The sequence below is a fragment of the Rissa tridactyla genome, chromosome 12 (genome assembly GCF_028500815.1).
Source record: "Rissa tridactyla isolate bRisTri1 chromosome 12, bRisTri1.patW.cur.20221130, whole genome shotgun sequence".
Classification (NCBI taxonomy): domain Eukaryota; kingdom Metazoa; phylum Chordata; class Aves; order Charadriiformes; family Laridae; genus Rissa; species Rissa tridactyla.
Genome location: NC_071477.1, coordinates 542757 through 685378, shown reverse-complemented (window position 1 = coordinate 685378; position 142622 = coordinate 542757). Strand labels below are relative to the sequence as shown.

Here is a 142622-nt window from a genome sequence, read left to right as displayed (position 1 = left end):
TTTCCTGGGAGAGGAGATCATTCACCCTGCTTTCCTACGCTCCAGCCCCGTCCTATTTACACAAGCTGACAGACTACCTGATGGAGCCATTATTCTCTTTTCACATATAGTCTAAACTATTTCCTCTTGCTGGGCACTGAGCAGTTTTAAATCAAGATGTCTTAGTTCACGGAGGTTAGGAACAGTCTTATAAAACGCCTTATTTCTTCCATGCTCCTATGTAAATCTATTTTATTGGACAACTGGAAAACATAACACTTGGCTTGTGTGGCTAACCCCCCATGTGCTTCCAAATACAATATAGACTAGGTTTCTTTTTCAGAATAAGCTTTTCATGAAAGCCTGTTGTTCCCTGCATCCACCCGGAGCTTTCACAGAGCAACCTGCCCTGCCGCCTAAAATCACACGCAAAAAGGCACCCTCGGTTGGAACTCCGCACCAGGAGACATTTCAGGGCTGAAATTCAGGTCACATCAAGGCGGGTTTTGTGTGATTTTAAGCCTGAGAATACAGGCTAGACCAGTGCTGTAGTCAACGGAAAAACCTCCCAGGGGTTTTAATGGTTCCCTGTCGCCTGCTCTGCCCTGTGGCAGGAGGTGCCCGAGCAGGAGTTAACCCCGAGGCCCTGCCTGCGTCCTCCGCCACGCCGGCTCTGCGCCGCCCTGCCGTCCCTCCCCAGCGCGTTCTGGGGCGCAGAGTTTGCTCTGGCCGGGAATTCGGTTTACGAGGACTGAAGAGACGCTGTGCGGTGGGCAGCGAGCCTCAGCAAGCGCGGAGATAAAGGCAGCATTGGCGGCACGGCGTGGAGCGGGGCGCGGGGGAACGGGCCAGCTGGGGACATGGGAGGAGGTTACACTCCCTGAATACACATGAATTAATGACGAAGGCACCAGCCTCCAGCTTTGAGCAAGATGTGCTGGCCCGCTCGAAGCCCCCGTCCCGTGTATTGCGGCGTCTGGCTCTCTCTGGGCTCTGGTGTGACACAGTGCGACCGTTATGCTCTGCAGAACTACTCATCAGCTGCCCAGCGGCTATACAAACATGGCAGGAAAACACCGCTTGAATATTTAAAATCATCAACAGGCTCCTTTAAACCACTGGCTAATGCCTCTGGTTGACATTTAATACTCTGCATTAAGAAACAAACAGTTAACAGAAATACCACCTTGTTTTCACAGTCAGGCAATATCTTGCACTTATTGTCATTGTCAGAAATTATTTTCACTTAAAGTATGCAACTGCAGCATAGGACACAAAGAAAGGAAAGGATTTACTGCCGAATGCTAAGTCATTCTTTATTTTGCTATTTAGGGAGCTAATACAGTAATATAATATAGAGAGCACAGACCCAAATAAAAGTTCGTACGTTACTGCCAACTCCAAGCAATTTAGTTTAGTGACTCATAATTGTGAAATTGGCTTAGAGCTCATTACGTTGTTTTATTTTTATCTGTTTGCATGTTTGAATGCATGCGTGAGGTTCATTGCGTTTGCCTGGGGAACAAAAGGTTCACCCCAGTTGCATGTTGAAGATTTCCAGTGTAATCGTATGGGCTACGAGGCTATTTTTTATGGCTGGGAGCAGAGATCCTCTCACAATTGTCTGTAAGCTTTGGGCAGTAAGTAAAATACAAAAATGCACCAAAACAGAATAAAATGAAGAGGAGGTGGGAGCCCGTAACACAGACGCACCGGGCTCTGCCGCGTCCGGGCGCCCGCCTGCCCCCTCCAGCGCAGCTGGCAGGGGAAGGGGCTGAAGGGACGCGCAAAACACCTGCAACCCGGCTCCTGAAGGGACACGGAGTGCGGACTGAGCCCAGTTTGCCTCCAGAGCCAGAGGCAGAAGGTGTGAAATTCTAAAGCATTAATTACAGTGAGCGGGTGACGGTTCAGTGGCGCGATAGGGTGCTTTTCACAAGGGAGCGGTGGAGCCTGCGTGCGGGTGCCGAGTGTTCCCAAATGTAGATCTGACGGCAGGCTGCAGCCCATGTGGCAGACAAACAAGCCGCCTTTTTAAAGGCAGTGTGAAATGTGGGGGCTGACGTGACCATTATCAGAGCCTCACGCGTGAGTTATGAGGCATCATGAAATATTTTCATATTGCAACAACGAAAACTGGGGCGGCTCTGTGGTAGGTTTGTTTGATCTGATAGCTGGGTCTGGCAGGAGGGAGAAAGGTTTCCCAAGAGCTGCACTTCTGAATGCTCTTTCCTAACAAAATTCTTACAAAGAAAAAACTTAATTGGTCTATTTTATTCCAAAAATGAGCATTCCGAGCAGTTCTTCAGGCTAATGGTACGTGGCTGGATGGAGATAACAAATACAGTCACTTAGTGTCCTTCCAAATAACCTGTCTCCACCTGACTTTGAGACTGATCCTGTAAATTCTTAATGCCACAAAGTTCCTTTTCCTTTGATAGTCTCTTTCATCTTAATTTATTCTATTGCATTCATTATGTGATTATTCTTATTCTTATTTGCCTAGCCAGATTATATTTTGCAGAACACCTGCCAGCGGAGTTTCTGTATGTCAGTGCTGGAGTCTGGGTGTATAGATCTCAAGTCTCAGGTTTTGTTCCTCCTGGTGATTGATTTCCTAAGGGATCTTGAACTAATCATCTGATTTCGCTGTGTTTCCCTGCTGCTGCGGCAGATACTCCGCAAATACAGGAGACTTAGATGCCTCTAAACATCTTCAGACTCCTGTGAAAGTCCTAGTCCGGGCCATTCCTCCTGGCAGAGGTAAATGCTTCTTTTCAGAAAGCCAGCAGTGGGGTGAGTGGGGCAGGGACGCCCCAAGGAGCCGTGGCGGCGCGGGCAGTGGGGCTGATGCCCTGCGTGACGAGGCGGCGCAGGGCGCTGTGCCTGTACCCGTGTCCCGGGGGCATCTCACACTCTCGCGGGTCAGCAGCGACCAGGCGTTGGATCGCCTTCTTGGCTGGGATCCGACCCACTCGGAGCCGTGGCAGCGTGCGGCCGGGTCCAGACTGGCGCAGACACGTCCTTCCACACGGCGAGTCCCGCTCCACTGGCACCCACGGGAAGAGCTGGAGCTCAGGGGGCATCGCCCAGAGTCTCATTTGTCTCCCTGCCACGGGCACGAGGCTCCGTTACTTTTTGCACCCTCGCTCTATTTATTGAAGGATATGATAAAAATGCACGCAAGCGGTTAAATACTCCGAACTGTTTCAGCGCAGCGGGACACCCATCTCTTCTTGTCTTCACGGCATTTTACTTTGGGGACAGGCAGGCACACTGAATTCGTGTCTGTGGTGATTCCAGTCAGCCTAATCACAACGCCGGGCAAAGGAAAAACTGAATTTTCAAACTGATGACACATTTATACCAGAATTGTAACTTTATAATATTAATGCACTATTTAACTTACATGTATACTTTGGAATGTTTATAACTACTGTAAATCATAGGCGAGAGCGGCCAAGAGAGTGCCACACAACATTCCTAGCACAACTCATAAAACAAATACAACAATCGCAGAAGAACAGCATTTGCTGTCACAGGAGGGAGAGCGCAGCGGCTCCGCGGCAGATGGGAATGCTGCTCAGCGGAACCTTCCCGAAGCCCGGGCGCAGGCAGCGGCACGGCGTTCCCTCGGCGCTGCTCCTGCTGGGGTCTTCCGTGGGGATGTCACAGGACCAAACGCCACCGGGCCGGTGCCAACCGGGCGATGTGTCGCTGGGAGGTGACACCAGACACTGGCAGGTGACGCCGCTCGGCATCACTGTTCTCTCCAGAGGGACAGCCCAGGTTTCGCGCCGCGTTCCCTCCCTCCCGCTGGGGATGCTGCACAGCCCTCCCCGGGCAGCCGCTGCTCCCTCGCCTCCGGCCGCCTCCTCTCGCAGGTGCCTCGGCAGGAATAAACCCCTCCTGTTCCCTGACCCGTAAAATCCTGTGGCTGATTTCTGACCTATTAACCTTCAGGTTTTCTTTTAAGGTTTACAGTACTTTTATGACTTGACCAGCGGACTGTAAAATACACATTTAAATGCATTCAACTCCGATAACAATCTCGTCATTAAAACAGCCTACCTCCTTTGTCTGAAGTTAATCACTCTCAAGTTCTTCGGGATTCATCAGCACACTTACCAGTACCTGTTTTTTCTCCCCAAAGGTGGCCACGTAACATGACACAAAGACCTTCAGTTCTGAAAGGACAGTAAAAAAAGATTGCAAATCTTATTGAAAATTCCCCTTAACTTCAGAGCAAAATCTACAGAAAAATCAAATCCCAGTTTGAATTCAGGACATCTTCAAAATTAAAAATGAATCAACGTCTGAGATTCAGGTGAAAGGATGACTTTTTGTAGTTTTATTATGCTAAAAATACAGCTGAGCAGCAAGCACAATGTGGTAACATTGCACAGGCAGCAAAATACCAAAATAACACCAAGGACAGGAGACTGTTTTAATGTGCTTTCTGGTAAGTTATTTAACATGCTTTTGTTGGCAGGGCAGATGGTTTGGGGCTTTGGACCAGGCCTGGATTACTCAGAGCAGCAGTAGGCAGTGCCTCTCGCGTAATGGCTGTTCCCAAACACAGCTGAAAGCCGGTGTAACGGGACACTCGGTTCTGTTTCTCTTCTCTAACACTGACACCACGAGTATCCCGGCATGTCCTTCAGTTTGGGAGAAAAAAACCCCACCATTTCACTGCGGCTGCAGGTGCTGCGCTGGGGTCCCCATCTTGCCATGGGGTCCCGCTGCCCCGAGCGCCGGCGGGAAGGAGGGGACCCGGAGCTGCGTCCTGGGCTGCAGAAGCCGAGTGAGGGATGTGGAAAGCAGAGCTGATGTCAGGAACGGGCTGGCAGAGCCCGGGGCAGGCAGGGGGTTGGCACTGCCGCCTGCCAAGGGCAGGTGGAGAAGAGGAGCCGTGTCCAGCAGAAACAGCCCCTCCGTCTGCTTGATGTTGCTGCTCGGTAACTTCACCCTGGAAACCTTCTGCCAGGTTAACGACCCAAAAAATGTGTTTCCTTTTCTCCCCAGCTGGATCATTTCTTGTCAAGGGCAACAACTGAAAGTTTTATTTTAATACATTGCCTGATTTATAATGGGCTCTGTCCATCATACACAGAAATGCTCGTTTTTGAGTCATATATAACCGTGCCCGTGTTCATACACTTTCTCTGTGCAATCCTTGGCCTCCGTGGTTCAGAAACGTGACCCTAGGAGGTGTTTATAGAAGTCTAAATATAGGTTTATCTGTTCTAGTCTTTCCATGAAAGATCTTTTTCCTTCAACACATGGAGATTAAATACGCGGAGCAATATTAGTTAACACTTAAGTTATGGTGCACTGTGAAAAACGCCAGGAAATTCCGTTTTGGAGTCGGTGTTCCAGTCCTAACTCCTGTTGACTTTATATTTCTTTTCTCTCAAAAGCATGAACGGAGGATTGGGTGTCGCCTGAGGCTGAGTGACGCTGCTTTGGACAGGCGTGTGGAGAGACACCTCGCGTTAATCTCTTCAGGTGCGCCCTGCGGGTTCGCTCAGGCCGTGGTGGAAAGCGAGAGCAAAATTCCCACTGTTCTCAGCAGCCCGGAACCCTTCAAAAGCAGTACCTGCGAGTCCATTGTATTAACTCTGAGTTAAATAAAAGAAAATGAACCAAACTTGAGGGAATTTACGTCAGAGCAGCTGTTTGCATGCATCTTCTGCTGGTCTTAACTCTCACACTTTGGGCTTTCCTGTTAGCGTTTACAATAACATCATTGCATCATGGTCCTAGTGTTTAATATTCCCTCTTTCAAAATATGAAGTTGCAGCTGACTCCCTGTATCCTTCTGGGATAAACACAGAAAAAGCTTTACTTAACAGCTGCTATATATTATTATTATTACCTATTACATCATATCTTATTACAGCTCTATTACAAGTTTCCCCTAAAATCTAATCACATTCTGAAATTGTTTACAGCGAAACTAGAAATGGGCTCGAGACATAAAGTTCACATCCCAGCATGGGTCTGAACTTTCTTGCAGTTCAGATTTATTCAGACGCAGCGTTTAACTCTCTTGCTCCTGAAAGACGGGAGCCAGCCTGGCTGTGCGGCGCGGCACCCAGCCGCGAGCCTGCGCCGGGGCCACCTGAGACCTGCTGGTCAGAGGGGACCTGACATGGTGGCAGCTGAGACAGGGCTTTGCTTTCTGGTGTACGCTCCGGGACCGAAAGGCAGAGAGAGAAGCAGGGAAACTCCGCTCCCGTATACGTGAATAGCAAAATTCCATTGATTTCAGCAGGAATCAGCCAGGATTTCACTCAAGCTAGAGAGACAGATGACAGATAAACAGACGCGTACTCATTAATTAACTCATTTGAGCTAAGCTAGGCTTATTTCTTTAAAATGCAAGTGAATGCTGACAGAAGTGCCTTGTCGTACCCAGTTTGAGCTGCTTACGGCATGTGTCCGGGAGCCCAGCGTGGGGAAGGACAGAGGATCTGGAGTAGTTTGAGGCTCCCAAGGCATTGAGTAAAGCTCTTCTGTGCCCAGGTCTGCCCACTGAAAAGGGTCTGGAGCTTGCCTGAAGCCCCAGGGACCCAGCCCAGCCCCCCGGGAGCTTCGGCACGGTGCCCAAACTTCTCTCGCCTTCACCCTCCAGCCGGTCAGGCCGTGAACGCGCCCCGTGGCACGACAGCGACGGTGCTGCTGCAGGGAAGCGCCCCAACGGCTTCTCTTACAGCAGCGACTGCTGCTGCTGTGGGTAAATCTTCGCAGGATGGGCCCCGCAGCAGAAGCGCATGCTCGTAAAGGCGGAATAAAACCAATCCAGGTCACTGGCCTCGTCCACACACTGACATTTCTATAGGTCGTTGCTTTACAGCTATGATATTAAGTAGTTTGGCTAACTTTTTAGAAATGTTACTATTTTCTTGACAAAATGTCGAGTAAGTTTTCAGGGGGGAATACTTCATAACTGAAGTATGTTTTCCTAAGGGCAATAAACCACTAAGAAATGTACTTTTTTCCCACCCAGCCTTTGAGCCAAAACTTTCACATGTTTTTCAAAGAAATAAAATTATAGGTGTTTTTCTGTAGTAGGGTGAAGTACCACCTGGGTGGCAGTGGTAGAAAGCTGGGCAAACTTTATAAATCTAGAAGGGGGAGATTGTTTTGGCACGACTTAGGGTTACAGCCTGGGTTTCCTATGCATAATTTTAAAAGGAATTGCTCAAAGCACCAGGAAACTGTTGCCGGTACACTGTGCCCAGTGCACAGCTCTTACCTCTTTAGACTCGTGGAAGATTGCCACGGCTGAAGAGAGGACTTTTTCAGTGCAACGAACAGCGGAGGCAAGAGGCAGACTTTTAATTACTTCTGTATCTGACAAACCCACGCCCAAGCACACGCTGGCGTAAGAGAGCAGAAGAACGTGAAGTGAATTGAAAAAGATGAGTTGGCCGACATGGTTTCATTTGGTTCCTGTTCTGAGGTCGGGGCGGGTTCCCATCGCCTGCTGGCCATGAGGACGGCAGCTCTGGACGGGTGCCTGGGACATCGCCAGTCTAATCTCAGCTCGGCAAAACCAATGGGAGAGTGGGGGGCATTTTTAATAATTACCGGTAAATAGCTGAGGGGTTGGAAACGCACTTTTGTCTTGGCCATTTTAATCTCTGGCATTGCAGTGCTCAGAATGTGAGCAAATACTTTTTCTGATTGAAATAATAGAGAAAATATCAGTTCATCCACAATCACTTTACATTGGATGGGCAAGGTCAGCAAAGGTGAAGGAGACAGAAACTTTTGCTAAATTGTCTAACATAGCGCAAGACGACTAAGAGTTAAGAAGTGCCTTGCGGGGCTGCCTGGCACCCTGACCGAGCAAGCCCGGCCCTGAGTATTTGTTTAAATATTAAAAAACAGGCAACATAAAATCTCTCTCCTGGAAATCAAAGAGAAGGAAAACTCAAGTAAAGCTACAAAGGAAATCTCGTTCTCTGGCCTGCTCTGCGTGCTGGCTTGCTACGTGCCGGGCTGGGGAAACTCTGAATCCTGTGGAAGAAATCCATGGAGAGGAAGCAACAGCCATCGCACAGTGTAAAAGATGGGGCTGGTTTTAATCAGGGCTGATTCTTCACAAATGACAAATGGGAAGGAGAGGTTAACATGGGGCATAAGGCTAAGCCAATAAAGCCTTTTTTGAGACAAAATGAGAAGGGCGTATTTCAATATGCCACAGTGGAGAGAGAGTCGAAGGAACGAACACGTCTGGGATGTACAACCACCGCCTGACTCCGGCTTGTGCTGCCCGTCCGGCTCGTGGCCAGCAGCAGGCTCCGAATTCGGGAGCTCAGTAACCCTCGTCGGAAGGCAAGTCTCTTTGACTACCTCACCGGGCCAGACCTTAATTGAATTAGACACCTAAAATTAGACAGCGTGAAGGTCCACACTCCCCCAGCCCCTCCCCACCCCCTCAACGTGCACATGCGTCACTTACCTGGGAGCATCCTAGCCTTTTTCCAACTTTATTAGGGGAAAAATACATTTTTTTGGAATGCCAAATCGGTGAGAAAGGCGTGAACAAGAGCAGCGTTTGGCTTTGCCTGCGTGCAGGACACGGAGAGCATTCCTCCGGGGGTGGACGCTGGGGTCTCCTGCCTGGGTGGGGTGGGGGGTGTTACTCGTGCTGCTGGTGACGGTTTGCAGTGGATTTAAGTGCGGTACGGATCCAGTGCACGGTTTTTAACAGTTGTCCTGCAGCCAGCATTTAACACTAGCCCTTAAATTGCCATGCTCCTTCTCCTGAAATTCTGGTGTGTTCAGAGACTGGAGAACTCAGCTGGAAACAAGGGACTGCTGGTGACAGAAGGCAAAATTTCAGGAGATCTTGATCCGATGGCCACGTGGGAGGTTGACACTAAATCATTTAGCTCTGCAGCACCAAGGCTAAAAAAATGATTCCAGTAAGCTGTGTAAATGCCCTGGGTACAAGTGTGTGTCAGGGCCAAGGGAAAAAACAACTTTCTGGATTTCTATAACAGATATTGGCAACACCTAGAGCAGAGTCTTCCAAGACCACAATAATATTTTCAGTGCTTACTGGATATTTTTCAGCATAAAGCTGTGGTTTGTGTGGGTTGCTCCTTAGTGTCTTTCAAGTCACTAGCCTGCTGCTGTGCAAACATTTGGGGTATGCCGTGGCCTGTGTGGATGCTGTCTTGATTTATAGTAAACCCTGGGAAGAACTCCTATAGCACCTGAAAGCAATCTTTCAGCAACTCAAGGAAGCAGAGTTGACTTTTAATTCCCTGGTGTTCAGTAAGAAAGCAGGAAACCGTTTCGTTTTTATATATATATGAGATACAGTAGGGCAGGGGAGTTATGAAACCAGGGATATGTAAAATGCAAGCTATTAAAATGCACCTATTACTGACGACTAAACGGCAGGTGAGATCTTTTCTGGGCATTGCGGCATATTATCGGAAATTTATTCCACATTTTGCAACACTGGCTGCTCCATTAACTGATCTCACTAGGAAAAAATCATCTCATAAAATAAATATGACCCCATGGTGTGTGCTAGCCTTTCAAGGACCGAAATCAGTTCCTAGAGATCAAACGGTTTTCATGAGCCTGGAATTTTAAAGTCCGTAGAGGGTGAATCTCAATGTCAATAATCTTAGATCAGGGTCAAAATTAGCACAAAATATAAAAGGATGATAAAAAAAAAATCCACATTTCCTTGATAAATTATCTGAAAGAAGTTGAATTCTCTGGGTAGGCGGAGATTTTAATAAAGCGGATCACAGCATTTCCCTGGAAGGAATTATATGCCACACTAAAGCACAGGTGGTTAAACAAAGGAAACTGATAAAGCCAAGCAGAAAGTTAGCGACTGTGCAACGTTATATGGTCAGGTTAGTGACTTATGTTTGTGTCGGACCAAACATACCAAGGAACGTATTTTTCCCAGAGTGACTGAGAATAAAGGGATCGGTTTCTCATAATGCACTTGCTCTTTGCTGAACTCGATTTGGAACAGATCTTCCAAAGTGAAAGTCTTTTATTAAAAAAGAAATCATTAAAGAAGAACTCATTAAAAAATGATCAAATACCAGCTAGAACTCTCGCAGCGAGGCGGCGTTGCCTGTGATTTCCAGGACACCAGAGATCACCCTGGGCTCCTCCTCCTCGGCACCTCTCCAGTTCGCCAGAGTCCAAAGGCTTGACTCCGAGTGCCACAAACGAGGCATGCAAACAGCGATTCACGCGGCAAACTCACTGCTGCAAGACTGTTTCCTTCAAAGAAAATAACTTTTTCAAATCGGCATTTCATGATTCTTCACTCCTGCAGCAAACAATTTTCAGCAATAAAGGGAGGGAAAACTCATAGGAGTGAAGGACGGACTTGGCCAAAAGAGACGAGACTAAATGTGTCCTGAAGGTGGGAGGGAAGTGTGGAAGCGACACAAGCCAGTGCCTCCCCGGCTCTCTGGCAGTGGCGTGCACGTGCTGCGGAGAGAGAAATCACCCTGCGGAAGGTGGGCTCCCAGAGCCCACAAGGACACATCTGAGCCTGCAGCTCACTGCAGCTGAACCAAGCCATGTCCTCAGTCTGAGAAACTGCACTCTGTTCATTCCTACCATTAATCTTTCTCTGCATCTCATGTCTTAAGTGGTTTCTGAGGAGGTTTGCGTTGGGGTTTTTTTTCCAAAGAATATAACTTTGCACAGCACTAAGGAAAACATTAATCCAGCAACACCAGTAATTGCGATAGTGGCTCATACATCTCCAGCCCTTCCAGCCTCTACCTGCTGCTACACAGAGGGAAGCGATACTTCCTCGGAGGCCATGGCCCTCCACAGCGTTACAGGTGCTTCTCCTCACCCCGGCTGGGAAATCTGCAGTATATTCGCTGAGACCCGGGTATTAACTTAAGTCTTTGCTTTTTTGTGAACTCAGGTGTCCAGCTCACATTTGAGCCCGGGTCCTCAACATGGAGACGACCCAACTGGGGTTTGCAAGAGGGAGCGCGAGGAAACTGGTGCTGGGCAGCAGACCGACGGTCCAGCACCCCTTTGCTCACCCAGGACCGAGCGATGCTCCCTGCAGAGCTGAGGACACCCTGCAGCACTAGCAGTGGTTCAGGTAAGGGGTTGTTGAAGGAGGGAGACTATTTGCTTTTATCCTTTGGGTATTCGCACTTGAAGGAAGGATTTACCCAAAAAAACCCGCGGAAAACCAGCTAATCTCTGCACCCTGAACAAAAAAATCCCCTGCTCTGCTTCTTTCCTTTGTGAAACATGACATGTGGCCCGGTCATTTGGTTTTCCATCCAAAAACCCTGACCTCAAGTTCTATTTTCTTAGGCACGCTTACATTTAATTAAAAAGAAACTATCAGACGTAAAAGTAACCCTCTTAGATATGCTGTATCCAGTCCCAGGTTAGGCCTATTCATGACTTCTCCATGTACAATTTCCTCCAGGATTCCACCCTAAACCAAGAGCCGGTGTGATGCAACACCACTTTCAGCACAGAAGATAGGGTAATGCTGGCTTGACAAGTGAAATTAATTATTGCATTCCATTAATTTTGAGTCATGCACCCAGCCCATGGAAGCTAGGAGAACCTTGTGAAAAACAAACTCAGTACATTGTACTGTAATATTATTCTTGGCTGGAGTTTCAGGCAGCCTGCTGGGGTCCTCCGCAGCGTTTCCCCACGAGCATCAGCAGAGCAGCTGCTGTCTTCAGAGAGCAAGGGAGGCTCAGTCTTCATCCGGGACTATAATAAGGACAGCAAGGGCCACCTCGGGATCTTTAAATGCAAGCATGACTTGGGAGGGTGGTGATATTGGCTGCTGACGCTTGACGCTTGTTGAGCTCCAATTACATATTTACTTGCAATTGCCTAGTGACCGCTTTCAGCATTTTCTGTGCAAAACCTAACTCCTGGAGCGTGCCACGGGAATGGCTGCAGCAGTGGAAGGGACTTTGTTCCTCCTGAGAACAAAGTGACCTCTAGAAAGGCCCTGTGACAACTTTGTGAAGTCTTCTGCGCCGCAGCATGCAGCTGAAACCCCGCGGCAGCATCTTTCCAGTCATACAGAGGAATGGCTTAGTGTGACTCAGAGCAGAAACACTGCCCATCCCAAATGCCGTATTAAAATTTTGAGCGTGAGTCAGCCCAGTTCCCTCTGGGGGATACAATTACTGTCAGTGAGCGTCTGCTCAGGGATCTTGTCCGTGGGTTTCTCCCATGGGAATCCGTGCGGGAGACACCCAGGTTCAGCGCTGGCCTGGCACTGCCTGGGTAAGTCCATGACTCATGGCAGGGGCTGTCGTGCAATACCGACTTCATCAAACCACGGGGAGCTGATGTGGATCTACCAGACTTCAGGAAAACGGGATAAAGCAGGGCTTCCCAGGCTCCATAGGCTGACTCCTGTTATGATGGAAAGATGGTTCAACCCCTTCTCCTTCAGAAAGGGCAGTGGCTAAGCACTGAGAAGACAAAACAAACGGATAAGCCTTTTGCACCATTACAGCAAGGAGCAGACACCATGTCCACAGCCTGCAGGTCAGGGCGACCGTCCCCGTCCCAGTCCCCGCTCCTTTCTCTTCAGGCTTTTTCCTGGCCAACTGAACGGGGCTGGGCCTCTACATTAACCGACTTCACTTACTTTGGAAAACAAAGTAAATCTTTTCCCCCGGCTCATGCTTAGCGGCCCTCTGGGTCCTTTCCATACGTGCGGCTGGGTTGAGGGGACACAAGCCTGGCCCCTCTGGGAGAGCCAGGACCCGGGGCCAGCGGCTGCCCAAGGCCACCCGGAGCCTCCTCGCTCACCTCCTCGCCACCGATGGCCACAGCGCGCTTCACACCCCACCTCCTTCCCTCTCTCTCTCTTGTAGATAATGAAGTATATAACTGCTGTCTCGTCTCAGGTATCTGTCTGGGGCATTGAAAAGTCCCCCCTGGAGGTGCTTTGACGCAGCTGGTGCTGCCGTCACGCGTCGCTGCTGGCTCTGCTCCTGGCCATCTTTGTGCTGCCGGCTGCTCCTTTGTGTGGGGAGAGAAAGGAGGAGAGCGGCAACGCAGGTGAAATAAACGGCGCAGGCAGGCTGAAAAGCCTTTCGCTGAGCACCAGGCCAAAGCGAGGAGGATTTATCAGCAGGAAGGCAGCAGCCGTGACAGACGCAGAGTGACAAAGCCCCTGCATCTGCCCCTCGCAGCCTCCCCAGCGTGGCCGGCCCTGCGCCCGTGCCCGGCCCGCGGCACCTTCCCTCTGGGGGCTCCTCCAGGCGGAGAAAAGGTGAGCGGACCCCTGATGTGGGAGGCTCGGGAGGGATCCTGTTGATGCTGTTTTTCAGTGGAGAAATTTTCAGTTAGTGGTATTGTTTTAAGGAGAAAAGTTCTCTTCTCAACAGGGTCCCACCTTTCTGAGAACTGAAAAATCTTGAGGCCAATTTCTTCATTTTTTGAGTACGCAAAGTCTCTGCAAGAATCTTCCATGGAAATCACTGGTGGTTTCCGTGACTCTGGCTGCTTTTATCGGCTTGTCCCGGAGGAAGAAGAAACAGAAGGACAACTTCCAGAAAGAGCTTCCCTTCTGGAGAGCACGGGAGCTTCTTTTTGCCTTCAATGTCCCAAAACAGGCTCTGCCCTTCTGGCTGTGGAGACCCTGCACCTGCATGCTGGGTCAGCCCCTGCTCCTCGGGAGAAGCTCAAGTACCACGGAAAAGGCGATGCAGGGCACACGGGTGTCACCACACGCCAGCAGGACACATGGCCACACGGAGACTCTGTCTTTGTCGCACCAGGGCAAATGACACAAAAGTCATCCTAACTTCTTGACTTTTCAGCTGAGCATCTCAAAGAAAATTTAACATCTGGATGAATAAATTTGCACGCATTGTCTCCCACTTTGCAGCCAAGAATCTGAAGCTGAAGATGACAAACACAAATCACTCGGAAGACTAAAGTCTGGCTCATCCCATCCCTGTGCTAACCATGAAGCTGGCAACAGCCAGCCCCACAGCACAGCCCTCATAGGAAATTCAAAGTGATAGTAGCTCACTAACAGTAGGGAGCAACCTGGTCTCCTGGGTGTGAAAATACAGGTAATAAATATTAATAGATCACGGCTCTGGGAACAGCCAGGGAAAACAAGTCAGAAACATTTTGCAGAATCTCATTGATTAAAGTGAAATTTCATTTAAAATAGTCAATAGCAGTAGTTCTGCCTTTACCATTTCATTTTAGGCTCATCAAAATGTTTCAGTTTGGTAAGAAAAAGCACCTTCATTTTAACAGTCTCAGTTGGATTAGTTCTGATTTATGTTACACATCAATCTTAGAATAAGTACCTTTTATTATTTTTTTTTTTTTTTCAGGAAGAACTGCGATTTTCAATATGCTGAGAGAAATGTCTTTTTCTGACCCAGGACTTTGCAAGCTGATGCTTTGCCCAGGGAAGAGCAAGGACCACATTTACGCTGGTAATTACAGACCCACGACCGTCCCGCCCGGGGCTGAGCAGGGTTTGGCAGAACGTGGCAATGGATTTGGTAAATATTTCCCCACGTGCTGCGCAAACCGCTGTGGAGAACAAACCTGGGGAACAACCATGATGGAGCGACTGCCAGTTCTCTGAGGACTCCACACAAACCTCTGCAGCCTCTGTAACCACTGACCCAAACGGTCCCCAGCTCCAGTTAAGTCCCTGGAAGACTTTTGGGGGCATACTGTGGCATGGCCCTTAATGGTTCCTGCAGCGAGACCCCAGCCTCTGTCCTGCCAACCTCCCACACTCCACCGCCCACTGAAGCCAGGAGGAATTCAGCGTGCAGGGGTCTTGTGAGGCCAAAGCTCGTATGGTTGTTGATCCATCCTGGTCTCAGTTTTCAGGATGGAGGAGGCACCAGCCCACTGTCCGGACTGTTGAACACACACGTTTGAGGCAGCACTTCACCTCGAGAGCTTCACAGAGGTGCCCACAGTGGTATGCTGCTGACTCCTTTATGGGATATAAGCATATTACACTGTTGTGCAGTTGGAATTGATGGCAATAAAACTTGATGTATTGACGCACAAACAATTTTGCAACAGCCTGTGAGAAAAAAAAACCAGAACGACACTAATTTTACCAAAAGACTTGTTCTTGGTAAGTCCTGCAGAGATAAAGGCTCTGAAATGGATGGTATGTACTGTTTAATTTTAAAAAGGGAGACAATCGTAAATTACATTTTAAAACTTATCAATTCAACAGCATCCTTGGTGCAAAACGCCATGTTATATTCATTAGCAGGTAGTTGCCTGGGATCACTCATCCAGGGACTGGGCATTTGATGCAAATCTTTGACGGTAACAGACTGTCTCTTAGACTTCTTCCTCATGTATATCAAGCTTGAAAACAGAGCTAATAAAGGCCAGATGGCTGCAGGCTCCTTCTCACACCCTTAATGTTGATGGGAACATTCTGGAGGGAGTGGATTCTGCCTGAATCTTTGCCTTGTGCATGACATGATGATAACCACATTTCAGCCTTTGCACTGTTCTGTCCTAACTCAATTCAAATGTTTCCTGAACTTCTAGCAAACAAATGAGGTGCAGCTCAAAAGAAAATGTATCCAGCCCTTATTAGAAAAGGTTGTACTCATCACAAACTGTCTAAATACCTCATTTCTGACGGCAGGGAAATCCTTTTATTACTGAGTTTGCTTGGAAAGATTTTGAATAGTTCATTATAAAATTGCATTCATCTCTGCCAGAACATATAGAAGCCAGCCGAAGTCCAAAACCTGGCCCCACTCAAGACCATGGGCTTTGGCATAAAGTGGCAGAACTACTGGGCAGAATACTTTGGCCTGGAAGAAAGTGGTGCTACTTATCTGTTACCTGCTGATGTAACCCACCGAAGTGTGCTCTCCAACACTGCAAAGGCCTTGCAGTTAGGTTCTGTCTCACTACGCTAATTAAGACGACTAATTAATGCCAAAATATAATTCTCTGGAACGCTGCAGATATTACAGATACTGCAGGATTGCACAGGATATTGCTCAGGATTAGATACTGTCTCTGTTGGTAAATTCCTCGTGGTTAGTAATCTCATCTTTTATATTTAGTTTTTAATAAGGAGCTGCCTTCGTTCTGAAGCCAGCTCTGCTTAAAGCTGCAAGAAAAAAAGTAATTAAATCTGACAGGACTCACTTTCATGACATATATTGCAGGCTATCTCATGACACGGAGACCTGGTCATATTTTCATTATAAGGAGCTGATTTATTTTCACCAAGTATCTCTACTAGAATCAGAGTTTTCCTGAATCCTGTATTTCTTCGCCGCCTGTCTCTGGCTTTGTGCTCTGCAGCGCTGCTGGCTGCACACCCGGTGTATGTTGACATGTAACGGTTTGAACATTTGACATTTATATGTAGCTGGCATTTGTTTGGTTGCCTTGCAACCATCTGGTTCCAGAAGAAACTCATAAACTGATCTTGAATCATGCAACCACCAGACAGCAAACAGATAGAGCTGTAGGACTCCGACAGCACATTTATCCCACTTCTGTGACAGCCGACACAAACACTGCGCTGCACCGTCCTCCCCTATCTCCGTCCTGCGGACCAGCGGGGGCTGCATTTTAAAAAGGGGAGTTGATTCTGCACAGCGCCGGCAGCTTGCGGCTTGCACTGACGTCGGCACAGCCCGCGTCTGGGCTCTGCACGGACCCTGGGCACCGGGGTCCCTGCGCCTGGCCCGCGCTGCCAAGTCACCCTGCCACCGCGAGCTAGCGGGGACTGCTCCGAAGCACAGATTTTGCCCTGCGTTTATCCAAACTTTGGAAATAGCAGGGGCCAGATTTCAAGGCAGAGCGTGCCATGCTGGCGCATGAAAAGAAACTGAAAAATGCACAGCCCGTGCCGATGCTGGTGGTGTTGGCACACCTAAGGAAGGGGACTGGCGGTGACCTGCCATTGTCCCCTGGCTCCATACCCAGGCCAGAAGCAGAGGGGAAGCAAGCCAGCCTGCTCAGAGAAATACTGGACAGACAAAATTTTGTCCAGAATATTCTTGCCAAAGAAAACAAAGTGCATTCTTGAAAATAGAGCAAGGAAAGCGCGGTGGCTTTTTTCTTGGCCATGGTTTACTTAGGAGGACAGTGGCTCCCCTGCCATTGCACTTGCTTGTCCTCTTCTTTTTATTTCCAGTTCCGAAATCCCTGACACTGGTCTTGTGTCCATGAATCAGAGAGATCACTTTTTCTCAATAAATAGGAAAAAAGCAGGAAGGCCAGGTTATTAAGTCCTAATAACTTTTACTCACACATTATGTAATACCAATTTAACAAGAATCTTGGTCTGTAATTAAATCCCCATAACTCATCTCAAAACTGGTACCTCCTCTCTCCAAATTAAACATTGCTTTTTCTGTAATTGGGTAATATTAGAGTACTACAGCAATTTGGGTTAAGATTTCATCGTTGGAATCCATTTTTATTTTCAGCTTCCATAGATGTCTACAGAAACCCACATTACACAATAAGGCAAAAGAATTACTTTTACTCTACAAAATTCAGCAAATAATAGCAGCAGTCACTGGAGGGCACCTGCCTCAAATTCTCACCTGGCTAAATATGCCAGAAAGGAAAAGTGAGTACTTAGGATGATTGGAAACGCTTCCTCTTCAATTCCAATTGCCTGCAAAAATGTTTTACTGGGTTCATACTGGTGCTCTGACTCTTTCAGGTATACGTGTGTGGGTGAGCGTGCACGTGTGTGCACCGGCGACGGAAGAGGAGCCAGCCCGGAGATCTGGGTGTGCAGCCGAGCGCTCAGGCTGGGTAACCGGCTACAGAGCTGGCCAGGGTCAGCCAGGTCAGCACCTACTTTAGTGTTTACTCTGTTCATCATTCTTATGTAAAAAAAAATAAAATATGGGCTCTGTATGCTAAGGATTTCACAAACATATAACATGAAGCCATTCCTGTGCCAGGGATCCTTATATGTATATGGACGACACAGCAAAGGAGAGGGGGGATGCCGAGGCAGCTACGGGTGCACAGCAGGAACAGCGCTTTGTTATCAAGACTGGTCTGAGCTCGGCAGAGGCAGTGATTTTTCCGTGCCCTTTAATGGTATTGGCTCTTCAGGGAGGGCTTAAAATCGTGTTCTTGAGACGTGCATCTCTGCAAGGGGTAGACGGAAACAGGGGCATTGCAAAGAGCCAGGGAGCCGCATCCAAGCCCGTTGCCCTGTTCACAACAGCCCACAAGAAGGTCTCTGCCTTCCGCACTCCCGCGGGGCCCCCGGGCTCCTGCTCAGCTCGGCGGGTTGGGCAGAATTCCTGGTTTTACTCTTTTACATCCGATACCAAAACAGTGCAGTCACAGCACCCCATACTGATGCCCCAGGTTCCGAAGGTGGGAGATGCTGGTCTAACTGTTCAGAGAGTCTTCGACACGCGAACTCTCCCAAATCTAAGCCACAAGAGTGACGTGTTCTGCTGCCTGGTCCACCCTGCCTCTCACAAACCCGAGTTTGTCACATCAGGCATCACTACACTTAGATACACAGACAAAAGGTGTCAAAAGGATTTTGCAGGAAGAAAACTATATGCTAGAAAAGAAAGACTGCTTCAACTGAAGGACACTCACAAGTTGAGTTCTTTGGATGTTACTTTCATTTTAAACTAGTGATTACTTAAATTCTCCTAGTGCAGCAAAAAATGCACATCTCCATTCTGTACACATACGTTGGAACAGAATACTTATTAAAAAGCCGGGGGATGATCTCCATAAGTGAGGTTATTTGGTAGACTAAGCTATCTTTAGGGAAAAGCATGTTTACTGCATTAAGATTAAAAGTTCTACATTAGTGTCTGGGACATTGTCCAGCCCCCCTCGAGACGCGCAGTCGGCATCGCCTGCGCTGCACCCAGCGCTGAGCGCTCTACACAGGGGAGCCCAGCCGGAGCCGAGACGGGGCTTCACACAGCTTTGGGAAAGAAAAGCACTGAGAAACAGACACGGCAAGTCAATTAGGACAATTACTGAGTACCTGCTTCCACGGGAGCGCAGCCCTAGCGTCTATGTCGCAGCTACACTTCAGCAACAGGAGCTCGAATCCAGCTTTTCCAAACACCACACCAAAGCCTTGATTCCTCTTGCACTGCAGTCAGGCACTGGAGCACCTGCACTTCCCTTTTTACTTTTTTTCTTCTTCAGGTGATGCTGAACAACTTCGTTTAGTCATTCCACATAAAAGAGCGCTCTGCAGAACTGCCCTCACCTGTGCCTGCGGCCCCAGCTGTTTTCCCACTCAGTCTGCATTGAGAATATCCTCAACACCAGGTGTATCGTGTTGTTCCTGGCCTCTCAATTTACGGAAACTCTCTTCACAAAGAAATGCAATGAAATTACTCTCCACAGGGAAATTCTTCTTCTTTAAAAAACAAACTGAAAGGAAGAAACTGAGCTTTGCATGGCTACAGCTGTCCTGGGGCTAGTGAGTCAAAACCACCAGAGTGACAGGGCAGGTAAGAGCAACGTGGACAGAGGCGGCTCACCCTGCCCCATTCTCCTCTGACTGCTGAAAATCAGTTGCTCACTGGGAGGAAACCACAGAAATGGGCACGTTTTATAGCGTTATGTATGAGAAACCTACGTTTTATAAGTCTTGCACTGAGAACCATTATTGTCGCTGCCGATACGTCTTAGAAGCTGCGACTAAGCACCGGAATGGTGGCAGGATGATGATTCAGGGCACGAGCGAGGGGCTCGAGAGGGATCCTGCTTGGAGCAGCTAATGGCAGCAGCAACGTTGGAAGCATGCCGCAGGCTGCAGTAACAACAACCTCCCGACGGCGGTAAATTCCTGCCCAGAGCAACGCCACGGCATGGGCGCTCACGCCTGCTGCGGCCGCGCTGATGCTGCTCGGTAACTCTGTCGCTGATGGATCCCAGGGATCCCCTGCAAAGTGCCGGGGCATTCCCCAGCCAGGGCCGGCACCCGGCTCTCTCGGCAGGCAGTGCGGCGGCTGGCGATTTGAGCCCCAAATGGTGCGGGAGGATTTCTTGCTGTTTGTCACCATGGCACGCCAGACACACCGAGGCCCTTTCCCAAACAAGATGGAGCATTTCCAAGGAATTTAAATCTAATGGAAAACCTCTCTACCCCGACTCTCCTCCCACGAGCAGCAAACCACAAGCAGAGAGGAATACGGGTGCTGGGGAGAGGAACAAGACCTGTTTGCCAGGCTGCAGAGCTGGGGGCTCCGGCGGAGCTGGGGTCCCTGCCCCTCACCCCGGAGAGGGCAGCTCCCGCGGGATGAGGCCACAGGGACGAGCCCAGTGACGGGGGCTGGGAGAGGAGGGCTGCAGCTGGAGAGCCCTCCGGAGCTCAGGCTGCATGGTCCCGGCGCGCGGCCAGGCGGGTTGTTGTGGCTGTGCTGAAGCGCAATGAGCCCATCAATCCGTGGCTGTGGTACAGCCCAGATCCGCGAGTCCCACGGCGCAGCCCAGATGGATCCTGCGACCCCCGAGCAGCAGAGCGGGGACAGCCCGCCCCGGTTAAACCCAGTTCAAAAGAAAAGTGGGATACCAGTTACCGGCTGCCACATAACTCTTGCGTTTGTCTTTGTATGTGCTTCACCCCTTATCCTATAGGCAAGAAAGCTTTAAAAATATCTGTTGACAATTTGTGGCGATCCTTCCAACACAGTTATGTTACTGCAGATCCTTGTTACGGCCGTGTAACTTTGGTACCAGAAACATTTTGTTTTATTATTATCTCACTGCCCAACTAATTTTTTTTACAAGTTTCCCCTCCTGTATTTTTATTTATTTTCCTAATTTTTCTCAGGTTTTATACTGAAGATAAAATAGATCAAAGTTCGCTCAGTCTCCAGTAACCTAATAAAATATCTATTGATGCAAACAAAGGAGAACTAAGTTCCAGATTTTTTCTCATGATCTTTGCGAAAGGAAAGACTGCAGTAATTTTTAGAAGTTGTTTTGTAGGGTTTTTTTCCCTTCATTTAAACCAGCCGACACAAAAGTCATTCTTAGTATTTAGGGAGATCTTTCACTCAAGTTCTGAACACTCTTGGAATGTTTTCAAAGGAGAAAATGAAGGAAAGTCCACCATTAACAGGCAGTTAGAGAAATTTTCAGATTACTTTCAGTTTCTTACTTATCTTGGCACCCCATTAAAATAATTACATTTGCTGTAGCAACAGAGAGATTGATTAGACTGAAAACTTCATTGTTAGCATGCGTAACACGTATTTACCCCACTTGGCAGCTTTTGAGTCAGTGAGGCAGTGTGTTGAGTGCATAAGCTTAACAATGAAAAATGGAAAGTAATTTCTACGAGGAGGCTTCAATTTTAGTAGCGTCAGTCTAATCACTATGAAGGGGAACTATGGTTTAATCTAATTTTTCTTGGGATTAGAAGACTTTTAATTATTGCTTGTAATCACACTTTCTAGCCTTGCATGAAGCAACACATTAAAGCTGGGATTTTAAAAGAGCCTAAGGAATACATCTATCATTAAAATTCAATGACACTGGCAGCTTAGCTCCCTGCCTCCTTTGAACATCTCAGGGTTTGCCATTAATAAAACAATATCTGTGAAACTTAGAAAAAAATATTAATTTTGACCCCCTCTGGATTTTAAATGGGCATATTGACCCGATGCAAACCCATGCTCCACTCCCGCCAGCTCATTTCACTTTCCTGTGCGCGGTGTTCTTCAGTCCTAGTGTTTTTTGATTGCAATCCAGTGTTTCTTCAAAGTAGGACACTTTCAGGGCTGTGGTGGGTGGATGCTCTGATCATTTCCAGAGACAGACAGAAATGAGCATCAACTTCGGTCGAGGACCACGTGGCGGGTGGCTGCAGAGCATCACTGAAATGTTCGGTCCAGAACGTGGCCAAGACGGCAGCACAGAGCGTGTGCGTGCGTGTGAGTGAGCGAGCGACTTTGCAGGACCTGAACTTAGGTTTGTGCTAAAGTCTTAACTGATAATGACAATTTTACACCCCAGGTAAGTCACCCTCGTGCTCTGGCAGAGACTCCCACAAGCAAACCCGCACACAAGGCAATACTGCTGCTGACCTGAGAGGGGTCCCCAAGGCTGTGCTCTGCTAAACCCTGTGAAATTTGCTTAGACAAAGCTTCTGCACTAAAAGTGGCATTTATCTATAATTCTGCCCCAGAGTTTCCACTGGATTCCCATTACAGACAGAAAATTGGCAACAGTTCAGATTAAACACCAGAGTGAATTTCCTTGGCTCCAAGGAAGACATTTCTGTGTCGAAAGCTAAATTACGTTGCTGTTTTTCCACCTGTTAATGTGTAGATTATATAATAGAGACTTTTTTTTTCAATTTGTTTTTTTTTCTTCTTGTGATGTGGAAGGTGTGATCGTCACATCTTCTTTGCTTCATAGAATAATGCCAATGCTTTTGTCAAAAAGATCAAAAAGTAATATCTGAAACCACAAGGATTTTGCTTGCTGCTTACAGAGCTGTTTTTAGTGGTAAATCTTACAGAAATTCTAGTCCAAAGCTATTTTTAAGGTTGAAATATTTGGCAATACAAGAGCTCAGTCCTAAAATGTGGATGGTTGTGGGTAGCGCTGTTGGGAAGCCAGACGTGTGGGTCCCAACCCGTGTGTGTTTTGGGATGCCTTGATGCCGGGGTAGCCGGCCCGCAACATCTTTTGAAACTCCGACTTCCTGGGATGGGGTAGTCAGGACATTTGACGACCAGTCCCAGCGCATAATGAAAGGGCGAGGGCACGTGGTGGGATCCCCAAATCAAGGGTCTTGACTCGCAAATTGATAACAGGCCGTGCTATAACCCGTTATTTCCTGCAACGGGCTCAGGCCGCGCACATGGCAGCGGCGTGGATGTCACACGCCGAGCCCACGACTGCAGCTGGGCTCTGTGTTTTCAGGCTGCTATGGAATATGTAACGGCAATTTCTTGTTACTTTTTAATCTCTCCTTAAACAAAGTCATAGTTCTTACGCAGTCACCTCTGAGACAGGGAGAGAAATATTTTCCTAACAATTACTGCAGTCGGCTGAGCTGGGCATTTGAAAGTAACAGACATTTAAAAATATACAATAACAGTAATCTTTAAAAATACTTTATTTTAAAAATATTATTTGGGAAAAAAAGTCCTTGCTCCCTTTATTCAGCAGGAAATGCCACACAATTATCTTTATTTTCTTACTGTTTGTGGGGTGAATTGAAAATCGCTGTTTTAGATGAATTTACCTAGCAGCAATTAACATTTAATTTCCTTTAAAAACATAGAAACAAGATTAAAATGCCCATTGGGGGGTCATTTCTCCTTGATTAAACTTCAGAACTAACCAGAAAATTTGATGTTCAATGCATTAATCAAGAAATAAGAGAATGAAAACTTATGTTTGGTATTCCAGAAGCCAACTCAGAAGTGGCTCAGAAACTGATTTAGCTTATTTTTATTATCAGAGAAATAAGTGCCTTGCAGGCGTACGGGGCGCCCAGAGCCCACCGCAGTGAACGCCAGACTCTCCAGCGAACTCAGTGGGCATTGGACGGAGCATGGCCAGAGAAGTGGACTCATATGTGTACAATCAGCATTTCACGCTGCCTTAGATGTTAAAGGAAAGAAGGAATTCAAATGTGATAATCTGTGAGATTCAATTCTAATATCACTTATGATGATCTGTATTAATATATTATTTATTTCTACGATTGTCTGACTCTAACCTCCTTGTGACCCTGCAAGTCCTTGTCCTGGAGTTGCCTAGAAAAGGTAAATATCTCTGTGCATATGAGAAACCTTTTATCTCACAGGCTCAGCGGGGAGATCTATGAAGGCCATTACATTCTGTTGTCCTTTACTTAGAAGCCTTACAAAGTGAAATAATAAGAAATGATCCTGTAAAATTCCAGAAAGAAATATGTCACTACTGAGCATAAGGCCGCATTAAGTAAGGTGGCAATGCCAGGGTAAAAGAATGGCATTGTTCAAGGGAGCATATGGCTACACACCCAGCAATGTTTATTTATTTATTTAATGAGAAATACGAATTTTACACCTTCCTAGTGACCTAGCTAAAACGCATTAAGCAGCGTTTACATTCTCCAAGCTTAAAAAGTTCTTAAAGGGTGGCTGTGTCCCTCCAGTTGCATTGTGCATGGCAGAAAATGCCATGCTCCACCTATACTGGTTTGTGCACAAGCACTTACTGGGACGTCCAGGGAGCAAGGACCAGACACGAGCATGGCTGGAAGCCCCTTGCTTTTTCTGCTGGAGGCACTTGTGGCAGAGGATTGCTGGTGGTTTCCTTTTCAAGAACATTTACCTCTCTGATTAATACATTGCTGAGACGGTACCTGGATGAAAGGTTCTTGCCACCAGTCACTGTTTGGCTGACGGGGATGTCCCGAGTCAGTGGGCAAGTCCGGAGGGGAAGGCTCCCTGATGGCAGCAGGCCGTTTGCGGGGGCCGGTCCTCCCCGCGCACAGGTGGAGGGACAAAAGCAGAGCTGGGGCTGAGTGGCAGCGCGGGGAAGTTCCCTCTCACCTAAGACAGCTGGATGGGCTCACACAGACAGCCAAAGGCTCTGCAGTGATGTCCCCGTCTGGATGCATTTTCTACTGAATGTCACCCCAGTTTAGATCAAGGAGGACCAACTTCCAATTTCAGGTCATGCCGTTAGATCACACGCCTTAAGTCTCCGAGATTTTACCTAGCTAAAGCACAAAAAGAGCTTCTTCCATCGCCTGTGTTCTTGCATTGTCTTTCACAAACAAAGATGCTTTTGCGGACTGTACCTCGTACCTACGGCCAGAAAGCGCTGTGCTCGAGCAGCAGTCTCCTCCACACCGGCAGCACACTGGTATGCCCTAAACACATTCAGGCCATTCTGATTTCTTTACTGAGCAGCAAACGATGTATGTTTCAGACCTGCCCGTCTCTACAAAGCCTAGAGAGAGGCAGCTGGTCTCTGTTTCTCCTCTGTAGGGATCCTGCACTTCTCTCTGCAGGTAGCACTGGGACCTCTGTGCACGCAGCTGTTATGGAGTGGACACATAAACACACAGGAGAAAAAGATGGAGACAGAATCGCGACATTTTTATTGCATTTTGACTCTTTGCAGATTGTCTGAATATGGAATCTGGTCCATAAAAAATAACATTCCAGATTGTTCAAAATGCACATGCAGTTGAATAATTGGTTCATATGTCCAATTATTTGACTTGTGAGTAGATTGGGTAAAACTTGGCATACTTTTCCAGCATATGGCTGTACTTGTTTGAAACTTTCAACTTGTTTGAAAGAGAAAATGACCCCAAATCCACATAAACAACTGTCCCACAGTTTTTCCTGTCTGCCTAATTTTGTCTGTTTTCCCCACTAGCAACCAGATATCCAATAAACTATTGAAGGCTAAAAGCTGATGTAACTCCTTTTTTAGGGCAGTGATTTCAACAACAGCGACTGTGTATGAAGAGCTTCTTTTAAACTAGGGAAGAGGAGCAAACAGCTAGAAAAACAAAAATGTAAAGTGCTTATGCAAAAATCTGTCATGGACATCTGGACCACCCTTGTCCAGCTCAGGAAATGTAACACCAGTCGTGCCTCTAAGTGAAAAGAATCAATTGCACTTTCTGTTTTCGGAGGATCAAAGGTCCCCTGTCGGCTCCGCATTTCAGGCTGGGCAGTTTCTGGCAGAGCTGGGGTCCCGGCGCAGGTCCTGCAGCGCGTCTGCAGCCGCCGCGTTGTGACTCTCAGCATCCCCGCGGCCAGGCAGCTGTGGGCCACGAGGCTGCGGTCGATGCAGAAAGAGGGAAAGGCTGGCACCGAAAGTCACACAACTCACCTCCTTCTGCGAAAGCTTGACTCGAGCCCAACGCCACCATTGTTCACAGCACACACACAGCTCACTGAGATACTGAGGTTTAAATCTTGCTTCCGTAAACGTGGAGTGTCTCTGCTTTATCCCTAAGGTTTTGGGACACACAGGTACAGAGCTCAGATTTATAATCATCTTATTTTTGGAATACCTAAACTGTCACTGATGTGATAGACAGTATCGGCTCCAAAGGACTGGTATAACTAGACACAAAGTTTGATTTAAGATTAGACACTTTTGTAAAAACAAAGCTTTACAAAATATAAGATGAGGGGAAATTTGCCATATTTATAGTTCAAAGACCAAAGAAATCTCTCTGCCCAACACCACTGGGTCTAGACATCTGTTTTTCATGCTTAAAATACAAATGCTGTAACAGCAAACCGGTTCACAACTGCAGGAATTGAAGCTGTCTAGAAACAAGAATAAAAATTACTTCTTCTCCACGGCAAGAAAAAGCAGGATGAAAACATCTCTTGCAATTAGTGGTGGAAAATAAAATTAGGTTTTCAAAATTATTACAGCCATATGTAAGATGGACCCCCTCACTGCTGAAGCCACAGGGAAAACACAGTCCGGAGCACTCTTCATAAGCTGATGCCTAAATAACTGGGAAGGATTGGGACTTTTTGAGTCATAGGGCTCACAGCTATCCCGTACAACCACACCAGAGAGCACCATGAGAGGCTTTGCTCCCCCAGCCCTCGCTCCCCCAGCAGAAGGCCGTACGTCCAGTCAAGAAGCGGTTCCCATCCATTATCACCTGTCCGAGCTTACATCCCTCTTCTCTCAGGTCTATTCTTTCCATAATGAACTATGCTCTCTGCTGACGTAATCCTCATGGGAGCCATTGATTCACGGTTTCAAATGTAACATGGATAACATGAAAAGAATCATCTATTAAAAAATACATATGGCCAAATTCACTGTCTGACCTGGACAATGTTCCTTTAAGTTTAAAGCCTCTATTGTGCTAAATAACCAGATGTTAACAATCTCTGCTGGAGACCATTGAATGCAGGAAGGACATGTTTTTAGCAATTAGAAAAATAGTAGTACACCAACACATGGCAATATTTAGCAGAGTTTGTTTGGTTAATAGGTCAGCAGTTTGGGCCCATCGGTGGTTGCTCTGGGGCAGCAAGGAGGGTTTGTGCAGGGGACGCACTGGCCAGCAGAAGGGGCAGCCGGGTGCCCACGGGGCACCCGCAGACCAAAGTGTGCAATGTAATCCAAGGGACTCAGAAGATACCTCTTATCCCAACGCTTCCTTCTACCTTTAAAAAAAAGCTTTGAAAACCCTTTGCGATAGGTTTGAAGAGTGGCAGGGAAAGTGCACATATATGAACCAGGAAAAATGCACACAGCTGAATAATGTTCATATCCATAAACACGTTTTGGGTAGAGCAAGAATTAAGTAAGTGATTAAGTGTTTTCCTGATTAGGGCACCAGTCTCGGCTGCCCTTTGCAGACCCTAAAGATTGCCCTCGTGCTGTGGAGGAGCGCACCGTGCGGGGCAGCGGGCTCGAGCCCTGCGCAGGTGAGCACCAGCGTCGCTGCTGGAGCAGACACGGGGCTGCTGCAACCAGCAATGATGCGTTCCTCACAGTAGCATGAATTTGGCTGGTGGCCTTTGTAATTTATCTTTGCTGGTATCACTGTGTGCCTTGAGAACATTTATCTTCCTAAACGTAAAGAGTAAATGATTGTTTTAACGAGGAGAAAACAAGCCTTATTGTAACAGCCCTGGACTAGGGACCACAGAAAGGCTTGGATTTTTAACACACTCCCATCTGTTTTAACAGCTGCTTATGGTTACTATAGTCACTGAACAAAGATACGGTTATTATACCTTCCTTTATTGATGGCCCGAGCTCCCTCTTATTTTCTCTGTCTTTGCAGAACGGCAGAGGCCATGCCTGGAGCCACAGACCTTCGCAGTCAGCCAGATCTGTGCCGTTTTCTGCGTGCAGTGGTGCAATTGGCACTTCTTACACTGAAATCTTACACTGAAAATTGGATTACATATAAGGATACAAAAAAAGGAGCCATATCCAATCTAAATAATCCATCCATTGATCTCGGTGGTGGTTTCCAGCCTTTTAAGATTCATGGACCCCAATGGAGTCACTGACAATAGACCTGCTTTTACTTGGTTATTTTCTGCAGAACCTTAGGATTAGTTCACAGTCACCACAAGGCCTATGGAAAACATACATAAAATCACAGGTCTAAGGTGTTTATAAGACGCTAGCAGCTAAATTCCTACAATCCTAATGGGTGAACACTAATAAACCTTGAGGAAGTTTTATTACCTGCCCAGCAAACAGACTAGATACACGATTACGCTTGTTCTCCCGGAGCCGCATGCTGCCCTACAGAAACCAGGCTCGGTACAGGCTGTCTGTACCGATAGTGGCTTCTCCTCTAGCACAGGTCAGAGCTACTGGTGATTTTGCAATCCATAAGCATAAAAGCAATTTCTTTCCAGATTGTTATTCTTTTCCCTTCCTGTGTATGGGCAGAAACAGAAGACAACAGGACCTCCCACTAATCTGAAAAAGCTAAAGCCCAGAGAGGAGTAAAATGAAGTTTTAATGAGGAATCGGGGCTTTGGAGGTGTCAAGTGTTCACGTATGACTGTCCCAGCTCTCATGCCACTAGAAGGGAGAATGGAAATTAATGCTGGGCTGCTGGGATTGTGAAGGAAGCAGCATAACCACAGAATCAGCACCAATTTTTTTGAATACAGGCCCAGATTTTGCTTTGGAACAAGAACTTGGACGCACATGAATTGTGTGAGGGCTTGGCCTTGAAAAATCAATGGGTGCTCAGTATCTGGCAGGATCAAGTCCACAGTGAACAAGAAACTTGGCCCAGAAGTGAAACAACACTTCTTCTGCTTTCCAACCCCATGGCGTAACCACCAGACCACAAACGTCTTTCCCACTTTTTGCTGTTAAGAAGGAAGCGTCAGTTTTCAGGCTTGGAGAAATGTGGTGGACTGAGGGCAGGAAGGATCTGTCATTCATACAAAAACGTGGGCTAGAGTTTCAAGATCTATTTAAATTTTAAACTTCCTTAATGCTGATAGAGTCCAGGGGCAGAAGAAGGTTCCGTCGCCTGTGGCTCTCACCGCAGCGTGCAGCGAGGTCTCTCCTCTAGCTGCCTTTTACAGTGTCCGTAAAAACTAATGACACTTAATTCCCTCACTCTTTGGAAAACAGTGGCATCTTGCACAAGATAGAAAGCTGGCTCATTTTTCATTCTTTCTTCTTCCCCTAGCCCCAAAAGGGACCTTGAATTAATGCGCATTCCTGATTAGCATGATGATATATATCAGAGCAAGCTGCTTTCATGTTGAGTGTGAAGCCAGTGCTCCACAGTGCCCTGCAGCGCACGTATTCTCAACAACTTGCAGTGCAAGGAAACCAAACAAAGTTGTTTCTGGTGCAATGTGCTACACAAACTGTTGCAATTACCTCCAAGGATGTGGGAGCTTTATCTGCTTCAAACCTTTGCTCTCAGATATCATAAAGTTAATTATAAAATGTGCCAAGGGGGAGGCATGGAGAAACCTTGTTAACCTTTTCTTTCTGTGGTTTTCCCCCCTCACTGCATTTACATTGGCCTTGAAGAACTGGGACATTTTGCAGATGGTTTAGGGTCTATAAATTCCTATTCAAATCATCACGAGCCAAGTACAACAGGTAGCAGTCCAGACTTCTCTAGAAAGGACAAACCCCAGCTAAGCATGTAAATAATATTCCAGTGCTGCTTAGCATATAAATGCATACGCTGAGCCAGGTACCCTGGAAGGTTTATTCGCATTTTCCTATTGTTACTCTGTGAAGTGCGCTGGGTATGCACCATATGACTCTGCAATAATTTTTTTTTGAAAGCTACTTCTCAGTGAATAGCGCGAAGTAACAGGCTAAAGGAAGGTGCTATTTCCTTCGCTGCTCCGCTGTCAGTCAGGGCTCACCTCGGGGGGCTGACAGACATCCACCGCGCCAGCGATCCCCGTGTCCACCGCCAGCCCCGCACGGCAGACTCCAAAGAGGCTGTCGCCGGTCGTGACAAAGCAAGAGGTAATTGCTTGAGATCGGGTTGGCCTGAGAAATGGGGGGTGATCAAGGAGGGCAATGTTACGGTTTCTTTACTGATGGAGAAGCGATAGCCCCGCACGTTGCACAGCAGGGCAGGTGTTCTGGGCTGAACCAAGAGAAACTCGTTACTGCACGCTGTAGCTGGGAGATGTCCTGAGACAGGCACTGATGACACCGTTTACGAGCCTGAGCAAATCGTATCGCCCCTGGCCCCTCTGTCCCTGTGGGGAAGATACTGCTGTCTTCCTTTGGCCCTGTTACGCGAGTTAATGAACAAAGGCTCTGTGTGTTGTATTTCTGATGAAGAATCCTCTGCACATATTAACTGCTTTTATTTGAGAGTGAAAGAAATACAATCTGCACCCCGTATTTATTATCTTTTTTCTGAGAAATTCAAGAATGCTTTCCAGGCTTGTTTATTTTTTATAGCTTTTTTATATCTTTTTTTTTGTCCCCACCTGCCAACTCTGCATCGTGGTCCATCTGTTAGTGAGTCAATGAGTGTTAAATGTATATAGCTCCCTCCAGAGTTTCCCAGTGAGATTCAAGGAAGTTCTTGCCATGAGGGATGCCTAGCCCTTCTCCCACAAGCCCCCCAAAACAGGGATTTATTACTCAATTCCATCTACTCTTGGCTGAGACTCGACAAAAGAAGCCATAGCTCAGAAGTCATTCACAGGCATTGGGAAAGATGCGGGCTGTGCCTTTGAGCTCTATGCTGATGCACAGCGGCATTTTACAGGTGACCATCCATAGCAGTTGAAATTATCTGGACGAGAACAGAGTCTGAATGTTAACAAATACTATTTTTTTAAAAAATATTGTACTTTCACTAACATTTTTGCAGTAGTCTTGTGCCTAAACATATAGGCTATCCTAGAAAGCTGTTAGGGCATACTAATTCCCATAGCTCCATAAAATACACCCCCGAAATGGGAATAGAGCACAAGTGGTTCTACAGGGTAAGCATCAGTTACAAATGGACACACTCAGCACTTTCAGGTCACCCAGTATTTTCAGCTCCGGAAACACTATATCCCTTGGTACTACCTCTTAGAGACTGAACTTCAGAGGCAGAGCTGCTATGGCTTACGGACATGGCTTTCTGGGGACCCGAGTATCTAGTCAGAGGATCCCTTTCTTCAGACAAACAGTATTTTCAGAGCTGTTGGCTTATTAATCCCTGGTTTCCTGGCCTGCTGCCTTCATGTGTGGTTGCCGACCCTTGCTAGTCTGGCAAGGGGAAGAGAAAATATTTGGCCTTCGGGGGCTCCGCAACTCGTTGCCCTGTATTGCTGACAGGAGTGCATGATTCCGAGTTCAAGTATTCTGTACCTGTTTCGCACAGGAATGAATATCACACAAGGTGCCAGGCAAGTGAAGCATAGCTAATGTAAAAACACCTTGGTCTGGTTCCCAGTTACCCTGCAGCTGTGTTAGTATTTACAGCACCGTGAGTAAAGTGCTCCTGAATCAGAATAGGAACAACTTATATTCGCTTTGAATGCGTAAACCGGGCCGCATAGTTCTGCTGGAATTACAGGCTATTTGCAATCATTTGTCTCCCTCTACAAGCTTTGCCCAGCAGGTATTCTGTAATTATTTGATAATAAAAATTATAGGCATTTTTACATTGCTGGTCCTCTGCAGGAGCTGAAGATTACCCAGCAATTTTCACACGAGCCGAGAATTTAAGCCTGATGTCCTGGCAGGCTCCCAGGTCGGAAGGCTCGATGGCCTATCTGACTCCTGCCGGCGCTCCTCAGGGCTGCCGCACTCCTCTCCTCCTCCCGCAGCAGCTGTGGCGCAGCTGCATCACTCCGCTCCCCCAGCTCCGCAACGCGGCGGCCGCAGGAGGACTCTGCCGAAGAAAAAGCGCTCAGGACTTGGGTACTTGGTAAGGCCCCTTGGGAGCTGCAGGGATGAAAGAGGCCACACGAACGAAATCTATGGCTGTGCCCTGTTAGTCCGATACATGGTAAAAGCTCGTGATAATTTACACATGATTATTAACGCTTTCCAACACCTGCATAGAGTACCCTGGAATTGCTTTGGGTTTACTCCCTCCCTCAAAAAAACGCTCTCAAAATGCTCAAAAGAAATGAAGGAGATAAGCAATAAGCATTAGAAGTGCCATATAAGAAGTGCATAGCTGAAAACTGGGTTTGTTACCAGTAGAACATCACCTGTACCATCATTTTTCTGGGTTTCACTGGAGGGGTATGAAAAGAGTATGTCCTGCTCTTAAAGGTAACTTCTTGCAAAATTATTCCTTTCTCTCCAGCATCATTATAAAGGGCAATTTTTTTGCCTATGCGTTTGATAATTTATGTATCTGTAAATATAATAAAACTACAGTGGTTTGGACATTTACCGAGAATGACTGGTTTGGGGAATTTGAGAAACAAAAAGAGATAAAAACATCAGCTAGCAAAAGGAGTGCCTGCATTACAAATGGACTTTGTTATTTTTATCTTGGCAAGTATCATTAAACTTTAATTCTTTATGCAACCATGACAGATAAGTTTGTCCCCCTTTGCATTAAAGATGTTATGCATTATTTTTGACAAAGTAATAAAACTGCTGCACTGAGACCTCACCCCAGCGCGCTGAAGCCTCCGCTCCGCAAATACGTGCCTGCAGAATCAGGCCCCACTTCTCCCCCTCACTGCAATCAACGGGATTACCACTGTGAACTTGGAGACGAGCTTTTTTTCCCCTAGAGTTTCCCTTTACCCAGTGAAACAGCCAGTTCCACCAGGAAAAGAGAGTTTGCAGGGTCCTGGGGTTCTGCTGGGGGCGCACACGTATTTTGATTTCTTTCAGCAAAAACTGAACCTGTTTTTTCAGTCTGGAAAAACTCACTAAGCTTCATCCTTCAGCGCCAGCACGAGGGTGATGCTGTTGGCCCGTCAGACCCCCGCGGCTGGCCCTTCCCTCGCCGCTCCCGCAGAGCCCCGTTGGCACATCACCCCACGGCCCTCCTTTCGCCGCGTCGGGAGGGCCGTGAACAGAGCGGTTCGTGCTAATCATCAGTACTGGCAAGGAGAGGCGCTCTGTTGGCCGAGGCACCTCTAAGTTCAGATTTGTGCTTAGCTTTTGCCAAGAGCTGGTTATAAGCCCTTTATTTGCCACGTCCCTGTCCTTTGGGCCATGGAAAGGGAAAGGAAATGGCTGTCACGAGCGCGAGGGCCCCAGGCGGCTGCACTTCAGAGTCATCCTCAAAGGGTCCTATATTTTTTCAGTGTGGGATGTTGAGGGGGTTGTAAAGGCTTTAGGCTCTCCAGGGGACGCACTGGTGTCCCTTGACGGCCCCGGCAGCGGTGGCTGAAGATGAAGGAGGGCTGTTGGGTCTGAGGGAGCCATGGCCCGCGGTGGCCGGCGGGGCCAGGCCGTGGGGACGAGCCCCACCGAGGAGAGACGGCCCGAGCCCCACAGGCCGGGGGAGCCGGGCCAGCCCCACCGCCGCGGGTGGAGGGACACCGCGCTGGCCCGGCCGCGGGGCCCCCGGGGCACAGAGCAGCCCACCACGGCCACGGCGCCCCGCGGCCTGGGCGGCCACCGGGGCCGGGCCCTGAGGGAGAAGTGCCGGGCCCTGAGGCGAAAGTGCCGGTCCCGCAGCGGGGGTGCCGGCCCCGGCCGGGGTGCTGTCGGCCGGCCGTCGCGGCGGGACAGCCCTCCTCCTCCTCCTCCGCCTCCTTCTCCGCCTCCCCCCGCGTGTGCGGTGCGCGGCCGCATGTGGGGCGCAGGCGGCGGAGTCTCCACCTCTTCTGGCAACTCGAACCTGTGGCTGCCAAGCTCCATTAAAGCCATCAGCAGTCGCGGGGACGCTCTCCGCGGCGAGGGCGGGGTGGGTTGTGGTGGGGTTTTTAAAAAATACATATTTTACTCTTCTTCCCCCTTCGCCAGACGCGCGGCTGAGCAGAGGCAGCGCTTCGGAGCCCCCCGGCCACGCGGGCCGAGGCCGGGTCCCGCCGCCGCGGGCACCGGAGCGCCGGAGGCGGCCCATGGCCGCGCCGCCCCGCTGAGCCCGCGGGCACCGGCGGCCGTCCGGCCCCCCTGCCGCCGCCGGGCGAGGAAACACAGCGGCCACCATGGCGCGGTGCTGGTGGCTCGCCGGGCTGCTCCTAGGTAAGGTGGCACCGGCGGCAGCTCCGCTCCGCGGCGGGGGGAGGGGAGCGGGAGCGGGTGCCCGAGTCGGAGTCGCCCCCTCGGGGGGGCTCCTCGCCACCCCCCTCTTCCCCCGGGCGCTGCGGAGGGGCTGGAGGAGGCACGGGGTTGCCAGGAGGGTGCAAGGAGTTGGGGTGCAAGGGGACTGTGCGGAGAGGGCGAAGAAACAGCAAGGAGGGTGCGAGAGGGCTGTACGGGGAGCGCAGGGAGGGTGCGAAGCAGCGGCCGGGGCGTGCGCGGGGCTGCAGGGGGTGTGCGGGCACACTGCGGGGCGGGCGCAGGAAGCTGCAAGGCGGCTCTCCGTGGGGCCGGCTCGGGGTCCCCGGGGAGTCCCCGCCGCCCCGGGCCCTGCTGGCGGGGGCAGGAGGCGCCGGGAGCCCCGCCGGCTAGCTCCCTGCCCCGCTCGCCCCTCGGTGCCCGCCCGGCCCGCGGAGGGTTCCCCGCCGAGCGCTCCCGCGGAGCCCGGGCGGAGCGTCCCGCTGCCCCGCGGCGCCCGCCGCCGCCGGCCCGCCCAGAGGGGAGCCCCGGGGGGAGCCCGGAGCCCCGGGGATGCCGCCGAGCTGGGGGGCCGGGGAGGGGGGCAGCCCTCCCGCCGAGGGGCTTCCCCGCCGCCTCTCCCGTCCCCTCCGGAGCGGGCTGCGGCGCTGCCGGCCCGGCTGGAGCCCGGTCGGGGCTGCCCCGGGCGCGGTCGGGGGGGGGCTGAGCCTCTGCCCCCGCCCGAGGCTCCCGGAGTGCTGGGGGTCGCTGTCCTCCCCCGGGAACCCTGCCGGGCATTCCCCCTTGTGGCTCGCTCCTGCCCGGAGCTCTGCGAGTGCTTGAGCTGGGTTCAGATCCAGGAGGGCTCAGAGGTGTTTCACTGGGAATTGGGAATTATCCCTGGGAGGGTCCAGCACCTGCCCCAGCAGGGGACACCTTCACAGGCCGTGTCCTGCTCCGTGGACGTGCCACTGAGTCCCGTCTGCATCTTTGCGGCTCCCTTCCAGAAAGGCATCTCTCAACCCCGCAGTTCTTGGAACAGTTTCAGAAGAAAAGGTTCTGGCTTAAGAGACCATATGAGAAAACAAAGACAACTGTGCTGTGAAAAAAGGCAAAATGATGTCTGTTTACGACAAGGAGCAGAGCCTGAGGGAGGCTCCTCCATCCTTGGAGAGGGTCTTTTCCTTGGAAAGGCAAGGGAGACCCTCGGTTGAGACACCCCTGAAGAGAAGGGGCAGGGGAAGGGAAGGGTGGGAGGGTGCCCTGGGGCCCCCCCGCAGTCTGGGCACTGGAGATCCAGACACCTGGGTTCCTGCTGCGAGTCCTTTCTGACACTTAGGTTTTGGGCAACAAAATACCACGCTGACTTGCCTCCCCAGCTCAGGGCTTCGGTTAGTGATCATTGCAAAGGAATCGTTAGTGACAGCTATCAGACATTACTTGCATTAAGTGTAAAAGACCAGACTACGGAAAGAAATCTCTAAGCAAGGTGCTTCTATGGGGTTACTTTGCTGTTCTCCTTATGCGGGGTCTTTGTCATATGTTGTTCCCCAAAGATAAGGCTTAACAGGTTAAGAAATACATATTTTCTTTCTCTATATATTTTATTAGCTGAAGTTGCTCTGCTCAGAGATCTGTTACACTGCATTATGTAAGGTTATTCACTTAAGTAATTAAAATACTTATTTCTTAAATCTTCATACAATTTATTTTAGTCCAATCTAATTTAAACTCTGTGCTTCTTCCATCTGATGTCAGTGAGAGAATTTCCATTGACTTCAGTAAGAACAGAAGCTGGACCTTAAAACATATATTTAAATAGCTAAGTCAAATCCAGAACTCGTTAAAATCAAAGCAAGGTTTGCCAGTGACTTCACTGGGAGTGAGACTGGCGTGCTGTATTTTGCATAAAACTAAGCATCAGCATGACCATGACACCAATGCATAATTAGTTGAAAAAGCGCTTTAGTTGGGAAACTGAATCTGATTTTGGAGTCTCCTCCAGCAAAGAATCACTCATTCCTGGCAATGTCCTCAGAGACTTGCTGAGTTTTACCTAAGCTTTCATTAAAGTCTTTACATTCCAATAACACCACGCTGATATTTTTCAAGTGTAGCTTCTCCTACATGGCTTTAACATAAAAGATCTATTCTTGTTTTCAATGTTTATTTTTAAGGTTGAAAATTATAGTATTGGGGTAAGATAAGATCAGCAGTTGCATTCAATTACAAGATTAGGAAGAGAATCCCATAAATGATAGTAGTACATTCAATATAGAGATGTGTGTGTGTATTTACACGTGCATATATATGTGCTTACTATTAACATCATTGTCGTTGGTTCAAATATGTGTTTAGGCAATGTTTACTTAGCTAATTTATTTTTTCCAAGTTGGTAGTTTTAATTCTTTTATTTCTCAAGCTGGCCAAAAAAGCAACAACTAATGTATTATATCGGATCGTGTGATATGACTCTATTTGTTCTCTCCATAATTATAGGTTAGCCGTGTTTCAAAGTATATGGATATAGATAAAAATGGGGTTGAGATGTAAAAAAAGCACAAGTGAAAAAATACCGTGTGGTTTCTATATTTTCCCCACAAGCACAAATTGTTGAGTAAGGAGATTTTCAAAAGCCAGAAATTGCTATGAAGAAAACCAAAGCTGGAATCCAATGCTAGGGGAGGCTGCATCTGGCAGAACAAAGTTTGGAAAGAGATTTTGCTTTCAGTGGGATCCTGTGTTTCCCCACAACAGAGCATATGTCATCTATAAAGACAGCGCTTTCATGCACGAGATACAATCGCTGCTAAAATCAACCTCAAAATTAGGAAGCACCTATGCAATGCCGTTACGCAATTCCTTTGGTTTTCTTATTTATTTGCTGAGGGAGATAAAGCTATGAAAACAGAGAATTCCTAACTTCAGGATTTTAAGATGGTGCATCTCAGATACAATAATACCAAGAAACCGATAGAATGTGAGAATTTTAATGTGTGACCCTTCTTCTGTAGGCTACGAGTGCTGCCAGAAAATGAAAATACGATTCATAGAACAGCTCCTTCTCTACCTAGTTTAAATGGTGTAAGACCTGAGGGGTTAGTAATCTGCAGTCTGTAGTTTTATTTTCTTAAGGATTTAAAAGGTCTCATGCTCTAAAATGCAAAATTAGGGAAGTTCTGTTTCTGTGCATTAGGAAAGGAATTCTGATGGCTATTTGAAATGCCAAAACTGCAGAGTGGTTGAAGGGTTGAAATCCATCATTATTTTTGCGTTTTTCAGGGTGATGGTGTGAAAACCGTGTCTTTCATACTGATGTTTTCTCATTTTCAGTGAATAGCTTATTAAATCATCGCAGTTTGAGTTCAGCTGAAACTGAGAATGCTGCAGTGAAGCTCAGCTCCTGTGGCACGGTTAGATGGACGTTTGGATCGGTGCAACAGCAGCTCTGGACTTAGGGCTGGTGTGATGGTACATAAATCAACAGGAGAAGGCTCACCCCGAGTGTTTGAAGAGATTTGCTCGAGTGTAGTTCTTAAAATAATGCTTTAAACTTGAGTGTATCCCTTCAGTCGATCACTGGAAAAGTCCCCTATGGTTTCTGCTGGGTTAATAAGAAACACTGACAAACGTGCGACGTTTTGGCCTCGTCTAAGTCAAAGACAGAGATCCTTGGCGGCGGGCGCTCACCCTGCGTGCTGAGACCACGTGTACACCACGCTCCCCGCTGAGACACTTGAATTCACCTTGTTCACACTCTTGCTAAATCCACAAGTGCTGGACACTGGCAGGTTATGGCTTTTAAGTGTCTCTTCACCCATGTTGATACAAAAATACAACGACACTTTCTTTTCAAAGCTTTTCAGAGAAAAAAATAATTTTTTTGAGTTAGACTCCCTGGAAAACATGGATGAAAATATAAATGACAGCAAAGTTTTGCTGAAAAAAAGCTCTTAAGTTTTGTTAGTTTTGAGTAGCACGAGTCCCGTTATTAGATTATGCGGCACGTAGGTTGAATGTCAACTTTGATTTTAGCATCTGTCGGCAGCGTTTAAGAGAACTGGAACACATCAAAACTTGGCTAATGTTGACAGGCAAAACAGTAGACTGAAATTTCAGGCTATCTAGAAACCACACCCAGACCCCAAAACACATGTTAGAAGTAACTTTAATTCTGTGCTTCAGCTGAACAAGTAACCTTTTACTGTGGTCACTTGTGATTCTAAGTCAAACATGGCGTGCTTATTTCTGCTGTGGGCTACGTATCAGTTTACCACCTTTCTGCAGAGCACTTTTTCTGAGGATACCTTCTGCTACGACTGCTTTTGAGTGCCCTCCTCATCGCAGGAGCCAAGCCACCTCAGACTATTGGATCCTATTAGATCCTATTTTTATTGCTATAAACAGTATCCCTGCAGCAGCGCCAAGAATCCTGTTGTGTTAGGTGTAAATAAGTAGAGAACAAAAGGATCGTTCTTGCTTTAGTGGGTTTATAATCTAATTTCCTGGACTTAGATTTTCAACGGTGAGCACCTGACGTGGCAGGGACCGCCTGGGATTCCCAGCTGCGTCCAGCAGTGCAGTACCCACCACACTTGTTACGCACCTAAAAGCCTTTGTGCATCCAGCCCCTATTTCTAGTCCCGCGGAGGCCGAGCAGCGGTTGCGATGAGGGAAGGATGTGTGCAGGCAGGAGGGCAGCTGCCTCCCGTGGGAGCAGGGGGGCTCCTCGGCAGTGGGGGGCCGAAAGGCCGCTCAGAGCATCCCGCCAACTCCCTGCCGGGAATAACTCCGGGTTATTCCCTGCTGTAGTAGCGCTTTGTTCAGCCCCTCGAAATCCTGCCAAGCAAGTGGACTTTGCTGCCTACTAGATCGTGCCGCAAGAAGTTCACCCTGATATACAAGCCACATTTTTTCCTCTCTTCATTCACTCCCAACAGAACCTCTTTATTCACTGCGAGGAATTCCTTCCCTTCCTTGGTGTTTATGCTTTGTGAATATTTATAGGCTGTTATCATGTCTATCTTGCCGTCCCTCAGCCAGGCTACGTGCTCTTTTAATCTTGGTTCGTAACTCAATCCCTCCCACCCCCTCATCGTTTTTTGTTGTTCTACTCCCATCTCCCGCCAGTTCCAGTTGCTCGTCTTGCTTTGGGTGAACGCCGTATTTATGTTAATGTGATGTGGTGGGTGGTCCTCTCTGTGCTCGTGGTCCATGAGAGTGATTTAGACGTTCGAAATGAGGTTGGCATTTTATAGCCAAGCCATGGCCTGATTGCTGGTTCCGCTCTTCAAAGCACTCCGGGAAAAAATATGCTTAGCCATCACTATTAAAAATGGCCACGATAGCCACTAATAAAGTGTCTGTGCAGGGCTTCCAGGGAATTGCCAAAACTGCACGGGTGCTCTATACCTTCAAAATGGTGGTGTGCTGTTAATTTCAAAACCATGTGCTGTATTTTCTAATGAGTTTCCATCTCGTCTAAATTGAGGAAGATAGAGGTAATATGAATATGAATTCCAGTTAGAATTTATCTGAGTCACAGTTGTAGCCCCGGGGTGTTGTTCAGCCTTGGCCTGGGTTGGTTTGCTTTCGTTTTTGACAGTAAATGCTTTCCCCCATGTGTTCTCGCCAGTCTCTCACTGTCTAGGAACCCAGGGGATTAGAGATCATCTCACGGTGGTCTTGCCTGTCTCACCGAATTAAAATTTAAACTTTCACCGGTGTTTAAGGAAAAAAGCTCTAGCGTTGCCCTTCTTTCCCTCAGTTTCCTTTGCTTCTTGGTTCTCCATTTCTCTGTGACAAACTTCTGCAGCACCACTGATTAGAGTTTAACACAAGTCACGATGTTTTAGTATAGCCTGAACCCATTTGGTTTTTTCAGTGCTTGCCGATGCTGAAAAACAGAAGGCACGTAGCAGTTACCGCATTAGTCCTTACCTCTCCTGATGAACCATCCCTCTCCCTCCAGGCTCTGTCCCGGAGCCGTGGGGAGGGGTGGTGCGTTGGCGCGGGGGAGCCCTGTGACTTCTCTGATTGCCAGAAGTGCCTTAAAAACTGTCTATCAGCTCACCACAAGCGCTTCAGTATTTTAATTGTGGATGTGAGACAAATTAGGCAATAATCACAGCCTCAGAGTAAAGCTAGGCTAAAGCCATAGAACATGCCGTCGGAACCTCTTTGCCAACATGTCGAAAGCACGTGGTGAAACCGTGTTTTGAGAATTTCTCTGAAATCCTGAGCTGCTGGGAATTTTGAGTTAGCTGAGTTCCCTCTTAGGATCCGCAGCATTTCATAGAGGATTACACTGCGTAACGCGCAGGAAGGTCATGGTGATGCTCTGCAGTGATAGGTGACGCAGTACATTTATTGTGCCGTCCTTAGCAACTGAGAAACATCTAGTGAATTCAAAACATTTTACAAATAGCACCAGCTGAGCATCAGACTGGTGACAGCGCTATATGTAATTATACCCCTTTTACAGACAAGTAAGAGAAGGGATGGATAATAGAAATACTTCTCCAGAAGCCAGACAGTACTGCAGTGAAAGCGCTGGCACCCTCCCTCAGCCACTTGACCACATTCTGGCTTCGATTCAGGGAGGCATTACTAATCAGGAAAAATGCTCATGCACTGGCTTAATTTCAAGCACATGCTAAAGTTTCACTGAAACCAATTAGACTTAAGCGTGTGCTTAAGTCCTGTCCTGAACTGGGTTCAGTTTGCCGATATGCAAGATGAAAAGTTCTGCTGTGATACAGTTTTCCAGTGGGTCATATGTGAGTTTTATAACTTTATAGTACTGTAATGTAAAATGTATCTCTTCCCACAGAATTGCTCCCTTGGGAATGCCTTATTCTGAGTGAATTAAAAGCATCACTAACTTAATCTCCATACAAATGCAAGAAAAATTGATTTGTTAAATACAAACATTTTCTTTGCTTTTAAAAGAATGCTTATTGCCGTAGTGGCTAACCCAGAATCCATTCTGTGTCTTCTCAGGAGAGAAAAATGCTGAAGAAAAACTATTTTGCTCTGTTAATGAAGTCTGTGTGGATAAGTATAATTCGCTTATGCAGAATATATGGATATATTTCTTATCGTCCATTTCATTCCAGTCTGAACATTCCTCGGAAAATATCAAAGCTTTTATGTCATCTCTAAATGAAGAAATGTGTAATGCTCCATGACTTCAGGCACTGATCTTATCCCTGTGAATGGGTGACTAACTGAAACATTAGAATTATAAATGGGAATAATAAATTCTGGCCATAGGAGGCAATAACATGTAACAGATTAAGCAATCTAGCTCTGGAGAAGAGCTGATCTACAGTAACTAATTTGGTGCAAACTGTAATGTATGCATTTTCTCCTCCATTTGCAAAGAAACAGATGTGACTCGACTTTGCTTTTTTCCAAAGTCAATCTGCTTGGGGAACACAAACAAGATTTGTTTCCAGCAAGGCATATTACTGTATTTCTGTCCTGGTTGGTGTTTTTTTTCCTTCAAAAGTGAGAAGTGGCTCTGAATCTGGAGCACAGAGCAGTTACCTAGCACAACCTCCCTGGCAGGCTCTCATCTTCAGGCGTGGCCATGGCCTAGGAATCTTTCATCTTAATTTTACCAAAAATTTACTTTGCGAAGAATTTCCAGGTCTGCCTTTCTGTCGTTTGATGCTGTGGGTCTGATTTTTCTGAAGGTCACTTACACGAGTGAGCGTATGGAATAGCTGGTCAGCAGTCGCTGCTGCTCTCGTCTCCAGGCTGGATGCGGTTTCTGCCGATGGCAGCAAGCAGCCGCCGGTGCCGGTTGCCGGCATTGCCCCAGCGCTGGTGCAGCCCCATCGCCCCCAGACGCTGGGCCGGCGCTTTGGATGCAGCACGCACCGGAAAGCTGGAAAAAGATCCTGGTTTGTGTAGCTGCTGCGCTGAGGAGCTCTCTGGAAACGCTTGCGGTTAATCGATACAGACAGGCGGGATAACGAGTGAGTGGAGGAGATCGCAGTTGGGGATTCTTTTTAGATTTTCCTATGAGTGAGTATTTTTGTCTTGAAGATGAATTGTGAATAATTCCTTCCTCCTGCCCAAGAACGCTATAAAGTGGCTAATTTGTGTCTGTTAAGATGGAGAGAGGAGCTGCTCCGATGTGCTTCACCAGGGGCCGAGTAGCAGAGCAGCGTGTGAGTGACGGCCACTTTATGCTGCTCTTGGAATGGAGATGTGCCCTAACTACAGAGTCTAGGGCTGGAATGGAACTTTTCCAGCTTGAAAGGATGTTTGGATCTGGTGGGGCTGGGCTGGAGTATTTGAGAGAGAAAAGCAGCCACAAAATCTGGACACAAGCCAATAGCTTTTGGTTTAAGGATGCATCCAGCTTGGAATCTTGTATACAGCTAAGTAAGACAAAATCCCTAGGAATTCCCATCATGTCAAATATTTACATTCGGGGGGGGTACTTGGGCTTTTTTTTTTCTCCTCCCCTGTGGAGTTTCATCCTGATTATAAGTTCCCTTTGCTATCGGATGTGTCAAAATGCAGTGATTGCATTGCCAAAGTGTCTGTGCTCTCAAACAATGTAGACTTTTAGTGTTTCTGCCAAAAGTAGCAATAAGGGTTTAGGCAAAAATTGAAGCTTCTGCTGCAATAAACACACACAGAGCGCAGTTAGCAAGTTGAGAACAGGGCTATACTCTGTGCTGTTGTTTCGGTACAGCTATAGACTACAGCGACTCCTCTAGAGCCTTTCTGTCCTTATGAGCAAGAGCAAATTTGACCTTATAGTCCATTACCTCTAATACAAATACAGTTATTTTTTACCGTATTCTCTAGGATAATGATTTCGCGTTTGTTTTAAGTGTAATTCAGTTTAGGCTGCCCTCCAAAAGCTTTGCCAGTAATTCGGCCTCTTGAAAGGTCAGTCAGATGAAACTTGGCATATTTGGCAGGTGAGTAAAAAGGCCAGAGGAGTGCGGAGCACACGGGAGTGAATCTGCCCGAGGCCACAGAGCGTCAGCCGGGTTCATGGCAGAGTGATGAGGACACAAAGCCCCGACTCCTAATGGGCTCTACTAATTGGGCAGCCATGGGGCAGCCCGCGTGGAGGCTGCAGCTGCCCAATTAAAGGTTTAACTGATAGCAATGGGTTTTGTCGTCCAGTATTTTCCTCTTTTCATATGAGGTTTCATAGGAGCTGCTTTTTAGGAGGCACTAGTGCAAGCAGTTGTGAAGGATCTGGCTGTCGAAGCTCACCACGTCCAGCCATTAAAGATGATAAAAACAGTACAATTGTGAGTCTGCTCCAAAAAGAGCCCTTAACACTAATAATGCATCTTTCCAGCTAGTTTAAGCACTCCAGTGCACAGTGAGGTAACAAAATCCAGGGCCGGTTTCACTGGCCTTTGGGTAGGTAGCCTGCTTCTGTTACTGCTCCCCTGCTTCGCCAGGGGCTTCACTTGCCATGTGTTTATTCCCTTTGTGGTCGTTTCAGGGTTTGTGTGCTTCGATCTACACAGATACATTGCAGGGACCCTGTTACTGTGACCTGCAAAGCCTTTGCAAATGGCAGTGCCGCAGTGAAGAGACTCCAGATTTGTCCATCAGACTAAGTCTCAAGTTATATATTACTAGATTAGTAATAAAATACTATTGGAGTGGAAACCTCTCTGCTTTGCCACATGGTCAGGAGCCTCTGACTTGCAGAGCAGACGTTTAATTACCGAGTTCCCATTTGACTTGGTCTGGGGCTTGTATTTGTGGCAAACTTGGATGCCGGAGATGTGTAAGAGGGGTTTAAGCCTGTGTATGCGTAGGATGTGTTGATGCCAGGGATGAGCGGCTCCTGTCTCGGAATAAATTGGCTGTGGGAATCGGGGGAGCCTCCCTGGTAGACCCCAGCTGTGAATATCCCCTGGAGTGTTTATATTTGTCTGATTTCCTGAGCTTGTGAGCCAGGGAATTCTGCTGACGTTGCTCTTCAGCTCGAGTCTTGCCTATGGTTTGCAGCAGACCCGCATGTGCTCGCTTCGTCTGTGAACTCTTCGTATTAGGAAGGTGACGGCCCTCCCTGAGCAGGGCCCGGGCCCGTCACCAGTGCGGCTGTCCCTTCTCTCCCGTGCAGGCAGATGACTTGGGTTTCTCTTCCCGGCGAAGGGAAATCTTCCTGTAAGGATCACGGGATGGTTCAGGTTATGCAGAAGCACGCACGTGGCACACAGGGACTAAGAGGAGCAGGTGTGACTCGGTGCCTGGATCGCCTCGACTGAGGCACAGGCTGTGCAAGCGTTCAGCATCCACACTCTGGATCTCTGTTAGATCCTTCTTTCCAGCCGATAGGCAGGCTGGGGGGCAGCCTGTGTCCCAACCATTGGTACGCAGTGAATAAAAGTTGGCTTGAAAATTTCCAGCGCACAGTGAGGCAGATCGCAAAGCACAGCTTGAGCGGGTGACCCCGGCCGGGCCCGTAAAGCCCGGCACCGCTGGGCCGCGCCGAGGGACCCGGCCAAGGGTCCGGCTGCGCCAGGGCGGGCGGTGGGACCAGGGCAGAGCAGGGGGGCCGCAGCGGCTCCACTGAGAACTCATCTCCTGCTGCTCCAAAGAGGCAAATCCCACCTTTCTCACTGAAGCAAACTCACGACGAGCGCAACAGAAGTTCGCTTAAGTAAAGAGTGAATAATATATAGGAATATATGTACATATATATGTGTGCATGCAAAGGTCTTCAGGATTTAGCTGAGTGTTCACACATTCCCTAAGCCAATAACATCCGTTGTTATGGGAAATGAGGTAAGTGACAGAATTACTGTCCTTATGGCGGGCGACAGGCGAGTCTAATGTTCCCATGCTGTAATTCCCTGTTTCAGTTACTGCTTCAACAATAGCTTGTGAGAGAGAGAACACGAACAAAGAGCACTCAGTGTTATTTGAAGATTTCATCTAAAAAATAGTTGGACTCAGATGAGGCTCGAGTTGGAGAACAGTAAAATAAAAGACCTGTGTCCTCAACTAAGAGCTCGCTGCTTGGCGAACCCACGCGGGGTTTAACTCCTGTAACTGCCCCCTCAGTGCAGCCGAAGGAGTTTTTCTGGGCGATGCCGTTTAAAACATTTTCGGAGCCAGCGAAGCTGCCACAAACGCTCCCGGCGGGGCCGTCGGTGCGGGCCGGGCCCCCGCAGCGCTCCCGGCCCGGCTGCGCGGGGATGTGCCGGGGCGCGGAGCCCCCCGCAGCCGGTGCCGGCCCCCGCAGAGCCCGGGGGGGTGGGGCGGCACCCTCCGCGCTGCCCCGCGGTGCTGACGCCCCCCTTTCTCTCTCTCCCCCCCCCCTCTCTCCCCCCGCGCAGCCTGCGCGGCCGCGGAGCACCCGCTGCGCTGGGAGCCGCGGTGCCGGCAGCAGCTCCGCCACCTGCGGGACGGCGGCGGGATCGCGGCGCGGCTGCCGCCCCGCCTGGAGGGACGCTGGGTCTCCACCGGGTAAGGCCCCCCCGGAACGGTCCCCGAACCCCGCGAAACCCCCGCCCCGCCGCGCCCCCCGGAGAAGGCAGCGCACAGGAAGGCCGCGCCTTCGCCCCCTCCCCACAGCCCCGGCCCCGGCCGGGGGGAGGCCGAGGTTCCCCCCGCGGCCCCCGGAGCCTCCCCCCCCGCCCCGCCCCGCCCCGCGCTGCCCCTCGCCCGGGGACGCGGCCCGAAGCCCCCGGCGCTGCATCCGGGGCCTTCGCCCTCCGGCCGCGGGGTCCCAGCCCGGGCACCGCCCCCGCGGGCGGCTCCCCCCGCTCCCGCGTGCCCCCGAGGGATTTCACCCCGCAAAGCCCCGGCCGGGCGCTGCGGGGGCCCAGCGCTCCCTTCCACCCCCAGGTGCGAGGTGCGGCCGGGACCCGAGTTCCTCACGCGGTCCTACCTCTTCTACGCCAACCGCCTCTTCAAGGCCCTCCAGTTCTACTACTGGGACCCCTCCTGCCGCGACCCCTCCTACTCGCTGGTCATCAAGGGCAAGCTCCGGCTGCGCCAGGCCTCCTGGATCACCCGCGGGGCCACCGAGGCCGACTACCACCTCCACAAAGTCGGCATCGTTTTCCACAGCCAGAAGGCCATGCGGGAGGTGGCCTCCTGGATCAACACGACGGCGGGCTGCGGCGGGTTCCTGCGCCCGGGGCGCAGCTGGGCGCCCGGGGCCCTCTACGAACTGCTGAGCGCCAAGAGCGAGCGCGACTGCACGCCCGCCCTGGGCTTCGCCATGCACGAGCTGAGCCTGGTGCGGGTGGAGACGCGGTACCAGCCCGTGGCGCGGCCGCAGCAGAGCGGGAGCCGGCTGGTGGAGGAGCTGTACCTGGGGGACATCCACACCGAGTGGGGCGAGCGGCTCCACTACCGACCCACCGGCTACCAGCGGCCGATGCAGAGCGCCGTGGTAAGGACCATGCCATTACACCGTCGGAGCCCTCCTGCCCCGGGGGGTGCGGGGCTGCCGGGGCGCTGCGAGGGGTCACGCTGTCCCCGGGAGACGGGGGGGAGCTCAGAGAAACCAACAGCACAAACGAGCCGCGTTGGCGTGGGCCTGGAGCGAATGGCTTTTCTTTGGCTCCGTGTTCTCCTGGGAAATGCGGTTTCCTACTTTCCTGCATCAAAGCCAGTGAAAGCTTCGGGCTATGCATCGTTAGAGGCTGCCAGTTTGGTCGCTTTGTCTTCCTCCCCTCGCCTTCGCTCTTCATCGTTGAGATGAGGTTGAGAGAGGAGCGAGGAAGCGACGTCTGCCATTAAGTCATTCCCCAGTGGAATGCCATTTAGAAGAGGAAGTGGCCCTGAATAAAATTATGTTGTTAACGCAGAAATCAAACTTTCCCTTTGACATAAAACAACTGAGCAGGAGACATGGTTGCATTTTATTTTATAGTTTATATTTTATTTTAATTTTTATTTTAATTTTTATTTTCCTTTTTTTTTTTTTTTTTTTTACTTTGCAGGAGGTTAGTTTGTTTCCAGGAAAGCATATTTCTGTCTGAATCATAGCTAATCAATTCAGAAACAACTGAGCAGTGAGATGGGGTGAAAAAAGTTCTCTGAATTTTACCAGATGGAATTGAATTAACTGAAAAAAAATATTTGGGGGGCAACGTTTCCCCACACCCCAAACTGTGCCAACTGAACTCTGAAAAACACAGAGCAACACCCCTCTCCCCCTCGAAAGTGAGATTCTCAAATTGGTTAAGCTTGTGTTATCTTGGGCCAAAACCATATATATGAGCAAAACCAGATGGTAAACATAAACACTTTTAAAAGTTAATTTAAAACCAAACCTAAAGATACTGAAATTCACTCTCTGAATATCGCACTGTAATTAATCAGCTCACAGCTTTCCAATGGACCGGCACATGATGTCACCACTTGGCGATAATTAGAAGCTGACATACATTAGAAATAACTTCACACGACCGGTTTAAGCAAGTAAGGTTTTTGGCTCCATGTCTATTGTGATAATTTTATTGGGCAAGGATTTTTCTTTTTTTTTAAATTTTATTTCCTGACCCGACATTCGTTTGCTTGCATTAGTGAGGGTTACACAGGTATGCTAGGAATCCTTTTTTAACCCTCTTTATGAAAATATCACTCTTTTTCCCTTAAATTTATATCTGTTTTAAAGAAACCCATTCTCCCAAATTACCTTTCATTATCAAAGAATTTCCTGTCTAAGGAGAGCACATATATTTGCCAACTTCTGGGATTATTTAGCCATAATGTACTGCGTACTGTCAGCACTCATTAACGTGACAGTAGCAGTAAAGCAAGCTGAAAATGACTAAATTACAGTTGACTCCAATCAACTCACATGTAAATTACCCACCCTACAGTTAACTACCGAGTTATTTAACCTTGTTGCGTACGACAGTTCAGTAAAGATTAGCTCGTGTTCTAGAAACCGATAGTGCTCAGACCCCGGTTATTTAAAGACAAATCGGTTGTGCTCTGTGAAGCATAAGGAAAAGTCCCGAGCTGCACGAACCCTCCTGGCGCGGGACAGGTTCGGCTCCGAGCTCGGCAGGAGGCACAGGCGGAGGAGGAGGAGGAAGGGCCCGGTCCTGGTTTGGCAGCGGGTCCTTCCCTCCGGGCGCTGTGGCCATTCGGCTGCGGGGGCTGCGAGCGGCCGTCGGTGCGGGGCGGCACAGCCACAGGGGCCTCCCACCGCTAAGGTTTCGCAGCCTTTTTGGGAAGACTCCATCGCTTTTTCTGGATCGGTGCGGAAACGCGGTGGTGCAGCCGACTTCTCGCAGCACCTTCCTCCTCCCCCGGGGGTTGCAGTGGAAAACGTGGGGAACGACGTGGCTGTCCCGAGGGAGCGTTCCCTGCCCGCACCCCGTCCTCCCGCCCACAGCCCGTCCTTGGCGCTGGCTCGGGGCACAGCCCCGCGTCCTTCCCAGCAAACCAGGATAGCAAAGAGCCCGGCAGCACTTCACCTCACTTAATCTGCTCGGATGTCGTGGGCCACGTTCACCGCAGTTGAACACCCTGGTGCAGGAGAGGGGAGTTTCAGCTTTTAAAATATTCTGAAAGGGTTTTTGCCCATCAGTTTACAAAAATGTTACTTTCTGTCTTCTGCAGCACCATGTGCACCCTTGCCCTGCCTGTGGGATTATATACAGAGCTGATGAACACCACCCTCCCGTTCTACCCGTCCAAGCTCAGCTGCCGATGCAGCTCAGCGGCAGCTGGGTGAGCACCCACTGCGAGGTGCGACCTGCCGTGCTCTTCCTCACCCGCTACTTCATATTCCACGGTAACAACCACACCTGGGAAGGTTATTACTATCACTACTCCGACCCGCTCTGCAAACAGCCGACTTTCACCATCTACGCATCGGGGCATTACACCCAAGGCATCCCCTCCTCCAAAGTGCGAGGTGGCACAGAGCTGGCTTTTAGAGTCACTCAGGCTCGGGTGACGCCGATGGACCAGGTGACGGTGACGATGCTGAACTCCTCGGAACCCGGGAGCTGCGGGCTGACGAGCTCCTGGAGCGCCGGGGTGGAGCAGGATATCACACCCACCAACGGGTGCTTGGCTCTGGGCATCAGCCTGCCCCACACGGAGTACGAGCTGTTCAAAACGGAGCACGACGCGCAGGAGCGCAGCCTGCTGTACATCGGGGAGCGTCCCACCGACGGATCCAGCCCCGACAGCCCCGCCAAGCGACCCACCTCCTATCAGGCACCTCTGGTTCAGTGTGCCGGAGCGCCAGAGGAATTCTCTAACTACCTTAGTCTAAAATACTCGGGAAAAAAGGATGCTAATGGGAATGAAGCACTAAAACCTTTGCCTGTGGCCTTTTTATTGTTCGTAGCACTTGTGTTTTTAAGATGGGACTAGTTATCTGTTCAGGTACAGCACAGAATTCAGATAGTCTTGGTGCTAGCATGATTTTCAGGTCCTTCAAATGAGCACATCTGGAATCAGTTTTACTCAGATTTGGAAATACTTTTTAAAAACACCCAACAACAGTGAATGAAGCCAAGAAGACATGCCTGCCTACATGCTGTTTGTCCTGTGGCTTTATTGCCTAATCTCCCCTCTTCTTTGTGTACAAATTTAATGTAGTGACATGGATGCGCTGCACATTGCAATAGAGAATTCAGCAATACGGGGGCGGGGGGAAGCGACATCAATTACAAGTGCTGCCTTGAGCTTTTGACATTGCTAAAATTTAATCAAGAGCTTGATTCAGATGTAATTCAAGCATCCGAAGTGTCGGCTGCTGAGTTTTTTTGAGGTTACGTTCCCTCCCATCGTACTCCTTATTGCTGTTCTTGCAAATCTGATCTGCAGAGTCAGTCAGCAATAGATAAACAGTCAGCAAGTGCTCTTGATAAGGGCACAGTTAATCATGTCTTTTCTCAGTTCACAGACATTTTCTGCAGTTTTCGTGTGTATGCACACACACAAAGACACAACGCACACTCTGCCATTAAGCACATACAAAAAGCAGCCCTCGCAGAGCGTTACTTTGACAGACTGTTGCGCCTGACCCCGGTCCTAAGAGAAGATACAGCAAATGGAAAAGGCTTCTGTGCACAACTGCTCCCACCTCCAGCGTTACCCAGCTGCAGACACTGCATCCCAGCTGCATCATTCCAGCTTTTCCACTGCCGACACTGCATCCCAGCTGTGTTACTCCGCCTCTTCCAGTGGGGTGCTGGGTGTGCGCTGGTGCGTCAGCAGCGTCCCTGTGTCCCTGCCCGCCCTGAGCATCAGGCAAAGGCGATGGCTGCACCCACTCACCAGGCACTGAGCGAAGCAGAAGGCTGCTTACAAGTCTTCTCAGGCCACATGTTTCCACTGTCTCCTTTTCAGCAGGCGTTCTGGAGGACCAGTTGTTAGTCCAGCTCTCCTTTCAGTCAGTGTCACTTCCCGTGAAGATGTTCTATAAATCTGCCTCTCGCGAACAACGGGCTGAGGAAATACTGGAACCAGACAGCACGGTCAGGTCAAACTGATTCCTACTGACAAGAAGCACAAACTAAGAAATTACATTCCCTGTCTGCTGCAGCTAAGAAGTGTATAATTTACTCGGAGAAGACCTCTTCCCAGTAGCTAAATCCTCTCCAATAGGCCTATGTATCTTACACACAAAGGATATTTTGTTAAACCAGCTATGCAACAGCTATCTTCTTAATGCTGTATTTATGAACTTGCAGCTTGTACTTAGATAAATTATGGGTTTTATAACATAAAAATACTTTTGGGGAATCTGTACATTAATAATTCGAATGAGATGCTTATTAAATGCATACGATTGTGACATACATGTTGTCATCATGTTCGCGTGCTGCAGGCATGATCAAGTGTTCGTGGTGCGCATAGACAGTTATACTTCTGAGATGATACACAAAAAGGCCACGCTGGCTCCCTCTGCCATCGCTGGAGAAGACTTCTCCAGGGTTGGTCCAGCAGGCAGAACACCTCCCTCCGTTTCTGAGGGCTCTGGTGTTTTGTTGCCTGCTGCTGCGTGGAGATCCACAGGCAAATACCTGAAGAACTGGAAGTGCCTCTTGGAGAACATGGCACCTCCTTTGGGATGTCCCTGTTGGGATGCTGTGAATCGGGGCGAGTCCAGGGCAGCACGGCTGCCTCTCCTGGAAGCTGTACGCACGACTTTCTCTTCAGCAGACCCGATTCCCGTCACCTTGCTAGAGCCGTCACTCTCTGCAGGTCAGAGAAAGGCCTGTGACTCAAATCAGCAACGGTACGTGTTTCTGCAGGACCCAAAGATGGCCAGAATAGGGAACAGCCTTGTGCTGTCTTAGGAGGGTGAGTGCAGGAGGGAGACGGCAATTCCTGCTCTACGTTTACCCCCACGAATGAGATCTGTGTGCAGAATCTTCTTTTTTTCATTTACATAGTAGGGAAACTTCGCAAGATTTTGGATGTTGCATGGTGTAAGTACTCCTCCAAGGCCACGGATCCTTTCAAGGTGGTGTCGGGATTTACCCGATGTAAGAAGTTACAAGACAACATCATGCACTCGCCGCGCACTCGAGCGCGCTCCCAGCCCCGCTGTCGCAGGTGAGCGCTCGCTCCAGCAGCGCCGGGTGCTCGGATGCGGCGCCGCAAACCGCGCGACGGATGGGCCATGCTGAACCTCCCTCTGACCGCCTTGCCATTGTCCGCTGCTTCCCCCCCTTTCCGTACACTTCTGAAAGAAAAAAAGCCATGAAAAAGCTATTTGCATAAATAGCATAACTTTTATTGTTCACAGTTCTTTGGAGAAACATTCCTAAATTACACAGTTATTCTCTCTTAAGAATTTGTGCGTTTTCCAATTTGAGTTTGCCGGGTTCGATTGCCAGGCAGTGATTTTTGTTGTGTTGCTCTTTTTAACATCAGAAAGCTGCAGTGTTCAGTATTTTCTCCCCGTGAAGGTGCTTGTGCGCTGGAATCAAGACATTCTCAGTTCTGACAGATAAACTCAGCCAACTGATTTTCCCTCCCGCCCTCTCTTAAGGCATTTCATGCAGTAATTTTTGAATCTTTTTTTTTTGCATCCATTCCAATTACTCAGCTTCTCTTTTAAAATGTAAATATCCAAATTGCATCGAAAATTCCCAGCTCTCACAGCTGAGACATACAGAAGCATAATCGCTTACTGCTAACTGTAATTAAAAACAAGAACACATTCCTATTCATTAGTCTTTCACCCTGGGACTGCACTGGGAGAACGTGGTGCTGTTTACACTCTGGTCCTGTTAACGTTTTATCAGTAGCGATTTTCACCAGTGACCTGGAACCACTGAATGGTATCAGCTTCCAGCAGAACCCTTCTTTGAGCATCCCCATTTCACTGAAGGTGCGATTGTCAGAAAACAGCAAGCTTTGCAGGGGCCCAGATACACTCGGTTCACACTAATCCCAAAGCCAACTGAAAAACAAAGGCAGAATGAAGAGGCACATCACGCTCCTTCGTTATCTCCTTTCCCAAGCCCGTCCCCGGACAGCCCTGTCCCGTTCGCCATCCTCATCCGCAGGGCACAGACTGCCCCAGGCACCTCCCTTACAACTACTGACACGAGGCTTCTAGACCTACTGAATTTAAAAATATTAAGCATTACTAATGAATGACATCACCTTTCCAGTTCTCTGACATCATCACTAGCAGTTTTACCACCTGCACCCAGTAACGGTCCATATCCTACCGCAAAGATTTCCTCTGAACTTCAGCTCTCCATCACCCTCTCCAGGCACTCCCACCCATGCATTTTTGTCTTCCTTTGGCTATTGCTTTCTGTGTTAATTTTCTACATAATGCTCATTTTGAGTTGATTGCTGTCTGCTTCCCTTTTTGTTTTGTATTACTTTACATCTAATTTTTCCCTTCATTTTATCACCGAAACAGGGTGGACTGTTAGCTAGAGTTGTCCCCCATCTCGATTGCAAAATTCTTGGGATTTTGCCCATTTAGTAGCTTTCACTTAGAAACCCACCAATTCTAATTCAGTGTTCCATCTAATTTTTTCTTCACTCCCAGATTTGATAGGAAATTTGCTCAGCTCTGCCCTTCTGAAGCACCAGTTACATTCATTAGCAGCTTGCATGGCTCTATGCCTCGCTCGAGTGTAATCAGGATTCCACAGCAACCACCAACTTCTACTTCTGCGATGCGTTTATCTGACATAAGCGAGGCAAACCCAAATAAACTTCATGTTGCATGTCTAACGCTGCATTAGAAAAGCAGGTCTGGGACACAAACAAACATTAGTCATAACTACTGGATTCCTTTCAGCTGTAAAATACGTACCTCTATATTGTACCTGTGAAGAAAAACCACGGTAACAGATGCAGTGGCAGGTCAGTACCTGAAAGTCAGCGGTAACAGGCACACAAGAGTTGGAAAACTCTTCCCCATTCACTTCTTATATGATACTTTTCACTCCAAGAAGCAGAGAAGAAGAAAAAAAAAATAACGTTCAAATGCTCAGAATGCGTTTAGTCGCTTCCTACAGGGAGTCTTTCGTGCCTTCTTTAATACCATTAAGCTACTCCTGTTGCCTCAGCAATTTCCTGCTTCTTCAGCAGGCAGGGAAATTCAAAGCATGAGCTGACTTTGCCGGACAAACATGGTCGTGGGTCTGATCTCCTCTTCACAGCTCAATTAACAGCAACTTATTTTTCCAATTAGCCACCTTCATGCCCCCCTGTGTAAAATGCCTTAGAATGTATTTTGCAGTCTAGACTTCCCAAACAACTCTTAAACAAAACACACAAAAAAGTTTAAAAACACTGTTGGATATATTAACAGTGTTGAGCTAGTGCTTCATTTGGTAAACAAGCCACGCTGAATATAAAAGCATGCTGTTGACTAGAAACAAATGTGCCACACTGGAGCAGCAGCAAAGGGCTGGAGGCACAAAGGAGATGGTGACAAACTCTGCAGCGAGTGCAGAGGAGGAAGGAGCAGGTTTGAGGGACGAGGCAGCAGAAGGTGAGCGGGTGCCGGGCCGGAGAAGCCGCACAGGGACACCCCCGTGGCCGGGACAGGCAGCCCGGGCGGGCGAGACTGGGGGGGCACGGGAAGGAAGAGACCGAGACGGAAAATAAGCAGGCAGCAGAGAAGGAAAACCATTTAAAGACGCTCGTCTGAACGTCGGTTCCTTTGCGCCAAGGAGCAGCGAGCAAATGAGGATGACTGGGGTCGAACCACAGGGCTGAGGGGGAACGGAGTGAGATTTGACAGCTCAGGCAGAACAGATCAGAAAAGAAACTGGGCAGGAGAAGCTGCGGCCTTCACAGAAACGCTTTCAGGCTCAGAACTGAAGCAAAAATCCCTGGCTGTGCTCACACTTCTGTGCAGCCTCCCAGGGAAATCAAAAACTCCTGCTTCAGCTCAAGGTTACTCACCGCGACATCAGATGCCTAGGCCACGACCGGGCGTCCGTACACGAACATAACGGATTCGATCCTGACACAGACGTGGGTTACACCCACAACGCCATTTTTCAAGTTCAACTTTTAAAAACCAAATTATACGTATCTTAAGAGAGCTCACGAGGCTATGGTAGGAGGTCAGGCGCAGGGAGCTGGGCGGCGCCAGCCTCCCCTGGGCCCACCTTCCGCCCCGCGCCGAGGGCTGGGCGCGCGCCGCCACCTCCCCGCAAACAGCGGCCACGCTGAGGCAGAGCGGGTCCTGCCTGCCTTCTGAGCGCTTGGCTTGGTTCAGCCTTAATAAAGGTCCTTTAAAAGTAGTTGCATGTGGATAATTATGTGTGGGAATCTTGCCAACTCAAACATGAGGGAGACTTCAAGAGGCTTTTCTAATCTTGTGAGTTTATCCACTGAAGAAAAAGATTTGATTAAAAAAAATGAAGTACAGCTAAACTGGAAACAATACTTTACTACGGGCTGTTCTTCAGGTCATCATAGGCACTTCAAAATCTTGAAAAAAGATATCACAAAATTAGAAACTCGTTAAATAAGAATGAAAAGTACCAATGCAGAAACATAAACAGAAATGCCAGATGTAGAATGTCAACTTGTAATACGTGGCTTCAATTAGTTCTTAATTCATTTGTTTTCTTAACTTCTTTTGTTTTGCCATCTGGAAAAGGCCATTTTCTAATGACAGATCATAGGAGAAAAGATCCAAAGTTCAAGTTTGCTTCAAGGAAAAGCAGCCTTGTTTCTGTGCTTGCAGACTCGCAGTTCCCTTCTGCAGTTTTCACTCACGCAGACGCTTCAGGACAAACTCGGGCCCGGACTGAGAGGCAAAAGCGATCTACACGAAAGTTCAGTGAAAGTTTACTCCTCAAAGTACAAATGTGACAGCGGTTCTGCAGAAGGACATGAAGGCCCAGGAAACGGTGGAGTAAAGGAGAAGCAGATAGTCATTTTGGAAGTGTGCACATGCATGCTTATTAGAGTATTACGTGAAGAGATTTCTGGCTGGCTCTTGTGTTATTTTAAAAAATAATCTACAACCCATTAATAAAACAAACAAATTCTATAGTTAAGCAGATCTGAGTAGTGGAAACACACGGTTACTTTGTCTTCTGCAGCTAATGAAAATAAAAGTCAGTAACAGCACAATGAGTAACGTCACTTCAGCACTGACGCCCGTTAGACGAAGTCGTTCAGTCCACATGAAGCTGTCAGCGTAACACAAGGACATCTTAATTGGACACGGCCAGATCAGCACTGCCCTGCTTGAACAATAAATCCCACTATTTATCTAACTCTAGCAGGTTATTTACACTAGCACTGTATCCCACTGTCATCTTTTCATCAAGTATATCTAGAGAACAGCGAGGTTTCATCCCAATACGAGCAAGCAGCCTTGCTCAGTAGTTGCTTTTCTTTCTAAAATGCCTAAACATTGCTTTATACAAGTATTTTCTCATCAGTAGATTAAATTTGTAGATATGTATCTGATTATAAGAAATAGTAACTTCCACCTACGGTATTGAACTAGTCTCGCTCCTGTACAGATTACTTTCTTCTTTTTACATCAGTGTTTCTGACTCAAAAAAAAACGAACAAAAAAACCCCAAGAGATCTCAAATGCGTAGCCTGGAACTAACTCACCCCCTGCCCCTTCTTGACTTGCTCGTGCGGGGATGCGAGCACTGGGTGCCGACCCTCCCCAGATGAGCAGCGAGCGGCCCCCCAGCCCCGGCGCTGCTGTGAAGCGCTATCGCAGCTGTACCGCAGCCACTGCAAACACGCGGTTCACAGAGCTTGCTTTACATGGCCTTTAATTTCAAATACAGGGGCTTTGGGCTGTGTTTTTTTCTCAGTTGCTTTATATAGAAAGCAGAACTCAGGATACGGCATTTCAGGACATCACGTAGACTACTGCAGCTAAGTCACTATCGTGCCCAAGAATTAAGGAAGTATTCCAATTAAGAGATGAAAGTGTCAAACACATTTTCCAAAGAAAAGGGATGACAGAGTCTTCTTTCATTAGGCAACTGCAACATCAAGTATCTTAAGACGTTAACGAACCATTTTTGTGTGCACACCACTATGTAAATATGCTAAGTCAAGATTGTAATAAGAATTGCAAGTTTACATGTGCAGCGAATAGAAACCCTTCATAGTTTATTGGTGAGAAGAAACTCAAGCGATTTTCAAAGTGAGGTTCCAACTTTATCCCACTAACAGCATTTCAGGAGAAAAAAGTAACATGGAATACCACCGTCCCGCTATTACAATCCTGTATTTTTAGAAAATTCCAGCACAGTACATTGATCCCTCTCCACACGCAGTATTATCGCGCTCTGATCCCTACGGCAATTCCACAGTAACCTGAATCGCAGTGCCCAGCCTGCATGTGCAATTGTTAGAGTTGTGCAGTCACAGTCGCCAACTGCCACCGCAGAGCAATAGTTGTGATCATTCGTGCAGGGAGGATTTGCTTTAGGATGTGGATAACTACATGAAAACAGTAGAAACCATCTTCCGTTCATTTCCCAGTACTAGGCTTCAAGACATTTCAGATACCTATTTATTCCAAATTTGCCCAAAGTGAAGACAGGACTGTAAAGCTCCACCAAGTGAACACTACCTAAGCAGCCTCTGCTGGCTTTTACAAAAATTAACAGTAAACATACACGCAGGTGGGTATCTTAGAAGAACAGCAGGGACAATAATCAGATTAACTTGATTTGTACTATCATGTATCAATTAAAGTTTTCTAGTATCTGGTGTTGTGTGAGGACACCAGACAATAATCTTATTTAGAAACTATATGTTTCATGCACAACTTCCTAAGATATACAACGCCCTCCAGAATAATTCCCTTTCTGTGAACACTTAATGAAAACGTTTGTTCTGGTGTCATCATGTAAGGAACAACTTACAGAGATCCAGGTGGCTTAAGAACATCCATCCAATATATTTTTGCAATGTATCTACAGACTGGCCTTTTAGGAACCTTGGAAGAAAAAACACCCTTAGTTTTTCTTTCTGCTGCATATGAAAGGGTGCCATCAGACAGACAGGTAATAGGGGTTCCACTGATCAGTCATTTTATTTTAGGCTCAGGAAAAGCAACGCATTATCCAGACAATTCAGTGCTACTGTCTGCTCAGGCTGTTGTCGGCAACGATTAGGAAAGACCTCAGAATTTTGTTAAGTTCCAAAATATAAGCAGTTAATTTGAGTCTTGTTTAGGGCTGAGGGTGCAGTCTGTAGTTGTGACCAACAGATCCTTAACCAAGGTCCTTTGTGTGTTGGTCTCCTTAACCACGCGCTTGTAAGGCATTGAGCAGAGCATGCGAGTGTTTTTCTGGGACCTCTTTATAATCCCGGAGTGCAGTGCAAACAACAGGAACAACTTTGTTCAAGTCCCAGGTTGTCACAGATCACGAAGTGACTACTGAACATCGGAAGGAGGACATTCTGTTGGATTTCCCCTTGATCGGGGAGCTGCCTGAGCCAGCAAAGTCAACTGCGGTAGCTAAGAGCGTGTGTAAAGCTTGCCTGAAACATCATTGCAGATATACTCACAAGCGACCCATTTAAAGCTTCGATCCTCCCCCCTTACCCTGCAAAGGCAGCAATTTTTTTTGAAACAAACTTTTTTGAAACTGTTTTTCAGGGCACTCAAAAAAAGTTGATTATTTTTTTAAAAAAGCAAATAAGGAATTTAGCTCTTCTGATAACTCATTTTTAGTGACATCAAGGTGTTTACAGCCTCCTAAAACAATACTGCATAGTTCAGTCTCCTTCAGTAAAGGCTTTCTCAAACATATTCTTCAAAGCCATGAAAACTAAATTTTGCAACATCACTTACAACCTTGTCTCTCTGAAAAGGTTTTTTTAAAGTGTTGCATGTAAAAGTTTTCATTAGCTTCTACTGCCCAGGAAGTATCATCTTCTTGCTCAGGTCTGCCCAATCTGTCACACTGAGCTCACTGCTTCATTCTTTCCAGCTCATCTCCCATGCTCTGCCCTTCACAGGCACTTCCATTGCTTCGCCACTTCCCTCCTGAGCAGACAAGGCACTAGCATTTTAAAATGCTACAGATTCACCTCTCATTTTTTGTTGAATCTTCTAGAAGTACTTCCAGATTTGCGTTCATAAGCAGAACACACCAGTTAAGATTTTTTTTTCTCCTATTTTCTTATTAAACCTCCCATAAAATTTCGCTGCTTTGCACTGGTAAAGCAGGAAACCCTTGAGACACAAGTGGAGCAAACGGAAAGGTCAACGGGTGTAGCAGACAGGCTGCAGCCCAAACAGCCTTCTTGGGAAATCACAGGAATAACAAAGGAATGGAAGAAGCCCCGTAATCCTGAAAGCTCTTGCAAAAACTTCTATCGCCAGTGGTTTCTGGACCCACCATCTCAGAATATACAGGAATTTACCTGCTCAAAAGCCATTTCATCTACTGAAGTTCCACATGTTAAAACACACTGAGTTTAAGTATTTTGTACTAAAAGTATGCTTAGAAACAAAATCACCTTACCCTTACTTTCAGTATGCTATCAAGCATCTTAACTACTGAACCAAACTAACCTGAAAAATGGGAAGTTACCTTGTCCCTCAGCAGCCAGCGTGGTTACCTTGAACAGCACTGAGGCCTATCAGGCTCACGATGGGCTGGTTTGGATTGATTTTAAAATTAGGCTGGAAAAAAAAAAATCATCCTCAAACAAGGCTGCAAGTCTCCTTAGGCCATAAACAAACTAAACTGACAGACAACGCTGTTTCCTCCTCCCCTCTAACTGTGAGCACGTGACAAAAGTAACAAAGGAAACATTAATTTGGGGGCTTTATTTAATTTTTCTTTTCTTTTTTTTTTTCTTTTTTTAAGATGCTACATAGTCAAACAGGATTGGTCTTTTATGGCATAGGACTAGTTTACTACTAATGTTTTTTCCCCTAGATAGACTTATTTACATACAAAAACAGTTTCCTGACCACTGTTTCTCCAATGCTCAGATGATCAAAACTCCCAACAATTGTGTAGTGCCCAAAACACCAGGAGGCAGAAGAATCTTGCGTCACTACAGCAGCAAATTTTTAGTTCTAGTCACTGGCTTTAAACAGGTGCCTTTTCATACCATATAGTATTAGTCAATTTTGTGACAAGAAGGAAACTTGAGATGAAATACATTAAATAAGTTAAATATGCATTAAACATCTCTGAATAACACTTCAATTCAACTAAATGAACCAACAGCAATGTAGCTTGGTCCCTTTATGAGAACAAGGCATTGACCTTTATTCCGAATGAGCATCATACCAGTCAATATATGCCTCTTAACGATGCCTAGCACATTCAGCATTGCCACATACAATTCTTTTCAGCTTCTCACTATTCATTTAAGTGCCAAGAAATTGGTAACTTGCACAGAGTTGAAGACACTGACAGAAACTGTTAAATTTATGAGCAGAATGGTGGATTAACGTATTTTACAGAATTTATCAACACCTCCTGCCTAACCCAGCTCCAAACATCCAATAGGGCCAGCTCCAGCAGTGGAGGAATAGGTTTTTTTTCTATTTTTCCTTTTTTTTTTTTCTTTTTTTTTTTTTAAAAGAGGTAATTCAGCAACATGTAGCAGGGTCTAAGAATGTTTAAAATGACATATACAATATTCCATTGTAGTGTTAAATCATGATTCTCTCCCCCCTTTCATTACTGAAGGATATTCATTCATTCCCTCATTGTACATTTTAAACCTTCTAGATTATGTTACATAGTATTTGTGCAGGGGTAATTTAAAGGCAAGACCTGTGAGATGTCATACATTAATTTTTTTTTTTAAACATTGTTATGAATAAATTTAATCCAATGATATGGCAGAACCATCAAACCAATTTACAATTTCCAGCATGCTGCCTCTACAAGGCTATTTTTCCTATAATTACACCGAAGACAAAGAACAAAACCACCAAAGCAAGTAGTCTGGAGCTGAGCCCTTCGTCCTTGACAGCAGCTGCAGAAGCAGATATTGGGTTGTTTGTCTGGGGTGCCTTCCTCATCCGCAGTCCATCTTCTTCCTAAAGGAAGATATATTGATTATTTCTACTGAAAGAGGCTTTAAATATTAACCCTTATCTTATTTATTTTAGATGGGCATAATAAAATAGGCAAAAGCTAATTTACGGCTCTATTTATGGAGTTGTTCAAGGCCAGGCTGGACGGGGCTCTGAGCAACCTGGTCTAGTGGGAGGTGTCCGTGCCCAGTGCAGGGGGTGGCACTGGGTGGGCTTTAAGGTCCCTCCCAGCCTAAACCATTCTGCGATTCCTAGATAACCCTGAGAAGGAAGGGGTAGTGAGGCAGAAGAGGAGTTCTGTATCTACTCGACTAGCAGAGCACCAAACACACGCTCTGGAAGTTTTCTCCTGCTGACTATGGTAACGGGAAGCGAAGAGGAACCTGCAAGAACACTCGTCCGAAGCCCAGAGACAGCTCCAGAACTCCAAAAACCCATGACGGAGGGAATGGCGGGAAGATGCTTTTCTCGCTCTGTAAGCAAGTATAGTGCTATTGGGGAAAATGCTTTTCAATGTAACTAAGATAGGTTATGAAAAATATGCAACTTAAGGGCAGTTATACTCATCATTCCCCTAGTTAGATGTCACAAGCAAATTTTACCAGCATTTGAAGGGAAATCTGTTTCCCACATCATATTAGTGCTGACATTTCAACGTGAAACTAATGGCAATAATTAGGATATTCTCGTGGTATAACAGCTGTGTGTTAGCACACTCCATTCCACACACACCGAGAGCACTTCAGGAGTGGGAAAGTGACCTTCTGTGACTTAACTCGTATATGGCTGAAGCAGTAGTGTTAGACTTTTTTATGCGGTGCAATATTACAATGCAGAAGTGTAAGATACTGAAGCAAAAGCCTCCAGTATACACATTAAAAAGAAAAACAACATCCAAGAAATAAAATTGTACTAAAAATTACTGCAGCCTTAAGTATTGTCAGATAAGTGAAATTCAAAAGGCTCAGTGTATGTCAGTGTTTCTCACTTTTGACTTTAAAGGGGCACCTACAGTTCTGGAGGAAAGCCTTATTTATTTTTTATTATTTACTTATTGAAAGTCACAGACTACCTGATACCTCACTACTACTCTAAGTCTGGGTGGGGACAACCGGCTTTTGTAAACAATAAAATGTTGCTTACCTATATAGTAATTTTACTGCTAGAAACTAAACATTCTCGTTTTAAATATTTTAACTTCCTTTTGACAGTGACCCTAGCCTGTCACTTACAGCACCTGGTGGCTGGCAGTAATTTAACATTGATTTCTGATGTTTTACAGATATTTCTAACATCCCACAGAAGGAACAAAGAGGTCACCGTTTAAGACGTTACTGTAAAACATCAGCTCAATTATAGATATGTCCTAGTCAAGACTGATTTGCAATAAAATAAAATAATATAGTACTTAAAGTATTGTGAAACACTGGCGAAACAAGAACACAAGGAGAAGTTAAGGTCATGTCTCAGATACATCCAGATATTATTTCTATGTGCAAAACAAAACTGGCTTACAAATGTTTAAAGAATTTCTTAGGCATCAGGGCTGACAGAATCGAGTTCCTTTCATGGGAACTAACAGTTCTAACAGTCACAAATTCCAAATTTTCATTGGTCCTGTTATCTATGAAACTAGACATTTACAACAAATGAAACTACTGTTAAAGGAGTTTTTCAGCATGGTGATAAAAGCTTCTCAATTTCACAGTGATGTGCTGGATATGACAGGAAGCATATTTCCTGTTAATCTGTCTCACTTTGGTCATTTCAACTCCATATTATAGGTGCAATTACTAAAACACTCAGTATTTGCACAACACTGCCCTCAAGCTCCCATCAGTTTGAAAGAACGAGGCCAAATGCAACACTGAATGCTTAATTCAGGCTGAGAAAACTAGGTGGGAACAGAAGAAAAAAAAAAAAAAAAAGAGGGAATTCATTACTTTGGGTTGCTATCCAGTCAGTTTCTCTGACTGCATGACTTGTACGCTCCTTTCAAAGGAAGTATTGATTTCAACACTTTTTCTCAGTTTACAGAGAGAAACCTACATTATTTTTTAATTTATAGACAATATTAAAGTATTGTCCCAAGGCCAGGTAACCAAACCTTTAAGTTGTAAGCTTCTTTTTCAGGAAAGGGGTAAATCAGAAAAAAAAAAAAAGAGTATCTTTACCTTAAACTGTTTATTCTCCTCCCGTAACCTCTGAACTTCTACTTGAAGCCTCTTATAGTCTTCCATTACTTTCTTAACTTCAGTGTCATCCAAAGAAGAACTTATTGATTTAGACATTACAGAGGAATCTGTCTTTGTTGCACTTGTGGATACAATTTTATTTATTTCTATGTCATGCTGTTAAAAAAGGATAGAGTGATTTTTGGTTAGTTATTAACACCACACCACACACCTGATATGTAGGAGAAGAATCAGGCAAAATTGTCTGTGCAGACCTGAAACGTGCCTGTATCAAAAGAAATAAACAACATTTTTCTTCCCATAACCTTTACTTCCCTTTCCTGTTTCACAGAAAACACCAGATCAGCAGCAGTAAGCGCAGACAGAATGACCTCAACTCTCCAGTCCCTGCATATGTGGAAGAGGAAATATCCTTAGACCGTGTCCCACAGTACGCATGGGACAGATGTGCTGACAGCCTGCCTACCGAGTATTTCTCTCTCCACCCCTTTCCCTCAAGCACAACACACACAGGTGCTCCAGTTCTGCATCTGACACTATGTTCTTCCGTTAGAAATTAATCGGTGCTTTCATTATCCTAACAAAAAAGGGTCCTACAACATTATAGCTGCTAATCACAATATAATCCCTAACTGCAGTCGTGTCTTCCTTACTAGCTTCCTACCAATTTACTTGCTAAAATCAGTGTTGTATGAAGGAAGCAAAGGGGAGCGTTGGACAGACAAATTTATATTGCTGATGGTTATAACTGCTTCAGCATAAACTCCAAGCTTTATGACCATCAATCAGCATCTTTCAAATTTTTTTGAAATAATCTTTATCCTATGTGATCTTTCACTCAATGAAAACAGACCAACTCAAAGACTTCTTTGTACTCGTGTTGCGCTTACATTGTTCAAATTAGCTGCTAGTTACATCAAGCATCACTAAAATTTGAAGCAGCTTTGCATTTCTGAAGGCTGATGCCATCCAGGCAGTGAAACAGAGGGTTCTGTCTTTTGCTTATATAGCTGTCTGCATAAACATGCCATTTTACATGATTTACTGTGGTATTAAAGTTAAAGCACTCAATCTGCATCTGAAAATACTTACAGGCTTATCATTTTCTGCTGGTAGCTCAAACACACACCTAAGTTTCGAATCCATGAGTTCTTCCGGTTTTGCTTCTTTCCACTGGAATAATTTAACATTAATTTACTATTAAACATATTAGTATACTAAGGCAGATGGAAAACGCAGTAAATTATGTAAACAAATACATCATCTTACTCAGGAAAAACCCCACAGGTGTTTATCATGTTACCATTAACCATATACATGATGAAAAATGAAACCAAATATATAACTGAGTGGTACCGTAAAGAACGTCCAGATACTACAAAGGAAATAATTCTAAGTAGTCTGAAACTTACAGAGGTAATTTATGAGAAAACTGGGAATTGTGTAAGAGTAATTAGCATAGATAGGGGGAGCTATGGTCCTCATTTAAAAAAAAAAAAACAAACAAAAAAACACCCCAAAAACCTGGAGTGGTGCATTCAAAGGAAAGATAACAAAAACCCAAATCAGTAACATTAGTTCCGTTTGTTCAGCGGAGTTCCTGTTCAACCTTTTCAAGTTTCACAGGAGATTTTCTTCCTAACTGGTATGAATTATAGGACTGTTCTTCCCCCCGCCCTTGTGTTCTGCATCCTTATTTTTCAGCATCAGTCTCTAAACAGTAACAGATGCTCTACATATCGAAAGGGATAACTTGTAACTTCCCCTCTCATCCTTCTCTCCCCCTTCAACTAGGGAGTCTATTATAATAAAGGCTCCCTCCAATATTTTTAATAGGGATTAACAGTTATAAGTCTTTGCTCCTGAACTGCAGAGAGTGATTCATAGTAGTGATATACAGCAGGATGCGTCCACGTTTACATCCCCGAGTTCTCACAGGCTTCTCTTCACCCTGACCGCACCGCTGGCAGCGCGGCATTGCTCAGCGTGTCTCAAGTAGGTGTCAAGTTATGGCTAAACTCTCTGCAACCTGAAGAAGTATTTGACTCATCCCAAACAGCTGAGCTGTACTTCAGCTCTTCTGGGGCTGAAGTCGCAATTCTATTTCAAGCTCGTTGGCTGCCTGTGAAGTGTTGAAAGCTTTATAGTACTCCAGTAATTTGTCTCACCTGTTTATCCTGAATAGGAGGAGATTTGGAGGGTGGTAACAAAACTGAGAACTGATCAAGTGTTACAGCAAAAGAAATTGTATGGGTCTGGAGACCTCTAGAAAACTGAAAGGGCCACCTAGGCCCTAAAAAACATTCTTCGCTAGCAGAATAACATTTTTCATAGTATAAAGTAACTCATAAAAAAATTAAAGAGTTAGAAAGGCAGGCACACCGGCTTATCTTTCTAGTGATGCAGACGTTTTATTAGTATTGCTGTTTCTCCCACTGGATCTTATTTTGAGGCCGTTAAACAAATACGGCTCCAGGAAAGGAACTTCTTCACTCTGCAGAGTGCCACAGCTTTAAAAAGCTATTCAGAAGAAGATGCATTGTGTGAAGACTACTGTAAAAAAGCCACGCTGAGGTTTTTTGGGGCTGGGTTTTTTTTGTTGTTTTTAAGTAATACACATACATACAAACACACACAAGCCCCACACTTTAGAGTAATGGCCATTTTTTCTTTTTTTTATTGTGTCATCAATAGCTACTGAGTATTCTCTCAAGCTAACAAAAGCTAGAGCAGAGCAAGCTTCCTTGTGCCTTCCCACAGTAGCAAATCTTACTGTTCTAGGAAAGCCACCAGTTGACATACTGGTTTGTTCCTTTCCAAGTTGTCTTAATGCAGCTTGATGTCTTATTTCTACATCTTTTGTCCTCCTTTGCTTCAGCACCTACATGCTTCTGTAACTCTCATTTGTAAGCCAAAGAACAAGTCCTATGGGGGCCTTTCATTTACCTAAGCCACAACAGGCATGGGCAGGGATAAAGAAAAATACAATACTTGTAAATCATCCTCCTGGTTCCTGCTGGGAAAAGAAGTTCCTCAAGGGAAGACTCAAGACAGAGTACAGAGACATAAAATACAAAAGATGTCAGAGTTAGAATATATTCTATATATTATTAGAATATATAGTTCAAGTTGGCCTTTTTAAAAAATGATATATTAAAAAAAATTACAACTACTTAACAATGTCTTGGTATCCGATTACCGACAGCAGCGTCCTAAAGAAGCAACCACTGACACCAACTAAGTCTTCTGCGCTGTGTCTTTCAGTGCAAGATTCCTGGGGCTCAAAATAAATAGAAAAAGCCTTGCCATGCACAGAGATGGAAATCTGGCAAAGGTTTCAAGGAACATTCCAGTGTGGTTTGACAACAGCCCTTAAGCAACACAGTAAAAGGTCTTATAAAATTATACAATCAGAAAGAAATAAATTTTAATTAATTTCAATACTTACTACTGCTTCCATATCTGAAGTATCAGCTGGAGCAAACATAGACTGAACCATAAACTTGTGTTTACTTTTCTCATTAGGGTCATAGTCAAAAGGCTGTAGCATCACTGCAAGAAGAATCCCAAACACATTACGTTACATTGCTCTGATGCACAGTCATGCACTGATGATGTAGTTACTATTTGAGAAACACAAACATTAAAATGGTTTTGAGTTGTACGTCTGTTATGACCAAAGCAGCAGCTGAGATCAGGAACCTCACTTTAAAAAAAAAAAAATTAAAAGAGAAACTGACTTCTTCAGTCCGTCTAGATTTTTGCCGGAGAATTTTGGAAATGCCAATCACTGTACAACATTCTGTGCACAACTATGGCAAGATAATAATAGAAATTTATAGTAAATGGGATAATTTACATACCCTCTGGGACAGAGGGAAAAATTCTCAAAGAAAGCTGTTTTTTACTTGCTCCATCCTTGGGGGCAGAAGTAGCAAGCTGGCATTTTGATTAGTCGTACACACAGTACTGATGATGGTTCCTGAGAAAAGCTACAGAGGCAACGTCAAACATTTTAAACCTTGAGGTTCAATTTTCAGGATGGAAATTTCCTCTACACAGTTTAAGAGTCTCATGGTACTTGCTTTATCAAGTACAAGTACCTCTCTTCCAAAAATAAGTTGCTGAAAGTTTGTTATCAATTTATAGCTGGAAGTTTATGGTTAAATGCTGTATAAACTTCGCCTCTGGAAAGTATACAAGAAACATATTTCTCTCCATTCAAAAATCACAAACATTTCAGAGTTTACTTATGCAGAAAATGACTGTGTGCAGGGGGCAGAAAGAAAGGAACAGCAAGTTTGCGGGGGGGGGGGGGTGTGCTTTATTTTTTTTTTAATTTAGTATTAGGAATTTCCACGTCTTTTCTTTTTGAGTAAAGAACTAACCCGTTAAAATAACTTGAAGAGGGAGAGTTATGTATTTAATTTACAGGGAATATTCTTTAATCCCAGTGGTCACTTAGAATCCCTACATTTTGCAAGTGACACCTGGATATTCAGCTACTGTGACAGTAACACACACAGGTTTGGCTTCAACATGAGACAGTACAGATGTGAAAATAAGCAAAGCAGTTGACACAAACATGTTATTAGATATTGCAAAATTAAAATGAAGCTTGCATATACTGCAATTACTGCTAACGTAAATTATTCAAGGTTTAAAAATTCACATTTTACTACCCATGAGGCTACTTCAAGTCCCTCAATCCAATCACTATGAAGAGAAGCAGTTCAAGAATTAGGATTACTTTCAAGTACTAGTGCTATTAACATTATGTGCCTAAATTCATATGCACTAATTGCAGGGGTTTGCTGTATAAAAGCGATAACCAAAGATCCCATTTATTGGAAATGAAAGCAAGTCAGACCAATTTGCTTCCTTCAATGAGCAGAATGTTACGGCTGTGCCATCTTTATTACACACACAATCTGTGGCTATCAACAACCACATGCCTTTTAAAGCTGCAAGAAAAGGAAGACAGCAAATTCTCTCAGATGCGGTGCTTTAAGAATTATTATACATAAACTCACCTTGCAGTAATCAAATACTAGCCCAAAAATAAATGTTTGCAAATTAACAAGCTACTTTGAAAACTATTTTTCCAAACAGAAGTGACTGCATTGTGAAAGCACATATATTTCAACATCACATGATACACGACTGAAAAGCAGCAGCATAACTTTTTCTCCCCTGTAGTAGACACCTCACTTATTTCAAGCCTACGTAACGTGTAAGATCTCACTGGGTAGTCAAAACTATCCACTGTTTATGGAACTTCTCTGTATCTGCAGTTTTTTCAGTTTGCTTTGCTGAGCGCAGCTATAAGCTCATTTGAAAAAATCATCATTTCCCAAGTGATCGTGCCGAAGCCATTCTCGAATGCCCAAGGGTTGCTGCTCTAAATTCCATTCACTGCATCGTAAGAGCAAGCAGCTACAGAGGGCTTGACAGTACAAATGTTGTTAGCACTTGTATTTTTAGATCAATACATGAAAGCCACATTGACACAAATTATTCAGCAAATGTCTCATAAGCCAGATGGGAAGCTCAAAAATACATACTTTGTTCAAGAGGAAACCAGACCATTTCAACATTTATTCATATACTATTGGGGGGTTCTGTGAAGGACCAGTTCCATGTAACTGACCTAATTGCTGGAGGATTTTCCTACAAAATGCCTTATCAAGTCAGTCATCGTATCTGGTCAAAAGTTTCTGACCAGCTTTCATCAGAACCCAGAGTTCTAAGAAAGAAAATGATTAACATGAGCTTGAAGTTGACCAGCACCAGCATCCACTAGGCAGAGGTGTGTATTTCCACCACTCTCTAACTGATCACCCCACACGAAAGCACCACAAGCATTCCACCAAAGCAAAACTTCAAAGCCACTGGCAGGTCAACAGGATGAGGAGTAGCACAACTTAGATTTGTTAGCCCACTTGTCTCTCTGAAAATTCAACACGAAGGACCAACCTTACATACATCCTGTTCTGAAGTGTTTCCAAAGTAACGGATACCAGTTTTCTAACACATCCCTGTGATACCTCCCATATGCTACAGAAGGTCCTCTGCAGATAGCGAAGGAGAGGTGGGGACCACCTGATATGCTCTTTCTTTTTCCTAAAACTGTTACTAACTTTGCCAGTGAGCCATGTCAGAAGCACTAAACTCTTCTGGTTTTCACTATAGTAAGCCTGCTTTCTGAAGGAACAGAGGACATCGGAAGCAAAGAACACGGAAGGAGGCAAAACTCTACACGTAACTCCTGCTAGGATCTAGCTCTCCCTTCCAAGAGCTGAGGGAACAGAAAAGCCTCCCTGCTCAGATAGTCAGCAACCTTCCTCTAGTTTCCATCCAAATTTATTAATGGCCTCTTTACTTGGTCCTGGACCAATACTGCCCTTATGCTAAAATATCAAAGAAGGGGAAGAGTCATTTACTTCTGGTGCACTCCAAGACATCAGTAACAGCAACTCTTGGCTTTCTGGTAAATTGTGCAAGCCAGACTCGGCGGGTCCTCTGCAGGCCAGGCTCCCCGTTCATTCTCTGCACCTCCTCTGGCTCCAGTCCTCTGTAGGAGCAACTCTAATTAGACATCCAGGATATTTTACTAGTGCCTTGGACAATAGCATTTAAACTCTCTGATCTCTTCCATTACCCAGTGTTTGCACTCACTACATTTGCCTTATTCACAGCCAAATTATGTCAGCATCTCGGTCACCCTTCGTTTAACCAGCTTGCAATTATAGCAGGAGTATTTTATTCTCCAAGTATGTGATTTTGCAGTTTTTCTGATGAAACTCATCTTCTGTTTCTCTTACTGTAGTCTTCAAGGACACCCAGTTCTGCTGCCTCCCAACATCATCAGGGTTTTTAGTGTACTCTCTGTGCCAGAATTGCTTATAAAAGCACTAAACAAGATTAGTACCAAGAATCATTCTCAAGAAACATCACTAGTAACTTCCTGCTATTACATTTCCATCCACCATATCACTGTTTACTCTTAAGTAGCCCATTCAATAGCCTGTGAATCTATTTTTCTTTTCTAGCTTTATTGACAGCTTTCACAAACGGCACTGCATGAAATTCTTTATGGTCTGGATAGATCAAAACTACCGCACCTATGTCACCTTTACATAAAATACCCTGACCAGCTACAGGGGCAAGCCTCGAGATCCCTGCGCAACTCCATCAGCACTGCTAGAGGTGAGCAAAGGACACTCGCAGCTCCACAAACAGGCAGAATGCACTGCACCACCCCACGTTTGTTCCACGTTTACATAGTTCTTCCTGTAAATATTTCAGTAATACCAAAAAACCTTGAATCTGTGGAGATCCAGATAGATCCTTCTAAAGCAAGCGGACAAAACCAAACCCAAGCCTGGCGGTCGCTGATGGCCCTGGAGGCCGGGGACAGGGCTGGTGACAAGGCTGGGGACAGCCCACACTGCCCCAGGAGTCGGGGACAGGACTCGGCTGGCATGTTGGCCAAAAGGGCAGAGCCACCGTGACCGGAGAGAGGAGCAGCTGCAGGAGCACCTTCTGGGAGACCCTGCAGACGGCCTTTCCAAAGCCAGGCAAGTTTACAAAAGACCACAAATCCCCCCCAAGGATATTCGACAGCAAGCAAGGACAACGCCAGCTTCTCCCCATTCTCAGGAATCATCTTCAGCAGGACAGTGTGCACAGATGGCACCATCTGTATCACCTCTTACACCCGTGAGACACCCATCTGCAGGCTCATCAGCATCTGCTTGGATTTTTCCCTTTTCCTTTGTCATCCATTCATGCCTTTTACTGAGATTTCAACCTCTTGGAAACCACAAAAGCAGGTATCTCTTCAAATGGCACATGTTTAACAAAAATGGAATGTGTGCAAACACCCTTCTTTTCAAAGTATTTCAGATCAAATGCAATGAAGTCAGACGACAGTGCACGCACACAGTCCCTGACAGTTACACGAACTCACCGTTGAAATTACATGCTGTTAGGTATCAGGTGAGAACAGGGGCTACAAACCTGACACCGCAGCAAGCAGCGCATGCTGACGGGGCCTTAAGCGCTGGTATTTAGGAAAAGCTGTGATATGGCACAAGAAGCCAGTATTTGACACTCCACTAGAATAAAGCAAGCTTTACATTTCTAGCATTTTGTATGTTTTAAATGAGCTATTATACTAGTATAAAATAAAGTGGACTGATGTTCTGATTGCTGCCTCTATCTTAGGGCAAAATATCTTCTCATATACCTACATCATAATAGTACAGTTTCGCAGGAATGGAAGAAAGGCATCTGGTTACTACAGCCCAAGGAAGACAAGGCTGCCCCAAACTCTGCTACAGTCAGTAAAATTCTGAGAAACTTATAAATTGTCCCCGAGCTTCACACCACTACACTTGGGCACTGAATTTTTGGAGAGACGAGGTGAGGTACCAATGCAGTGCTACCAAGCAGCTGCGGTACAGCAGTCGGCAATTCTCAAGAGAACACCTTGCACACAGTAAACGCAGCCCCATTAGTTTAAGTGTCTGGAAGTTATTACTGACTTAACTATATTCTAATAAATTCTCATCATTTTCACTAGGTTTGGAGGAATTCAAGTCCTATTTTTATGCCCTGTGCAAGACTTGAATTACATGCTGAAAAATAACTAGTTCAGAGGCAAAGAAACAAATTCTATTTATTTTTCATTTCATTAACTCCAAAATTGTCCCTCTGTTCTTAAGCGATGTTACTCCAAAGCAAAGGTTAAACACATCTCCCCCCTTTCTATGAATTTGAAAACAATTATGTTCTGTAAGTTGATGTGAGTCCTCTCTTCAATCCCCCCTATCCAAAAGATCTCTTCTGCTAATCAGAACCAAAATACTGCCATCAAGTCCAAAATTAAGTCCCATGCATGGTCTAAAGGAGCTACCAGGAGTGCAGTATATACGGCTCTATTAAAGAGAAATTCAACCACAGCACAAGATTAAGACCGCTTCAGTTTAGAATGTTTTATTATAACCCCAGAATTCTCTAACATATCTACCTATAAATTTACTTTAATATATTACCTAAAGAACAATTAATGTGTACTGCTTGCATTTTAAAATATAATGTTAATATAAGGACTGGCAATTTAGGATCGTTATTTATTATTACTAAGTTATTATCAGCATGAAAATATGTAGAACACAAATGTTAGCTTGTGATTAAATATACCACAGCCATTTGCAAAACTAACTGAATCATAAATCACTATAAATAAAGTTATCAGGAAAGGGAAAATTTTCAAAGCTATGAAAGCAAAAGCAAACATAGCTTAGGGTTAGCACAGCGTTCTCTCATGATGGGACACTAAGTCATGTCTTGGACTAGATCCATATTCTATCCGGTACACCGCTGGGAAGAGTCAGGCTGGAAAAGCAGGCTGTAGGCATGCCGGTAGTGTAACGTAAGGTGGTTCATACAGCACTTGCCTATACTATATTCTGCTCAAGGTGGAGCGAAGGGTGCTGTAAGCAGAGGTTTAAGATAACGCTCAATGTTGAGATCAAGACTACATTTAAAAAAGCATGGTATGCACCAGCAAAGGAAGAGGGCTTTTAATTTGTAAAGCTCATCTGAAAGATGAAAAGAATCCACATCTTTATAGCATGAAGATAATTTGTAGCTAGAAACCATGCTAATTTTCATTATCACTTCATTGATTTCTATGCATTTAATATGCTTGCCTGCAGCTAGTACAGATGACAGACAGCTTTACTTGGGAATTGTCCTGAGTTTTAAAAATCTCAATTTCTCTCTAGAGAGCTTTCTCGTTTACGTATTCATCATTTCAGAGCTTACTGGATACGTGCTAGCCTTCTCCTGACGCAGAAGCGCTCTGCCTGCCCCACCTGTAGCTACCACACTGCACTGCTTATCTCCTCACAGTGAGATTCCCCAGAGACTAACTGCCAGCGAGGCACAACTCTGCAATCACAGGCATGCTCAATTTGACACAAGAGAAATCCCAAAGACAACAGATCGAGCGTGCAAATGTAGGCACGCACAAGAAGATTTACAGGATTAGTCTCTTAATGTTGCAGTGCAAAGTATTTTTGGGATCAGTTTTTATTTTGTTGAAGCAAGCTCTCCAAGGGTGAGGTGTTCAAATATTCTACATTTTATTAAGTAAAAACCCGAAGTCTTGATTTTTACAGTTTGATTTTTTTTTTTCAAGTAAAAAGCAGCAGTTTTAGCTCCCAAAGTTTTTTATTTCAGGCTATAAAAGTTTGATAAGAGACTAATGGTGAACTATCAGTAAGTAATTTTTCTTATTGTGCCAATATGAAAGTTTATTAAATAGTGAAACAAATCTGCAATTTTCTTAACCAGAAAGTCAGACTTCATTTAGGCAGTATGCCACTACTACTATATGCTTTGATAGAATTCTTTATTAAAAACACGGACTGGAAAAGTCATTCAGAAAATACATTGCTTTCAAGCATGTACCATCAGCAAGTTAATAATCTATGGGAAATACTCAGCTCTTTATGCTTTCAAAGTAAGACACTCCTTTGCTTTTCCATTACCAAACTTAGGCAAGTAAAGAGCTACTGACTCACTAGAGAAAATCATTAACCTTTCCTAAGCAACAGCAAAGGTTTAGCCACTTGACATTTCTAACACCAAAGCATATTGCACCTTCAAAAAACAAAAAATAAGCATGGTTTGAAAGGAAATGTTTTCATTATTTGTTATATTAGGCAGTTTGGCAAGAGCCTACATCAGCATAAACCAGCGTGGCCGCAGTCCACCCAGTTTTATTCTTCCCTCGACGTGCCCGTCCGAGCACTCATTTGACCCTGCGCTGAGCTGGTTCAGGGAGTTAAGCTGGCAAAAAAAACAGCTGTACAAAAATAATCCCTCAGGGAGGGCAGGGCCGATTTGGATAGGCTGGCTAAGGCTGTCACTGAACTACATATATCATTTACACGTTTCTCCCTTTTTTCTCACCCAAAATGAGATGTACAAACAAACCTATTACTGACAGACCAGGAATAAGGGAAGTAAGGATATATTAAATGGTGCTTCTCCATGAAATCACAACCTCTTGCTTTTAGAAACATTCAACAAAATATTTTCAGATTGCAAAGCATTCCAAGAAATAATTGATTAGAAGAAGCTATTTTCAATCACCAAGAAACTGCTTGAATGACTTACCAGAAACATTAATTGATGTTCCTGCATCGATAATTCCACTGTTAGGCCTTACACAGTATCTACGTGGTGCTGTGGTCTTAACTTTGAAGCACACATTCCTGTCTGTAGGATTGCCCAGCTTCAGGTTTGTAGTGACAACATCTGTGAAAGGACCTGAGGAGGAAAGCACAAGCAGACTTGAAATCCCACAGAAAGCACTCTTCAAGCAGAGCCTAAGCAGGCTCTAAATCTCTGTTCACAAATCTTATAAAGTAATTAGATGTTCAATTTCCATCTCTGGCACGTACAGATAATCGTGCACACAAAGCTGAGGACGCAGTGAGGCCTCTGAGCATTCTGACGTGCAGCATGCTCCAACACTCAGCACAACAGCTGAAGCTGATCATTAATAGCAAAACAAAAAGGAGGAAATCATTTATACATGGTGCCAACACAACAACGTGGCATTCAAATGATGCCAAATCCTCTGCTGTATCACAGTTACTCCATTCTAACTACCAAATTCCAGTAAACCCTGGATTACAGGCATACCACACACACCTATGTTACAGACCGTCAACAGGGGAGCGCAGTGCAGCATGTTAATTAGAAAGGGAATGATAACGAAGTGGGCACAAGACACTCATCTGCGTATGCAAACTGTACCTCTACAGGAGCGGGATCCCACCCAGCATCCAGACATGGACCGTAACCAGCAAGAGAAGCACTCAGTGTGCATCTCCTTTTCCTACCGAGTCTCTTCTTTTGTTTGTTTGAATAATTCTCTTGGCTACTAGAAATGATAAACCAGAAGAAATCTTCATAAAATAGCCTACCTCACCCAAGACAGGAAATAACCATGTGGAAATAGGAAAATTCTTGGACGCTGAGAGCGCTGGCAAAGATTTCTATATTAGCAAAGCCAGAATCAAACCATTGTCAAGTTCTGCAACACCAAGTGCAGGCAACTCAGTTTCTGCCAGCTCACTGCCCAGCTGAAACTGCCCAGATCCATCAGGCTAGAGGAAAGGCTCGTTACTGATTTTCTATGAGACACTGAGAAATCAGACAGGTAGTACACAACTGCAGTACTTGCTCAGATAGTAAAGAAGTAAAATTAAAAGAAATATGATCACAATTTGATCAACTGTCTTTTTCATAAAAGTAATTAATTTAACGCATGAATAAAATATCTTAATCTATCCTCAGGAGTTAAAAGCAAATTGGTCAGAAAAAGCACCAAACCTTTGGCCTGCAGTAATGACAGCCCAAAAATTTAATAAGGGTGAATGATGATGATGATAATAAAAATACTAGCAGGCAACATTCCACCATCCTCCTCCTGCAGCATGGTTGGCTTAAAATAATTTAAATTTGCTTCCTTTTCTACACATTTATCACACAAATTTGTCTCCTAAGATGACATTTAATACAGCTGTAAAAGTATTAAAATTCTGCAACCTTTATCCTTGATCCAATTTGTTTTAAGTAATTAGAAGAGGGGAAAAAAGGCAAAACAATCACACACACAAAAACCCCAACCAGACAACACCATAGCACCATTTCTGCCCGCGCTCTGGACAAGCCAGCTTTGCATTTACAATACAACTTGGTAGCAAAAAAAAATTGAGGGAGTAAAACTTTCAGATCCCATGACAAAGATTTCACTAAACCTGTGCCTGGTGAAACACTGAGATGCGGAAGAGAATGAAACACAGCTGTCAAGTTTTCCCTGCGCTCTGCACACAGAGAGAGACTTTAAGTCTGATGGAAAATAACTGGGCAGAAGCAGCCATGAGCCATTCAAGAAGTTAAACAAGCCAAACCATGAGAAAAATCCAGCAAAGGTTTGAGTGTGTAAAGACAGTAGCAGATCTTCAAGACAGCGCTAACTGGGAAAAGCCTAACATTTCAGAAGAAATTACTTGATGCCTAAGCATTAAGGATGTGCATTTACTACAAAATTACAGCTTGAGCTATTCCAGCACCGAGGGAGGGTTGTCTGTACAAAGCCCTACGTCTGCAGCTGCATCCTCAAGCAGCACTTTACTGGTCTGCATGCTAGGAGAGATTTCCTGGGGGAAATACCATGTTTGTTCTTGGCTGATCCATGGATGTGCGCAGGATTTGTGCACCCCAGTATGGAGCTGCTGTTTGTAATAGTAATACAACAACAATCCTGTGTGTAAAATAATTTCCAAATGGAGTTACTTATTGCTAACATAGAACATAGCAAAATATTTGGCAGTAAAACCTTTCAGCAGACTGAATTAATTTCTTCTTGTCTGCCTGATGCTTTCTCTTCTTTTCTGTCCGCTAAACCTTATAACAGTTTCTTTACACACATTTTCCCCAGATTACAGGTTTCACAGCTCTGCCAGCACAACTGTACTAGAAGGCTGACGTCTGCTTTCAGCAAACTCGTGCACGGGCACACTCCTTACGGCATTGCTGTTCAACTACTGCAGCAAGGCAAAACGGAGCAGACAAATGCAGGATTAAAGTGCCATTATAGGTGTTTTGAAGCATGTAAAAAAAGAAATAGACAGAGGTACTCGGGGTAATTAGGGCATGGCAGTGAAATATTCCCAGCTTGGTTGGCCTGCCTTTTAAGAGTAAGGCCCACGGACTGTCACCTCAGGCTGAGATGAACCCTTGACGGCCTGTTGTGAGATTACTATAGCCTAGGTTAGACATCTGGGGGGAGGTTGGGGCATGTGGGGGAACTGATCCCAGGATGAACACAAGCTAATTCTGTACTAGAGATACACCTTTGCTTTCTAACGTCTGGATTTGAGCGCTGCAGGTAAAGTTAGCGTGGGTATTAACAGTTGTATGAGACACACATCCACCCTGGAGCTCCAGTTTTCAATGCAAGGCATTAGGACCTCTGGAATCATACCCACAGATACAGTAGGATAAAATGCTCTACACTTATTTCCAATGCCTTTGTCCTCACTGCAAGTAGATGGACTATTTATACAAGTCCATGCAACACTTGATAATGCCTGTACCCCTAAGGTGGGCTGCAAGCACAATTACAGCCAGTCAGATTGGTGCATCTGGATGGTGCTTTGGGACTCTGCAGCGAAGACCGACTCTGACTGTGTGCCCAAATAGAAGCCACGCTCCTAAAAAACACCACCTCTATTTCATAATGTTCAAAACAAAATTATGTATTTTTGACTGCTCTTAGTATTTCTATATAAGTGAAACATATTAAGGCAGGGTAATTCCTGAATGACAATTCTCACTTCTTAAAAAAAGAAAAAAAAATAACATGGAATGAATTTTCTCTCTTGTTTTTAAAGATCATGAGAAAAATGCCATTGATGTCATCCCAAGGACAAAGTTATGGGAAACTCAGGGTCTGTACATGTATCGTCTGACATGGGGTTATCATGGGAGCAGGCTCTCTAGAAGGAACAACACACTGAATTGAATTTGGCGATCAAAGTTTGGAATACTCCAAAAGGGCTCAACAAGTTTTTCCTGACACTTAGAATAAAGTCAACTTGTGTTAACGCAAACTGGTCATCTAGTGATATGCAAACTAGCAGTAGTACTTCAAGAAAAGGAAACATCACCTCATACACTCATGCAACAACAAACAGTAAGAGGTATCATGGTTTTTCATAGGGTCACTTTTCAGCAGGGTTAGTTTCAAACTACAGCTGTGGCTTTCCACCCAGGAGCTACGCATACAACCCTTCACATTTGAAGATCACAGCATTATCTCAGCATTTGCCACGCTCCATTTCCTATTCAAACACCAGTGCTGTATCAGTCTTTCCTAAGACTGCTACTTTGCAGTGTACTGCATTATAACGTCCCAGATCATTTTAGTCATAATACAAAGGCCTGAGAATTAGGTCAAAAGCACATGATGTCAACTCCATTTAAATTTTAAATACCTCTCATTGCAATAAAAATTGCCCATAATTGTACCAGCAAATCCAGGCTGATAACTTTTTGATCAGCACAGTACTTGCTGTATGTTTCTTGCCACCCGCTACTCTCAGTAACCACATTACACAGCTACATCATTTGTACCAAATATTAATAAAATTATTCTCACCTTAACCAAAAATTCCGTGCTTTAGCATGGCAAAGAAACAATCCTCATACACGGGTACTTCCACTGCAGCGAGAACACTGCTGTAGCACTGTTTGGCATGTGAAAGGAGCTAGAGCGGGTATCAGAGGTAAAGCTTTGATGGCACAGGCTTGGGCAGGAACGTTCAAACCAAACAGGCACAGCCCCCTGCAGATTTCTATGTGCAAAAGCTACTACATCTTTATAATTAACTACACACATTAGTTGGGCCACAGGTTGCTTTATTCCTGCATCAGTCTGTCTCACTGCTGAAAGGGGAGGTGGTCGGACCTCTCGCGCTGCCTGTGGCACTCATCTGCTCGCCCGGAGCTGCCTGCATTGGAAATCAATCCACTCACACGACAGGGAGCGAGGCAGGGGGCAGTGGGGAAGAGAAAAAGGAGAATCAGTTTTCAGCCAAATCAAGCAGCACTCAGACACTGCCGTCAGGGAAATTCCATCTTTCTGCACAGCATTATGCCAAATTAAGGCAACAAGGTCTCGCATTCAGTAGGTTAAAGCTAGCACATCAACGCATAGGCACAGCAGTCACACTTGCAGTGTTGGCATAGCTGTTGAAAGTAATTAAGGCTCATGCCTAATTTTTCTGTGCTTAAACTTAATACAAATTCTCATCTGTTTAGAGCCAGGCATCCCCTAAAAAAATCTAGTGAACTGGTGCTTTTCAGAGCAAAAGCACTGCAGGAGCACTTGATACAATCGTAGCCACATTAAACTGGCAATTGTCCATCAACAAGACTAAGAAGAAATTCTCATTAAACTGCCCATGTTAATCCCAGAATGTTTTAGATGCACTTTCATCATCTTTCCCTAAACAATTTTGCCGCTCCAACTCAGCACCACAGACACATATCCAAAGGCAAGGATGCTGGGAACAGGCAGAAATACAAGCAGAGCTTCTAGGGACACAACCCCTCTTGTACTTCCCTTGTGGAAAGCAGCAGAGTGCAACGACAGGAGGGAAGGACATATTTCACCATGGTTCAATCCCATCGATGTGTCAGATGAAAGTCATTAATCACCTGACATATCAATCAGCCATAGAAAGGTAAACAAGGAATCTTTAATAAGGGAGATGGTGAAAAACAGCAGGGAGGCAACTTGAGTTGTTTTGTGGCTATTCTCAAGAGCCCAAATCCTACATGTTGATGTGCCCTGACTAGTAAATGTCCAAGCGGAGCAATAACTCATCCAGACAAAGAGCTATGCTGACCCTGGACTGTGAGTGCAGAGGGCAGGGGTCCCTTCCCCATGGCACACACCACGCCAGCTCCTGCTCCCCCAGGCCTCCCCACCAGCCTGGTCAGCCCCCAAACCGTAGTCGCAGCTCACCCTGCTCTGGCATGTACCGACCCGCTGCGGAGTCCTGGCAAGAGCGCATGAGCACCACCGACAAAAGCACACCACCCAACACCACACACCTCTCACCATCTGAACGTTTCAGCCTTTCTACTTACAACTTTTCTATCATCATACCCGAGTTGTTTCTCAGTTCCTTTACTATGCCTCCGATGCTACCAACTGATTTAATTTTATTTCCATAATTTCTCCCATTTTATTTCTGGGGGTGTCTATCAGCAACAGAGACATAGGCAAAATAAAAAACACTAGCTATGGGCAAGAGGGCTCAATAACAGGTGGAGAACTTGACCTACTGTACATTTCTTTTCAAAGTTTCTATATAAAGTTGATGACCTTTGAAAACAGACAGCGAAATGAAAAAAGCTGAAGTGTCAAGCAAGACACCTTGAGCTATCAGCCAGGTGCCTGGGAATCAAGAACACCCAAGATCCAATCAAACTCTCCCACCGTATTACTTGTCTTCAGACAAATCACTTAAGGGCTTGATCTTCTGCTATTAAGAGCCTTAAGAGTTGATAGCAACTCCAAAACAGAAGCAGGTTTGGACCCTTATAGTTTTCCTCTCTGTGAAGCCAGGAGAATACTTATCCAATTACAGAGAATCTTGCGAAGATTGGTGTTTTAAAAAGTACTTTATGCCAAGTTTTAATCATCATTATCTGGCTCTGGAGACATTCATAATTAAGTGAGCATCCGCAACTTTCGAAATCAAAGAAGCGAAAGAATGAGAAATGAGAAGTGTCTGTGTTGCATAAACATCTGATTTCATAAGTAACTCACTGAGAGGACACAACGACTCCAAATTTGGTAATTATTTTTAAGAAAAACTTAGGCCTCTCTTAATCTTTGTATAAACCACTCATAAACCTTTCAATCTCAGCTCAGATGTTAAATGGAAGTAGCTAGAAAACCCCGCCCCCAAGGAATCCATTTCTCTGCTCTTGCCACAACAACCCTCACCCAAAGAGCCCTTGAAGCACAGTTACTGGAGGAAGTGGTCACTTCCACTTCTGCTGTGTCAAGCACTAGCCGCCTTGATGAAAAACCTATTACAAAAATAGAAGTGCCATCCAAATCACTCCCCATGCAATAGCTGACGCAGTGAAGTAATTTTTTTTTTAAAAAATATGTAATCAATAAAATGATCTGAGAGAAAAAAAAAGATTTAGGAACCCAAAAAAATTACATGATCCAGGTGCCGAAGTTGGAGCAAAGTTGGCAGTAAATTATTCCATTTGGATGGATTAATCAGTGTCCTTTGCTGGCCTATTTTGGCACAAACTATTTTTGCCACAAACTATTTTTGCCAGAGTATGCCTCATGCTTAATGGGGAAAAAAAAAAAAAGAGAAAAACCAAATATGAGACTGAAGTCTATTTTCAGGGTATCTATTAGTGTGTAATTTTTGTCACCTTTTATTCCTCAGAGGATCATTAACAGTTTGACTTCACAGTTGTAAGAACTGTGAGGCCACACACAAGCTTGCCAAGAGAAATGGAAGAATACGCCCTTCAAATAATTTTGGTACCAATGTCATTTGTTTTTTCCAACTGATCTCTTCAGAGTTTTATTACACCCAAACATTAGTTACAGCAATCTTCAGCAACAAAATCGCACATCATGAAATACTTTCTCTACATCCTAAATTTAAACAGTTTTCCGCACACAATTGCATAAACAAGAGCCTGATAGCAGAGTTGGCTAGGTTTTAGAGGTGCATCTCTCTTTCAACTGTGCTTTCATCTCCTTTTAGAACCGAATGCCAAACATATCCTATTACTTTGTTCGCTCCACTCACAAATATCGCATGTACCAACTCTCTCCAGGTATGAAAACAGCTCAGAAAATAGCGGCACACTCTCTTTTGATACTGGAATAGTAGCAACATCTTCTTCAATAAGCAGGATGTAGGAAGACCTGCTCACAATCTGAGACCTACTTATTCCTTATGGCCAGAAGCCTCCTCCGGGAGTGTACTGAAGGACTGGCACAAGGCACAGGCCCCCAGGGGACGTGGGAGCGCAGCACCATGTGCAAGCTTCCCTGCAAAAACACTGCCAAAGACCCAAGTCCATGTAAAGCACCTCCCTGGAAGCAGCATCCTGATTTCAATCACCATCCCAAACTACACTTTTTCTCATACTTCTTGTGAAGTAATTTTTCTTGGTCTAATTTCATCACTGATTTCCATTTCAGATGCACATTAAAATGGTAAGGAAGGAGCAACTTAACTACTCTAATTTTATGCTCGTATATACTCTTCAAATAGACAAATTTGATGTGTAACTTAGATGGCAACTGAGCAAATATTTTCAAGTGCAAAACTATGCATAAATTGCAAACACCAGAAGAAACAAGCAAAATCAGAGATCTTGGGATGCACAAGTAGTTGCTTTTCTAGTAAGCTAAAAAAAATTTAAAATAGGCAGTAAGAAACTAATTATAGCTAAAATAAGGAAGGAATCCTGCATTTAGCGAGATACATTTCTGGGGAACCACTTGAAAACTAGCCTATTAAGTGTGCTTTCAGAATCAAAGGAGGAAAAAAAAAAAACAAACCACCAAACCAAAACCAAATCAGAAATTTAGTCAGAAGCAGTGAGAAAACTTACTAATGAAAAAAAATACCTGACAGCTTATACTGTCCGGCACAAAACAAGATACAAACGTGAAGTTGTATTCTCCAAACCTAAACTTCCATAAACATCATCTGCACCACCGTGTAACACCAGTAAGCACAGTGTAAAAAAAAAGCTACAAGAAAAAATAATAACCTTACTGCCTTTACACCTTTGCTCCTAGTCTGGTAAAAATGTAGGAAGGCAAGAAGAGGAGACCTTGCAAACCAGAGGAAATTATGCATGCAAATACTTTGAGAAGATGCAAAATATATTGTTAATTCACAAATCACAAGCAGCAGCAGATGCCAATATAAACAGGCAACAGTGGCAGTCCAAACATGAAACTGCACAGGGGAGGGCTGGACTCCTGCTTGAGGGACACATTAGAAGCACCAGTAAGGATGAAGCAAGTGGTTAGATTAAAAGGAGCAGGCATGGGAAAAACAGAAAAGTGCACCTTTCTTTTTTTCCTTAAAGAATTACACAGCCATCTGACATGCCTTCTACAAGCACAACTAACTTGAATTAGGTCTTTAAAATTGTTTGCAAAAACTAAGATTTGGCTCCACAGTGAGCCCCACACCAACACAATTTTATAATTCACATCGTAAGTAACTGGATCACCAGGCAAACCTCCCCCTTCTCTATTTTTCCACCCCTTGTGGAAGTCAACCAAGAAAACAGGATTAAATTTAGAATGATAAAATCTTTAATCCATAGCACCATGGTATGAGGGACTTCATTTACAGCTCAGGGAACTAGACACGAAAGAAGTTTAGTAAAGAGATTATTTTCATAAAGTATTTATAATAATGTGGGATAAAGTACTGCAGGCAGCTGCAGTACCCAATTTGTACAAATGGTTTTGAGGTCAGAAGAATTACAGTTGAAGTAAGCAATTTTCAGAACAGCTATAATACAGAAAGGATAGATTCAGTCAACTCTCAGTCTGGATTGTCCCTCTAGTGTAAACACTCAATCACTTCCATCCATGCCCGTTTTAATCCTGCGCTGAATTAAACATGGCAATGGTGATTCGCTTTGCATACATTTTCAATGACAGCAAGATTGTGACAGCTGGTCCAGACTGATGGCACAAATCCCTCTTTATGAAAGGTTGCCTAGCAGGCCAAGTTTTAAACTCAACAACATCCCAGACATATCAGAAAACATCCTCTATGTCTCTACAGACACCTTGGTCTACAATGCAGGTATGAAAGGATTTATATATTGAATAAATATTGGGTCAAACGCCAGGGGAAGAGACTTGGCCGAGGTCTAGGCCCTAGTTTAGACAAAGTGGTATTTAAATATTCGTATCTGTATGTAAAATAGGCTTCCTTTCTGCCTCTGGTCATCACGGAGGAAGACAATGAAAGGAGGCTTTGGTGCTGGCTGTGGCAGGAGCTGTCGCACCAGTGTCAGTCCCTCCTTCAGAGGTGAGAGGGGCCTAACTGCGAAAGAGCTCCTGACCCAACCAAACTCTCACTTAAATCAGCCAGGATCTACTTGGAGCTCTTCCAACAAAACTGTTGCAATCATCAATAAAGCTTTCAAAGCCCACCAACTACACAGACAGCAAAAGTAAAAAGGCTGTTATTGTACCAACTACGAAATGCATTCAGTAGTTATTAGTTGTTCCCTGCAGGGAGCAAATATAAGAGCAATATGGTAACAGGACAGCAGAAAATGAGTGTGACTGTGGCAGCATTAGCCAGGGCCACCCGTTCCTGCACTGGCTCCAGCTGGGCAGAGCACCCCACTTGCAGGCGTTCTAAAGGCAACAAACAAGAAAAACCCTTGGTCACCCAGTTTTCGACAAAAATTGCCCCGTAACATATGTAGAAGCAGCTCATTTGATTCAAAACTCATGTGATGCCATCAATACCTTCCAGAGCAGGGAGCATACAACGAATTAAGCTTCTTTTAAAATTTGGTATATGTTCATAGATGTAAGCTGACCTGAGCTCATAAAGTTGGATCATTTGCTATGGTGATGATGCCTTTTTTCCAGTTGAGTTTCAAAACAGATCTGACAACCTATTTAAAGGTTTGTACTCTAATTTTTACAATCCTAATTCTGAACTAGAGTGCAATTAAACAAAATTCAGACTTGTATTCAAAGGTAGCTAACCTATTGTAAAAGAATTAAAGCATTGTGTGGCTACTGATAAGTTTTTAATTTATAAAACCTGCAAAGTGAGGGGAAAAAAGGCAATAATCTAATTTCTGATGAAAAGAAACTATCAGGAACTGCTATGCAAATTTCTACTCTATATTCCTCTTCCATGGGTGATAAGACATTGCACATGACGTGCAGGGTAGCAGCTGGTAAATACAATTTGCTGGTAAACATCTGTGTGAACCTGCACCCACTCTGACACAGTACCCGTGTCTTTATTTTGGCATGATAGCCACGCTCCTAGGACTTAAGACAGCCGCCTCTTACCTTATGTTTACATATGTGTTTTCAATATAATTTGTTACCAGACATCTTTTCTCAAGCGATGAACAGAGGACACATCCCATCAACCAAATCAGACTGACAGTCCGCCACCCTGATGTGCTTTAAATAACAAACTTAAACTTTTTCATGTGTCATTGCAATGGTTCCACAGCTCAAAGTGAGCTGAAAACTGGTGCACAAACATGAGATTCCCAAGGAACGTGAAATTATGAATGTAGGTGTCCCATGCCTTACAATGAAGGCAAGAAGTTGATCCCATTAAAACTACAAAATCCCACAAGCCTAAGAGAAGTAACCACCAAATAATAGTTGTTCAGGCTGATCCAAGGACCTTCCTTGAAACAGTAATACTTTGATTCAATTAATGCTCGTTGCTTCAACTGCAAATCTTAAAAACCTATGCCGTTAAAAATTATTCAAAAGCCCTTAACCCATAAACCACATTGGTCAAAGCCTTCAAGCAAACTGTGAGACCTTTAGCCTTGGGACACCTAAATACATTGATTATATTTAACAGAAAATGCAGCTAAACCTCCTTGACTGCCTCAGACATCTCAAATAATTGCTATTTGGCTCTCTAACCATCCTATTCAAAGTTTCACATTTCTGTTAGCCCCCACAGGTACAATTCCTCCCCTCTTTCCCAGTAGAGCAGTTAGTGTCACATCTCTAGCATACAGGACACCAGCAGATTCAGGAAGCTCAACAGAAGCGCTATCTTCAACTTATTCCACCTTTCAAAAAAATGAGATGTGTCACAAGAAACCCGCAATGCATCTTGCTTTTATCTCGCAATGGAATCTTGCTTTTATCTCCAGTCCTTTTCCTCCAAACACTGCTGTTTTAAAGTGAAGTTAAGAGTCGATGCAAAGTGATGAAGCAATTATAAAACTAACGGTGCACGTGAAATTAGAATAATTCAGCGAGATGCAGCAAGTCTGTACAACTATAACGAACACTTAATAGTTGGAATAAGCTATTGATTTAGCTAATTTGCAAGAACAGCAAGCATAACACGAACTGCAAATACTTAAGTCTCACCAGAAAATGATTAATTTTGTTTGACAGTTGTGCTACATACTTAGATTTGTTTTGATTTAGGAAGCCTGCCTGTTCTCTTTTTAAGTGTATAACTTGATAATCAAATTCAAATAGGTAGAGAGATGTGAAGGTTTACTCGTATTTAATTGTAGTAACAATGATTCCACTAGGAATCAGGTCAGACAAAGGGAAGCATGGATTGGTACGTTTTCCAGCAGAAAGGCAGATAGCCATCAGCACAGCAGTCTTCAAAGAGTAAAGAAGCCCTAGTACTGACTGCGTTATGCTGCGAATACCAGGAGGGCTCTAATAGTTTAAGAAAACAGCATGTAAACTTTCAGCTTAAAAGATGCAAGTTAATTACACTAAACAGGCAACTTCTCACAAAACTGTATTTTACATTCTTCAACATAGGCTGTTCCAGTGGCAATGACTAGAAATCCCTATTTATCCAAGAGGGAACAGAACAAGGACAGCGTGAATCCCTCCAGCGTGGGAGTGCCTCAGTCGTTACTGACAGGTCATGGCAGGGACAGAGATGTAACCGTATAGTTTAGTCGCAATGTCCGACTAAGCCCTTAACCTCTGAGACCCGACAACTGCAGGTTCAGTAAAGACTAATCTTACCTCCCAACTGTTACTGAACTGTTGACAAGCCTCAGCCTGGTATCTGGCAAGACCACGATATTCACATCGGATACAGAAGGGTTTGCACAGATCTGACTACAGTTTACAGAGACCTACCCAAAGGAGCTCAAACTATCTTATTTGGGAGTGGCAGCCACCTCACCACAGTAAGGCAGGTTACACGAGCTGCACGGGGACTGGGGCTAAACACTAAACACCTTGCTTGCAGCGCTGCAGGGATACGGCCGGACCGAGCGCATCTGCCTGGGCCGAGGCCGCACCCAGGGCTGCGCTGGAGCCGGTGATGGACAGCGAGGGAAGGGCTCCGCAGGGCTCACCAGGCGGGAGCAGGACCATCGGGGATGGAGAGAATTGGCTATTCTGGGTTATTCCTGTGCCCTTTGCAGAAAGCGAAGTTACAGAGTGGCATACCGCATAGGCACAGGTGCAGAATCATGGACTGAGAGCAGGGACACTGTTTCCCACCAGCAGCCCCTTACCCTGCGATGCGAGGCAGGGATGCTGCCTTGGCAGTTCTGCTGTTTGCCGCTCGGGGAGCACGGCCACGGAGTGCTGAGTCATAAGTCCACCTAACCTGGAGCAAACCCCTAAAGACACTGCTGAAATGTACCTCAGCCTATGCCACCTTCGCTTTGGGTCTGTCCCCTACTAAATGCCACTCCCCTGACACTCTGGACCTGCAAAGAATGCAGAAGCATTTCAAACACCTAAAAACCCACGCAAGTTCTGAAATAAATTATATTCTTACAAAATCTTACTTGCTGACATCAAACAAATGATCTCTATTCCAGAGAGCCACGCTACGCTGAAATGACACCCCCGCCTCCCTGGGTAGCCATCCCGTGATGTGCAGGAGGCTGTGCCCCACTGCACAAGGGTGACACTGCAATTAACAGCTGTAGCAAAACACACCTGACAACAGGGGCCAGGATTACACATCCTTGTGTAAGTTTAAGTTTTGTAATTCCTAAAGTAGGCCCTTGAACGTCGTAATCTAACTAATGCTTGGCGACTGTTAAATGTTATTGCCTAGATTTAAAAAGAAAAAAGAAAAAGGAAACATAAATGGAAACCTTGTCACGTATAACAACAGTCTCTTTCACCATTCATTGACAATGAAGTCTGAACAATAAGCCCTCAGTTGGATGCCTTCTCACCTAGGCTGCACGTCTACACCAACCAAGAAGCAGGGGAAGCGGCGGCAGGGCAGCACAGCTCCTATTTCACATGGCATCAAAGGCCAGGGCACGGAAACGGGCACCTCCAGCACTGGGCAGAGGAGAGCGTCCTGCCTCCCACCACGCACAGCTGCGATTCAGCACAGCACACGCTGATGCTATTTTGGAGCATGTGTGTTATGCTGTGGGAGATGCGAGGCGGGGAGGAAAGACAACCCCTGCTCATGTTCACATGCTGCGAAAAAAAATTCCAGCATGAAAAACCCCTTTGATATTTTTGCAAGCAAGTCACAAACACAAGTATTTTGAAACAGAGAGCCAAACAAATTCAGAAGATTCACTGCAGACCAAGGGGATGCAAAACCTTCTTAAAAAAGGCCTTCAAATCCTTTACACACGAAAGTGCTGGCTAAAAGAGAGATGGCTGCAAGCCCCCAGTGACTGGGAAACCCTCACTTCGGTATCTTACTCCCCACATCGTTTTTCAAACATCATACCTCCCTCTAGATTTTACATTTAAGAACTATACAGAGCACCTTAACAGCAGCAGAGCTAACTGTTTTCTGCTTTTTCTACCTGTCTGCATTTTGACTAAGACCTTTATCCATTTCCAGTGTTTGTGAAACTTGGTTTACAGTCCTACCTCACTGACGTTGCTGCCTTACATTAAGCATCAGATCTCTCGGCGCAGACCAGCGAGGAAGTGCGACTGTACCAGCTCGCAGCACTGCTGACCTCTGTCAGTTCGCATCTATTCCTACGGTGCAAAGCAACGCTCTGGAAATAAACGCAACTATTTACAAAGGTGAGAAAATCATTACTGCCATATTACCAGGCAATTCGCCATCACAAAACCAGTAGGACAAGAAGCGCTTAAAGCAGAATTTACTTCATGGATGCTTCCAATTGGCCTTTCCTGAATGAAGGATGGCGGTCAGCACTGCTTGTTAGAAAGGGCTGTCAGACAGAATTTATTGCCAAGGCACACGAATGCTATCCATAGCATTAAGTATGTTCAAATATTAATATTTAAGCACGCTTTTGAACTAAGCCATTTATTAGCTGCAGTTAGCCAAGTAATATATTACGTTATAAGGACTATACATTGCTGGCTAAAGATGTGGCAACCAAAATCTATATGGCTAGTTGCTTTACCTTCCAACCGTTGCTGATTATTTAGCCTAGAACCTCAACTGAAGGACAGGCAGCCTGACAAGTTACCTTTATTTCAACAAAAAGCAGAGTTTGGCTGGGTTTATACCTACCTATGATGAAGTGAAAAGAATCCCAAAGCCTGAATCCCAATTATGTCTCATTGGCAATTAAGTGCCAATTAAGGCCCCACTTTTTGCCCACCTGAGGTTGGGTTAGCTTCCTTGCTGCAAGCGGCATTATTCAGAACAAGAGCTGATTTTCATCTAATCATACTTAACCTAAAGAATGTTAAAACAACAATAGTTTCCTTCTTAAGCATGTTTGATACTGCTGCCATAACAACATGCAAATACTTCAGCTGGAACAAAGATATATTCATTCCACCCTGTGTTTATTACCATGCTTTTTGATAAGCCCACTTTCTATTATTATTTCTAACATATTTACTAATAAAACCAGGTAAAGACTTCCCCTACATTTGAAAATAGAGATGAAAGCTTTTTAAAGGAGTATTATTTTTACCAGAAGCCAATAAATAAATCACTTTTTTTTTAAAAAAGCATATTTGCTAGATATTCAAACGAAGCCGTAAAGCACCTCTGACTCTGGTAGCATAAATAAACTTGCTGAATGCTTATTTGTAACCCCAGAATATTGTATTACAGCAGCGCTGTCTGTCAGGCTACAAGACAGGCATTTCAACGCTAGCAAAAACGCAAACCCACTCAAGGTTTTTATTTCAGGAAAGGCCGGGTTTTCGCGCAGGCAGAGCCGTCGCCACAGACCGATCCGAACGGGCCGTCCTGACCGCGGGGTGACAGTACCAGCGCGGAGAACCCGCCGGGCGATGCCCGGTGCGGCGGCCAGGCCCGGGGGCCGCGGGCACCGACGGCCCGAGGAGCGCTCGGCCCCGCCGGTCCCCCCTCCCCCGCAGCTCCCGCCCCGACTGTTCCCCCTCCCGGCGGCGGAGACGTTCGGCGCGGCCGGGCCCCGCCGCCCGCTCTCCCTCCAGGCCGCCCGCGGCCCTGCGGCAGCCGCCCGCGGCGGGCGGGGGGGGCCGGCGGGGCCGGCCCAGCGAGGACCCCGCGGCCGGCTCGCGGGGGGAGCGCCCGCCCACCCGCTGCCGGCGGGAGAGGCCCGGCAGGACGGGGGGCGGCGGCGCTGAAGGACATTTTAGCGGCTGCTGCCCAGCCCCGGCCCCCGGAAAATGGCTGCCGCCCGAGCGGGGCCTGAGGGCGGCCGCGCCGCCGGCCGGGCGCGGGGAGGCGGCGGCCGCCTCGTACCTTTGAACTTGAGCTCGTGCTGCGGTTCGAGGCTGAGGACCTGCTCCGCTTTCGCCATGTTCCTCCTCCTCGGCGGCGGCGCCCGGCGGAGAGAGGAAGGGCCTGGGCGGGAGGGGAAGGAAGGGGGGAGGAGGGAGGCAGGCGGGGGGGGGGAAGGGGGGGGGTGCGCCCGGCTGGTTTATTAACCCCCCGCCAAGCGGCCCCAGAACGGGCAGGGAGCGACGGAGCGGGGCCGGGACGAGCAGGGAGCGGTGCGGCGGGAGCGGAGAGGGGCCGGGGCGGGCGGCGGCTCGGCGGGGGCCGGGGCGCGGGGCTGGCGGGGACGCGGGTGGGGGCGGGCCGGGGGCGGGGCGATGCGGCACCGAGCGGCCCAGAGCGAGGCTGCGGCTGACGTCGGCCGGCGGCGGCGCCGCGGGGCCTGGCCAGGCCTGGCGCCTCCCCGCGGCGCTAATTGGGAGCGCTAATGAGGCTGGACCACCGCCGCCATCAGGGCCCACGCTAGGTGCCGTGTTACCCCGCAGCAGCCCGCTGTGTTGGGCCTGGTCCCGCGCACCGTGGGCTGCCTCCGCCTCAACCCCGCCGGGCCCGGGCCGGGGGGAGTCCCGGGGGCAGCCACCGCGGGCCTCGGGCGCGCCGTCCGCCGGCCGGGGCCGGTAACTGCCACCGCGCTGCAGGGAGGACTGAGCCTTTAGGATAAAACCCAGACTTTCAGCTCATCATCGTCATTTTTAAGACATCCCCCCGCCCCTTTCTGAAGTAAACTGCCGCCAGAGTTCCTGGTTGCCTGCTTTGAGCTTGTGGTGGTGGTTCAGGGCGGGTTTTTGTTGTGGGGCTTGGGGATTTGTGGTGGTGTTTGTTTAGTTTGGGTGGCTTGGTTTGTTGTTTTTTTTTTTTATCCCAAATACATTTAAAAAAACATTTAAAAACTTACAGGTTGTTCTTTTAAGCAGTCCAGAAGTTCATAAGAATTGAAGCACTGCTGTGACCTGTCACATTCCGACGGGTAACAATGAGGCACGAGGCCGGGACACCCGTGTCACCAGCAGAAACATGCTGGTCTTAAAAACTGGCAATTTACATACACCAAAAATTAATAATTTGCCAACAGGACTTTAGACGTGCAGGACCTCAGGAGGAGATGCCCTCTGCAGAGATAAAAAGCAGGGGTATTGATACTGATCAACTTCCAAACGGCAGCAACTCGGAGCATACAGTTAAGTGTCAACAGGTAAGAGGTGAATAAAAATATGGTAAAACATTGTGAAAATTCATTTTATCACACCAATACAATCTGTGTGATGCAGTGTCTCTCACCTCCACCCAAATTCTTTGTATCATGAATGTGGTTTTACTTCATAATTGCCAAAAAAGCGTAAGGTAGCTAAAAAGATCTGGGATTTGTACCAAGAGGGTTGTTCTCGCTTCTGGCAATAGAAGCAGTGGGAAGTGGTGGAGGTGTACGTCACCTGCCACCGCTCCAGGGGCTGGCAGTGTTCAGTGCCCTGCGCCCAGCTGCAGTTCCACATCACAGCTCAGCCCTTCAACTGCCCCTCGCCACCACAATTCCCCTTTTCCAGCTCATCTGCATAACCACCTTAGACTCTGTTTCATCTTTTCATTTTGTTCGGAGATGTCTTTCATTCCATGCCAAAACAAACCAAACCCCTCTATCTGTTTAGTATAACTCTTGGCTTTGCATAATGCCAGTGAAACCTGCCAACTCCTAGCCAATACATCGGGATGCATTTTTACAAGCTTCAGCAACACGCTCAAACAACATACTGCTGTTCTTAAATTCCTCCTCTGTTGGAGAAAAGATGGTCACACAATGTCATAAAGGGGTGCATTTTCTTTTCCAGGTCCCTGCTATTCTACTTCGCTTAGTTAATTAGATTTGGAGCCTCGGATGTTCTTGGCTTATTTGGCTTGTGGGAGTTTAATTTATAGCCTAAACTATGGATTATGTCATAACATTTTACTAGATCTCAAATCAGGCAAGAATTGAGTTCACTTACACTTTGGAGTAGAGCTCTCTTTGGCAGATACTTTGGAGAGGTTATCTTCTTTCACATAATCTCTTAGGTTTTATTTTTATAAACAGCTAGACATTCTCAGCCCGGTAAGTAGTAGAAAAGATGAGCTTCATACATATCTGCGAGTTAATTGGAAACTAACAGTGAGGAATAAGACAGAGGAAACTATATACAACATACAGTCGTACATAATAAAAACCCCTAAAGTAAACAACTGTTCAGTGTTGCTGCCCAGACCTTTCCAAGTTCTAGTTTTCCTGACAGTAGTGCAAAGGACACCTGTAAGCATTCGATGATCCACATCCTAAAGGGTTTGCCGAGTTACAGCATCTTCCTGCAAGTGGCTGCTCTGAACTTACCTGCTTGGATGCGAAGGACTCACCCACATTTTCATTCAGGCTGAAGTTTTTATAAAGCACAGCATAGTTTAAGTTGAAAATTTCTGAAGTCTAACGAATGTAGGTTGTCATGTTTTTATTGTAGGTAAATAAGGTGCGTACATTTAATATTGTGCAGATCAGATTCATTGAAACGGGCATGCACGAAGGCCACATGGAACACTACATCCTTACCGATTACACAAACCAACCCTCACTTTATTAACAATTCAGCCATGACAAGACTAGAAGGCAACGTGTTGCCAAAGCGGATTTTTGGTGAACAGGAGAAAACAGGGATGAACACTACAGGAAAACTCTGAGGAGCATCTGTAAGCTTTGTATTGGGACAATTTTAAAGAACGCTTTCATCCGTTACAAAACTCTTACCTTAAAAGCTATGAAAGACTTGATCCAAGTAAAACATTATCTCATATTGCATGTCCACATATTGGGTGGTTTGCATTTAGTTATCTAGATTCCCTATGCAAACACATGTAAATTTATTTTTCTCTCTATTCTAGCACATTTCTTGCAGTTACTGTTCTTTTGCTCTCTCCGATGCACATTCATGCCGCCTTACACAAACATACCTGACACTCCAAAAGCAGTTTACACACATCTAAGCGGATAACTTAAAACCAGCAGGTACTGGACAGTAAGTCATTCCAGGTCTCTGTTAAAAAGACGACAGTATGTGTTTTCTGCACATAAACTGTAGCCAGTTGCTTAGTAGAAACTTGCACCCAACATTTGCAGGTGAAATAGCACTATCAGAAACAGGACACCTTTTTTTGCTTATTTATGCTTTTGAAGGCTGCTATTAACTGAACACGTTAGACTTGCATCACACATTGCAACAAGAAAACTACATCTTTTAAGCGTCACATAAGACAACTGTAGCCACCTCCCTATTTTTGTGCCCTCCATAACCACCAAAGCAGTGGTTTAAACAAAGCAAGCTGCCAACCAGCTGGCTTTATTAACGGATAAGAAAGGATCCGGATCCCTTCCCAGCATGACAGGACCCCCCAACACTGTGCAGACATTAAAAGCACTTTACAGTTTTGATTGACAGAAACCTGGCCTCAGCAGACAAGAATTTCACGTTTCATGCAGTCTAAGCGAAAAGCAATGTATTAAATAACCTGACCCTGGTGGAATCTCTCAGGCCTCGCGCTGGCTGACGAGCCATGTGTGCCCTGCAGCTCCTCAGACACCGTGCTGCAGAGGAAGGAAGCGTTGCACAAAAGCTGCATTCTTTCTGCTCTTTTCCCCCATCCCTCCTTTGTGCAAGTCCCTCTTCTGCCTTCGGCTGTGCATACATCAACCAGGAAAGAGCTACAGCTCCTGAATGACCAGTACTCAGTACTTCTGGAAAACAGCTACTCGAATCATCTTTGATTCACTTCTGCTTACATTCCTCTTCTATAATTCTATTACTCTAGAGACTATTTTTTAAAATGTTAAGAATTTTGGAACCATTTATAAACAAAGCCAGCACATTTATAAACAAAGCTTTTTTATTAATAAAATGTTTACACCTTTTTTTTTTTTTTGCACAATACATCAGACCGGTAGTGATTTAGCCATGGTATTACACTATAAAAGTTTATTATGAATGCTTAAGCTGAAAAGGCTGTTTACATTATGCCAAAATCAACATTTCTTTATTTGCATTCTATGCACTATATGGGAGTATAACAATTCAAACAAAAAGGAGAGAACAAAAGCCTGGTTTTCCTCATTAGCATCTACAAACCAACAATACAGACAAACCTGTACACGCTCTCAGGACCAGCCCAAGAGAAGACTAAAAAAAGTCTCAAAACATTCATAAGCTTGGGAACTCATCACTACAGTATTTCATCACGAGTAATCTGCCTACGTGTCATGCAGTGAAGCAATGGTTGTATATTTGTGCAGTTTACAGTGCTGCAAATGCTCTGTAACTTTGAGCGGCTTAAGTTTTAGTAAGAGATACTACAGTAAGAAGGCACAGACCTTTCAACCTTTGCAACAGGTTAACCTGATCCTATAATGAAAAGGCAGAACGTTCTTAAGAGGGACAAGAATTGCTGATACAAAGGTTAACCTTCATGCTTAATTTTACAGGCAAACATTTATTACACTGCAAGAGCTATATGCGTATCAGGTTATTTCTATGTCCTGAATACACAAATGCAAAGTTTCTTGTTTAGAAGAAATGTTCAGAATGATTTTTTTTCTTCATTATACTGGGGGGGGTGGGGAGGAGGGAACAAGGGGGAAGATTGCCGGGAAGTCTTAAGTGTCCTCCAGCTACAGAAATGCGATCCATTTCTGTGTCTTAAATCAATTCACTGTGTCACAATTTCCATGTTGGATACACAGTATTCAGAAATAGGAAGTACAAAAAAGGAAGTTAAAATAAGAAGTGCTTACATCGTGTTACCAGAGCCTTACAGTGATTTGCTCCCGCAGGTGAATCGCTTTCAGCCTTCGTTATGTGGTACACTACAGCAGTGGTACATGTCTCAGCTGCTGTTTTCATAATAGTTTCAGAAGGCTGTACTAATGAATTACCATTTTGTTTACAAATATTTGCCATTGTGGCAGATACTTCTAGAACCCTTAAGAGGAAAAAGAGACTCGCCACCTATTCTTAGCTAAATCCCGTAAGGAAACAAAGAACAAATTGTCAAGAAAACACAATGGATTTAATAGAAAATACATACTGTAACATGAGCAAAAGTGAGGCAAGATCGTAGCAGTGCATCTATCTAGGTGCCAGAGTTACAGCACACCCCAGTGCAACAGCTGGATGGAGTATCACACTCGCACAGATGAGGAGCATGACAGGAAGAGTGGTCTGTATCCTTCAACATTTGAAAAAGAAGTAGCAGTTGGTTTGTTCAATAATACATACATGAAAACATCAACAAAAATGAAGCAAAGAAAAGCCCAGCCTCCTTAACAGACGAGTACCTTTACAAAGATGATTAGCTCCTTGGATAAAATTCATTGTTAGTGTTTAAGTAAAAATTTAAGAACCCAAACTTGCAGGATGATGATGATGTGAAAAGCAAAATTGTTTCTTCTAAGACGACTTTATTCTAGAATGAGAGCAGTTTCAGCAAATGCTGTCCCAATTTTTAGGGAGACAAATCATCTTACTGCCTTGATTTTCCATGTAAAATAGGAAGCACCAAATAACTCTAAGCCTCTAGAACTTTTCTAAGTATTTCTAAATAGCTGTTTATAGCATGTACGCTCTGACAACACTATGTTAAAAATTATGGGTTGGGTGGGGGGAAATGGGAGGGGGAAGGAGGAAAATGCTGCACCTAGGTTCATTTTGACATATCAGAGACTAAGGCCATCAGTAAGTACTCCTGGCTTTCAGGACAGTCGTATATCCCTTGAAAGATGTGTTATCTGTGGTACTTTATAGATAAAGCTTGGTGATGCTTGTTTGATTTTTCCAAATCAAGCATTTTTGATTCTAGCTGACCAAGAAAGGGTTTGCATTCAAATTTTTGAGACCTCCAAAATATCAGAAAGGATTTTTCAGAAAAAAAAATTGGTGTCAGAAGGCCTAATAATTTTAGGGAAATATGTTTGGGCACCTGAATTCTTGTATGAGAAGCACAGATGGTGTGGCTTCAAGCCCATTTCTTTTGACAAGCCAGAGCCATACAACTCTGAAAAGGACAGCTGACATGACTTTTTTTGGTACTAGAACCTGTATATTTATCTTAGACTGGCAATTCACACCAACATCTTATTCCTATAAGTCTTCTGTCACCTATTGGTCTATTACTAGGAATGTGATCTGAACATAACATTTTAACAGTTTTCTTTAGAGAATTTTGTGCAGATTTTTTAGAAGCTTAATTCCAAGCACACAATTCTCCTGCTTCAAGTAACTCTTTTGTGGCATACAGACAGTCTCAGGTCACTGTAAAACGACTTCCCGCTAAAAAAGTTAAGAAAGTTTGTCCTTCTCTCTTGTCCATGAACAGAAAAGCCTCTTTTTTTAGAGGTTTAAAGCGTTTAAGAAAGATACATGAAGCTTTTCAGAAAATGAATAGGCAGTGTAGAAGTTTAAGTCAGTGAATTATTCAGGCTCTCCTTGTGTTTGAGATGGTTTTTTTTCTTCTTCTACGTAGCTACCATGCTTGTAAGTGAGGTTCACTACAGGATGTCTAGCTACACAGTTCAGACAGCTCCTGTCCTGTACATCATCAATTCCCAAGATAGTCTTTGCAGATTGCTGACACCGCACACCACAAATAGACTACACCATCCTTAATAAACACCAAAGGCTGTTTCACAAGAAAGTAATTCAAACACCACTGCTAAAGCTTCCTATTCCAACTAATACTCAATATGTTACACTGGAAATTAACACTAATGTTAAAGAATAATTTAGGATTAACATTGTAACAAAAATCTCGCTGAGTCCAACTTTTAAACCACTTGTGATATTCAGCCTGAATTATTTTTTGATAATTAAAATGAAGCTTTAACCATGAATGGAGACAGCTCCCAATGAATCCCACACCTTTCAACCAGGTTGAAAGATTAAGACTTCCAAATTAGTAATTAGGCATTGTCTCCTCTCCTCTTCCTCTCTTCCCAAGCACGTAAATAACCATTCTTGAGCAGGCTGGTAACATTAAATTGGTATTAGGCACACCAATGCATCAAAGACTCAAGTCTACATAAAATGCCCCTCTGAACTATTAACTGTCTGATCCTGTAGCACTTAAAGGAAGGGTCTCGCTGATGTCAGTGGGGATTTGAAGTGCAATCATTTGGCTTGTTGCAACATGGATCTAATAACATAAAGTCTTCACCTCCTTGGTAACAGCAGAAGTTGTTAGAATTGCCTTAGAACTTTTCAAAGCACCTAGAACAACTTTCAGTAATTTGACCACTAGATGCTTCTGTTATTAAATATAAGCTTCCGGATTTCAACTACTTAGGCACTTAGTATGCCCGTTTTCAGCATGTATATAAAATATACTACAAAACTACCTACAGCACGGATCAAGAGCCTGACTCAACAAGTCAGTTGAGAGACTTGTAATTTAGAGGGCAGGATGAAGACACCTCCAAAACTTGGGGAACACATTTCAGTTGCTCCAAAGCTTAAAAACTAAACATTTATCGAATTATATTTTTGCACAAATTTGTAACTTTTGTGGGAAAGAACTGGTGTTGTTTAGAAGTTGAAATAGTCATATTTTTTTCAGTTAAAAAATGCTCTGGATCAACGACATGACAGGCACCTCCTTACATTTTTACATATATGATACTTTACCCTTCCAAACTTGTTTGGCAGCAATTAATTCCCTGTGAGAGTATCTGACAGTCTAGTCTCTATGGTGAGCTCCATTCATTAAACAGAAAGGTATAGCAGAATAAAACTTCAGTCCTAAGCTTTTTTAACAACAGAAAAAAGTTATTAAAAATTTAGCTGGAATGGTTGATAATCAGCACTCCAAACACTCAAAGGCTGATGTATCTCCAAATAGAGAAGCTATGTTAGGACAAAATATAATTGATTTCAGCAAGCCTAGTGCAAGATGAAAGCAGATGGCCTAACAAATTAATACAGAAGAAACCACTTTTCTCCAACAATAATGCAACACTGAACATGTGCATCTCATCCAGGGAAGACTGTATTCCGGCTTTCAGCTAGGGCCAACTGATCAATAAACAGTTATCTTGGCTCAAAAGAATTTACATCAACAGTCTGTCATTTTAAATAGGCATGTGTTAAAAAGCAGCCTCACGTCAGCGTTTGTAGTTTGGACAATCTGAAACACTGGCTATTTCCATGTTTTCATTAACTGCAGTAATTCAAGGTCAGACCTGCAAAAAGGATATGAAGTTTGCTGGCATTCCACTCAGATTGGGAACAAAATAAAAGGAGTCTCAGGCATTGAGACTTAGCTACATTTGAGAAGGGCCAGATTGTTTCTACTTCTTTAGTGTTTTGGGGTGGGGTTTTTTTGTTTGTTTGTTTTCAAAGTCTACTTTTGATGTATAACAAAGAAGTGAGGACAGATCAGAAAGCAGTTCATAAAAATTTGCTAAGATGTATGGATCTCTCCCCTGAGTGGAGAACACTACAACAACCGCAATACTAGCCTAGCTCTCAGTCTTGCCTAGTCCACTATTTTCTTCTCAAGTCAATAAATTTTGGATAAATACTATTAAATCATTTTCATTATTTCACTAAAAAAAAAAAACCAAACAGATTTAAACTCCATTTTTACCACATGGTAACAGGCAATAAGAATAATTTAGAAAGTCTGAAATTCCTTTTTCTACTAATCTATCTGAAATATATTCCCAGTATCTGAGACTTTCCTTCTTCTACTACGATCTTTCCCAGTTCAAGAATGTCCAGATTTATTACTAATCAACTTTAATAACAGCGGTATTTTTCTGTCTGACACCTGGTATCTTGGTATAGAATAGACTTCTGAAGCACTGTGACCACAAAATGTTTTAAAAACCTAGTTGAATTAGATAACCACACAATTTGTTTTTAAAAAATTTGCTGGGAGTAAGAACTGAGATATTTCAGAGAAATTAGGGATTTCCATGACTACCACTGTGAAAGTTCTACGTTTAATTGTTAACCTGCTTTTTCATAATTAAAGATGTTGCCAAGAGCAAGCTTACTCTGCTCTTTCTTTATTAAGTACATTTCTATCAAGCATTTTGTAGGAGTACTAAAGTTTTCTGTTCATGATTTACTTGCTTTTGAGTGACAGAAAACAATATATCCTACATCAGGCTGAACACCAAACACATATCTGTCTCTACTGTGAGATGCCATGAGGACCAATGTTTCAACGGGGCTTCAAACAGCCTTCGGTTGATGAAGATTTACTTCTTGGGCTCTCTATAAGCATGTAGCCTCTACAACTGTGGCAAAGAAAGCATAATCGAGAACGCAGCGTAAGTAAAAGGCATGATAAGAATGTAGTCACCAAATTTCATTAAAACGTACGGGCCCATTCAAAAAATCTCACTGCTCCAGAACAGCTCTACGAGAATTTTCACGAATATAAACTAATCTGAAGTACAAGTCCTTCCATTTCTTACAAACGTTTCCACATTTCCTTCAAAGAAAATACTTGAGATGATAGAAAACCAGATTAAAAACAAATAAGCATCATCAACATGACCTAATTTTGATACTACAGCTAAACAGCGTATTTTAGTATATATTCAAGTCTATTGAGCTCTTTTTCTTCAAAAGTATAGAGTTTCTCCCTAGTGCTGGTAGGAAACAAAGTAAAAATAAATAAAAAAGCACAAATGGGTATGGTCAACCTATAGTTTAATTGAAAGCATAGTAAAACGAATACAGAATAAGCTAAACACTGATTTGCTAAAAACCCTCACGGATGAAAAAGCCCAGGAGCCAAGAGGTAACGATCTACGTTACCACGTCTTAAAGTTACTTCCTATTTGTGTTTTTGTGCCCAAAACGGGAAAGACTGGGTGCACCGCAGATGAAAACTTTTTCAGCAGACAGACCTCACCAACAGCATTCTCTATTGGCCCTTTCAAATGTGGTTGAAAACGAAAGAATTTCAGTCTGCCTCTGGATGAACTCACAGTGACAATACCTAAAACACAGGAAAAAAACCTGATGGACATTCCCCAAGAGTTTATCCATAGGTGTGGAATGGAAGGAGTGTATAAGATTGCATTATTTTTTACTGTTTTTACATAATTTATAATATTTTAAACACTTGTCTCATAAATATAATATGAACACTTTACACGTGCCAAGCGATTAAAAGGTTTCCTCAAAAACTTTTAGGTCTTACCAGAACCACTGGCAGCATCTGTTTACAGCATTTGTTTTTAGTCAGTAACCACTTAATTTAGTCAGAACTACAACTAGGTTTTCTTCAACCAACACCTTAATATTAAAAAACTTGTAGGAACAAAAAGATGTGTATAAGCTTATCAGTTTGCCTTAAAATGATTAAAGTCAGCATGAGAAAAAGATTGTCTGTGGTTTAATATCTGTTGTTTCTGTCCCCACCCCCGGCGCATATTATCTTTAAATAAAAAGTGCAAATGGGATTTGGGGACTGGATGGACTGATTTGCCTATTATTTGTCTTCAGTTGCTTATTCTGTAGCCACCTCATATCAACTGTCCCATCACATACTTTGGATTAGCTACAATTAAATTTAAAATAAGGCTCACTGAAGAAAAGTAAGAAATGACATCTAACTTCCAGACTCCTCCCACCCCTAAAGTCCCACAAAAGTGCTCATTTCCCTTTTTACAAAAAAAAAACCAAACTAAAATCTTGATTACAAAACTATTAAACAGTTCAGCTCTACCATCCACATAGTCACCTTCCTTTCAAGCAAGGCCAAAAAAGTGATGATGGATTCCCTTTGAAAGCAAGAGATACTACACTTTTTGTAAGTAAACAGGCTGACATTCCGATTGCAGTCTCTTCTGCGAGTGTACAGATGTCAGATGAAATGGTCCATTTTTGTGGGACCTCGGGTGTATGAACACCAGCAGATAAAGATCTAAGACTGATAATATAAACCCAACGTGAACTATTAACTTCCAAGACCACCTACTGTATAAACAAGTCTGATTTTCTAAGGGATCAGTCAACAGCAGCTGCGCTTTGTCACCGATGGCTGTCTTCTAAGTTTGAAGCCCTTACCACTAGACGGGGGGTTGGTGTCAGTTGACGGAATTCTGCGACCTACAAGGAGGCAGGAAAAGAGATTATAGCAAACACTATACTTGAAACTAATTCTAAGCATTCGGTGTACGATTTGTGTATAAAAATGTGTCTTCAATTAGTCATACATCATTAACGATGACATTCCTGCATAACAGAAGGATGGCAGTTAACAGTCTATACTATGTCTGTACGAGGAAGGGTTCCACAAAGACTAGAGGCAGTTTTACAGTTTTAAGCTAATTTTGTTGCATTTACACTTTGGGCTAATCTAGACTTGGACAGCTAAACTATAAAAGCACCCAGAGAATATACTCTGCAGGAGGCAGTACCAGCTGGAATATCTTCATTGAGAACTACCACCTTGGTATGTATTTCCACAGCAGATCACCTGCATTCGGCTTAGCACATGAGTGCTCATAAAGATAGCTGCTTCAGTCATCTAATCAGTCTTTAAAATTGACTGTTCCTGGTTGAGTATTCTTTTCTGAGGAGGATTTATGATTTTTTTCCTATAGTTTATTCACGATCAATTTTAGACAGCAACTATTAAGTCAGTAAATCAAGGAAGCTAATCTACAACACGTACGTTTTATATCAGCTTCAATATATTCAACTGCTTATAAGGACATATTTTTTTTCCCCTTAAGTCCAATGTTTCTGTGGTTATCCAAAGCTAAGCGGCAGTGCGCAGACGTACAAACGGATTGCTGCTTGTCCTCTTTTCACAACCAGGCTGACACACCTGCACATTGCTGCTGCTGCTGCCTGAAACATATCCTGCAAATAACATCGCATGGAATTCACTCTGGAATACTGTCAGCTTTTCATTCACACAAAAAAATGACACTGTTGTCCCCACCATGAATGAGACAGAAAAGCTTTGCAATTTAATGAAAAAAACCCCAAAGTATCACAAAAATACTTGTACAAAATCTACACACAATCATTGCTATTTCCCATGCAGTAAAATCTGGCATTTACAAATTCTTTTTTTTTTTTTTTTTTTTTTGAAACTGCACTGTTTTAGAATAAGTACAAACACTAAGAGTGAGAACTTAATTCCTTTTCTCATCTGTATGAAGTCTGGATCTTCCTCACGCCATTTCCTTTCCCTTCCATAACACTGGAAGTACCAATTGAAACATTCAATAACAAATACAGTAGATGACACTGACTTCTGATGAGTGCCCTGCTTGCTATTTATCCAGCAGCATCACACAAGGCTTAAAATCTCTAGAAGGAATACTTAGAGGTTGTTAGATGACCAAAAATTATACAGCTTATTTTGCAGTTTGTATTCATGTCTGATTGTAACAAATTTAAGTCAGTACATTCTCACCTACATATCACAAAAACTAATACAGTAATCAAATTTCTACTTGACCATCCTTCAGAAGAAAACATATTAACTGTTTAAATACTTACTAATTTCTATAAAGAGTTCATTAATGTTTATTGCATTTTTCGCACTTGTCTCTACAAATATTGCATGAATGGAATCTGCATAGTCTTTAGCATCTTTTTCCATGACTTCTCTGGAAAAACAAAGCAAAAAAACCCCAAACTGTGAGTGCAAAAAAAAAAAAACCCCAAACCAACACATTATTCAAAATCTTAAGGGATATATTAAGCTTTTAAGTGTCTCATTAAATGAGTATTTTGTATTTTACCTGTTTGGGATCTCACTGCTCCCTCATCCTGAAGCTGATGCTCATTCTTTACTCTACACTGTGTCCCTGTCTTGAGGTATGAGCATCACTGCAGCACAATCATAAACTAAAGGAGGCGTTAATCCATCTGACAACATTAGTGTGGAGTTTGTTTCTTGAGTGCTCTAAGTGTAGGTCTGCAATCAATCTTTAGGGGGTGCTTTAATCTTCACACAAACAACAGTTTTAGATGTACTGAAAAGATACTAAAGCATTAGTTCCACTAATCCAGTGGATTTCCTACAGCTGTTTACAAAACCAAGTATCTCACAACACTGCACCAATCATCAGTATAGCGTTTACTTTACAGGAAGCATGAAGACGTAGCTATAAACGGGAACATATTTAGACTGAGCACACAACAACAGAGGCAAGAGGTGGAAAAGTTATTCTGCACCCTTAAGTAGGCAAGCCGATAATGAAGTATGTTCCCTTAAACAACATCAAAAGAACCAAACCCCAATGGGTGGAGAGAGGACTGGGCTATACTTTGTATCACTTTACATATAATTTCTAGAAAACACAGGCTACTTTCAGTAACAAGGGACTTAGAAAATCAAAAGCAGAGTTTGCATCAGTGATTCAAATACTGCCTCTGACTAAAGTAGAAGGAATCTTGCTCATTAGCTTGAATAGCAATGTTTATATAACTTATGATGCCACCGAAGCACCAAGAAATAAGCGTGTGAGACTCAATACTACATACCTTATATTTGTCTTCAGGTAATTTTATGCCATATTTCCTCCAAGAGACATGCTACTTCCAACAAATGTTATTAGGGCTCACTAGATAACTGCTATATATTAACGATTTGTAAAACTACACTAGAGCTGACTGCAGTGGTTCTTAAAACACGTAACCATCTGTCTCCTTTGAGACACCAGCTGCGGTACCTTTTCCAATGAAATCTAAAAACAAGAAGTTTGCCCACACTTTCTTTCTGCATTTTGTCTTATTTAACCAGGACATCAATAAAAAAGGACTTCTTTTGTTTTTAGTACATGCCTTCTTGAAAGTTTAGCTGTTCGTAAAGTTTCTCAAGAACTTTTCTCGCTCCCTGCAACTATTTCAGCCACAGCCAATTCCACCCCAATATTTAAGCAGGGAAGGAAGGCCCCTGAACAAGCAAGTCAGAAAAACCTACACAATGCTCTCCAACAGGCTTGATGTTTTCCCTAACAAAATGAGGTGCTACAAACTGACAGGAGTACTTCTTATAAAGCGAGGTAAACAGCTTGTATTACACTGTAGTTTCACAGGCAGTTCAGGCTTGTGTAACTTGGCACTGCCACCAGAAAAGGTAATCCTGTCTCCCTGTAAACTGCTCATTCCTAACCCTGCCATCCCACCTCTGTCATGCCAGCAAGCGATCATGGCGAGAAAGATAAATATACTCGGACCAGTTTTCCTTTTTCTAAATGGTTAGTTTTAATCTGGATCCATTTTACAGCCTGATTTACTGCCCAGTCACACACGTGCTCGCACCAACACAGGGGAGGAAGTGGGTAACACTGTCAAAGGGCTGACTAACCAAATCTTCTGACAGTAGGAACAGCTCAGACCCCTTGTGAAACTACAGTGCTAATGCAAAACAGCTTAAATGGCTCTGTACCTTTCACCTGCTCTGAAATCTTAAAATATTTAGCACTATGAGCCTAAGTGAAAGCCTCATAACTGTCAACTGTTATTTACCTTACATCATTAAGATCACACTTATTTCCTGCAATAGCTACAACAATGTTTGGAGGTCCATGCTGTCGAAGCTCTTTAACCCAGTTCTTTAACGTTGAGAATGTTTCCTGATGTGGAAAAAAAACCAAAACAAAACAGAAGGAATTAAGAGTCAGAATTGGCCCATGACACAAAAAAACCCCAGAAATTTTAATGCTGGGTCAAGACCAAATTTCTTACCTCTTTTGTGATGTCATATACTATAATGGCTGCTGCTGACCCTCTGTAATACATTGGGGCTAAAGCACGAAACTGAAAGACAGACACCATGCATTATGAATCTGATTTTCCACTGACCTCCACGATTTCCTTATTATTATTGAAGAAAGTGAAAACTAGCTTTAAAGTTCACATTAGTGGAAAACTTTTCTTCACAATTACAGAGAGGCTGTGCAGCAGAATACATAATCTTCCATGAAAGTATTGTTTTACAAAGGCAAACCAACAAATCGTTTGGTGATCAGCAGCACACCTACTGCAAAAAGCAGGAAGCCAAACTTCACCGTATTTCGACTAGATTACAATCTCTCATTTAAAAGACTGTAGATTATATACAGTCACAAACCCTCAGAATATATGCTCAACTTTAAACACCAAGCAAAGGAAAAATAGTAAAAATTGAACTTGCTTCTTCCTTTTTAAGACACTCGTGTTTTTGGACAAAAAGTAATTTCAAGAAAACTAGCATATATTACTGCTGACCCGAAATGTTCAGAAGTCAGTATCAACCTTTAGCCCCACGCATCAGTCATAGCACTCTTAAATGCTAGAAATGTTGGCTGCTTCATAAACTAACTTATGGCTGTAGGGATTTCACTTAAGTTTTTCCTCAAAAGTTAGAAGCATGTTTAAAACTAAGAACTGCAAAAGTCCACAACTACATGACCTGTTGCAAACAGAGTTTAAGGAACATGCTAGATAGTAAAAGGCTACAGTAATTTTTATTGTCATTTTCAGAATCAAGTCTGCAGCAGGCATATTTGGTTGGTAGTGCATTTGCAGGGTATAAACCAGGCCTGTACCTTTCTATGCAGTGTGTTATGAATCCAGGACTGAAAAAAAGTGATAGAGCACTATTAAAATACCAATCAAGTATTCTCAAAAACAGCGTGATGTTCTGCCAATTTAAAAAGAACCAGACAACTAATCTAGCAACCAAAACCCTCAGTCAAAGCACAGAGTAAACTGCATGTAAGCATGTGATTTAGAGCTTTTTGTGCATCTTATTACTCGGGGTAAAAATCATGAATAGAATAGTTTTTCATAAAGGCTTATATGGTTCTAATAAAATACCTATTTCCTTTTGCTTAGTACAGTTCAATTGAGAACAATACTATAAATCATAGAAATCTTGCTATAAAGCAGAATTCCAGACACTTACATTTGGTTCTCAAATTCTGTTTTGAAAACAGGATTTTATACACAAAGTTCAGAATATAAAAATGTTTAATACTGGGAAAGGAAAACATGGGCAGGCATTCAGTTCACGTTGGGACATAATCCCTCTCTTCCTCCTAAGTACTAAGATGTAAAGGGAAACCTATTTGGTAAACCACCACTTGGACTGGTTGCAACCTGGCTTTTTGATTATTTGAGTATTTACATTGGGAATAAACCAACTTTCACATGCTGATTCTGTATTACCCTCATTTCCTGCCGGCTAACACTTAGATACTTTTTTCCACCTAAGAGCAGTCAGCAGATAAAATACATTAACAAAACAGATGTTACCAGAAACACTGAATTTTCCTTTTGCTATTTTCCCAAAGACTTCAGCTTGCCCTCCAGCCTCCAATTTGTGTTTTGACAGAATTATTAAGATGACATAATGTAATTATCCAGAGAAACCGTCAAAACTGTTAGGTAAGAAGGAAAAAATCCTAACTGCTGTAGGTAATCTCCTATCAACTTTACCCAGTGTAGAAGAAATGAGAGAAGAAATAAGGTGGGTATGTAGGGAAAAGAGCTGTGAGAAGTGAAATAGTGCACGCTTCCACCTTTGGAGTGAAGCTAGCCAGCCACTCCCTGAAGCCATTTAGAACAAGGGCTTACCCAGGGCAGTGTAGAACTATTCGCTGCTGGGCTTTGGAAGTGGAAAATAGCAAATGCTCCTCAAGAAGCCAGGACTACAAATTCTGTACATTACGCATCATAGCTCATCAGAGACATTTCAGTTTCAAGAATGGTGTAGACATTTTTGGTATTCCAGAACACCATGGAGTGCATTCCTTCCGTAATTCATCGTCCGATGTGCTGTATGACCAGAAAACTCTGCTACAGATACAGGGCAAGGCAGGTATACAGACCATTTATGACTAGCAGTAAGTGACAGTCCTGTTCTGTTTTGGAGAAAGAAACATCTATAAAAATACTGACATCATTTCAAAGTAAATATCCTTGCTCCCCTTTCACTGGTTTCCTCGGATATACTGGGGCCTCACAGTGACACTCTCAGGTGTGGAACATAAGCTTCACAGGTATCACAGCTTTTGGGTCAGAGCCTAGGTAAGATACCTTTCCTTTTTTTATTTCAAGAAAGATATCATGCAACTTGTACAGAAGAAATTTAAAGAGGTATCACTCAAAGCCTAAAACCAGAAAGACAAGGAACATGCTAGTAGGGTACAGGGATGCTTCCTCAGATTGTAGCGTCCTGAAAGCAAATTACAGCGTTCTCCCATTGCTTGCAAACACAGTTAAAGTGAACAGGATGGAATGCTAATATGTAATGGATGTTTCCTGCCAAGTTGTGGCGGGCATGTTTATAAAATTTTCCATTTAAGAGTACTAGCCTCTCAAAATTCATACTATACCTCTCAGACAACTCACATTCCAGCATTAACATTTCAGAATGGGCTAGGATGGTCACTTAAGACAAACTATTTACAGCAAGTCCTAAAGTAATAACCCAACCCGATCAAACTGACTCTTATTGGGGACAGCTCTGGTGTCTACCTTTGTTACAGTTACTTCACATCCTAAATAAACTCATCATGAGTAATTGACAGTTTCCAGTAGCTAACAGTCAAGAAACTGCAAGAATAAGCACTATTAATACAGCTACTATAACTTCTACCACTGTTACTAGTAATCCGTAAACAAGATAGTTAAATAGCAAAGTCTTCCTTTTAAATTCTAAGTAAAAAGAATGCACATTAACTATGATTTCATTTGACTAGTCATTCTCTTGAAAGCTTTTGTTGCCTCCCCTCAGAACTATGCAAGCTGCAGAGATCAGAACCCTAAACTACCAAATTAAAATTTAAATTTCAAAATGAATTCTTGACATAACTTCTAACACTATCAGATTTGAGGAGTAAAACTTTACAAAATAATAAAAAAATCAGTTATCAACCCATAACATCATTTGAAACGCTGCTTTTGAACACCTAAACCCACATTCTACTCACATTAATAACCTTAACACTGAAGCTAACAGAACGTGTTAGCAGTTGTGTACTTTTCCAGAATCAGGGTCTTTCTTGTACTATGAAACATGATCATTCATTTCACTTGGATTCTGCTGTTGCCAGTTGCACTGCCTGAAAATACTGCAGTTGAATGTTTAAAACTCAACTATAGAAACGGTACTAGAAACAGCTGCTGGCTTCCCCCGCTCCGCCTTGTTTTCTTTTGAAGTGGCACTCCCTTTCAGTGCATCTAAACCCCGTCTTTTGTTTTATAAGCTCCTCTTCTTAGGTAATCATCTTTAACTTTGTACTTTAACCACAATAACAATGAAAAATAAAAACATATTTACAGCACCTGTATCTGATAGAAACCTGCACAGAAACAAACTTTCTAACAGATATTCGTAAAACCAATCACATTGTGACTTTCAGGAGTGGGGTTGAAAAGCAACCCAAACTCTAGCCAGAACTATCACCACAGACATTGATTCTACTTACCCGCTCCTGTCCAGCTGTATCCCAAATTAGGAATTTATGCAGCTCATTTTGATACTGTACAGTCTTGGTCATAAATGAGGCTCTGGAAAAAAATTACAGCTTATGCTTTTCAGAATATAAATACGTTCTTAGAACATTACTACCGTGAATTTGTGAAAAGGTTTACATTCCAATAGAAGTGCTTTCCCCTCCCCAAAACTGATGAAGATTTTCATACGTAAAGGATGAAATTAATGAAGCAAAGGGCCTCAAAGGATGACATTTTCTTTCAGAGGATGAAATGCAACTAACAAAACAGAAGGAACGTGAATGCAAATTATAAGCTTTTATTGTTCATAAGCTTTTGATAAAAATAAAGGACGTATGACCAAAAAAATCAGAAAGACCAGCTTTTTTATCAACATTCTTCCTAAGTGTAGGAATCATCACAGCAAATTACTTAAGTGTATACCAGAAACTTCGAGAAGGAGAGAGATCAAATCCTTTCCCTTTGAAACAGCTTTTTCTATCTCTGCACTAGCATTGAGATAAATTCTGGTCAGTCCAGACTTGGAAATAAAATATAGGAGAGTCATATCACTATTGGTAGGTGTTAAGAGGACAGAGAAATCAATAACGACTAACTTCCTTGTTGTCTGCACTCTGTACAGCTCCCAAATCCTGTCTGTCATTATATACTTCAGTCTGCAGAAGCTCTTGCACTTCCAGAAGACAAAACCAAAATCTCTTCCTATGCTCCAGCCGTCCCCTCAACTTCTAGGTGTTTCACAGGAAGATACTGAAAAATATCGTAAAGTACTTCTACACTTTACTTGATCTGCCTTAGATGAATCAGTGTATTTCCGACAAGAACAGGAATTCAGAGACCTAATCTTTTACAAGATGGAGTTCTTTGCTATATCTATTACCTGTAGGCACATTTTTTTACTAGAAAGCCACACACTGAATTCAAATCCTTGTAGAACAGGAAATATAGACGCCATAATTATTTTAAGCATATGAGAGCCTATGTTATGATCTTGAACATCTTTTGTATGCTTAATTCTTGTCACCTGAAAATACTGCAGACTTGTTCTACTCCCAGTTTCGGACAGGGTGCAGGATAGGATCCTGGAGGTGGCCTGTACAGCAGCTTCTTACAGTACACTAAGCTTGCGGTAGATTCAAAGTCAGAGAACAAGAGACTTTCAGCATGATCAACAACGTTAAATACCAGAGACCAAGACTCTGAACTTCCGTTTATCTCAGGTATTAAGTACCACCAGGGCATAGATTTTTAATGACGTCCACAACACTTTTGTAGTTAATATAACTGGACATGTTTGGACATGCTTCAATGTTATAGGAGAACAAAACAGCTATCTACACTTAAAATAAAGAAAAGGAGCAATTACACAATGCTTTCCACTGTGAGGAAGTAACATTCTTCCCATTCCTTAAGCTCAGATGGTTTGCCAAATAGTGCATCAATCTCCAAAGTGGATTACTCTTTTAAGAAGCCAAATATAAGGTTGCAGCATCCCTAAAAAGAAAGAGTCTAACTGCAATGCATTTCAACACAGTTAACTAGATGATGTATTTTAGCAATGAGTTGCAGAAAATGAAGTGATAGGAGTATCTGTTGCAAAGCACAGCAAAGACTTCCGCTTCCTTAAGACTGCTGCAAATTAAGCACCCATTCTGAATTTGCTAGCCAATATGGAAACAATTTCCTAAATCATAGATTCTCACTGCAAATTTATCTTATTTGGCTCTATAAACCAAAATATTCCTGTACAGTCAGTTTGAACTGAACAGCTGTGTTGCTCTAATTCACTGACAACAGAGGTAGCTGACAATAAATGCTACTTGAAATTCTTTGACAAGTGGAAGTATTCATTGTGAAATACATCAATTAAAAAAAAAAACAACAAACAACCACAAATGAACAAACAGCTTGACGACAAACCAATTTCTGGGTCAACAAAAGCCTCCAAACTAGAACTATCCTCAAGGTTTTCTAGTAAGAAAACAGGCATTATCCCTATTGAATTTCCTAGTTGCTTCTCCCAGCCAAGCAAACACTATAACTACATGAACAAGATGCACCTGAAAGTAGTTTTATACTCATTCATAATTCCTTTTTGATGCTATAATAGAAGACTAGATATTCTGGGGTACCCAGAGATATATGCTGGTCAGGCAAAGCAGAATTTTCCTCTCAGGACGCTGAATTCTGACAGGGTTTCTACAGCTGCCCATATCTGAGCCTGAATGATGAACATTGATGACAACAAAGTATGATTGCTCAGGTAATTCCAAGACGAATGGAAACAGGACAGGAAACCTAAGATTGTAAGATTGTATCTCATGAACTCAAAAGCCCAGGAGTAAACATAGAAACGTTCTCAGCTTTTGTTTTGTAAGAAGCTCAAAACTCCTCTCTAGGTCTGAACTTTCTATACAATTTGAAGTTTAAGACAGCCAGCTCCCCTACTTAAGCAAACAGAGTATGATTACTGTTTACACATCACTTTTGTAGTCCTCCAAAAAAGAACCTCTACTGTAGCTAATTTGACAGTAACTAAGAAGGTCCAACCCTTGAACATCTAAGAAAATTACTTAGCCATCTGTCTTAGAGGCTACCTTTGTTAACAGGGAAATTAAAATAAAAGCATGCTTCCTGCAGAATATCTTGCAATGTGATACCAGTATTTACACTCAGAAGAAAGATGTGGGGAGCGTAAGGGGGAGGAGAGAGAGATATCATGGGTGCCAAGTTTTTTTTAGAAGGACAGGATGAGACACATCTTTATCAGCAGGATCTTTTCTGGTCAAAGCTGTAGTAGAGCCTGTGTGACACCTGAGACAGGAAGTTGCATTGACACCCCACAGACACTTCTCAGCATCAAGTGAAGTCGTGTCCTCCTGCAAGTAAGGAATTACTTCTGAGCAAAGCAGCCTGTAAGACTCCTGCACAGTGAGAAGGACATAGAATGAAATAAAAAGATCCAACCACTCCAAAAATTCCTGATGCTCCCCCTTCCTTCTACCCATCTGAAGATTTGAGCTCAATAACATTGCTACTCTGAGGGTCAACTTTCAGATATCCTTAGCTGTGAGACCAACTGCACCAACAATTTCATCAGTTACTTATGAGTGTGCGTATTGCATATGGATGTATAACATTAGAACTAATTCATGAAGAGGACTACAACCTGAATTAGTACGTTTACTACCTTCAAAAACTTAGGAGACTTGTTATTGTACTGGACTCTTCAAAAAAAACTTAAAAAAATAATCATGTAGCTGCACATCAATTAGACTTTGAAATTTAAGGGTAGTACATGAGAAAAGCAGGTTGTTCCTTTAACAGGAGCATCTATAGTGTAATTTATTCATAACCCAGGACTCCTAGCAGCATTTTGTTAACTTGGATTAACAATACAAAATGGGTCCAGATCTTACATGCGAAAGTGGAACCTGCAGGAATATAGAATATACATATACGCTAATGGGTCCTATATACTAATTAAAGCTACAGTCACGTTTATTCCCACATTTAGCTGCCTCACGTGGAGAATCCTCAAGCAATCTATTCAGGAGGTACAAATATATATTAATACAATTTGGTTTTATTCTTGAATAAGTCATGTTTACTTTATTTAGCTTCTTACCCTATTGTTGGGTTGATGTTGGGATCAAAGCTATCTTCTACAAATCTCCACACAATACTTGATTTGCCCACACCAGTGTCCTAAAGAAAGAAAAGAAACAGTTGAGAGAGACATGAGTTACTATAAACAGACGATCTTTTTTGTCCTCAAATCTTGCAGTACACTGTGCATGAATAACATGTTCCCGCAGAGAATCTTAGAGAAGTTAGATTCTGAAATACATCCGGTGTTATATTTATTTAGTAGAAAAATGGAAGGTCTGTGGTAAGTTACAGTTTTTCTAAACAAAATTGTTAAGATGTTTTTATGAAGGACTGTAAAAATCTGCATTCGTGATTATTATCAGTTATTCCAAGTTTTCCCCCCCCCTTAGGCTATGCACAAATTGCATTTGGACGGATGTAGGGAAAGACCGTCTACCATTTTAGTAAAATATACAGCAACTGAGTATGGTACTCCATCTTTGCAAGCCAATGGGGCACATTACATTATACAAGCGTGACACATGCATTTCAGCCTCTGACTAACACTGTCCCACCCTGCTTAATGAAAGACTTGAAATTTCTTCTGTGACACGCCTGGAACACGTTTCTAATGCAACTCAATAGAGCTATAAATGGTTAAAGAGGAAACGTAACATGAAAATTCTGGGTCATGTATTTGCATCACTGACTCCACAGTTTAAAAAAAAAAAGATTTATGGAAGACATATTTTGGAATGTAGTAACAACAAACTACTAGCAGTAAAACTATTCTCAATAGCAGCTGGACATTCTAAATAGTCATTTAATTAGGGCAGGTAAAGACAAACTTCTTGCTTTGTATCTCCAGAGTCATTAAAATTTCAAGGAAAAAAAACCTGAGGAGCCGCTTCATTGAAAACGAAGTTTTACACCATTCATGCATTTTCTTGAATCTTCTGAATATCGTAGTAAATTTGGGTACAGTATGTATGTTTGTGTTTAGCTTTTTCAAGCTGTTTTCCTCTCAAGGAAAAGCGTATTATCTCCATTCTGTATTTTATAGCGCTTGCAGTCTCAATAAGCAAAGCAAATCCTAAAAAGAGAAACACAGATGCAGCTCATGGCTCCAGGAGTTCAAGGACCAGCTGTCCTGGGTGCTTATTCTCCTTCTCTTACATGATGAAGAAAGGTTTCTCAGGTCAGGTGAACGCAAACAGCAGCTAGTAGTTACCCCAAATGCCTTCATAACACGAAGGGCACAGAAACAGATAACCTCCCCTCTGAAGGGCGATGCGGCCATTTGGAAGGAGAACACGGTTCCGGGGTCACGCTGCAGGACACGGACACGCTGGAGACGCCACCTCTTCACCCCGTGGCGCTCCTGTGGAACCCCCAGGCCAGGCCAGGCCAGGCCAACACGCAGCTTCAGAGCCTTCATTTTTTTTAAGGTTCTACTTCTGTTTGCTTGATGTCTTCTTCTTCTACCACCTGCAACACTTCGGGCACTTTCAAAGCCTACATATATTGTTTTTAAAAAAAAAAAGTTCAGGCCCCTCCCCTTCTCCTGAGAGTTTGATTTCAGGTGCTGTTACTTATTTATTTATTTTGTGAGCTCGAAGCCCAAAACAGCTTGCGAGAAGGAGGGAAGCATACACTGGATGTTCGCGCTTCCTCTCTTTCCTTTTTTTAAAAGAAAAGACCGAAAAAAGAGGAGCGGTGTTTACCCCAGGAAGACGCCTGCTCCGCGCAGGGGAAGGCCCCTCCGGCCGCCCGGTCGCCTCAGGGGCCGCCCTCACCCTCTGCCCAGCGAGGGGAGCCCCGTACTGGGACCCCTCCGGGGCTTCCACCACCACAGCGAGCCTTCCGCGCCGGCCCCTCAGCAGCCTCCCGCCCGCGGCCCCGCGGAGGACCGGCCACACCGCACTTACCCCCAGAAGGCAAACTTTCAGCTCCCTCAGAGCCATGGCCAGGCCGGCTGCGCCTTTAGAGAGCGCCTGACACGCAGCGCAGAACGACCATAGCCCTTCTCGAGGCAGGCGAGCGGCCGAGGCCTGCGAGGCAGCCCCCACCTCCCCGCGCCGCGGTTACCAGCGCACCTTCCTCCCCAGGCTCCGCGGACGCGGCGCCATCTTGGGCGGCCGCCGGCGTCACCTGACCGCGCCCCCGCCCGCCCCGGTTTCCCCCGCTCGGGAGGTAACGGCGGGGGCCGAGGGGCGACTGGCCCCCAGTAGCGTCCGTGTATCGGCCCGGCGGCGTTCCGGTTGCGCGGGGATTGACCCAGGGGCAGGAAGTGCCGGCGGCTCCTCCCTGCGCCCTCCCGCTCCCTCCTCCTCCTCGCCCGTGTCCATTCCAAGATGGCCGGTAAGTGGGGCCGGCGGGCGGGGGGCGAAGGGGCGGCTCGCCCGGGACCGCCGCCGTCCTCGCCGGAGCCCTCCCAAACCAACCCCCCGGTGTCTCTCTTCTGTTTTTGTTTGTAGGGATCCCTTTGTATTTTGTGGATTTGCAGGATGACTTAGATGATTGTGAGTAACTGGTTTTTATTTCTCTGCTCCCTCCTTAGGCCCTCCCCCCCCGGGTCCCTCAGTCGCCCGCGTTCCCTCCGCGTGTGTACCCGGGTCAGGGTGGAGGGAGGATTTTGAAGCTGTTCGTGCCGGTAGGTGAAGGCTCGCAGGGCGTTAGGGGCGTGTTGTGCGTCCGCCGGAGCGCGGCGCTGAGCCGGAGCAGGCCCTCACAAGCCGGCGCCTGACGCGGGGCTCAGGGGGCGGCCGCCGTCCCGCCGAGGAAGGGCGGCCTGGGGCGGCGGCTGGAGAGCGGCCTCCCGAGAGCCCCCGGCCGCCGCGGGCGGGCGCGGTGCGAGCAGGGCCCGCCGCGCCTCTCAGGGGGAAGGGTGGGCCGGGCCGGCGGCGCAGGTGGAAACGGGCCCAGGACAGGTGGGGGTCTCCGGCGGCGCCGCTCGGAGCGGGGAGGCCGGTGCCTGCCCGGCGGGACGAGGAGAAGGGCAGCATCGTTGCCGTGCTCCTGCCGGCCGCGGCCAGGGACTCGGGGGCAGCCCCTGTCGGGGGTGCCGGAGCGGGCCGCAGCTCCGGCTCCAGCCGTAGTAGCCCTAGGCGAGTTACAGGGCTAGAGCTGAGCGCCGGCTGGGTCAGAGCTGTTGCTCGAGCGGATAAATCCCTGACCGATAATTAGAGGAACTTGTACCGCTTTAGAAAGCGCTTGCACGTGTGGGGTGTTTTAATTGGCACTTTGGGTGCTGGATTGACTTTTCTATTAAAAAATGAGAATTGAATTTGTTTCTTGTGAGGACTCTGTTTAACACAAAACCATTATTGTTTAATAATACTTGAAAATAGGTAACAGATGGATTCCCCCCGCATCTAGCATAAATAAGTTAGTTTGGGAAGAAGGTGGTCTTCAGGAACAGCAGGGGAAAGGTTGGCTCACGAGTGAGATCTGAAGTATTCCATTGGAGGGACGTGCAGGAACAGGGCCTCTGTGGGCAGGAGGCTGTTCCGTGGGTTTTTGCTGGCTGCTGCTCTCGGGTGTCCTTGCTCTTAGTCTTCGAGGTTTCTGCATTTCACTAGCAGGTAGTAACAAAAGTTGGTGTGTCGGTTGTATTTTGAGTAAATTTTAGAAAGAAAAGTTTGGGATCTTTTGCGATGTAAGTGATGTATAAATGGTGAAATTAATTGTGTATGTAAGAGTTCTTGATTTGGTTTATGTTTGTATTTTTGTGTATTGCAAAATATCTTTAGCATTTCTCTTATACAAATAAATTGTAACTGTGTGAGTATCAACGAATGAATGTAAAACTGTAATTAAAAATCATCCTCCTTCCTTAATATAGTTATCTATTTGAAAAGCTAGAAATCTAAAAAAATGTAATAAGTGTGGAGGGTAGTACTTGAAATACACATATGTAATAGATAATGACTTAAAACTTTGGTAACACTGTAAGAAGTTGCTTAAAAAGAGGTAGTAAAGGTTATTGCTTACTGAAGTAAATATAAGAAGTTTGTAAGATTTCATCACCTTAGATGACAAAAAGCACGTATGTGTTGAACAGGATTTAAGTGAGAAGAAATTAACTGGTATGTTTCAGTGTGCTTATGCTGATTTATGGACTGTTTGGCAATGAGTTCCTGTAGTGGAAGAGCTGCAACAGTTGTTGCTGTAATACCTTGTTTAAGAACTGAAAATATCTTTCTTTATCTTCCCAAATTAAAAAAAAAAAAAAAAAAAAACAACAAAAAAACCCCAAAACCAAAACGAAAAAAAACCCACAAACAAAACCCTTGGTAGTGGTAACAAATATTTAGCTATTTGAATTGATTGGGTCTTTCTGAATTGCTCCCGGTTCCTTTCCAATTTTCTCCTCTCTGTAGTAAGAAAAAAACCCCCAAACTAGCATGTCATTTGAGTTCAGTTTGAAGTGCAAGTAGTGAAAATGAATGCAAACTTCCCATAGTGTTCTGTTATGGTCTTGGCCCTGAACCAGGGCTGACCATCACTAGGAGTTGGGTGTTCCTGCTCCATTAGTGTTCAGTCTTTGGCTGTTCTGCTGAGACTCTGAGTAACGGATTTGTCTGGTAAGTCAATTAAGAAGTTTGATGCTTCTATGCAAAACTAGTTTGAGTCATGAAGGTAACACAAATATTCAGATAAAGTTTTGCCTTAAGCAGTAATTAATAAGGTTTTTATGTGTGTCACTTGGAATTAGTGTAAAAGAAATGACCATTTTTGGGATTAACATGTAAATAAAAGGATGTGAATTTTAGTGCATTGAAATCTTACTTTATGATAGAAAAGTATTCTTTGATTAAGTTCACTAATTTGATGATGCAGTTAGAATTATTGCATTGAAAGCTGTCTTCCATTTGTGTTACGGCAGAGTTCAGACAACCGATCTAGACTGAGATATTGTTGTGGTCTAGCAAAGAGTTAATGGTGAATTTTAGGAAAATCTCAGTGGAATAAATCCCTGGCACTGAATTTTTACTTACTTAACTAAATTGGCAAAATAGCGTTATGCGCATTGAAGATCAATTCCATTGAAACAGAGAGACTGGGGGATTACTTTAAATTTGGGGAAAAGCTATAGTAAAATCTACCTAAATTCAACAAGTGGAATTTGAAACTTGTTTTTTGTAAGGCAAGATATTGCATTATCTGGAAAAATAATTAGCTTAATTATGCCCTTTGTACAGTAAAGACAATGTATTTTTAAAATTGCTTTTCCTTCTAAAAACAGCAGGAGAGAAAGTGGCCTGCTCGAGCTCATAAAATCATTGCGCTCTGCACTAGTATTTACTGTTTTGTGTTGGTAAAAGTGGATGGTGATACCAGCCAGGGCTGGTGAATTGCATAGTTAAATCCTGTGACGCTGAGGTTTTCTTGTAGGCTGTAAGCAGCTTTTGAGCCTAGGCCAAACTAAGGCTTGGTGAACTCAAGTTCAGCTGTGAATACTGTCCCATTTATTCTTGTTTATAGGTGGACAGATTTCAAGCTTGCTTGTTTGATGTTGTTAGAGGGGAAAAATACTGAATGTTTGATTCACCCATGAAAGAACACTAGATCGGTTAAGAAATAGTAGTTCATAATTTTTCTGTAATTTACTTTCTAGTACTCTGGTGTATTTTGAAACTTTTAAGTACCTATAGCTTCTTACTTTACGGAAAAAGAAACTTAAACTTCTAGAGGGAAGATAAACTGGACTATTCCTTACTTAAGTGTACTGAGTGTGGAAAAAATTTCAGGTATTTAACTGTCTTGATCCTGAGCATGAGCAGTTTGTTCTGTTTTCCCTCTGGTCCTAGAAGCACTGGTGTGTGCTTAGCTAATTTAAGTGAATACTAGAACTACTCTAAGTAGTAAAATTAAGCATGTTCATCATGTATACAAAATTAGTCCTGGGTGTAGTGTTGTAGTGAAACTTAGAATTGAGATTTACTTCATTGTCATTTGAATTGGTAGGAATTCTGAAATGTTTGAAGTGAACTGATGAGAACCTTCACTTTTAAATTGTTTCTTAATTCAAGCATAAGTGGGCATTAGATAAAGTTAATGACAGTATATATACCCTAATAAATCTTTCTTTTTATAACAGGTGACTAGCCTCAAAAATTAGTTAGTGAAAGAGCGTCCAATCTGTGTGGATTTTAAAATATATATACATCATAATTGCATAGATATAAGGATGGTCAGAGTTGGGTTTGGATATGGAGAGCTTGTTGCAACCTCAGAAAGGAAATCTGCAATCCTCCATATGGTCTATAACTCCCTGTGAGCTGTCAGTGATACAGTGGGTTTCTTTTGAAGCAGCAAATTCTGTCTGCTACCTCTTCAGATACTGTGCTTGGTGGGAAGGCTAGCCCTAGAGCTTGGGGACAGATCAGTCCGAGACAGATCTGTGCAATGGAAATTGCATACACTGGGGCAGGTAAATGTTTTGAACCTGACAGGACTCAAAAATATATAAAGAGCAGCCACTAGAAATAATAGTGGTCGGTTGAATGGAAATAGGGGTGTCAGTACAATACGTAGTCATTTTAAAAAGCTATGAATAACTAGCCTGTGTTTCTGATGGTGTAGCTGTAGGTTCACTTGTACTATCTGTATACATTTGAAATGCGAACAGTCTAATCCCACAGCTTTCTTCTGTTTGAATCCTGTTGAACTTGTTGGTTAGAGCATATTGTCTGCAAGGATTGAAGAATTCAGAATTGCTCTACTCTTTTAATTCAGCTGGGTTCCCTGTAGACTGTGTGCTTTCTTAAACCAGTCTGCTTGTTTTTTTTTTTTTCCCCACTTGAAGACCCAGGTATAAAGGTATAACGTTTTGTTCCAAGTATGTTCAGATGATTTCTTTAAATGAGCTGTATATCTGAGAAGGTTTTTGCTTCTGTTAAATATTTGAAAAGCAGAGTTTTATATGAAATAGGAAATTTTCTGTAGAAAGAAAAAGCTGAGGTTTGGTACCTCTCAATAATGGAGGATTTTTTTTATATAAAAAGTGATTTTATAACTGGTGTTAATGTAGTTTAGAGCCAAAGTTCATTGTGCCAGATCTCAGATTAAGGGGCTCTTTGGGGGAGAGTGTAATATAAAACCAGTAAAGTAAGAGTGAGGGTAAAACTGAAGTTTAATTATCCTGATTAATGTACAGCCATTTCAGTCCTGAAGAAACTGTTGTATCAGAGATCTTGGAATTACACATATACATAATTTAAGCCACTGGCAGATTCAGAGTGCGTTATGAAATAACACAGACTTTCCTTTAAGACGTGCAAAAGCTTGGTACTGATTGGGATGACATATTGGGAAGGACTAATTTTTTTTTTTATTATTAAATGAAAATGCTGAAATTAGGGATTATATAGTACTTTACATACACATTTCTTAATCTTCAAAGTGTGTCAGAGGGTATTCCTGTTCTTCCCATTTTACAAACAGGGGGAACTGGTGCTATAAATAAAATTAGTCCTGGTTTGCTTTTAGTTATTTAGCCAAAGCTCTGCCACTTTTTAATATGTAAGTTCTGCTGCCTGGAGACAGGAGCTCTCTGCTGGTAAACATGACCTAGAGTGCTTAGATTATAGTCTCGTAGGCACAGTTTCACATATAGCCTTTCAAGTTATTACCAGGTTTGTGCTCTCTTTACCGATTTAAATACCTAATACTGGGTCCTGCCAAGTCAGAAACTGTCTTGTTTTCAGTAGTTGTCACTCTCAGCCCATATGCTGGTTTCAGAAACTACTACTTGCATATGAGAAGCAGTTTTGGCTCAGTTTGCGCATACTTAAGTATGATCGCAGTTGCTATATTACTTATATGAACAAAGTGTCCGTAATTCTAGGAGTGCTTGGTTGGGAAAGTTGTAAACCCAGAGCAGGAATATCAGCTACTCTGGTGCACCTCTCTCTGTAGATTTGGTTGCTGTATATGTTCCTGTATCCATTGCTGAAATTAGAGAATTTGTTGTAGGCAGGTTATTTTACTGTCTTTGTTTTAAGGGTGAAGGACTACAAAAAATTTGGCAGGGAAGTTATCCTATTCCCTCGTCTCTTCACAGTCTTAATTTTTGCCTGTAGTCTGTAATCAAGTGCGTGTTACTGGATTAGGTGACTGTAAGACTAGGTGGGACAAATTTTAACAGTTGGTATGGTAATATTTGGTTAAAAGTCTCAAGATTCAAATACAAAAAAGATTTAGAAAAGACTAGGTTTGCATGGTAAAGTCTGTAGTTGATAGGTCTGCACTAGAAAACTCCCACTATGTTCACAAGTAAGGTAAAGTTGAACTTTTCCCCAAAGCTACCAGGCCAATTTAGATCTATGGGGCCCAGTAACTACAGTGAGAAAAATGTACCTTGGTAACTTTGAAAGAGACCCAAGAATTTGCTGTTTTAAAGCAATATAATTTGGGATTTTCTGTCATTGTTAAAATTTCAGTTTCTTTTAGAGGGACTTATTTTCCTTTTGAATGTGTCTGTCAGTTTGTGGCATGCAATTTTATCATGTGAGCCCTCTTAACTCACAGTGCATGTGGTTAACCCACTCACATTGCGGAGTAAAATGTGTTAAAAGCCAAGTTATGGCAGTTGAAATTAATTAAATTTCAAAGCTTGAATTTACAGGTCTATGTGCAAGTGTTGCTCTTGACTTCATTAGGTATCACTTAAGATTTTTTGGTAAGCTATTTCCAGTGATGTACAGATCACTGTATAGTACTTCTACTTTAAAGAATAGCTCTAAAAAGAAAAAGAGTTATTGTATAGCGTATTTTACACTGTAACATCTATTACTGACTCTTGGATTATTTTTTTTCTTTTTTTTTGTGTTACTCTTCTTGTCTTTCAAGTTGGGTTTGAAGATTATGGACCAGACTGTGATAGCATGAGGATAACTGCGTTCTTGGATATTCCTGGGCAGGATAACTTAACTCCACTGGCTCGTCTAGAAAAATATGCCTTCAGCGATAACATATTTAACAGGTAAGGATACAACAGCTACAGTTGATGATAACTGGGTCTGATAGCAGTGTGGATGTTAAGGTGTCACTACTTTCGTTATTATTGTCCTAAGCGAATGCCTAATACTACTCCTCTTTGAATAACTTTTATATAACATTTCTGTAAAAAGAGGTTTTCATTCTTGGTCATCTGAATAATGTTTTTCAACTCCCATCTTTATGCTTTTTGGGGATGTGGAGAAACTGTATAACTGGTATGTCTGACTGTTCAGAGAAGAGCTCAGTTGTTTTTAAGGTGCCCATTTACATTTGCATCCCATCTGCATGTTGTTGGCAAGATATTAAGGCCATTAATATGTTCATTCCACAGGCAAATTATTGCCAGAGGTCTTTTGGATGTCTTCCGAGATTTCAGTAATAATGAAGAAGACTTCCTGACTGTAATGGAAATAGTGGTCAGGCTCTCTGAAGATGCAGGTTTGAAAGTTGTTCTTTTCATGTTTTTGTTTTGTTGTTGGTTTGAGATTTTTTTTTTTTATTTTTGTAAGTTATTTTACATAAGCTGCAATGTAGAAGGTAATAACTCAATTTTGAGAAGGCAATGAGTGAACTAAAGAAACTAAATCATCTAACAGCAATATCTGTCAGTGAAAATGAGATTACTTTATTTTTTCCCTCTGTTTTTGAAGTATTTTGTATGGTAGGTGTATAAATGAAAGGCTCTTACTTGTATAGGGCCTGAAGTAATACTTTTTTCAAGGAATTCATTACATCTGAACCTGTGCACAGCACAGAACAGTTGTGCATTTTAATACTTCACGTGCATACGTTCATGGTGATTGGGTTTTCTAGTTAGTGCTCTTATTTTATCTGATTTATTAGGGAACTGATCCCAAATCTATGGGCTGTGATGTATGCAAGGCTGTTGTGTTTTGTTCAGCTTTCCTTTAAGAACAGGCAGTCTCAGTGATGATAGTTCTTATGTTTTGAGTATTTTCATTTTCCTCTGTTGTGAAAACACCAAACAAAAAAAAATGCTACTCTTTTTTTTTAAGGTACTTGATCTTAATTTCATATTTACTGATGTAGCTTTGACTTTATTTTTATTACCAGAACCAACTGTACGTACAGAGCTGATGGAACAAATACCTCCTATTGCCATTTTTCTGCAAGAAAGTCGACCAAAATTCCCAACAGCGTTTTTTGAGTACCTTATGCCCATAGTAGTGAGATACCTCACAGATGTTAACAATCAGGTAGGAAAAAGAGACCACATGGGTTGAATTGTTGGAAAATCCTGTGTGGTTCAGTGAATTTAAGGCTTGAGGAAGAGATAATAGGAAATTCCATGCTGATGGATACCTATCTAGTGCTTTGTGTTCATTGGTTTCAGCACGCTTTGCTAGGGAGGTCAGAAAGTTGATTTTTTTTTTTTTTTTTATACTTTCCTTAGCAGTTAATGAGGAACTTACAGGATTTGCCTAGCAGCATATTGACACCATCTGTTATGGGACTCATGACTTACAAGTCCTGTCTTCATCTTTTGGCTTCTCCTCAGAATTTGATGAAACACCATCTAATGATTATATGAAACTTCAGTATTTATTACTAATTCCTTACGATGTTAAAACTTTTTTCTTCTTTTTATAACTTGTACCTGTGTGCTCATTAAAGACATGCCTTTTGTGGTTCTCATATCAGTAAATGTTTTTGCTATACTTTTATGCTATACTTTTTGATGTACTTTTTTGTTTTCTTTCTTCATATTAATAGGTTAGAAAGGCAGGTCAAGAAGCACTGCTTATACTGCTAGAACAAGACCTTATTGCTCAGAGTGACATCGAAAATAAGGTGTGTCCCATTCTGTTGGACCTCTCTGCTCCTGACAGTGATGATGAGTACAAGGTGGAAGCTGTGAATGTAAGTGAATTTGGAAGAAATCTTACATATTTACTTTTTTTCTTCTTTTTTAATAGCTTTTGTTACCTGTCTTTTAGCAGTGCTGCTCCTAAAGCTCTTTTAGAATGTAACAACTCTGTGCGAGATTTTCGTGAGCATAAACCCCAGAAAATAAAAATTGTACTTGCATTCTTAGTGTCCTGACAGCTTTACATTAATCATTGATCTTAAACTTGCTATACCATTACTATTTCAGTTTGGTTTATTCCTTCTCTGTTTGTTAGCCGCTCTGTTGCGAATTGAGGAACCGCTGTTGTGATACAGTTGAAACTTAAGTGCGCTAAGTTGTTACACCTTGAATCTGTAGGTTTCTTAGTCATTTTTAGTGTTGAGCGCCATTGAAACAATTTGGATTCTTAAATAATTTGAGCAGGGTCAGGACTTGATGCACCGTACTGAGAGGTTAAAAGCGATCTTAACTGAATTCAAGAAGAAAGCAGGGTTGTCCTGAGTACTATCTATTAATGCCTTTGGCTAAGTGTAGAGGTACTTTGGGTAAGCTTTCTGTAGGTCCTGTACCTCTTGTGTGAAGAAATCTGTGTTTTTGCATCAATGACATGCTTGAGTAAAGTTTTTTGAAGTTGTTCTTCTTGAGAATTGAGCTGTACAACGCAGGAATCAGGAACAAGAATTTTATCGTATGCTTAAAAATGTAAAGTATCAGATCTTCAAACTCCGTAGAAATTATTTTCAAAAAATGATGAGGGGCTTTTTCCTATAGATGATTGATGATGTATTGAGTACTTGATTTGAGTATTAACAAGAACTGCCACTCCTTTTCATTTACAACCATAATTAAGATGAGGTCCAGGAATAGTGCTGACGTTAAGTAAAATAGGCAATCAAACCTTTTGTGTTTATTCATCAGCATCCTTGATTTTTTTAGTTTAACACAACAAATCTTTAAATTTATTCTAACCTTTTGAAAAAAAACAAGTTTAAAGAGACAATCTTTATACTTCAGAATGCTAAATGATTGTCAAAATGGTAGACAAATAACTTTAAAATGCAGTTGCTTCTTGGGAGCTTTGTTTTAATTCTTGTTAAGATCGTTATCTTCCCCAGCAGTTTCTTTGCGTTTGCTCTAGAATGTTTCACAGTACTGTTGTAAAAGTAGGAACGATGGCCTGATTTTAAAAAAAAACATTCCCTGTTCACTTTCAAGAAATCAGTTGACTCCACAGAAAAGTGCTGGTGTGTAATTACATTTCAGCATGGATATCTGACACTTGACCTGTAAAATAGTTTTACCCTCTAGATTTTCCTCTTCCTTGTTTGGGCGTTGGGTATTGCTTGGGCAGTTTTCCAGAGTGACATATGAGCACCAGATGCCTTTTAGGAGTTTGAAAATTTGTAGGAAAATCCTTGAATGGTGTCTTCTCTAGTTCTCATTTAGCATTCTATTACAAAGGCAAATGTTTCTAGGAATAAAGCTTATTTTTGTGAAGATAGAGAACTTCAATAACTTTGGAAAAATAAAAATAGAAAGATGAGTACTGTTAATCTGACAACACTTGTGTGACCATTAAACTCCTGGTGCTGCAGGCAGAACAGTTGAGTAGAAAGGTGCATGGGAGCCCCATCCTTTTTTTGCAAATATAAGAATTACAGCAATTTATCCCAGAAAGTGGGAGCTAAAAGGAAACGTACAGTCCAAAGCACCTGATTTTTCACAGCAGAAACATGGTTTGTAATGGCCGTTGAAATTGACGGTTCCTCAGAGAAAGCTAAATTAACGAGTATGTTAATAACTTCCTTTATGCTGAGATGTTAACTCTTAAAATTTCCGAGGATGATTCCTGTAAAGTGTGCGTTAGCTCACATGCGTAACTAGTTTGTCTTACGCTCCGTTTTCTCTGGTTGTATGGCTGTCTTTTATTTTTGTCGCGTTGTCTGAGCCCATAAAGACCTGGGACTGTGCTTGTTTTTAAGTATCTGAACAGTCCTGTTAGAGCCAAGGGGCTTACTTGCGTGCTCAAGCTTGAGATACTTTTAATATGCTTAAAGATTGTGATTTTGTATGCTGGCTAGTGCAATGGAGCTTCTGTCTTCTCTGTACAAAATTGTAGAACACCTTGAAAATGCATTTATTAATAAAAGTCTACTTAACCAGATAAAAAGATAGCGAACTACGTGCAGAAATGTTATGTTCGGGCACAGTGGCACAGAATGATTTTAAATAAAAGCTACAGTTGTGCTTCGCATAAGACAGGCGTATGAAAATATGAATAATGAGAACAGTTAAATCTTATTTGATGGTAGTTGCTGTCTTGCTCTCGGAGGTAATTTTTCGAGGAATATTTGGCTGTGCTTAGAAGCTTTATAACTTTCCTTTCCTTATCCGTATCCCCTTCCTGATTTTTAGATAATCTGTAAAATGGCTTCTATGTTGAGCAGAACAACAGTTGAGCACATGCTACTTCCTCGTTTCTGTGAACTGTGCAGTGATGGGAAATTGTTTCAAGTCCGAAAGGTTGGTGTGTTTTCAACCCTAAACCACTTAAAAATGAATTTGTATGTTGCTGTTCAGATGCCTTCCTGAATAATTTAGTCATAACTTTAGTTGATGAACTTTGAAAGAGTCTGGAAGAGAAGTTTTAAATTATTGACATGGTTCTACTTTCTGTAGTTCAGTAAAGGAACAGATTGCAGTCCTTAGTGAATAGCTTTGGTGTAGCAGTTAAGCTGATCTTGCACATTTAATAGTTTTGCCCAACCTTATTTTTAAGCTGCCATGCTTGGTTATAGGATGCAAACAATTTACCCGATCTCTGCCATCTTATTTCAAAACTAGAAATTCAAAAGTAATACATATTTGAGACATCCTTCCTTTAAAAAAAAAAAAAAAAAAGTCCGAAAGGAGAAATCTCGAACATATAAGACTAATTTTATTTCATGTTGGAGTAAAAAAGGAAACTTGTGGCATGAGAAGTCTTAAAATATTTGAGTAGACTTAAGGGTCATGCAGAGCTTCAGCTTGGTCCTTAACATAAGCTGCATTTGTTGGAATTTGAGCTGCATTATAACCTTCTAAATAAGCATATATAATGAATAAATTGTATATTAACACGGTCCTATTTTATTTTATTTCAAATTTTGGCAACATCTTTTTCCAGCATGAGGGGATGTTCCTTTTGCCTTAATTATAGCATTTGTAATGTACTGTAAATGGCACTAACTTGAGACCTTGATTAAACTTTGCTTCTGCAAAGTACTTAAGCCAATCTCGGCCGTAGCAAAGATAGTTCTGTCAGTACACCTAAGTCCTGACCCCGGTATCGTATTTTAGTCTGCTTTGGTTTTGACAGCTGCTGTTCAAACTAATTTAAACTTTCAAGTAGGCTTATTGTCCCATTTAGTGATTACTGAAGTAGATGATGCTTTTCATGCAGAAACTTTTATTACTACTGATTTCAAAGGCATGTGGCTTATGGACGCTTGCTTTAATGAGTCTTTGTTGAGGATGAGTTAATATTACAGGATGTAGTTACATGGCTGAAATTCGAATAGTCAAATGTGTGCAGTTGTTACATGGGATAAATAATGCATGGTAAAGTTGATAATCAAACTAATGCACCTGAAAGAGCCAGAATGTTATTAAAGAATTTTTTTATTTCTTAGATTTGTGCAGCTAATTTTGGTGACATTTGTAATGCAGTTGGCCAAGAAGCCACAGAAAGACTGCTGGTATGTAAAAATCAAAAGCAATTTGCAAGACTTGTGTTTCTCAGTTCAAAAGTTTTAATAATGAGTTCTCTTATTGTCCTCTCTGTAAATTAATCTCTGTGCATGCATTTTATTTTTTTAATTGATTTGGCTAAATCTTTGGTTGCAATTATTTAGCAAAACTGGGAATGAATAGAAATGCAAAGTTCTTGTTTTGCAAAACATTTTTTTAAATGTAATTGACAGCATATATATACACACACTTTAGAATTACTGAGTCACTCTTCTTTTTTTTTCTTACCCTGAACTGGATGATCAGTCAAGTTACAATTTCAGGAAAAATAGGCCATTAATAATTCTTTCTGTTGTTTCCTAGTGCATAAGGTTATACATAAAATCCCAATGCAGTAAATGGGAGACAGCTGGTTTTTCCAATTTCTTCAATTAATAGATGCTTTTAACCTGTCCCTCTTTCTTCCGTTCTTCACTTATTTTAGTATTCTTGAGTTGTCATTGTCTCCAGCTTCCACACAAATACCTTGACAGTAAGTTGCTACAGTCTTTGTTAGTCTTGGTTTTGCTTATTTTTGGCAGATTCCCAAGTTCTTTGAACTCTGTTCTGATAGTGTTTGGGGAATGAGAAAAGCTTGTGCGGAATGCTTTATGGCAGTGTCTTACACCACATCCCCAGAAGTTCGCAGAAGCAAACTATCCCCGCTGTTCATCAGTCTTATTAGTGACACTTGCAGATGGGTAAGTAACTTGCTCTGTAACTGATGCATCTTCCCAGGCAGATCGTACCACAAGTATGGGCAACTCAGAAGTGTGCTGTAAAAGGTCTCTAAATTAAATTTGCTGAGATTAGAGTATAATCTTATAAAATCTAATCTCCTCTAATAAGATAGTATGTTATTTTTCCTCTCTCTCTCTGTCAACAGGGGGCTTCTTTATAAGTGCAGCCACTCTTCTGAGAATAGGTTGCTTGTGTTACAGGTATTAGGTGAAGTAGACAGTGATGTCCTTCAAATTTACAACTTCTAAAAAAATTTCCTTACTATGATTGTAGATACATGCTTAATATTCTAACACCCTTTGCTTACGTGTCACTTATTTGGTAATTGATAATTGGTTATATTTGGTATTAAGTGAAGCTGTTATAGTAATAACCAATTGATTCTTACAAAAAAATTGAATCAAATTTTTTCTTTTCAGCATTGACTCTGTGGGAGTTGCATGAATCTTGACTGTTGTCTTTATACTATCACAGGTTCGTCAGGCTGCTTTTCAGTCTCTTGGCCCGTTTATTTCTACCTTTGCAAACCCTTCAAGTGCTGGTCTTTACATTCGAGAAGATGGGACGCTGAGTATCCGACCATCAACGCAAGATGTGAATTCCAACTCCTGTCAGCCAAGCAACAATATAACATTAATGTCTTCCAGTACAAATGCTACATTGTCCAGGTAAAATCATGGGAAAGATGTGGTGTAGCAGAAGAGAGAAAAAAAAGATAATTCTTTCTGTTGCTCTTCAGGGCTAAAAATCTCAACTTGAGAATATAGTTCCAGCAAAGATATGAACAGTGAGATCACACTTGTGTCTATTTGAGTGTAGCCACTTTATTGAAAAATTCAGTTTGGCTTCTCAGGAGGGTAAAGGGAAAACTGGTGAAGTAAAGCATAGTGGTAACATAAATTCTGTCTTCCTGCAGAGAAAATAAGTTTCTGTAGTTGATGCTGTCTTTTATGAAGTATTTCACTGAAAACTATTGTTAGAGTACTTTAAGTTTTATTTGGATAACTGTGTGTGTCTGTTACCAGTTCAGAACAACCAATGGAAATCAAACCAGAATCATCGAGTGAGGAGACTTCAGCTGAAGTTAATACAAAGCTCTCAGTTGAGAACCTAAATAAAGATACACAGGAAGAAAGTTCAGATTGTTGTACCAATCCTGGAGAAGATGTGTCTCGATTGTCTCAGGGTGACAGAGTTGCTGCTGGTGTCATAGAAGTCACTAAGGACAGCAGTTTTCCTGGAATGAACTCAAGGCTACAGTCTGCTGAGGACATATTTAATACTTTTCTATACTGGCGCCCTCCTCTGCCTGATATAAGTCAGGATCTGGAGCTGCTTCAGTTCAAGACTGAAAAGCACAAAGATAGCTGTTCTGTGCCATGTAATAACTGTGTTGCTAGTAGTGAAATAAAAAAAGTTCTAGAAAGCTTACAAGAGCACATAGATGATCCAGATGTTCAAGGTGAGAATCTGTAACAGTAAAATCATGTTTTCTCTGAGCAGGTTTTCTCCTGGCCTTTACAAAACCCTTGACTGCATTTTAATTGGCTTGGTATTCATAAGGTGATGAGATTACTACTTTGAGTAGTAAATTATTGTAGAAAGTTATGCAACAGCCTTTTTCACAAGACCCGAGTTATTTCTAGAACAGCTGGGGAAGTGTTCCTAGCTCCTGTTCGCATGAGAAATAAATTGGTTGTAACTACAAAAGGGAAAAGAGCTTGTTGAAATCTGTTAAAACTGTCTTGAATTTCAAGTACTGTAACTGAGTACTGTGGTTTTAGGGGCAGAGCTACCTGTTGTCACCTGAATTAATCTAATGTTTGGTTGAGTGAGAATGGCCCTAATTTCAGGGCATCTTTCCTTAGCCTCTCCATACAAGCCCATTGGTGAACATACTGAAGTAATGATAACCCGATAGTGGGATGCAGATATGTTTACTGGGTCAAATCCCTTGTGACAAGCCTGTCATCCATAGTCAACTCAGTTTCTTGTCCCACTAAGTCTCTTGAGTACTCTAATGAATTAACAGTTTTCATCTGCCTGTTTATTCATCCCTTCTCTGCATGCGAAGTCGTATCTGCAGGCACTGCAGCAGCATTTGCATTCCTTACTGCAGCAATAGTGAGTAGTAAGACAACTGGCAGCGTGGCATATTTAGGTGGCTCCCCATGGTCGTTCAGAAAGGTATGAGGGAAATAAAAAATTCTTCACTTGTGAATGGCAAAGGATCAGAAAGAAAGGGAAAGATTTAAAACAGTAAGAGGTGGAAAAAAATAAATTTAAAGTAGTAAAGGAAAGAGTGGAAACTGAAACGAACGAACGAACGAAAGGAGAAAAGTGTAAATGAGTTTTGTAAAGCAAAGGCAGAGAGTAAAAGCAAAAGGAAGAGAGCAAAAAAAACCCATTATGTAGAACTGAGACAAATGGCGAGATATTAGCTTGACAGCTCTACAGTGGGAAATGAGGGTTTGGAGAGGTATGGGAGAAAGCAATGAAGATTTCTGCTCCCCCGACCCCAACTTTAGCAGAACAGTCTTGCTTCCTTCCTCAGAATTAAGGAGATGTGGATGTTTAGTTTCTGTTTTCCTCCTGCTCTAACTGCCAAAACGCTCATAAATATGCTTCTGATCCATTCTTCTGCCTTCTTAAGTTGACTGTTCCCCTTATTTCCAAAGTATTCTAGTATTCCTTACCTTTAAAGAACGCTCTAACGTTTCATCTTAAGACTGCACTTGCCGTACAGTTGTGCAGATGTAGCTATCTCAAAGCTTCTGCATTCTGAACTCTCAGTAACCGCATGTTCCTAGCAGCAACGTGGTGTAATGTGCAAATACAGTTTGGCCTAGCTTCATATCCAGTGGTAAACCCGACCTTTTGTTTTCTGTCTGCTTCTGCACACCAGTTTGGAGGTGGTTTGACCAGTTCACTCCTCTGGATAAAGATTTGCTCAGAAATGTTTTAAGTGTACGTTGATGCCTTTTCCAAGCCATAGAATCAATTAAAGAATATAGCAGAACAATTTATATTAAAACGTTTGTCAGTATGAAGAATGGGGGGCGAGCCAGTATGCTGTGGTACCTCATTACAGGGGATTATTAGAAATATCTTTCAGTAGCAGAAATTGGTAGAATGGTTCTGCTAAAATGTTAATACATCCAAACTGTTGCTCTTAATTTGTGATGGTTTTGTGGAAGAGTCATGGGCCTTTTCTTTAAGAGCGAATGTTTGCTAATATACCATTTCTGTGCAGCTCAAAGTGGGCGCTTTTTTATCTTTTCAGATTAACTGATGACAAGTTTAATGCATTTAAGTGCAGAAGGGAGACTAAATAGTCGTCTTTTGCTTTATACAGCTCAGGTCCAAGTGTTGTCTGCTGCTCTCAGAGCTGCTCAGTTTGATTCTGTTGGTGACTATGAGACCAAAAAAATTGAAGAAAGCAGTGGCAAACTTCAGAACAAAACTATTTCAGACGGAACAGCTGTTTCGGATGCTACCTGCAGCCAGGTGGAGGGGGACACTCTTTCATCCCCTGCTTCCCAGGATGACATCAGTGACCAGTCTACCACCAATATACAGAAAAGCACAGTAAGTATGCGTTGTGCTGCATGTCTGAAATGAATTCTCACCTGCTGAAGTACTGTGTGTGTTCATGGAGTCCCTGGCATAATTGACACACACCTGATCTGAAGCCTTTGAACATCGCTACACCATAACTATCATATGCTACTTAATTAAAAAAGAAAAGCTGTTGGGGGCTATTATTTCTATTTGCACACAAATTACTTAAAGTTTTGCTTTAGGTTTGCTGCAGGGTTTTTTTCAGATGAGATGTGCCGAGTACAGTCTCACCTCTTCCTGTAACGAATCTAAAATTAGACTTTTATCTCCAGACAGGAGGCTGAATCAGGTGGTGACACACACGCAGTTCCTTGTTACTATTTCTTGATTATAATGTACTGATAGGAGTAAAAAGAATTATTTGCCACAGTGTTTAATGTTGCTAGAGCTAATTGTGAAATATAAAGCAAAGCTCTCCTTGTCTGTCAATAAGAATTGCACATAAAACCTGTACAAACAAAAATGTAAAATAACTGTGTGAACTTTCGAGCTTTGTATGTTTTTGGTCTTTTAAACCTTTTAATTTTGAAGTTTTTGGCTGATATTTGGGGAGAGGTGTATGCTTCGTAATTTGGTAGGCTTGGGAGTTTTACAGCAGTTTGTTCTGAAATAAGTAAAGCTTCTATCATGGTGTTGATTGCCTTGGAGCAATGGCTAAGCTGTCTTGTTCGATATAATTTAAATTCATGCCAAGAAGAAAAACTATTTAAGAGTATAGTAAAAGTAACCATCCAAAATCTGTATGAATGTTGGGTTTCTTGTGTTAAATTAGATTGCCTTTCTTTTTTAGAAATAAATCTAACTACTGTTCCCCTTGTGGCTGCTATGGTCTTAATAGCATTTGTCTTAGTGTACAACTCTGTTGTTGTTTTGTACTTGTATAAACACACCGAGTAAGGCTTTGTCTGTAAAAGGTTATTCTGTATCTGAACTGGAGTGTGATGCTTTGAAATAACCCCGAATAGCAGTAAGTCCTATTCATTTCACTAGCTAATACATCCTTTTACAGGACTCTGAGGAACAACACAGAGGAACCAGTGTATTTTTAAAGAAAGAGCAAGAAAACAATCCACCATTTGAAGACGACAAGTCAAAATTACAGGTGATTAAAAAGACATCTAACTTGCTCTAGTGGAGTACTGGATACGGTTCATTTTACACTTAATCCAGTGATAGCTTTTGCAGTTGAACAGTTGCAGAATGTTAAGAAATCTCTGGGCATTTGAGGAGAACCCTATTTTAAATCAGAAAGCTAGAAAAATTCTGTTGCCTTTTTGGTGCCTTAGGGCCAATCTATGCAACCACGGTAAGCACTGACTATATTGTATTCACTGGATTTACTGTTTGTCTTGAGCAAAGAAGAAATTTTCAGTTTGGTTTGGTGCGACATTTTGATAAAAGTAATAATTACTGTTCATTGCTGACTGCTCTGTCCCAGTGAGAGGACAAATAACTCTAGGGGTCATTTACCCTTTGTAAAGCTGGCCCGCTGCCGGATGGTTGATAGCAACAGAACACGGTAGCACCACAGGTGCGTTTTCTTTCTCATCTTAAAGTGTGTGGTGCTGACGTACTGCCTCTCTCTGTAGGATATCATACCTCAACCGTTACTAGACCAGTACTTGTCAATGACCGACCCAGCTCGAGCCCAGACTGTTGATACTGAAATAGCCAAGCACTGTGCCTACAGTCTTCCTGGGGTGGCCTTGACGCTGGGCAGGCAGAACTGGCACTGCCTGAAGGATACGTATGAGACGTTGGCCTCAGATGTACAGGTAAAAAAAAAAAAAAGTTTATTAATGACAAATCAGAATTTTGAGTAGCTTTTTTGTTCAATTTGTTACACTGAAGGTATAACTTCGTATACTTTCTTATAAGGGTAGTTCAAAAGTGTCTTTATTTTAGTTATGGTGCCTAATCTAGTTCACTTCTTAAACCGTTTGCAGTGGAAGGTGCGTCGGACGCTTGCTTTCTCCATACATGAACTAGCAGTTATTCTGGGGGACCAGCTAACAGCTGCTGATCTGGTGCCAATTTTCAATGGATTCTTGAAAGATCTGGATGAAGTGCGTATTGGTGTCCTTAAACATCTGTATGACTTTCTAAAGGTAGGAAAGTGTAACTTAATTTCTCAAGATAAATTTTTTTCCAACTCCTTTATATTAAGAGAGTTTTTTAATGACATTTTGCGGGTATTAATATCTAATTATTTGTTTAGTTTTGTGCAATAATGCCATGTTGTCTGTGTGTCTGTTGCTTTTTTTAAGTTGCTCACTTCTCTTCTGTTTGATATCCCAACAAAATATCAAAACTGAAAGCCCTCTGTAAATGCTCCCAACTGTTCTAAAGGAATTAGTATTTTGTGCAGTCCAGGTGGAAAGTTGGACCATTAGCAATTTGTGTTTGGCTGGGAGAAAAGAGAGCAGATCCTGGGGGGCTGCTGCATAATAAACACAAACCCTTAGTTTTCAGTTCCTCAGTTTATGCCCGGGGTGGTGCTTTGGCGGGATCCTTGCAGAAGTGGTGATGTCCTGTACTTTTTTGGATGTCAGTCCTGTGTATCCAGGCACTCAGCTGGTTGTGTGCATTTTTAGTAAGCATCTTGCGAATGATCAGTTGCGTTCAAGTAGGAAAATGCACGCAGGTGTAATAGAGTAATACACCAGAGAACTGCAAGTATTGAATTTTATCACTTTTATACTAGTAACATGTTTCCGTTAGTTACTTCATGCAGACAAAAGGCGAGAGTATCTTTACCAGCTTCAAGAATTTGTGGTGACTGATAACAGCAGGAACTGGAGGTTTCGTTACGAGCTGGCAGAGTACGTAATTTTGTTAACTTTTGATTTTTAATCTACATTACTAACTTAGAAATAAGTTAGCATGCCTTTAATTAGGAGCTGAAAGATTGCCACCGTTCTGTATTAAGGAACTGAATTTAAAAGCCACTGGCTGTTGGGGTTTTGGGGGGGACTTTTTGGGGGGCTTGGGGGAGAGGAGGGTTGACAAGTTGTGTTGTAATCAAGCGTGACTGAAACTTAAATGTCTGTGATTGTACCAAAATGTATGTCTCGTTTGCTTGCGGCTTGTGAAATATGACAAGCTGATAGATATTGTTTAGTGAGGTTTCAGATTTTATTCAGTTCTAGGCTGCCTTGTAAAAATCAATGAAATGTATGTACAAAGTCACTCTTTCTAATATGTATGAAAGAGAAAACAGTACTTAAAAATAGTTTATTCATTTGGTATTTCGCTATGACTGGGTGTATAATGGAGATCATAGAATCATAGATAGAGTAACATCCTACAATTCTTCTGCAAGCCCTGTTGATACTTAAAGCACCCAAAGAATGTTTGTAGGCACAGTTTGCAGCTGAAGTCTGACCTTTGTGTTTATCTCCCTGCTTTGTCTGGGCTGTTGAGGATTTACTCGCCCTTTGTAGTTTGGCACAACAAACCAGACCTCACCCCGCTCCTTGGCGTCTTAGTGGCAAGTTGGCACTTGGGCGTTGGTGTGCACACCAATGGTGTGCAAATCTATCCAAGATAGAAACCGCTTTCTGAAATGTATATTTCTACACCAAAGTGACTCTTTGCTTTTTACTTGACAAGAACGTACAGGGTATTGGTCTGAAGTTGCAAAGGAATTTCTCGTTGTACTTCTTTTGTAGTTATTTGGGAGAATTTTGATTCGTTGTTACATCTAGTTTGTATAAGAGTTTCTCTTGAACTCCTTGATGGATTAAAGAAAGCATGAACTTCTTTCATGCGTGTGTGTGCCTCTGTAAAGTAAAGAGAAGAACAAACTGTTCAAGTGCTTTGTAATAGCCATGGTATTTTCTAGCCTCCAAATGGTCCTTCCCTACCTTTAGCAGAAGGTATAATGGCAGCAGTTAGTGTTGTGCTTGCTAGTGTTAATGACTTTCTCTGTGTTTCAGGCAGCTGATCCTGATACTGGAGCTCTACAATCCCAATGATGTCTATGACTACTTAAGACACATTGCACTGACTCTCTGCTCCGATAAAGTTTCAGAAGTTCGGTGGATCTCCTTCAAACTGGTAGGGGCTTTAGTTCACTTCCTGGCAGGAGAGGAGGAAAGTGATCCTTGAGAGGGATACCTGAAATCACAATGTTTTCTTTCAGACAAGTAGGGCGAATAGAGACATATTTTGATAAACATGGTAAAAAATATGGAAAAAAATTAAATGAAAACTTTTATAACATATTTTGAGATGTCTGCCTTCCACAGATCTTAACATCTTTCTCTGTTGGTTGTATGTGAATGATAAATGTATTTTCACCTGGATGAAAACCAGGATATAGAAGATCTGAGAGACCTTCCCCCAGTTGTTTAAAAAAACCAAAATTACTGATTTTTCCTCAAAAACTGTATAATTTATAAACTTCATGATAACTCCATCATCCCATAGATGTCCTGAACACGTAGAAAGATTTTTTTTTTTCTTCTAATTTCTTCTTTTTCCTCATGGCACCATGGAAAGGGGCATTATTTTAATGGTTGCTTTAATTTCTTTTAGTGTTTTTTGTTTCAACTGAACAATCAGCTTTTTAAAGCTTAATCTTTCTTTTCTGCAGAATAAGCACAGTAATTAATTCTGCAAGCACAGCTGATGACACTGAATACACTTTTTGGTGTCCCTTTTTAGGATTTAGATGAAATGATGCTTTTTTAACATTCTGAGAGCTACAACTTAAGTCTCATCTTTCCCCCCCCCCCCGGCCCTTTCCTTGTCTTCACAGGTTGTAGCAATTCTACAGAAGTTCTATGCAAACAATGCAAGTGCACTGGGATTGAATTTCATTAATGAACTTGTAGTGCGGTTTCGTCACTGCTCCAAGTGGGTTGGAAGACAGGCTTTTGCCTTCATTTGTCAGGTTGGGATGTTCTCTCTCTGCATTTCTATGTGTACCTTGAATTTGGAGCCAGTTTGAGGCTTTACAGCAATGTGGGCAAAACTGCAATTTGGACTCTCAATTGTTTTGTCATTCTTTGGGTTCTGTGATGCTGTGCGTTGATGAAAGGTGGTGGCAGAGTTGGCCTGGTCTCAGCCCTAGCACATGGCTACCCAGTTCTGAAGCTGTAGTTCTAGTTTTGTTCTGTGCCTCCAGCTGAAGTAGCCGATCCTGGTACTTTTCGGCTCAGTCAAGAATTAAGTCTAAAACTGAGATGCATTTTGTAATTCTTCACTGTGTGAAAATAAAGGTTCACAAGAGCTCTTCAAACTGCCAATGGGTGCTAGATGCCAGGAACTATTTCCCTCTTTTCTTTCCACTTACGCACCCGCCTCAAATGCAGCAATGAGGAGCAAAGGTTTGTCAAAGGCAAAAGGTTGACAACAGGCCAAGAAAGCAGTATTTCCTAAAATATAATTGAAAGAAAGTTATCTGCTCCTGTTGGGTGATCTTCAGATGAACTTTAGAATGCTGAGACATGTTTTCATAACAGTATTTCAAAGGTTGTACTTATTTCAGCAACATAGGGTGTAGTTGTTCAGAGCTGAACGCTGACTTTTTGTGATAGCCAGACTAAATTAAGGACAAGATGGAAAGGAATAGCGAATATGTATTGTTAACATAAATCTTGCTTTCTCCTGTTTTGTGTTTATCCTATAGGCTGTAGTAGAAGAAGAATGTATGCCTGTCGACCAGTTTGTTGAACACTTACTCCCCAGTCTTTTAAGTCTTGCTTCGGATCCTGTGCCAAATGTGAGGGTTCTGCTGGCCAAGGCTCTAAGGCAGACGTTACTGGAGAAAGGTGTGGTCGTTAATTTCCTTTGCAAGAACTAATGGCTCACGAGTGCTGTCTGTCCTCTGCCAGCGCAGTTCTTTATGAATGGGCTCCACAAGGGAAAAGGCTGTTTGGTTTTGTTTATACTGAAAACAGAACTGCACATAGTAATCTGGGGTACTGCATTTAAATTCAGGTTTAGGAACATATACTGTAGCGGCTGTTCTGTCTTAGACTATTCGATCATCATCCCTAAAGGGCCCGACAGCGGGAGCGATGATCTGAGCAATATCTTCTTCTCCCGCTGGAGGGCAGTGACGTCCTTGGGTACGGCCTGTGCTGCGTGTTGCTGCCCGCGGTTATTTTGGTATCCACGGCGCGTGTGGCAAATACGCTTTTCTTAAGCAGCACATTAGATTATTTTGATATATTTCAAGCCTTCAGATGAAATGTTAGGCCTCTTTCTGAACTGGTTTGCTTTGTTGTTTTAGTTTTAAGCTAGCAGTTGTACTAGGAAAGAATGTAATTTTGGATGCTGCTACAATTTCCTGTGTTACAATTCCTTAGAAACAAACAAAAAAAATCAGATGATCTCTGATTATTTAAAGGAAGATGCACAGAAATACTCTCCTAATTTTTTTTTTCAGAATAAAATACGGGGAATGTTTTGTAAAGCATTGTGCAGTGGCAGCTTCCTGAGCTTGCTTTTACTTGTTGATAGATTCCTATGCAGGGCTCAGCAAAAAGAATTTCTCTTTGAAATACTTAAGTATGTGATAAAATGAGTCAGCAGCAGCATATTTCTCTGTCAGCTTCCTTAGCTCGGTGCAGTTTCTTGAAGGAGCCTTATAAATTGGATGAGCTACCCCAGATGTTTTTGGAATTCTCTGCATTTCTGCACTACTTACACCCTAGGGTTTATTCTTTTGGCTTTGATTAAAATTGTCTTTTTCTCCCCTTTATTCTAGCTTATTTTAAAAGTGTTGGAAATCCCCATCTAGAAGCTGCAGAAGAGACCATTCTAGCCCTGCAAGCTGACAGAGATCAAGATGTGTCCTTCTTTGCCACCATAAAACTAAAACAGGGTGCCATGGATAATACAGCCATTGACAAACAAAACTAATGTGGTGTTCTGCAGTAAATGCTGAACATCAGAACGGTTATTCGCCTTGTGGGTACAGTTGGTATGAATAATGCGGACAAATAAGAAGGTTTTTGTTACCTACATGAGCTGGAAAGGGTCTGTTGAGAAATGTTGCGATCTTCATCTCATGACCACCTTTCATCTACAGCTGTGTGTTTGTCTGATGTGCATGAGTGATTAATTTTGGTTTTCACTTCGTAAATGCGGGTGATAACTCTGATCTTGTGTGCAGTTAAGTATCGTATGTAAAGTCTTACACCATACGCAGTGTTTCAGTGTAATTGGAATTCATATTTCATTTTTTAACAAAACATTTCCAGTAGTAGAGCAGTCTGCTATAAGCTTAAAATGGTTTCTTAATCTTAAAAGCTGATTATAGCAAACTTACATGAAGATATTCTTTCCTCACTTCTATTGTAGTTTTTGTATGGTTTCAAGTATTACATTTTAACTGAAAAAAAGTGTATATATGTGAATAGTTTTGAATTTTTAACAAAAAAAGGATGAAGAACTTAATTCTGTGTCAGTGGAAAAAAGCTCAAAAATCATTTCATTTTATGAAGTAGTTACTCTGCTAGAATTAAGGCATGGTTCATTTTTAGTTAATATAATGTGATGTTTTTCAAAGCACGGAGAGCTCAAGATTCTTTGTATATTGTGACTTTTCTATTAATTTGTTATTTCTGGGCTATACCCTTACAGCTGGTAACCGTGTCTGGTTTCGTTACTCCTGGCTCTCGTAGTGGTAGGTAAGCTTAGTTTCCCAAACTGGCCATTACTCGTTCTGCCCGAGCAAAGTTCACTTTGTTGAAGGGATTCAGTTCCTGCCGCATGTGCTGGATCTGTAGGAGGGGATTACAGAATTTTAGACTCGCGTTTTTGGTTGGTTGGGTTTTTTGACATACGAACATCATTTGAAAAACACCTTTTAACTGGTCCAACATTCAAAGCCTGAGCAGCCTGCTACTTTGTTCCTAAGAAACAAAGGACCTCTAAATTCTGAAAATCCCTAAATGACACATGCTCAGGGGAAAGGTGTTGCTGCCGCTTGCTCTGTGACTTCTGCTGGTTGCACGGTAAGGGTTGGGGCAAACAACAAAGGAAGGTCACTGAGATACTTACGCTTAAGGAGGATGTTTTCTGTGTGTTTAAACAGGTGTTTGGGAAGAAAGAAAGAATAAACAGAGAGAACACGTTCTGTTAATAAAATCTGATAGCTTCTGACCAGTTTGAAAAATTATAAAACTGATACTTTTTGGTGGATGCTGTCTTCTGTTGTGTCCCAAATCCGCAGATAATGTGGGGCCTGGAAAATACAGAGTCTTACTTTTTTAGATTGTGGATTGGAACTTTGTCCTGTTAAAACCTAATGCTTAAATACTAAAGAAATGGTTTCATGGAATAACAGTTACTTTCTCTTTGTGAACACAATACTTCATCGTAAATAGACCTGTGTAAATATTTCCCATTATTTCACTATTATACTAGTAAGTAGTTCACATGGGTGAAGGTTTTTACAGAAATTACTTTTTTCTTTTTTGTTTTGTTTTAAATCTAGCTTGTCTGCAATACAGCCAGTTGGTTCCTCGGCTGGGTTCTGTATTTTTGGAGGGCTCGGTTTTGTAGAAGTTTGTTTAACGAGTCTTGTATTATAATATGTACAGTATTTGTAACAAATTGTTTTCTCGTGAGATCACAATATGCTTTTGGAAGTTGCAGGCAGAATTATACCACTGCTATCACTGCTTTGCAGCAAACACTATAAGCTCTGTAAACTCTGCAACGTTCTACGCTTAATCTTTTACAATTTTTTTATAATTTAAACCAAACACTTCTTCAGTACAGACTTTTTATGATTGCAGTTTCTTAACAAAAAGACCTCGCAAGTTAATTTTTTCTAGTTCTAATATCTTTTTCTAATGCTGGCATTATACTGGTATTTTCTAACAGTTCAAATTTTCTAAGGCCTTTCTGACAAGGTTTTACTTCTGTTTTTTATTATCAGTTAATTAAATTTCTCAGCACTGAAGAAATTTTTTTATGTGTGTGTATATGTAAGTATGTTTGAAATGTACTGTATAGAAATTAAATACTTTGAACATTAACCGAAGCCAGGTTTCTGTTTGCCAGATAATCTTAAATAGTTAACCTTTACTTGCAATAATGCACTGGAGAACACACGCTTCCCTGTGTGTTGGCATGTTTGGTTAGTGCTCATCAAGAGTTTTTCATTAGAATTTGTGTCGACAGTAAGCCACCAGCTACAAAAAGTTCACTAAAAGGCTAAACAAAGTTTTTGCTTTTAACAATTTGTTGGTACCTCTCTGGCTCCAGAAATCACATCTGCTCTAATGATACGATTCCAGTAGAGCGACTCAAAACTGGTGTTAAACCTCTATAGTTCACGCACGAATGGAGGCACGTCATGGGTTTGGGGTGGCGTTTTTGTAGGCAACGTGCAGGTCTAGTAAACAGATGTACCCTCTACAAGGTTTGTCGTTTGGGTTCAGTTTTAAACTAGAAATGATTTCAGCATGACTAAAGACTGCACTTTACGTCTTGTACTAGAGAAACGTATGCAATGATGAGTAAAGCGGTGTGTTCGCATACAGTTCTCTGGGTTGTTTAAATTATGCAAAAATATGTATTTTAAAAGACAGATGGAGTGAAGTTAGGTTGTTGATCCACTTCCACAACAGCAATAAGATACCACTTCTAAACATTTCTAGCTAAGGAACATGAAAATAACATTAGTGGGTGCAATACTGCTGTGATGTTACAGGAAATTACCAAGCGCTTGTAATCCAAAGCCCGTTAGTCTCATTGCAGGACTCTGACCGGCCGGGATCCCGGGTGAGACGCTCGGTGCGGGGCAGGTGCCGCCCGAGCACGGCCGTGTCTGTACACGGTGGGTAGAACCCAAGTGAGTGGGGACACTCTGGAAGTGTCATTCATTTGTCAGAACAGAGAATCTATGTAACTTCCTATTTCTATTTATCTCAATAAATCCTGTGACTGTTTTATAAACCAACTTGTGGTAACTTTTGTCATAAGCGGTGGGATGTGAGTGTATTCTGTTGGTTAACCTCCCTGGCAGAAACACCGTCATCTGTCAAACCAGGGTTGAGCCTGGAATTCATCATACTGCGTAGTAAAAAATGCTACATGCCTGAAAATCTGAAGTAGCTCTTCCTGCACTTTTCCTTGAAGTGAGTGTGCCAAAAGTGCTTAGAAACTAAAATTGTTCTGTCAGAACTGATATTCTAACAAGGTATATTTTAAATGAAGAGAACTTGCGCGTGCTGGGTGATATTCAGATCCTTATCTTAAATCCTTCCCTCTCCAGACTCCAGCCTGGAAGGACATTCTGGGCTGTTCTTTCAGTGTAGTGTTGCTCTTGGACATCCTACATTAATAACTCCAAGTAGTTGTTAAATCCTGGGGAATGTGTGTGGGGAATGAATAATTGACACCTGACTGCTTGGTTTTGCTTCTCATCTCAGGAGTCTTCTCTATCTTCCGCTGCTGCAGTCACCCTTTTGGCTGTTTCAGACACTCCCTGGCTGCTCCATCCCGTGCTCCACGGCTGCTGCCAACTGCTCCAAGGAGCACCCGGCCTCCCCCGTCTCTGCAGGACTTTGCTGGTACACAAGTGAGGAGAAGGGGCAGTCCCTGCACCCCTGGTAACGCCTCCCCCGACGCTTGGAGTTAGGGCATAAGGCCCTTATGTAGTAAACTGGAAACACAAATTAAATTGCCATATGCTCTTTTTTGATTACGTGTCAGACTAAACATGTAGACTGAGATCTAGACTTCAACAAAGAAAACACTGGCCATGCTGACTCCAGAGTAAGAACGGGACTCGATACACAACAGTACCAAAATCAAGAATCAGAAGAGATTCCCACTTCATCCACTTTATCTGGTGCTAGCTTACAGAACACCTTGAGTTTGCTATCATGCCGAGGCTGATTAGTAAGAAAGCTTTGATTTTTACCGAGCAAATAGTTTCTGTGGTGCTTTGATAGAGGGCATGCTGCTTTCTTGATTTAGGACTGAAACGTTGTCTCAGCAGAAGCACGAGGCGCTCTGGCTGATTGGTACTGCAAACCTTCGTGCCTGAACAGATGTGGTCATGAAATATCCTTTGGCACCTTTCATGAAGAAGCATTATCTCTGTTGCCCTGGCCGACTTCCAGCCTGGCTAATCCCATTCTGTTCCTCTGTTTCCTCAGCCACTGCCAATGGGTACCGCAGGGTTCTTTGCTTCCTTTCGTTAACTGGTGTGTAGTGTTGCAGTTCGCTGGCAAGCAGCTGTTCTGCCTTGTGCCACAAATGGCTTGCATTTTGCTATTGGGCAAATTGGTTTTGTTCGGTTTTCCACCGTATTTTGAGTTCCCTGTGTATTAAAGATTCTTCCTACTCAGTGTAGAGCAGGAAACAGAAGGACGTGCCACAAAGAGAAATGGTCTCCTTTGAAATGAAAAGTGTATTGGCATAAGGGCCCCACAAAAAGCTTGTTGACGCTGTTGATTTTCAAATGGAAAACTCCGTTCTTTTTAAGAAATAACCATACAGCTGCTCTGATAATGTGCTTCCAGTTACTAGATGAGAAAACCATGGTGTGCTGTGGAAGATGCAGCCCAACGTGGAAATGGCTTCTCGAGAAGAACAGCAGCATGAGGCACCTGGAAAGTGTTCCTAAGAGACCTCTCAGCGGCGCTTAGAACTGATGTGTTTGGGTTTATTACCCAAAAA

At 43.5% G+C, this 142622-nt stretch overlaps 5 protein-coding genes across 25 annotated transcripts; 2 read left to right on the top strand and 3 right to left on the bottom strand.

Moving 5' to 3' along the window:
• The first annotated feature begins 33876 nt into the window (after positions 1-33876).
• APCDD1L (APC down-regulated 1 like) lies at positions 33877-50401 on the top strand. Its single transcript, XM_054218111.1, has 4 exons — positions 33877-34119; positions 45471-45600; positions 45982-46534; positions 48721-50401. The coding sequence occupies exons 1-4, from the start codon at positions 34083-34085 to the stop codon at positions 49483-49485; spliced, it is 1485 nt and encodes a 494-aa protein (XP_054074086.1). The 5' UTR covers positions 33877-34082; the 3' UTR covers positions 49486-50401.
• LOC128916443 (uncharacterized) lies at positions 46949-50458 on the bottom strand. Its single transcript, XM_054218129.1, has 2 exons — positions 50395-50458; positions 46949-48627 (listed from the first exon to the last, which is right to left on the bottom strand). The coding sequence occupies exons 1-2, from the start codon at positions 50442-50444 to the stop codon at positions 48066-48068; spliced, it is 612 nt and encodes a 203-aa protein (XP_054074104.1). The 5' UTR covers positions 50445-50458; the 3' UTR covers positions 46949-48065.
• Positions 50459-56684: 6226 nt separating this feature from the next.
• On the bottom strand, positions 56685-90149 carry VAPB (VAMP associated protein B and C). Of its 2 annotated transcripts, none has more exons than XM_054218128.1 (6): positions 89853-90149; positions 74002-74154; positions 66257-66360; positions 63901-63981; positions 63020-63073; positions 56685-60616 (listed from the first exon to the last, which is right to left on the bottom strand). In XM_054218128.1, exons 1-6 carry the CDS (start codon positions 89908-89910, stop codon positions 60458-60460), a joined length of 609 nt encoding a protein of 202 aa, XP_054074103.1. In that variant the 5' UTR covers positions 89911-90149; the 3' UTR covers positions 56685-60457. The 2 variants fall into 2 exon arrangements, with proteins under 2 accessions (XP_054074103.1, XP_054074102.1); XM_054218127.1 differs by lacking the exon at positions 63020-63073 and adding an exon at positions 62788-62964 and having other exon boundaries at positions 89853-90141.
• A 3618-nt stretch (positions 90150-93767) lies between these two features.
• RAB22A (RAB22A, member RAS oncogene family) lies at positions 93768-114025 on the bottom strand. Of its 18 annotated transcripts, none has more exons than XM_054218121.1 (10): positions 112861-113186; positions 112002-112081; positions 111188-111297; positions 108970-109123; positions 108346-108427; positions 104618-104689; positions 104399-104505; positions 102422-102531; positions 101739-101773; positions 93768-101014 (listed from the first exon to the last, which is right to left on the bottom strand). In XM_054218121.1, the coding sequence occupies exons 4-10, from the start codon at positions 109014-109016 to the stop codon at positions 100937-100939; spliced, it is 531 nt and encodes a 176-aa protein (XP_054074096.1). In that variant the 5' UTR covers positions 109017-109123; positions 111188-111297; positions 112002-112081; positions 112861-113186; the 3' UTR covers positions 93768-100936. The 18 variants fall into 18 exon arrangements, 13 of the variants coding, with proteins under 13 accessions (XP_054074096.1, XP_054074095.1, XP_054074101.1 ...); XM_054218120.1 differs by having other exon boundaries at positions 111188-111252; XR_008468963.1 differs by lacking the exons at positions 108970-109123; positions 111188-111297; positions 112861-113186 and adding an exon at positions 113196-113879 and having other exon boundaries at positions 93768-99899; positions 100884-101014.
• A 171-nt stretch (positions 114026-114196) lies between these two features.
• Positions 114197-140891, top strand: LOC128916438 (serine/threonine-protein phosphatase 4 regulatory subunit 1-like). 3 transcript variants are annotated; one of them, XM_054218108.1, is made up of 20 exons: positions 114197-114325; positions 114442-114486; positions 120821-120953; positions 121302-121408; positions 122045-122187; positions 122705-122851; positions 125256-125363; positions 126512-126577; positions 127151-127309; positions 127824-128017; positions 128375-128811; positions 130705-130937; positions 131980-132072; positions 132560-132745; positions 132917-133078; positions 133692-133792; positions 134909-135029; positions 135733-135867; positions 136606-136747; positions 137689-140891. In XM_054218108.1, exons 1-20 carry the CDS (start codon positions 114319-114321, stop codon positions 137841-137843), a joined length of 2874 nt encoding a protein of 957 aa, XP_054074083.1. In that variant the 5' UTR covers positions 114197-114318; the 3' UTR covers positions 137844-140891. The 3 variants fall into 3 exon arrangements, with proteins under 3 accessions (XP_054074083.1, XP_054074084.1, XP_054074085.1); XM_054218109.1 differs by lacking the exon at positions 114442-114486 and having other exon boundaries at positions 114200-114325; XM_054218110.1 differs by lacking the exons at positions 114197-114325; positions 114442-114486 and adding an exon at positions 114496-114617.
• Positions 140892-142622: the final 1731 nt, after the last annotated feature.

Coding starts and splice junctions, on each gene's coding strand:
- VAPB (XM_054218127.1), bottom strand. CDS start 89,910: ATGGCGAAAGCGGAGCAGGTCCTCAGCCTCGAACCGCAGCACGAGCTC. Junction 66,361..74,001: donor AACATCAATTAATGTTTCTG/GTAAGTCATTCA, acceptor TTCTTCTTGCAG/TGATGCTACAGCCTTTTGAC. Junction 62,965..63,900: donor CAGCAGAAAATGATAAGCCT/GTAAGTATTTTC, acceptor CTTTTTTAACAG/CATGACATAGAAATAAATAA.
- APCDD1L (XM_054218111.1), top strand. CDS start 34,083: ATGGCGCGGTGCTGGTGGCTCGCCGGGCTGCTCCTAG. Junction 34,120..45,470: donor GCTCGCCGGGCTGCTCCTAG/GTAAGGTGGCAC, acceptor CCCCCCGCGCAG/CCTGCGCGGCCGCGGAGCAC. Junction 45,601..45,981: donor GGACGCTGGGTCTCCACCGG/GTAAGGCCCCCC, acceptor TTCCACCCCCAG/GTGCGAGGTGCGGCCGGGAC.
- LOC128916438 (XM_054218108.1), top strand. Junction 122,188..122,704: donor TCACAGATGTTAACAATCAG/GTAGGAAAAAGA, acceptor TCATATTAATAG/GTTAGAAAGGCAGGTCAAGA. Junction 132,746..132,916: donor CGTTGGCCTCAGATGTACAG/GTAAAAAAAAAA, acceptor AACCGTTTGCAG/TGGAAGGTGCGTCGGACGCT.
- LOC128916443 (XM_054218129.1), bottom strand. CDS start 50,444: ATGTGGCCTGAGAAGACTTGTAAGCAGCCTTCTGCTTCGCTCAGTGCC. Junction 48,628..50,394: donor TCTGCTTCGCTCAGTGCCTG/GTGAGTGGGTGC, acceptor CTCCTGCACCAG/GGTGTTCAACTGCGGTGAAC.
- RAB22A (XM_054218112.1), bottom strand. CDS start 113,402: ATGAAGGCTCTGAAGCTGCGTGTTGGCCTGGCCTGGCCTGGCCTGGGG. Junction 112,082..113,195: donor GTGTTATGAAGGCATTTGGG/GTAACTACTAGC, acceptor TTCTTTCTTTAG/GACACTGGTGTGGGCAAATC. Junction 104,506..104,617: donor TATATGACATCACAAAAGAG/GTAAGAAATTTG, acceptor TTTCCACATCAG/GAAACATTCTCAACGTTAAA.